The following is a 135,327-nucleotide window of genomic DNA, read 5'->3' as shown; positions in this document are numbered from 1 at the left end:
AGTCTAGCACAGCTGTGCTTTTCAACGACATGTGTACTTGGCTATCGAATGATGCATCCAAATAATGACTGCGCGATATATTCTCAGAAATTTTGCAATCCTTGGACATAAACCACACCCTTTTGTAGTAAGAAAAAAAATTCTATATATAAAGGCGTCGTCTGAAAGTTACACATAGTTTGCTTATATAAAGTTTAACTTGTAAACAATTTAAATATAAAGTTTCAAATTAAAGTTTTCAACACAAAAACCTATAAAAGCAGGCCCTATATTTGATGCTTAACCCTTCCTACCTTTCTCTTAAGTCTACTTATTCTTTTTAGTCATATACTTGTGTTTGACAAGCATATAACTCACATTAGCAATATGTTTCTCAACAAATGAATCAATGCTACAAGGCATTGATAAAATATCTGTATTTGATATAGCTGCTTCATGTCCAGCGACAAATATATCAGTCATTATCCAAGAAGAGAGTAACATGTATGTGTTGCAAAACATTGTGTTCAGTCAATTTAAAATTCGTTCAACAGGTTCTTGTTTGCCAAACCAAAAAAAGATGAAGAACACGTCTGAAATAAACCCTGATTTGTATTACTTTTTTTTTGGGGGGGGGGGGGGGGGGGGGGGGTTTAATGCCACTTTCATCACTACCGGTTTTTTCATTGCGGATAGTTTTTATCAGTAGTAAAGTATAAAAAAAACAAGTGGTAGCATCAGCAAAGTGAATACATCATTCATATATATCTGTAGTCGCTGGGATGCTGTCTCATTGAGGGAAAATCGCATCTCCTTTTCTCCATTCAGCGTGCACATGTCGTTTGTTTATTTTTGTCGCTAGGTTGCTTTCTCATTGGAATTGGCAATTATCCCACATTCTGTTTGTTGCACACTACATATTTTCAAACATGCATTTAAGGTGTTATTTCATATATAATAAAGTGAGAAAATACAGAAGAGAATATCAAAGGCCTCAAAAGAAAAAGAAGAAATGCTATTTTTTTTCTAAACATATGTTTGGTCATTCGTATATTGGTTGTCTGTATATATAGTCCCTGTCAGTTTTATGAATGTGAACTATCAGAACTGTGTTATTTAGGGGAAATGTATGGCTAAAATTTATTCACTAGCAAGTCATCACTGATGTTGTGAGCACGGGGCAGGTGAACTCGACCCCAACCTTAATTAGCTAGGATTCCTATAAAAGGTCCGTGGTTCTGTCCGGGCACTCCAGCTTCTTCCATCAAAAAAATGACCACCACAGTTGTGTTGAAAGTGGCATCAAACGACAATCAAGCAATCAATCAATAGATATGAAATATGAGAGTTTTTATACATGATGGAAATGTTCCCATTACAGTTATTTGGATCTTGTTTTTAATATTTATATAAATTTATCTGGTTACATTTATGATTTATTGCATCTCATTCTTGCTTAGGAAGAGTGCGTATTTACCACATATTTAACTGGTTGAGCGCTATCGCACCTATTATAACCTATATGACTTTATCTTAGTTGTATTCAGAATCCATTTAAACCACAGTGACTAATTAATTTATTTAGAAATACACATTGAGGCCAAGTGTTTGTTTGACTCTTTTAGTACAAAATTCATACTGGGCTAATAGAGAACTTTTTTATTCTTACTTGTAACAAGAAAACAAGTTCGGTGATACCATGTTTTCTGTTTATTTTCTTAAAACATATTATGAGACCTACCTTCTCACAATTTATTTCAAAATTCTATCGCATAGAATTTTGGTATGCACACTAATTGGTTTTTTCATGAACAAACTAACCAAATGTAGGCAATTTTCAACGACTTATAGCTTAAAAAATAGCACGGTGATCTATACTTTTTATTATGTTTGTGAAAAAGTATAGTATAATGATTATCTTACTTTTGGCAAATTATAAGTCTTTGAAAATTCTGTCTAAAAAATATACATTATGCATGATCTACCTTAATAGTATAAATTTTCGTAAATGGTGGAACGTTACCTACATTGTAATTGTATAATTTTGTTATATAATTTTATTATATATTTTTGGTTTAGGCAAAATGGTTGTGGTAGACATGCATCCAATTTGCCGTTTCAAAATCTAATGCACACTGGGTATTATTTTCAAAAGTATACACCAAAACGTCGTGATTTGTTGAAAACGTCCAAAACAATGGAAATTCAAACAATGACGAGACCTTATTTTCAGTTTGGGGTACAAACAATGAAATTATCCATGTCCATTGTTTTCATATCGAATACATATGAGTGAACAATTAGGTATGACCCCTCCCCACTATCCAGAGACACATGTAACTACGCGCCCCCTTTTTATTATTTCCTGTGTCCTGAACAATAATAGGATACTATGAATCATCATTTTCATAGATAATCAGATTTGGAGTAAACATTAAGTCAGTACTGTACTTTGATTCAAAAGTAACTGTTCTCAAAGCGCATTATTTTTCATTTCTTTTTGTATAGAGATTATGAATGTTATATTTAGTTTGTTCGACTTATATTAGCGCAACCATAGTGTTTAAAAGGAAATGAATACACGTAATCTTAAAAATACCGAAAATGTCAGAAGGAAGAAACCAATTACCAGTATACTTGTTTATACGATTTGACGTCAGACATAATTGTACTTTTAAGTACATGCACTTCGGAACTCGTTATAAAGGGATTAAAATAATATGCACGTGGCCATCGGATAAGTTTGCATTGAAGATAAATATCTAACAAGGAAAATGTAACCTTATCAATTGATAGCATAACATTGTTTAAAATCCTTTTCCGCGTATTCGGACATTTATATAAAATTGATATTGTTTAGTAATTTAAAACCATAGTCTGTAAACTTGAACGATGGCAAGCGTGAGTATTTTTTTGCAGTAGTATAAAAAATGCTTAATAATTGTATCTTTAAAAAAAGAATTTTATTTTATCTTATTTTTACATTGAGACTGTTTATTCAAAAATCTATTTGCAGCCTTCGTTTCCTTCATGTCGTATTCACATTTTCACGAAGTAAATGCGTCATCAAAAACAAGAAACATTACCGTTAGAATTTAAAAGTTAAAAAAAATTGTTTTTATACATGACACGGTGTAAGTTTTACTCTCTCTCATCATTTTCAATAGGAACATCTTCTTAATTTTATATTGGGCTAGAATTTAATGTTTACTTTAAGTTTATCTTAATATTCGTACAGTCAAATGCTTTCCAATATATGCAAATCTGTGTATAAAAAATGATTCTTGATTTGTGTGTCCGTGAAAACAAGTGAATTCGAATCTTACCCACTGAATATCATAACCATGGAATTTTTCAATATCCTGAGCGAGATCTAACTTTTTTCTTATTAAATTTTGGTCAAAATGAATTAGAAAAAAACATATTGACTTTACAATTTAGAAAAAAAATAATGGCAGTCAAAAATAAGACACAAGAGCACTTTGATACTATTTGGAATGCATTTTCTGAATTATTTTTTAATTTATAACTCAATTCTACAGATATTCATTGTCAAAACTAACATAAATTATTATTGTATCTAATAGCACAATGTATAATGTACTGAAAATCTAACAGGATATGTTTAATCCTTCCTTTTTTATAAAATTCTTTACAATTCTCGAGTGCCACACAGTGGTTCATAAACATTTAAATCTAATTATATTTTCTTCCGTTTTTTTTTCTCCTTGTGAGGAGGGACTTTAGGTAGCACATGTTGACAAGATACATGTATATGAATTTAGATTTATATTGTATATATTAAGATACAACATTGATTTTGTAAAATCTCTACCGCGCAAGCCACACTGCGCACCTTTTTGGAGAATAAGCCGGCAAACGAGCAAAAATAGTATATCGATCAACACAAAACCAGATAATCTGTTTATTGTTCTATTACTGATATTTCCCACCGCTTTTTACCACCACGTCGCTTCTAGGCTGTTTAACCTGACGGAAAAAAGCTTGATAACGTCTCCCCTCACACATTGTAACGTAGCTGATTACTTCTACTCGTGGTGACGTCACTAATGATGCTTTGTATATAGATATAGGAAGATGTAGTGTGAGTGCCAATGAGACAACTCTCCATCCAAATAAAAATTTAAAAAAAAAGAAAGTAAACCATGATACAGTGGAGATCAGTTCTAACCTCTCATTAGAACTGTCAGAATAATCTGTCATAGAACTGTTCTAACCTGTCCTAGAACAGTTCTAGCTAGAACAGTTCTACCCTAGAACTGTTCTAGGTAGAACTGTCAGGATCAGTTCTAGGTAGAACTGACTAAATCAGTTCTAGGTAGAACTGTCAGGATCAGTTCTAGGGTAGAACTGTCTAAAACTGTTCTAGGTAGAACTGACCAAATCAGTTCTAACTGTAGAACTGTCAGCAGAACTGACCAAATCAGTCAGGACTGAAGAACAGTTCTAAATGACGTCACTGCAGGAAGGGCACTTTAGAATTTAGAAGAAAGAATCAGTTCCAATTACTTTACTATATATAATAGCGGATTTTTCTATATTTTTACTGATCAAAATTTACATGTACAAATATCGAAGTGGATAGGAGGTTATCCAACTCATCGGAGAAATATTTTTATAAGATTGCAAATGAAACATCATTATTTACGTTTCTTCGTTCCCCGTTTTTAACAGTCTCTTCATAAATATAACTCGGCATTTAATTCATGGAAATTTAATCTTAATTTACCTTGTTTGCCTTGGATTTACATTCATGATTTAGGATTCTGTTTTGACAAATGTTCAAACGAAAATTGTACAGTGGATGGATTATGGGATTAATGAAATCAGTGTTGTTAAACGTAAAAAAAACTACATGTCATTGTGTATGTACATTTGCATTAGCTCGTTGCCAAACTTATCCATAACGATTATGAATAATATCTGGGAGTCCTGAAAGTCTGAAAAAATATACTCGATCTGAACATAAATGAAATATTTGCCACTGGACGTTAGGCTACAAACAAAACCAATCATTGTCCTTCTTCAAATTATATATTAACAGTATAGTCAGTAATACTATTCCAAGAAGAGAACTTCTCATACATGTACTTTTCATTTTAAAATAAAGTATATGAATCAGTCATGTGAGTGTTGGATTTTGCCGTTAAATAGTTTTGTTTAAAAAAAACCATCATGAACTATACGGACTTAAACAGTCACTTTTGTGACGGTTCAATATTTAATAATATAAGTTTGGATGTAACGGGTCTTCTGACGTTATTTTGTTATCAACACCCATAGACATAAGTTAGGCATGTGAACGTAACAACATCAACGTTTTTTTATGGTTCGCCAAGGTTTAAACATTTTGTTAAAATGAAATTTAGAATTAAATTATAAGAAATGACTGTAATATTTTTTCTGTCTATTAGAAATAACGTAAAAAATGTGGTGCACACTGTTTAAAAACCCGCTACGCACATTTATCAGTGTGCACCAAATTTTTTTATGTTATTTCTTCACAGACAGAAAAAATATTACAGTCATTCCTTAAATAGTAATATTATCGATACAGAGAGGAAATAATGGCGCTCTAAAATGATGTGGATAAAATTTGGTGTCCTCTTTATCATTCAATATCTGTTCTGACTTAAAAATATTATTGGTTTACAATGAAGCCATATATATTTACATGATAAAGAATATATAGATATAGGAAGATCATGAAGATGTGGTGTGAGTGCCAATGAGAAAACTCTCCATCCAAATAACAATTTAAAAATAAGTAAACCATTATAGGTCAATGTACGCCTTTCAACACTGAGCCTTGGCTCACACCAAACAACAAGCTATACAAGGTCCCATATATTCAGTTTTGGTTGATGCGGTCAAATAAATTTGTTATTAAAACGACTCAGTCTGATATATATCGAAACTTCTGAAATTTGTTAACAATTCAATATTTTGAATAAAAAGAGGACACACTGTCATTTGAATTATACAATCCATCGTGATCGGTTGTTGTCTGCTCTATGGTTGGGTTGTTGTTGCCCAGACACATATTTTTGTTCCATGAGTCAGTCTGAGCTATGAAAACTAGCTGATGTTTTGAATAAAAGTAGGAAATGATGGCACTCTCAATCAATGCGAATTTTTTTTGTGGTTGTTGATTTCCAATATATTGCAGTTATTTATAAACTACAATCCCTCTGGACCTAAAATTATAACTGATGTACTGTCCAACTATATAGACTTGCATAAAAAAAAAAAAAATATGGTAATGTTTGGTTGATGCGGTCAACCAATTTATTACGTCGACTCAGTCTGAAGTATGAAAACTACTGATATTTGTTTACGATTCAATACTTTGAATAAAAAGAGGATATATGCTGGCACTATAAATTCATGCGAACAAAATTTTGAGGTCATTGTTTTCCAATATTACTGTAACTTGTATATTATAGTCCCTCTTGACCTAAAATTATAACTGAATTACTGTGCAGCTATATACTAAGCAGATTTGTAGAAAGAAAGAGCAAATAAGGTCAGTTTAGATTGGTGCGGTCAAAATATTTTATTACACGACTCAGTCTGAAGTATGAAAACTACTGATATTTGTTTACGATTCAATACTTTGAATAAAAAGAGGTCATGCTAGCACTTTAAATTCATGTGAACAAAATTTTGAGGTCATTGTTTTTCCAATATTGCTGTAACTTGTATATTACAGTCCCTCTTGACCTAAATTTATAACTGAATTACTGTGCAGCTATATAGATTTGCAGGAAGAAAGAGCAAATAAGGTCAGTTTAGATTGATGCGGTCAAAAGATTTTTGTATAACAGGTCCGTCTAAGGTATGAAAACTACTTGTAAAAAGATATCACATTTGTTTACAATTCAATATTTTAAATAAAAAGAGGACATGCTAGTACTATCATAAATTGAGTGCAAATAAAATTTTGAAATCATTAATGTTTTCCAATATAATTGGTATCCTTGCCTAAAGATAATCTGGATTCCTACAGTTTGCAGCTAAATGTATATAGATTTATATGATGAAATCAAATATGATCAGTTTAAGTTGATAGTGGATCAATGGCAGATCCAGAGCGGTGGGGGACCCCTTTTTTGACGATCAATGCATTTGAATGAGGACATTTAGTTGGACCCCCCCCCCTTTTAAAACTGCTGGTTCCGTCCCTGGTGGTTTGGGCCAGAATAACATTTTACACAAAGATTAAGGTCAGATAATTTTTTTTATGTAAAATGAGCCATCCTGACTCCCCAAATGACAAATGTAAAACAATTGAAATAAAAATGCCCCCCCCCCCCGGCCCCTTTTTCCCAATATTAACGGCTTAATCTATGTTCAAAAATGAAAGAAAAACAAATAATTTATGTAACACATCAACAAAAGAAAATCACTGAATAACAGGCTCCAGACATGGAACAGTCACATACATGCAGAATATGACGGGGTTAAACATGTTCTCTTGCCGACGAAAAATTTGAAATAAAACCGGCAAAATAGCAAAACTCTTTATAATATTAATCGCCATTTTGCCGAAGCCTTTATATTTAGACAAAGAGTTCTTAAAACATATAAATCAATTCTAGACGTAGAATTTATAAATCAATATTTGCCGTCGGATTTAAAAATCAATTCTAGCCGTAGAATTTATAAATCAATTCTAGCCGTAGAATTTATAAATCAATTCTAGCCGTAGATTTTATAAATCAATTCTAGCCGTAGAATTTGTAATCAGAACTGTTCTAGAAGTAGAACTGACTAAAACTGTTCTAGAGTAGAACTGTCAGGATCAGTTCTAGGTAGAACTGTCCAAATCAGTTCTAGGGTAGAACTGTCAGGATCAGTTCTAGGTAGAACTGTCCAAATCAGTTCTAGGTAGAACTGACCAAATCAGTTCTAGCTAGAACAGTTCTAACCTAGAACTGACTAAAAGGTGTCAGGCTGACAGTTCTACGTACTGTCCTAGAACAGTTCTCCTGACAGATTCTGACAGATTTAATGAGAGGTTAGAAGTGATCTCCACTGTACATGTACATTGAAGGTCAATGTACGGCCTTCAACACAGAGCCTTGGCTGACACCGAACAACAAGCTATAAAGGGCCCCAAAATTACTAGTGTAAAACCATTCAAACGGGAAAACCAACGGTCTAATCTATATAAACAAAACGAGAAACGAGAAACACGTATATATTACATAAACAAACGACAACTACTGTACATCAGATTCCTGACTTAGGACAGGTGCAAATGTCTATATTGCTTATGTCACAAAGCCGTGGTACAAACAATGAAGGGATGTATAGGCGAAGGGAATGACGATAAGAGTTGATATCATTCCCTCTTCTTGTGACTGCTAGAAGCGATATGCATGGTTATTTCTAGTAACCCCACAATGATATTCTTTGGACTTATCCATTCGGGCAGGAAAACCCTTGCTACGGATAGGTGTCCGATTGGTTGTTTGAATTGTTTTAAATTTTGTCATGCCGGATAAGTTTAAAGAGCACTGTAAAACAATATGTATGGAAGGCCGTACGATGAGATTCAGTTGCTTAAATTCTCGTCAATTATACTGTCTGATAGATACTTGTCTCTTTAACCATCGGATCGATATCACATCTATGGCAAATATTTTTGCCCCTTATTAACTTATTAATCTCTGCATGATTTGCCCGTGAGTTTCATATTTATTCCATTGTCAAGAAACTTCATATAGTTTATAATATATGTTATTCAACAATAGGATTATTAGTTTAACGCAGCCCTAATACTACCACAACGGCATATGTGTCATCATGGTTGGTGACGTCGTCCTGTTCATATAAATTACATGATCTATATTCGGTCAGGATTAATATTTCCAATACGGACTGGCAATGAATCCTGAATTACATGTAAACATATATTGTGCATGGAATTCAGGATTCATTGCCAGTCCGTATTGGAAATACATGTACTGGCCCTATATTCACATCATTGCCAGTCCTTATTGGAAATATTGGCCCTATATTCGCATCATTGCCCGTATGTATTGGAAATAATGGCCCCATATTCACATTTGATATATGCAATACAGCATTCAGAACAAGTTTGTATTAAAAAAGTTGGATTATTTAATAAAAGCGTTATAAACTGGCTATTTCTGTATTTGCACTGGTATAGATTCTCGGGCAGCTGTATTAGCCCTCGACCCTACGGGTCTCGAGACCAATACAGCAAACACTTAATCTATACCAGTGCCAATACAGAAACAGCCAGTTAATAACACAATATTATATTATAACATTATGTAAGGATATCTTACTAAGATAATGCGATATATTATTAATGAAGTATTTATATATGAGGTATTTCAATAAATTTATACGCTTGAAGTCTTGAAATTGAAGAATAATAAAAAAAAAAAAAAAGGTTGCATAGGCATTTATTTGAATAGTAAAGAAAAAGCGGTACGTTTGGTTGAATCAATACTCGATAATACTGACTAATATACGATGATTGGAGGTTAAGATAGGTTCTCAACAAATGTATATGCAATATATCAAGTTTACATTTTCAAGAATGTTAGATAAGTAATGAATAGATTCATCAAATTCAAACACGAAGAAGTATCGTAGTTTTAGAAAAAAAAAAACTTTTGCAATTACATGTGTTGTATCATTTTGGAGTTCGATTGTCTTATATATATTTTTTAGTAAAACACATTAACGAAATGTGGTTTACAGAGTTAAATCCCTTCTAAGATAAGGAAGTTCCTGTCGGCCACAATAAATTAACACATTCTCAATTATTGTTAGAGGAGATTGATTATGGGAATGGCGAAACTGAGGGGTCGGAAACCTAAGAAAAGGGATGAGTGGAAAAAGGCATATCCGTAGAAACAATTAAGCGACTTTGGTCCCGGGACACAGTAATCGTTCTTTGTCTTTCGTTGTCTACAGTCCCTAGTGTGAGCAGTGTAATACCCGCATTTTTTTCATACATCTTCCCCCATTTATTTATTTATATTTAATGCATAAAATTGTAAGAGTGGGGAGAATTTATATACAAATAAACAAATATTGGGTCTTAAATTTTAAGATAAAGTACCGTTTTGATCCAGTTTGAAAGGTCAAAAATCAGTATGCCTGAAGCTGTTAAACTTAATAACTGACCCCTTTAGAATAAAATTATCCATATTTTGAGTTAGAGCTGTTAAACAAACGTGTTTGAACACGAATTCCTAAGGGTTAATAATATTGTGTAACTTTTCTATAATTTCTTATTATTTGTCCACAAGTAGTATACATTGTAACATTGAGAATGGAAATGGTGAATGTGTCAAATAGACAATAACCCAATCATAGAGTTTACAAGAGATGAAGGCCACCAATGGGTCTTCAATGCAGTGAGAAACTTCCGCACTCGGAGGAGTCCTTCAGCTGGCCCCTAAACAAATATAGCTGTTACCATTTCATTGATGGTCGACGTCATATTAAACTCCGAATTTTACAGAAAAAACTTAAATTAAAAATCATATAATACTAACAATGACAAGAGGCTCCTGACTTAGGACAGGTGCAAAATGCGCAGGGATTAAACATGTTTTTTGAGATTTCACCCCCTTTTATACCTCTAGCCAATGTAGAAAAAACAAACGCACAACAAAACGCATAGTAAAACTCAGTTTAAGAGAAATCCGATTCCGATGCCAGAATAGTTAACAAAAGAAACTAAACAAAATGACAATGATTCTTAAATAAACAAAGGACTACTGGCAGTTACTGACACGCAATCAGCTCCAGACCTAAATTAAACTGATTGAAAAATTATGTCTTCATCATATGAAGTATACCAAACTCCCCGGCAGTTCCAGTTCCGATCCGCATACGAGCCCGAATACTACTCTACACTAATGGAGTAAAAGAAAATAGTTCCAGAACGGAAACGATCACTGTTTGGAGTTTGGAAGTAAACTTCACTGTAGAAGTCTTTTTTTGGATAGAGCCGGTGCGAATTTGTTTTATTTGCGTTATTTGTCTAAAAGAAGTGCAATACGACATAACTGTATTCTCAGGCCTTTTCATTTTGGAGTACATGTAAGGCAGGAAGTGGGAGTAAGAGAATTACGTTTTAGGGGAATACAGTGGCGGGTAGTGGGAGTAGTTGGTAGGGAAATGGGAAATATGCTCTCCCCTGTCTAATCCCTCTGGTCAGTCGCATCAACTAAATTTGGTAGAGGACAAAATATTTTTTAATTATGCATGTTGATATGCAGTCTTTATATTAGTTTATGGATGAACGTAATGGGAACAAATACATACGTTAATACACATATGAAATAAACCCATGCCGGGGTATAATGAATTCCTTAATCGTACACGGGTAAAATAGTTAGAACTGATAGTGCTTATGTTGACATACATGTGGTATATATAGTGGCCTCGAACATCACTGAAAAGACTTTTATTGTCAAAATGCGCATCCAGTGCAGTAAGATTGGTACCTTTAATGTTATAACAGTTCATTCTTTGGACTTATTCATGGTACTTTTGATCTTAACTAAGTGAATTGAAATGACAGTATTTTAATGGCACTGAGCATAGAGTACTTAAGATTTGAAATTAGTGAGGAAGAGTGTAAAATTCTACACAATAATAAAATTCCTTTAAATATTATATATTATTACAAAATAGAAAAAGTCGCTCCGAAAACTTTATCATTATGATATTTTATCTTGACCGATTTTCGTAAATTGCACGAAGTTTTTCACTGCCAGTCTATTAGCAATTATAATGTTATTTTACGTATTTCTTATCATTATTTTCCAACAGGTACTTAGCTTATGGAACTGTATAGCAATTTTGTTCGTCTGCTCAAAATTCCTACAGAGCACAGGAAAGGCATGTGAGTACATTATTTGAAATAAGTACAATACCTAAAATTAGTGCATATTGATTTAAAATTAGTACAATTTGCGAGTATGGTCTCAAGTAAAACAATGATAGTCCATCGGAAGGGGACGATAAATCATGGCTGACCATAGTTAAGAGTGAGCTATATCTCTTGCACGTTAAAGACACCCTTGAAGATTTCGAAAAAAAGCAGGCTAATGCCGCTACAAGGCATCACTCGCACCCGAAAAGTGGAAAGGGATTGATATAAGTTGCAAAACTTGTTTTATTTCCCAATCCAGTATAAATAAACATGTTAAAATGAAAAAAAAAATTAGCAAATATTAACTTAAATTGAGTACATTAGGTGTTGTCTATTTTTCTCTCCTCAACACATTCATGGACAACAGAACAGATAATCGTGATATTTTATAATCCAAATTATTTATTTAGATAACAAAAGATCGAAAGTATTGTTTTTTTTTACAAATGCAATTATTTTGGATTTAGCATGTATAAGTTAGGACAATGTTTGTGTTTAGCATATTAAACAAATTCAGGGAAAATAAAATAAATCAAACACCTAATATAGTGTCTCTAGACTTTCGTGACATTCGAGATCAAATTTTCACAGTTTAAGAGGCTGTCCAAGTAAATATCAGGCAAATCCTATGATATGGGTGGCACAACATAATTCTTTTCCCACTTAATTTTTGGTTCCAATGCAATGTTTATATCATACAAAGGATATATATGTCAAAGATATTTTTGAATCAACAATGGATGGCTCAGAAAATGATTTTAAAGTTCACTAACAATGCAACAAAATTTTGTACAAAATGAAGAGTTATCTCCCCTTTTCAATGAATTTTCAGTGCTTTCTATGTATTTTTTTTCTCTTTATTTGTTGCAAATAATATAAAAACACAATATTACTTTGAAAAAGAATGAATTTGTGATATGAAATAGATGAAAAAATTTTGAAAACAAAATATATCATGTGCCATCCACTGCCTGGGTTTTCCATGGACACCCTCTTAATTCTTTTCACATTTTCGGTCCTTACATATAACGGTAAACTATCTCATATGTTCATGCTTTCAATCAATAAATTTTATAAAACCAAAAACTGAAAGAAAATATTTTCCAGTCGTTTTTTAAAATTAGTTTTTATCAATATGTTTTAAACGATATGGGGCGTGCTGCAAGTTTCCTATAACAATACATGGCTAAGTAAAGTTTTTCAATATTTTTAATTGATGTATCGGAAATTGGGTTTGTCAAGATAAAGGTATTAAGACGAAATAACTTAACATTGAATTGCAACCTCTCCCTTTTTGTTATCGTTTCCTAACGATGTATTGTAAAGAAAAGTAGTTATAGAATAAAATAATTAAGACATAATCAACACTAAATTTATCAAGTTTCCTGTGTTAGTTCCTCTTCCGTTAATCAGGAAAGAATCCTATGTAAATAAAATAAATAATTCAATTAAGTATCAACACATTTTGGAGAATTATTGGTTTGCCCAGTTCTTTTTCTTCTTATTCCTCTTCCGCCATTCTCACAAAATGGTTCTTTTCAAAACCAATGTTGCTAATATTTTTGTTGTTTGTAATAGATTTATGTGATTTGGTCTCTAGCATATCTGTTCGGGGTTATTAACATTAAATGATATTTTGTTTTACAAACTAGCAATATTCGGAATAATCATGTAATAATCTGCTACACAAAGATATAATGGAAAAATTTTGACTGCATCTTTAGACTAGCCATTATAATTGTTGGTTAATCATGACACCTGAATGCATCAATATTCAACTGGATAGCTTTAAAAAAAATCCCACCACTGATAGTTTGGTTATCAGGACAAATATTCCCTGTGTTATTGTTCCGGATAGCCGTACAAATACTAACAACACTATTATATTGGCTAGCAGAAGAAATAGTTGGAAAATTATGAACTATTTTCAAGACCCAAAATTAATACTTATTCACTTCTCTGCTACATCAAAACTAGAACATGTCAAATTGATTTCTTTTGCTGTTTCAAAATAAACCATACCCAATAAGATGGCTATATATTTTATATAAAATTTGTTTAGCAATATGGAAATTATTTTATCTAGCAGTTTATTTTTAGACTTTAGCAGTTGTTAAAGAATAACAAATGATTAAAGCCATGTGCGGTCAAATAGCTACATTGTGTTTGCGACAATACATTGTATAATATTTACCATTATATTAGTATCGTCATGTCTTAATCATAAACAAAACATATGTTTAGTACATATTTGTGTTTATCATAAACATAAGATAAATTTGGTATCGCCATGCCTAAATCATAAACATAGAACATATTAAATATCGTCATGTCTTAATCATAAACATAGCACAAATTTAGTATCGCCATGTCTTAATCATAAACATAGCACACGTTTAGTATCGTCATGTCTTAATCATATTAAATAAAACACATGTTAAGTACATTTTTGTGTTTATCATAAACATAAGATAAGTTTTGTATCCCATGTCTAAATCATAATTATAGCACAAATTTAGTATCGCCATGTCTTATTCATAAAGATACCACACATTAAGTATAGCCATGTCTTAATCATAAACATAGCACACATTTAGTATAGCCATGTCGTAAACATTACATACGTTTAGTATCATCAGGGTTTAATCATTAAAAATAACATAAATGTTGTAACGTCATGTGTCAATTATAAACATATTAAGATAAGTTTGGTACTGTCATGTCCTTATTATAAACATTACATGAGATTTGTATCGTCATGTCCTAATCATAAACATAACATAAAGTCAGTACAGTCTTGTGATATTCATAAACATGACATAAGTTTAATACATTTGTGTGTTAATCATAAACACAACATAAGTATCCATCATATCTTTAGATTTTAAAATATTACGATGAATATCGTCATACCAGAATCATGAACATAACATAATGATTAAATTTTGGATGTAACGCGTCTTCTGATTGGCTGACGTCGTTTTTGTTTATCATATCATAGACACAATTGTGTCATGTGACCATGACGTCATCAACGTTTTTTTATGAATAACGCCGGTTTAAAAAAATTGAATTTAGAATTAAGTTATAAGAAATAACTGTAATATTTTTGTCAGTTTATTCGAGATAACATAAAAAATGTGGTGCATACTGTCAAATAACCCGCTACGCGCGTTATTCAGTGTGCACCACATTAATTATGTTATAAATGTCCTCATAGATGGAAAAAATATTACAGTCATTCCTTAATTGTGAATAGTAGCATATCCTAGTCATAAACATAACGTAAGTTTATAATCGTCACGTATTAATCAATAACATAACATAGGTTTTTTTATTTCCATGTTTTTATCATACACATAACATAAACAAATTATTTTTAAATCATAAACTTACTATAAGTTACGCGATGTCATGTCTGATTCATACACATGGCATACATTAAGTATTTGCATGTCTCAATAATAAACATGATACGATATTTATAGTTGCTTAATTCTATTATTTTTATCATACAGTGAGCACAAAATCTTATCAAACTACTACAACACATACAGCAGATCTGAATGGAATGTCAACCCGACCTACGACTACTTTCAAGGAGGGAATAGATAAAATATCAAAGAAGGGGAAGACAGAGTCACCATTGTCCAGTGTAAATACACCAAACGTTTATTCATTAGAAAATGCACATGTAAGTGACAAAGTATTTATCCCACTAGCGCCTCATCAGCACCATAGTAATGCCAAACACGGAGAGAATAATAATACAACAATATCAACAGCTCGTACAACGTATTCCAAAAGTCATCCTTACAATAAAAACAAATCTACAATCAGTGAAAGGTCCACAATGTCCAAAACTGATCTTAAGTCGACATCAACATTAAAAGATATCAAGCCCGCAATCTCAACAACCGATCTACACGCTCTCAACAAACTAAATGGGATAACGACGCCCTTTTGGAAGGATGACTCGTTACGAAAAACTAACATCGTGCCAACTCAGGACCCGTTTGTTGCACAACCAAATATGACTGTTACAGATTTGAAGCCACAAAAGAACAAAAATGAACAAAGTGTTAGTACAACTATCCAAGCAACCAACATTGAAACTACGACAAAACCAAAAATGACAGAATCGACTAAACTTGGAGTAACCAGTACATTATTAGAAACTGTCACATTTTCTGGTGAAAGGTCAAGTATTAAATCTAAAGACACGTTTGTAAGAAACCCGAACGACGCTGCGATTAATACGCCTTCCACTAATAGTAACAACCCTATTGAGACGACAAGATATTCGAATATGGAATCATTTAGCGATCTTCCAACAAAGAAGTCCATGGGAGTTACTACAAACTTTGAAGAAGCACCAGATGATTCAAGTGTTCCATTTTTGGAACAAGATAGAAAAGTAAAAAATGAAGAAAATGAAGAAAGCTTTAAGCAAACTACACTCGAAATAAACAAAGAAATTCAAACTAAATCGGAAATAACAAAATCATCTCTACTACCAAGTACATTACCCAAACAAGTCACGTCTTCTGGAGAAAAGAGAAATTTTAAAACTACAGCAACGTTAGTAATAAATAAGAACGATGATACGAGTACTATGCTTTCCAGTTACAACACCACACCTATGGGGACGACGCATAATGTATTTTTGAGCGACACCAAACCATCCATGGGAGAAACAACAAGTTTTGAACACACACAGCACGAAACAAGTGTTTCATTTTTAGAGCAAAATACTAAAAATAAAATATCCGGCAATGAAGAAATCATTGATCAAACTACATTCAAAACAAACGTCGAACTATTGAATAGATCGGAAATGAAACAATCAACTGAACTTCCAAATATATCATACGAACACTTCACGTCTTCTGGAGAAATGGGTAATTTAAAAATTTCCGGCTTTTTAGGAAGAAACAAGAACGATGACACTAGTAATAGTCCTTCCAAAAGTAAAACGACACCAATGGGAACGAATATTGAATTATTTAGCGACACCAAGACACCTATAAGAGTAACAACAAGCTTGGAACATACACAAGCAAACAAGATTATTCCATTTTTAGAGCAAAATACTGAAATTCAAAAAAACGAAAATGAAGAAAGCTTGGAGCAAACTACATTCGAAACAAACGTTGAAACTCGGACTAGAATAGAAATCAAACAATCAATTTTTACTCCAAATAAGCCATACGAACATTTTACGTCTTCTGAGAAATTGGGAAATTTCAAATTTACCGCCACGTTAGGAAGAAACAAGAACGATGACACTAGTATTAGTCCTTCCAATAGTAAAACGACACCAATGGGAACGAATATTGAATTATTTAGCGACACCAAGACACCTATAAGAGTTACAACAAGCTTGGAACATACACAAACAAACACGATTATTCCATTTTTAGAGCAAAATACTGAAATTCAAAAATCCGAAAATGAAGAAAGCTTGGAGCAAACTACATTCGGAACAAACGTTGAAACTCAGACTAGATTAGAAATCAAACAATCAACTGTTACTCAAAATAAGCCATACGAACATTTTACGTCTTCTGAAAAATTGGGAAATTTCAAATTTACCGCCACGTTAGGAAGACACAAGAACGATGACACTAGTAATAGTTCTTCCAACAGTAACACAACACCTATAGGGACGAAAAATGAACTATTGAGAGACACCAAAACCTCCATGGGATTTACAACAAACTTTGAACACACACAAGACGATACAGGTGTTCAATTTTTGGAGCAGAAAACGGAAATTGAAAAATATAGAGATAAAGAAAAGTTTGGTACTACCACTCTCGAAACAAGCCACAAAACTAAGACTTTATCAGAAATAAAACAATCAACTCTACTACACAGTATACTATCCGAACATTTTACATCTCCTGGAGAAAATGAATATTTGGAAACCTCAAGCGCGTTAGAGATACAGAGGAAATATGCTACGACTAGTCTTCCTTCCATAAATGACATAACGCCAGACTATACAACTTTCAATGCTACAAATGATAAAATATCAGTTACAAATGAGGATTTACGTTCTTCTGGCGTTGATGATGATTTTAATTCATCCGGTGATATAGATTACGTCACAACTGCACAAACGTCAATTGTAAATTGGAATGTCAAATTATCTAACGAAGAAATAAAATCTAAAAGAAAGAACAGTACACCTATCAGAAGTATCAATTCAAATGTCGCTACTACTACCGAAGAATTCAATACTATATTTGTAGGGGAAAATGGTAATTCTAATACTGCATCTCGATTTTTCTCTAATCCTGCAGTTAGTCGGTCAAAATCAGTTATTACCTCTACTCTTTCGTCAACGCTTTCAAATCCGAAGCCAACACATATTATTTCCTTACCAATTACTAGTATACCAACAACTGGAACCGGTGTCAGACGTACTCTTAAGAAACATAACGTTTCACACTTTAATATACAATTTGAAGTCAAACAGGAAAAAACAATTATTACAACTCTTGCATCTAGCACTAAAGCAACTGAATTGGCTCCTAAACTTGGTTCTTCAAATGCTTTATCGCTTTCTGCTATCAAATACTATATATATATCCTTATCATTTTCATTATGAATATTTTTATTACATAAATAGTTTGATGAACAATTTTTCAAGTCGTCGTTTAATCATTCATGTACATATTATATATAACAAAAGTACATCATTCGTACACACAAGTCAACAGGTTCATGTATTTCACATCCAATTTTCTATGGTTGATTGTTTACAAAGCAAAAATAGTCGGCATTCACCTCAAAGTTAACCAAACCTTTAAACAGACTTATCGAGATGGGATTTAGTTACGATACCGCTGTCCAGTCATCAAAATGGCATCATTTGGTGTTAATATCGATTCACTCATCATGCTCCTAGAGTCTGTGCACCCGGAATACACATTTGTCTAAAACAAGTTTTTGATATGACACGGGTTATGTTCTTCTCGTATAACGTAGGATGGTATGATACTTAACTCCATATAGGGATGTTTTGTGCATTATTTTCATACGATGACGGCATAATCGTCCAATCAGTTTGAGGTCTGAAGCTGGCAAATCAGTACATGTAACTAGGTGATAGATTTTCTCGCTGGGTTATAGAACCACCAGTCACCTTCAGCTGTTTATGCTCACCAACAGGTCTATAATGTAGCGAGAGGCGTCCTTCAGCTGGCCCCTAAACCAATATATACTAGTTCAGTGATAATGAACGCCATACTAATTTCCAAATTGTACACAAGAAACTAAAATTAAAATAATACAAGACTAACAAAGACCAGAGGCTCCTGACTTGGGACAGTCGAAAACATGCGGTGGGGTTAAACATGTTTGTGAGATCTCAACCATCCCCCTTTACCTCTAGCCAATGTAGAAAAGTAAACACATAACAATACGCACATTAAAATTCAGTTCAAGAGAAGTCCGAGTCTGATGTCAGAAGATGTAACCAAAGAAAATAAACAAAATGACAATAATACATAAATAACAACAGACTACTAGCAGTTAACTGACATGCAAGCTTCAGACTTCAATTAAACTGACTGAAAAATTATGATTTCATAATTCCCCATTTCCATTCTCAATTTTACTGCAATTTTTTATTACCTCTATGACTGCTATATCTATATGATTCATTTAAGCAAAACACGTAGACACAAATATGTTGTTATTTTTTATATTGCGGGTCTCTACCAAAAAAAGTGTATGGAGGTGTGCATATGTAAAACGAGACGAAATAAATCATTAATGCATGATATGAAAACAAAAACGTTTAATCCCGCTGCAAATGTTTGCACCTGTCCTAAGTCAGGAATCTGATGTACAGTAGTTGTAGTTTGTTTATGTAATATATACGTGTTTCTCGTTTCTCGTTTTGTTTATATAGATTAGACCGTTGGTTTTCCCGTTTGAATGGTTTTACACTAGTAATTTTGGGGCCCTTTATAGCTTGTTGTTCGGTGTGAGCCAAGGCTCCGTGTTGAAGGCCGTACTTTAACCTATAATGGTTTAATTTTTAAATTGTTATTTGGATGGAGAGTTGTCTCATTGGCACTCACACCACATCTTCCTATATCTAAAATCTAAAGTGTTTGATCATTAAAAATGTATAACTCTGACATAACGTAAACTTTTGAATTTTTGGAAAAGTAGGGCTTTTCTACCTCAGGATTTTGTTAACCTAGCTGTATTTGGGAAAACGTTCAGGAAGTTTGGTCCTCAATGCTCTTCAATTTTGTACTTTTTTTTTGCCTTTTTAATTTTTTTAGACTCGAGCGTCAATGACGTTTCTTTTTCAAACGAAACTCGCGCCTGGTGAGAAAGGTACCAACCGTTAGACTGATTCTGTTCTGTTCTTTTTTATAATTTGATATGGAACCACAACACTAGGTTCAACCTAACCTTGTTTTCTTAAAATGTACTGTACCAATTAAGGAATATGGCAGTTGTTATCTAATAGTTCGTTTCTATGTATGTATGTTATTGTTATTGCACTTCATTTTTTCTGTTGTTCTGTTGTTCTGTCGTTTTTCTTGTATAGTTAATGTGTTTCCCTCAGTTTTAGTTTGTAACCAAGATTTTTTCTCTCTCAATATATACAAAGGTATTTTAGTGTTACCTTTATCTCATGTTTATTTGGATATATACAAAATATCATCAGCTTGTTGCGTATAAAATTGAGAAGACAAAAAGAATCTATTATTTTTTTATTGTGAACAGCATGCCTCATTTAGATATATGTGTAGCAATATAGTTGAAAAAAGACAGACTTTTCTGATATAATTTTTTTTCTCAGAAAACACGAGCAAAAGATCTACTTTAAATGCAAACTGAAATTAAGAATTTAGTGTTCATCTCTCGATGTGAATTAAAATTTAGAAGTGCAAAACTGTTCTTGAATATCAGCGAGACAATTTACATTTAAAATAACATGAATAACGAGTCATTCTATTGATAAAAGAGGGACGAACGATACCAAAGGGACAGTCAAACTCATAAATCTAAAAAAAAAAACTAAGAACGCCATGGCTGACATGAAAAAGACAAACAGAAAAACAATAGTACACATGACACAACATAGAAAACTAAAGAATAAACAACACGAACCCCACCAAAAACTAGGGGTGATCTCAGGTGCTCCGGAAGGGTATACAGATCCTGCTCCACATGTGGCACCCCTCGTGTTGCTTAAGTGATTACAAATACGGTAAATTATCTAATTCGGTAGGTCACATTCTTGAAAGGAAAGGGGATTGTAGTTACGACGTAAGGAACATATCCGATATCATTTGTGAAACGGTTATACCATAACGGTCAACCAACTCGTGATGGCGTCCGTAAAATTTACGAAGGGATGATATCACTTTCACCATTTAGAACTCTTGGTTTAAAAGCTTCCTTGTAAGCAGCAACCCTCTATCAAGAAATTCATGATAGGAAATGCTAGCACGGGAATATCGTATCAATTGGGAGATGTATATCCCGTATACAGGTGCTGCTGGAATGTTGCTACTTAAAAATGGAAAGTTCACAATTGAAAAGCTAAAATCATCTCTTTTGTCGTAAAGTTTTGTTTTCAACCGACCCTGATTGTCAATTTCTAGATGTAAGTCAAGATATGAAGCCGACTTAACTGTATCTGTAGCATCCTTTATCTCTAGTTCGATGGGACAGATGCATTCTACATAGTCACCAAATTTTGAATTATTTAGTGAAAAAACATCATCTATAAAGCGGAAAGTAGAGTTAAGGGATATTACTAACGTCTTATCTTTCTTCCTAAGAAGTTCCTGCATGAAATCAGCCTCATAATAATAAAGAAACAAGTCGGCAAGTAAAGGCACAGCTTGTTCCCATTGGAATGCCGACAGTCTGTTAAAAACACGTCCTCCGAACATAACAAATATGTTGTCAATCAAGAAATCAAGCATCTTGATAAAATCAGTTTCAGAGAATTTGTTGTTTGAATCAGAATGATTCTTTACAAAGTAGGATTTATCCCTCCCTAAGACAAGATACTTGTATCTACGTTGGTCATTCTTTTTATAAAGCAAAGTAATACCAACTCTTTCAATTTGTCTTTTAGTTTGGAATGTGGAATGCTAGTGTAAAGAGTAGAAAAGTCAAATGTTTTAATATTGATGAGATGAAAGAGAGTTAGAATGTATGTACTCTAAAAGATCTTTGGAAATTTTAAGTATCCACATCTGATTCACGCCACCTCTAGAATAGGCAGTTTCACAATAACTTTGAAGCCCGTCTTTGATTGCTGATAAAATATATGTTAATAATTTAGAAAGAGGTTTCGTGGAGCACTCGGATAACTTGTATAAATGTTGTCGACTTGATCTCTTTGAGAATTTCCAATCAATCGGATCAGTTTATTCAGATATGAAATTAGGTCTTTGACTAATCTGTCATCATATGTTAATTTCCAATTCGATATAGTGATCTGTCTCTAAGGCATCACGTGTCTAATTAGATACAATGGTCATATCTTAATATTTTAAATAATAATTCCCCAACATGTCATGATCTCATATTGAAATTACGTAACCGAATTAACTTCCAATTCGATATAGTGATCAATTTCACATATTTTCACTAAAATGCTGTCTCTAAGGCATCACGTGTCTAATTAGATACAGTGGTCATACCTTAATATTTTAAATAACAATTCCCCAAATGTTATGGTCTCATATTCAAATTACGTAACATAATTATATAACGTATCTACTTTAAATGGTTGAATGAATCTGATTGCTTCGTCAGCTACAAATAACCTAGACGTTAATGTTATTCAGTCAGACCGAAACAAATAAAAATATACAAAACATTATATTTTTCCGCTGGATTTTAGTTACATAATCAAATGGTATGTTTACATAGTAAAATTTAAATGCTAGCATATAGAACTTTCTAGGTTTTATTTTATTTAAATTTTATTTTCGCGATGTTGTTTTTGTCGTGTTGGACGATACAATTATATGTGTTAGAGTAAATTTCTACTAAATAAATATTTTTGTTTTCGAAAAAGCTAGTCAATCTACCGTCTTTTGTTGGTTTTTCTTCCATTAATTTGCATTCCATCTCTTTTGTATCATCGCAGATGACGTTTTGCACTTGACCAAAGGGAACACCCTTCCAAGATATTAATTACTTGAATACGGTTAAAAGCCATCATGGTGTTTTATGTTTATTTGGATACATACAAAATATAATCATCTTGCTGTTTGTAAAATTGAAAAAAAAGAATGCATACTTTTTTTTATTGTTAACAGCATGCCTTATTTGGATATCAGTGTAGCAATAAAGATGACGAAAGACACACTTCTCTGGTATAACTAAAATAAACACAACACGAGCAAATGACCTTCTTTTAATTAAAAATTAAGTGTAAATCTCTCGAGGTGAATCAACATTTAGATGTGCATAGCTGTTCTTGAAATCAAATTTATTTTCAATATCAGCGAGACAATTTACATTTATAATAATGATCATTCTATTGATAACTTGTATAACTGTTGTTGACTTGGTCTCTTTGGGAATTTCCAATCAATCGGACCAGTTTATTCAAGTTATATCATAAAAAAAATCGGTCTTTTATAATCTATTGTTTGACTAATCCGCCATCATATGTTAATTTCACACCAATTTCACATATTTTTCATAAAATGCTGTCTCTAAGGCATCACGTGTCGAATTAAACACAATGGTCATACCTTAATATTTTTAATAATAATTCCCCTAAATGTCATGGTATCATATTCAAATTACGTAGCAGAATTATATTTCGTATCTCCTTTACATTGTTATTTGAATCTGATTGCTTCGTAAGCTACAAATAGCCTAGAAGTAAATCAGTCAGACCGAAACAAAACAAATTATACAATACATTATTTTTTCTGTTGGATTCTAGCTACATAATCGAATTGTATATTGACGTAGTAAAGTTCAAACGTGAGCATATCGAACTTTCTAGTTTTTAATCTATAGGACTTTGAAATTATATCGTTTGATGTATATTTATTTGTCTTCTATATGTGTTATAAATTAAAATTTGGCGATGTTTTTATTTTCGTGTTGGACGATGTAGTTTTATGTGTCAGAGTAAATTTCTACTTTATAAATATTTTTGTTTTGAAAATGCTAGTCCATCTACTACAGTCTTTTGTTGGTTCTTCCTCCATTAATTTGCATTCCGTCTCTGGTGTATCATCGCTAATGACTTTTTACACATGACCAAAGGGAACATCCTTCCAACACATTATGTACTTAAATCACGTTAAAAGCCATCATTGTGGGTTATACAATAAAAAATGAAAAATCTAACACGAAGCAAGAGGGTTAACATCTGTTCAATATTGAAGCTGTGACAACATAGTTCATTCCACAGACGTATTACAGATTGAAAATGATGGCTGGTGGTTTTGTTTCTCGAGTATGGTAATAGGAATCAGGTGTCATGTTCTTTTAGTGTTAATCCACTCTCCTTGGTATTTGGTAACGGTCCGGTGGTATGTCAACTAGATGGTGTATTATGTAGTAGAGCTTGGTGGTCTTTATTATCTGCCTGCATTCTTGTTTTTCGAACCATTGCAGGGCACCTGTCATCTAGGTTATTGTACTGGTGGTTATATAGGAGCCGTTTCTATGTAATTATTTGATGTTTTTGAAAAACTAAGGATTTTCTTATCCCAGGCAAAGATTACCTTAGCCGTATTTGGCACAACTTTTTGAATTTTGGATCCTCAATGTTCTTCAACTTTGTATTTGTTTGGCTTTATAACTATTTTGCTATGAGCGTCACTGATGAGTCTTATGTAGACGAAACGCGCGTCTGTCGTACTAAATTATATTCCTGGTACCTTTTGATAACTATTTTCCGAGTTGTTGAATCTCAAATGATACAATCATACTCCATAATTGGTCTCACAAGTCTGGTGTAACATTGTGCAATGATCGCATTTTTAATTTTAGCTGATATTTTCCCTCAAGAAGAGTTAAAGTTGTATTTTTTTTGTTTTTGTGCCTATGTGATGGTTCCATGGTAAGTTGTGGCTGATATTAAGGCAGAACTATTGTGTGCTCGTTGCTATTTCTAATGTATTTCTGTTTACAGTGAAACCTGTTTAAATCGAACCTCTTCGGGACTTATGATTTTGTTATGTTTTGACCAATGTTCGGTTAAATCAAGTTGACAACGCATACAATTTAATATGAAAGTGCTTAAGAACACGTTTGGTTGATGCAGGTTTTCGGTTTACGCCGGATTCGGTTTAGCCGGCTCTTTCTATGTATGGTGTTGTCCTTGGGAATTGGATTTAGTTTTTTTGTTACTCGTAGTACCTCACATTTGTCAGGATGAAAACCACATATTTCTGAAAATTGTCAGGATTTCTGGATTAAGATGGTGTTCTCCTTTTTACACATCTTTCTGTAAAGTAAGCATTGACCTGTGAATAGTCTAGCTTTAGACGTTACTCTAGGCAGGTCATTTATGTTTTCTAACTTCTTTCTATTTAAAACACCCTGTTGTGCTCGGCCCTGAAAAGAAACTGTCTATCCATTGAAGTGTATTCCCTCGTATAACACAGTAGCTGCATTTGATGTGGAACTTTGTCTAACGCTTTTTGGAAGTTTACCAGTACATATCATAATACATATGATCCCCATTGTTGAGTCCATCTGCTAGATCTTGTAATTTAATTGCAAGCTGGCTTCATATGATCTATTATTGCGGAAACCGTGCTGATTTTCAGATAGGACGTTATTTACCCAAAGGTAAATGATGATGTTACTTTGCAGTTTATGTTCCATCATCTTGCTACAAATCAACGACAGGGATACAGGATGACACGTTGATGCCTTCTTTCTGTCTTAACCTCTATCTATTGATCTTGTTATTTGCATTCTTTAGTTGCAGTAGTGTCCCTGGTATTGTGTCAGGACTAGTTGCTTTATTATTGTTGATGTTTTTTTTAATTAGTTTGTAAACTCCAGCTTGTTGCACATTTAATTCTGATATGAATGAGTAAGAACTGTTGCCATTTGTCGGACTTCTCCTCCTAGTTCTGACGAGAAAACCGATGCAAATTGTTCATTTTGTATATTGGCTTTTGTGTCATTATCACTGTGTAATATGCTCTCTTTACGTACGTTTGCCTTTAATTAAAAATCCAGGACCGTTTTAGGGTTATTAACTTTTTCATTCTTTTTTTCTTTCCGATAGTATCGGTTTTCTTTTTCGCCACTTGTTTAAAAATGTAAGTCAAACTTGTGCTTAAAGTTATTAATTTTTATCTATGCCGTAGTACTGTTCTCTAAATTGTTATGAAATGAGCATTTCCTTTATAGTTCATATATCTTATTAACCAAATAATAGTTGTGGATTTTCTCTAAAGTTATATGAAGAGAATTTTGGAAAATAAGTATTTTTTTTCAAATTATCGATTTAAAAAAACATAAACTTTTTTCTATCCTGTTAAATTTAAAGCATTTTGGTAACATATAAAAAGACAGTCTAAAAACAAAACATACAAAATCAATCCATTATTTTTGTAAAAGAAAACTAAAAACAAAGGATAGAAAAAAAATAAAAATCGAAATAATAAAAAGACGTATACAGTCACATCATTTAAAACATTAAATACAGAATCGGATCTTGATTATTTGGGTTCTTTTTGCTGTATAAAAAATCTGTGATTAAGAGTTTTTCACAAAAATTTTGTTTTACAATTACTGTATCATGTTTTGTTGCAGATCATTTTGTCAAATAAACTAAATTATTTAAACGAAACACCTTTTCAAAAGAAGAAGAAAATAAGATTGTAAAAATCTAAATTTGATATTTAGTTTTTTATGTTCAAGATGGGCATGGTAGAGACACTAATTGCATTAATTACCGAATGATAATGATAGCATATGTTCCATATCTTTGATTTTTGATACATCTGGAGCCTGGAGAGGAACACATAATATGTTGATTTTTTCAAAAAGTGATTTTTTTTTATATTGGACATGGTATCTGAGAACATGTATTTGCCTACTATTTGTATGGTTCTATTTATATTATTAATAATTTGTGGTGGATCTTCAGAATCATAAGTATTAGATTTCGTTTAAATGTCGAAATTGTTTCTCAGTTTAGAAGACATTTAATGGTTTTTAGTTATGACAATGCCTGCTATGATGCTTGGTGGCTTGATTAATTTTTTGAAAATATCTCCTCCAAAGCTGGTCAAAGCCAAAAAAAAAAAAGATTAAACCACTATGAACATAATATCAAATGTAAAGAAGTCATCTGATAAAATTTCGAGTGCATATTATTAACATCTACTTTATATGTCTAAATATCTAAACAGATTTACGATTCAATAGTAAAAAGGTATTGCAAACATATTCTCATTTTAATTTATTTGTTATTTGGATACAAATATAAGTGATCCCTATACCATGTATACAGTAAGGTAGTTTTGTTGTTGTATGGAAGTGTACGTAGTAATTAATATTAACTGTTAGTTCACACAAAGGACAAGGTACGATAAGGCCTGTTTTGCCCCCCCCCCAACCCCCCCCCTTTCCTATTTTTTTAATTTTTCGAATTCTGTTTTGGAAAGCTACTTCTTATGTTAAATTATTCCCTGAGGTTCGAAGTTTGTTTGGATAAACTACAAAACAACTAATTTTCGCAACTGGGTGAGGTGAGGGAGTAACTTTCTGTTATTGTTCAAATATTGTAATTATGATTCATTTTGCAGGTGATTTTTTTATTCTTTCAGTGCCTGCCCCAACGTGACCCAGGAATTTTTTTTATTCCAATGTCATAAGAACTGTTTTACTGTCTAAATCACCATAATGTTTCCGGGTCACGTTGGGGCACGCTATTAAATTTTAAGACACAATGGCCAAAAATCGTATTTTTTTCTTCTTTTGACGTTTAATAAATCTAAATGTAAAATCTAAAATAAAAAAAAAGGAAAGGGAGCTCACGTCAATAGATATAAACAATTCACCAAAGTTTACTATTTAAGTGTTTTTAAGTTAATGTCTGACATGTTGTCGTCGGACCGACAGACATACGAACAACACTATACCATAATACATCCCGTAAACAGGTCTATAAAAATGAGAAAACCCGATTCTGTTTTCTCTGATATACTTTATATTGATATAAAGATTCAAAATTTATTAAAAAAAAAAACACTTTCTGTTTTACAGTTTCATAGTAAATAAGTTGTAGAAGGTTGTTTGAAGATTGCGGCATATTCAACTTTGAACATCCTTTTCAGGTCTGCAATCCATATAAAAATCTTTAAATGGGTATATATGACAGTCAATTCAATGAGACAACTACATCGTATCTAGAGAGGTTCAAATGACAAAGCAATTATAGGTAGCCTTAAAAAATGAGGGAAACTGTCCTTTTTTGTTAAAAAAATATTTAATATTCTAGTATAACGTGCTTCTTTCGCTTCTTGAATAAACCCATGCTCGAAATCCAATAAAATTGGTTTGCACATGCGTATATTGACTACTGCAGATTAATGAATTTATCAAATTGGCATGCATTAACTTAAAACACCCAAAATTCTTAAATAATGCACATGTTGTTAATAAATCGTTTATAATGACTGTTATGTGTTGCAATTCGAAATTGACATATTTGACCTAGATACGACAACCGTTCATGCTGGTTGTTCAAAACTCCTATCTAAAAAATCACATTGCCATTCGTTTGCTTGTTTACAAAAAAAAATTGAGATTCATGGAAGAGCATACACAAGCTCTCTACACTTATACCATGCATTAAATATATATTATAATTTGATTTTTTTAATTTAAAAAAAAACGAAGGATTTTCTTATTCTAGGCAAAGATTACCTTAGCCGTATATGGCACATTCTTTTGGAATTTTGGATCCTCAATGTACTTCAACTTTGTACTTTCGTCCCTCACTGGAAATTACCTTAATTGTCCTTACTAGGATCGAAATAATTAATGCAGTTTCGCTCGGGCAACAATAATCTTGAAGATAATGCCTACCCATGTTAAAACTACAATAAAGTTAAGCTTGCATCAATTATTTCTTAAACAAAAACGGTACCATTTTTTCTGCACCAGATGCGCATTTCTACAATCATTGTCTCTTCAGTGATGCTGGAGACAAAAATAATTTAAATTTCAAATATTATCAAAAAAAATAAAAGCTATAAAGAAAAAGGGTCAATGATATATTTACACTGTTTTTGGTCTTATGTGTCTATTGGGCCATTCCAGTTAATATCTGCTAAAGGGGGATGGATGGTCCTTTCTGAGAGGTGTAAAATTTATACATCTTAGGGGTGAAATTTTCGGCTTTTTCATCTGACACATACACTTATACGCAAAAATGTCTGAGGGTCTTGAAGCAGTAAATAATTAAAAAAAATTACATCTTAGGGGTTACAAAAAATACCTATTTCAGATCTTAGGGGTGCTTTGGAATGTAGACAGTTTCATGTCATGCACTATCTGGTATTGTATTTAAAATTCTGATGGGTTCAATCCTTGCAGTAAAAAATTCTGATAGGTCAATGTTTCCCATAAAAGCCCATCCATCCAATATGATCAGAAACTCTACATCTGAGGTCTTAATTTATAGATCTGATAGTTAGTTTTTCATGATTTATTTTCTGATAGGTATGAAAAAAAATCTCCTCATCCATCCCCTCCTGTCAGAAATTAACTGGAATGGCCCATTATTGTTGTACTTTTAACATCTTTATACTTTGATCATGTTCCAACTGACAACAACACAATTCTCAATCTAAACACCCTAATCTGTTTGGTTTGAAGCTTAACCTATAGCACTTATTCCCACGTGAGATTCACCTTGTTGTTTCTTTTTTCTTTATTCTTTTTTTTTTTTTTATTTTAAACATATTTTATTGATAATCACCTTGTTGTTTCTTCATTTTAATGATGACTTTGAATTATAAAGCAAAAACCATTTAAATGCCCTACTTCGTAATACTATCTCTCATATAATGATTGTTAGAAATGTTCTTAAAAGCTCTTGAAACTATTTTATTGAAAATGCATTCAACCCGACTTAAGTAAATACATAATTGATCAAAACTAATGCAGTACATGGAGTTCATATAATTGTAAAATCACTAAAAACCGGCAATGATACAGCTCTATTTGAGGTTAACCATTATGTCCTTTTATCAATATTATAATAGACTACAAATTGTTTTATTTTGCTTATGAAAATATGTGTCATCGTGAGAATAACTTTCATCCTGTTATGTAAATCATTAAACGTAAGTTTACATTGGCAATTTAGGTACATAATATTGTAATGTTACATTTTGGTGTATAAGGACAGAACAATTGAAATGCAATACTTGTCTGTTCTGTGAAAGCACAAATAATTATATTTTATGTAACCCAATGAATTTATCGAGCATGTCTCTTGTTTTTAACTTTTTTTGTCAGATATTCAGAATCCACTAGATTTATCCATGTATTGCACACAGATATTTTGCCCACGAAACCCCTCTTTTTCTTCCATGATTTTATAACATATTTTTCAAAAATCCTTTATCAACATTTCAGGTAGTCAGGATGTTTTTTTTTTTCTGAGCACCATGCATTTTGTCTATGAAAAACTCGTCAGTGACGCTAGAATCAGAGAAATAAAAAAAAAGTTCAAAAATACCCTCTGTTGTATTCTTCTGTTTAAAACCCTACTTTTCGATTCTTTCCATAATTGTTTTAAATATATTTCAAAAGTCCTTTTTGAAAATCCTTGTTACTTTTCCATTTTTGTTGAAGGAAAAAAGAAAACAATGAATGTTGAATGTTTACAAAAAAACTAGAAAGAATCATTGCCCAACAAATTTTCATTTGATTATATCTAGAATACTAGCGCACAAAACAAGAAATGTATTACCTCTCTTTATATTCTAATATTTGTATGATTCGAGGCTGTTTCTATTTATCTTTAACCATGTTATCTTATAAACGTGCACATTATTAAAAAAAAAAAATTCATATATTGAATTTGTATTTTTTAAATGTTCTTTTATGAAGAGGTCCTTTCTTTTATGAAGACTAAACCATAAAACAATTCCCCTAAAATTTTGGATATAACTATTACCTGGACCTGTATTTTAATGCTCTTCAACTTTGTATTGGTTTGGCTGTATAACTTTTTTCATCTGAGCGTCACTGATGAGTCTTATGTTGAAGAAACGCGCGTCTGGCGTATTAAATTATAATCCTGGTACCTTTGATGACTATTAAGCATATATACACATGATACATACAAAATATATTGTTACTTTAAATGATATAATAGTTGGTTCCGCTAACCGTTTTGATAAGCAGTTATTTAAAATGTTAAGTATAGCAGAGATATAATTGGATGCTGTGGAACAATATTGATATTATATGTTTATGTACAATTCAGCAAGGATACATTTCACTTATACGTCAACAATTTATGAAGTTGTACTTGCTCGTTTCTGATAACTAACCTTAAATTTTTTTGGAAAAGTTATGATGTTTTTACATGAAATTGTATATATTTTGATATCTTATCAAGTAGTTGCATGTAAAAAAAAAGTCGGATTTACCGAAAATGCATCTGAACTAGATAACATTTACTTCAATGAGGCAGTGATATTCCAAATTAAGGGGAACATGTTAGAATGTGTTATGCAGTGTAATCATGTGACAGAATGCATGTCCGTTTCACATTCAAATACATCAAATGAGTGTATAGGTTTAAGTGCAGGATATGTAAATGGTATGAAGGATATCAAAGGATATCACAGTGATGGGTGGACCTATCATTTAATTTTAGACAGTAAGAGGCTATGTTACAAATAGGATAATATGTTTTGCTTATGTTATGTTATATCGTTTTGATTTATTGGTGTTTGATGTTTGGCAAACGTTTGCACCTGAACATATAGATTTAACAACTGCTACAAGTGTGTTACGATATTTCTCCACTCGAGACAGTTAAATTTTTTTTTTTTTTTTAAATAATTAAATTAAACTGTTTAAAGCGGAGAAATATCGTAATACACGAGTTATAGTGATGGAATCTGTTTCTCTAATGATTTTTATCCTTCCTTTTCAATGATTGGCAGAAAATTGTGTTCTTTATATGTGACGTCATCAGGCATGGTCGCCTTTTTTCGTGACTTCACAATAGAAAATTCAGTTGAAAACAAGAACATTTGACGTCATAATTAAATTTCGACCAATCATTTAATATTTGCCGAGAACAGACATGTCTCTAGTGAGGAGAAATATATTTCTCACACCGATCAAGAAATGTGAAAATAGCACAAAAAGTAGAGAAAATAAAATGACTAGTAATATTAAGAACAATATTTATATTTATAATGATAATAACAAATTGTGTACCTGTTGGTATATTGTTTCGATTTATTAAAGTTTTATATTTTGCAAATTTGTGCACCTAAACAATAAGATCCCAAGAATAAAAATGAAGTAGTTATAAAAAGAGTGATATCTTAATGATAATATATATGTTATATTTTGTGTACTGTTGTTTGTATGTTGTTGTTTTTTTCAACTTTTTTCAGCTATGGCGATGTCAGTTTATTTTCTACTTATGATGAGTTGGAATGTCCCTTTGCTATCTTTCGCCTCTCTTTTCTATGATTTTTCTAAAGTTTTTCAATACTTAAAATCCAAAAACATGAAATAAATCATAAATAAAATTATAATTTCACAGACAATATTCTTACTATGCGTGTATCTTATATTTCTATATCGTTGTAAAACAACCTACGAAATGTTCGAGAGAAAATCGTATTTTTCTTAAATCGATCTAGTTATTTAAAATTTTGTATTTCTACTTTTCTGACACACAATGTAGTATTTACATGTCATTCCTTGCTCAACGTATGCTTAAATTGAGTATATTATTTAAATCAATTATGTCAATTGCCGTTTTGTTGTTTTGTTTTCCCAGAAGTTATATAGGACAAGAAAACTGACATGTTTGACACCTTAACTTAATCTAAGAAAAAATAATTGGAATATATCTCCAGACGATAAGCTTAAAACAGCAATTTATACATGTTATTTTTTAGCTACTTTAAAGCTTTTTATTAATATTTTTTTTTTTCAAAGACAATTCGGTACATGTTTAAATGTTTTTATGAAAACCCCGTGTTTCATCATCGCTGTGATAGAGGGTTAATTTGATAATATTGTTTTCTGTATACCATTATATTCACAAATGTTATCGGAATAAATTTGTAAAATTTGTAAAACTTGTAATTCTAAAAAATAAAGTGAAAAAAAACCCACCATACTCTGAATGTCTGAATGAGTTTTTTCATTTTTGTTTAAGGGATTAAATTATATCAAGTATGCGGACAGACGTTTAAAGGATAAAATTGAATGTACAAACAAAGGCAACAGTAGGATACCGCTGTTCAAAACTCATAAATCCATGTACAAAAAACAAAATCGGGGTAACAAACTAAAACCGAGGGAAACGCATTAAATATAAGAGGAGAACAACGACACAGCACTAAAATGTAACACATACAGAAACGGACCAAGCATCAGACAAAATCCCACGAAAATAACAAATATAACATCAAAACCAAATACATGAATTTGGGATAGACAAATACCGTGACACGTCTTATTGCAATGTGAATTTACACTCAAAAATAAGAGAAAACAAACGACGCAACGTTGAAATGTAACACACACAGAAACGAACAATACTATAACAATGGCAATATTCCTGACTTGGTACAGGACATTTTTAAAGGAAATAATGGTGGATGAATCTGGTTTTGTGATATAATAATAGTGAATAAGTGGTTTGATATAACTATCAGTATCTGCTAGCTACTATCAATATTTTAAGCGGTTTAATTTAGTTCAGCATTGTTAATTTCACATGGAAAAGGGGGGGATGCAATGATTCAGAAACTAGCTCTAATATGATAAATAGATGTAAATAGAGTTCTCTTTGTATTGTTTTTCCCTCGATTGAAATAAAAGTTTTTAGATTAATCAAATTTAATGAGATATAAAAATCAATTATTATAAAATTATATCAAGTCATTATGATACGGGTGTAAATGGAGGATGAATAAAACCCTTTTTTTGGGGCAAAACTTATTCGAATCCTGAATGATTTAAAATTGACAAAAGTGAAGTCTGGCTTACTGAATATAGATAGTGTGTAAACCAAATTATTCTCAGCAGATATTACTCGCTAATATATGTTAATTCACCGAGTTGCACATCTCTATTTATTGGTTTTCTGTTTCAAACGTATGATGCAAGCTTAATGTTTAACTTGAATTTGTATTGATGATTCACTTTTAAATGTTGGATGAAGAACTAATGTCTACCAATTTGATAACAAACACATATTTTGTATTGCAGGCCGATGTCCAAAAAGAAGTGGTTACGTCTACAGTAAAATGATTCAGAGTTGTTATAAGATATATGGTAAAAATATTGCATTACAGTCTGCAGAGTATGACTCAAAATGTGGTCTCGAAGGAGCGGAACTGATGAGAATAGATTCTGAAGAGAAACAGCTTTTGATTGCTACATTTATTGGTAAATATCTTATGTTTGTATCAAAAGAATCATGCAAAGACAATTTTACCTGACCTTGATAGATTTCTAAATTTTTCTTCTACATGTTAATTTTTTTTTCTTTTTTAGATAGTTTCTTTTTTTGGTATGTTTTATCCTTTACAATATTATTTTGAAGAAACAAAATAAAACGCTATCAGTTTTATATATCCAAAGAGCTTCTTAACATTACACTTCTTCAGAAAGACTCCAATGAAAACATTTGACAGCAAGGAATGTTATTATTACTCGTGGTAAATCAATCCACGAAAATTGGAACCTACGAAAAGAAATGAATCATAAGTATCAGTAGAAACGTTTTGAGCTATTTATCCAGACATGACCAATACCAATTACCAAATTCCTCTAACTAAAGGTAAACTTTCTTTGAAGAGTTCGAACCGTAGACTCGTAGTCATTTCTTTATTAATCAACTTCCAAATTTATAGTAAAATAAGTGATAAATCATGGCAGAACCAAAACACTAACTAACCGTCAGAATTTGAAATAGCAAAATTTTATAATTTGTCTCTTTTAATTTTTCTAATGAACAAATAGTGGAAATAATTTTTTTGGGAAAAGAATAGATTGGTAAAGACGATCTTTCTTTGTAACCCATGTATTAGCAGAACTACTGTACATGTATCACGTCAGTGGGGGTAAACTCTTTTCAGAAATGTTTAACCATTGTTAAGGTGGTATGGGAGTCTAAAACAAAAATGATAGAATTTGTCAAAACGTAGTATCTATTGATATATGTTATAAATATAATAAAAATGATAGGTCAGCGCGCATTTTCTCAAGCTACAGGACGTGACAAAATGACACATTTTGTATGGAGTATACAGGAAAAAACACCATTTTGTGATTAGAAACTAAACAAAATGATAGAATTGTTAAATACTTAAGGAAAAGATAGCTTTCAGAAAATGCTTTGAGAATATTAAAAGGAAAGATAGGGACACCGTACGTTTTTTCCGGCTAAAATACAAAATAGGAAAATTCCATGTAGAATCCTTCAGTTAATGCACTGTTTTAGTGTTACCTCCCCTTAACATGCCAATTTAAAAAAAAATACAAACAACCAAAAATAATCAACATTTGCAAAAATATTAATATTTATAAGTTATATTCTTATAAATTGGTTCTTTTAAATGAAAATTCATATTAAATATCTGCATTCCTGCATCAAGGTTTGCTAACTTGATAGAAAATCTGGACCTTTGATTCTCTGTTTTTTACATTCCAAGATGGAGGAAGACACCCATATCACCTTAAGCGATGGTCCAGTTGTTTTTATTGTAGTTATGATTATGCTTTCTCCATCGAAAATCGTCAACATATGTCTTCCAAGGATCTGCCTAGATTGCTTATTATACACAACCCTCTAAAACAGAAATATAAACATATCGACAAGCTCTTTAATTTCACTTTCAGATATATGTATGAAGTTCTGTCACTCTGTGACCTACATATCAGTGCATACGTGTATTCCATAAGTCCCGGTGAATTTGATATCATGGAAACTACAGAAAGCTTCTATCTAAATGTAATATTGATATCGACATTGATTGACAACTTTAAACAAACATCTATTAACAAACTTTGTCAGCATTTTCATTTTTCAGTATCAAAGTACCATCAGTCTCATTACATGACTTTTACATATGTTTTACATTCTTCATTAACATGGATGTGCTCTTGAAACGCATTTTTTGTATGAAAATGCAAAGTATAAAACTCTAAGACTTTCGGTTCCTTTTTGAGTGCAAAGTACCATTTCTTGAAGTTTTAATTGTACCTTGATTTTGTCTTAATGCAAAACAAAAAAATGTATGCGATTTAAACCTGGTTTATCTACTGTTCCTTCTTATCTATACAGGACGAGTTTTGCTTAACGTTTGATGACATGTAATGATTTACATTTTGTCGTGTGTTCTTTATAAGACCATTAAAAATCATACCAAAAATCCTTGTTTCAAATTTCAAATAAAAAAACAAATACTTTTGTTTAATTAAACCGAGATATTTTGGAAAATCAATCTTATTGTTTTGTACAATATTTGTAGATCATTTTGATGTTACTAGTTGGATACTGTTCCAAGGATCACATCTAATCGCAGAAGAGCATTGGCGATACAGTGATGGATCAATCATTACTCACTTCAATTGGCATTCAACACAACCTGATTCAAGTGGTAACCCAGGTCAGACTGAAGTGATTGGTATGAAAAAGTTTGATGGTTATAAATGGCATGACCTATGGTTGCATGATAAAGGCGCATTTTTATGCGAAAAAAGAATTTTTGATTGACCGAATATTTCTATTTATAATTTTCGAAAACAAACAATACATGATTTTAGAAATATCCTCTTATTGTGACAACATTGGAAATTGTTTTGATCAGCATTTTTGTTTTTATATGTTAAATATTGTTACATTTTTTTCATAGTAGAATTAAAATGGTTAATACAATGGAAGGTTTTCTCTTTTCCGCGCTACAAATTGTTTTATTCCTTAGTGGATTTCTGTTTAATCTTCATCAGAAACACTCAAAAACCAACACTAATATTTATTCCACTCTGTGATTTTCATTAATCTGATATTGATAATCTGTCTGTTAATGTTGTTAATGGACACAGACAAAAAGACAAAACATCTTGGTATTAACAACATCTTTGAAGAAAAACAGATTGTACATTCAAATTATTCATGAGCATAACATAATTTTAATGTCTCATTTACCATTTGTGTTATATTACAAATCCCAAGAAACTACCAAAGCCAAGCTTATAATTTAAAAACTAGATCAATAAGATGTCCATTAGAAGTTTATAAAGAAAACAACGCATCCTTATTTCATGATTATAAAGAAAGCAAAGCATCTACAACAATTAGGAATAACCAAAGCAACAGTATTATAGTTGTTTGGGTTTACATACTAGATGAATAACCAACATGATATAAGTAAATGAAATATATTCAGAATACCGAATATTTACAGCCATACACCGACATCAAACTAATTAGATATACAAATCTTCAATTAATACAAAATAATTCCAAATGATAGTATTGCACGTGACTGTTGCAAATCAGGAATCTTGTGAAAAGTTGATCCATGTTTTTTTAATGCATTTCAGTCACAAATATTACATATTGACAGATGCTTAATACTTGAATATTATTCGTAAGGAAGCAATGTTCGTGCATTTCGTAGGTATATGTCAATTACAAATTTTGATACATTCTCAACAGGATTATAAGGGCGATTTTGGAAAACCCACGAAATAAAATATTCAAGAAATCTTCATTCTACGAAAAATAGTATCCACAAACAAATATGAATCAACAGCAATTGTTTTTTTTACTTAATCACAATTAGCTTAGACACGATGAAATTCAGAGCCCGGTTTACTCCATAGAACTCCAGTTTATTTTCAAAGACCTTAAATATTGATTTGATTCTTTATGCAGTTGGTTTACTATCTCTTTGACGTATCATCAACAATTTGCCGTAACAGATTTGAATGCATTCGTGGTAATCTCATTGTTCATTATCAACAATTTGCCGTTTCAGATTTGAATGCATTCGTGGTAATTTCATTGTTCATTCCCCAAAATACAAAACGACGTCACGTCATTGGTTGAATTTCAATTGCTTGTGACACTGTAAGCCAATCTCAGCGTTTTGTTTTACGATTTTGAAAATATATTCCAGAATGAATTATATTCTAAAACGGCGAATTCGTAATCATATTTATCAATACTGAAAATATGAATCCAGGTCAGTTAGTATAGTGTCCTTTCTAATAACAAAGCACCGAGCATAACACACTTTATTGAAGTCGAGTTTTAAATTGTAGAAACTATTTTCTGATTACGCAATGCTACAATTCTTAACAAGAGCGTATTGAAAGATTCACCAATAATTCCTTTTTTGAAGGCTAACTTCTTTCTTTTTTATTTAAAAGTACAATTATTTCTTAAAATTGATTGATGTTCTTTTAAAAAAAAAATTGAAACGGTTAGTATCTGATGTACATGTCTGTAGGATCATTAACTAACAGTTTTGTCCTATAATTACAAAAATAGTTCAATAATAACAATATGAAAGGGAATTTAAATTGATGTGTAATTTCGATTTTTTTTTATTTCATGTAGTTTAAAAGAACTAGTGATGAATCATGCACATTCAGCACTGTTAAGTATTGTCAAATAATGATAAATTTCGTTTTTATTACTTTCTTTCTAATGTAAAGTATTCTTCTTTAAATCTTCTATAAAAGAAACCAACGTTAGATTCATCAGAAAACTATGAAAAATTAAACACTCACCTCGTTAAAAAAGCCCTACAAAAACAACATAGATTGGAAAATATCTAATGAAAAAGTACATATCAAGTTTAAAATGCAATAATTTCAACAACAAATACCAAATGCCTACACATTTTTAATATATTATCATTGATATGGTGTAAATATAAAGCAATCGATTTAAAACTTTGAATTTGTCAAATAGTAAGTATTTTGTATCCTAAGAATATGACACCTTAGCTATATTCGGCAAAACCTTTCAAATTTTTGGATCCGCAAAGCTTTAGTAATTCGTACTTTATTTAACCCTTTTTACATTTTTATTCGAGCGACACTGGTGAGTCATTTGTAGAAGACATGCCAGTCTGGCGTACAATTTTTTTTTGCCTGGTAACTAGTATGATATTCAATCTGTTTTTAAATAAATCTTACAACAAAATACACGATTGAAAAATATCAAATTTAATATTATGCTTGTACAGATGTTAATAGCTTTAGTATTGGCAAAACTAAGAAATGGACGCCGACGTAAGAGAAAATAAATCGAAGTTTTAAGCACCGTAGCCTGACCTCAGGACAACCACTGAACTGCATTCCTTCACTGCTAGACATGGGTTTATCAAGTTTCCACCAAAACGTACTCGAAATCCAGAAGGCATTGTCCCAGTCGCAATGACCTAAATGAGGCGAGACCATGGTATGGACATGCTCTTCGACAAGAAGGGCAATAAACAGAACAATAAGGTCATCGTGTACATGGTATAAGTTCCGGAGGAGACAAACGGTAGCTTGGAATTAAAACTTTCGACCAATAACAATGTTCTAAACGCGAAATAAAAAGATTTCAGAATTTTCAAAATTTCAGATTTATATATGTGTTTATGCAACGTTAGTAGTAATTCGAGGGGAAGACTTTCGTACAAAGCAAACGTTACGCCACACCACATTCCAAAGTAATGCACATGTTTCCATTAAAAATTGAGTTCACTCAGGTTGTTTATCATTATGAATAGGGCAAAAACTGGGCAAACATAAGTCTTAACCTTCTATTAAAAAATCATGATAGAATATGCAAGCTCTGGTAAATCATATCTACTTGGAGATATATAATAAATTCGCAGGCTTCTTAAAAGGAACACAGAGAATCCCTACCAGCCTTCGATATACCGATGTGGACGTTATTTCATGAACCTACCAATTGATAAAAATAAGGAGATGTGGTCTGAGTGCCAATGGAACAACTCTCCATATAAGTAAAAAAAAACAAACAAAAAAACGCGGCCTTGGCACAGACCGAACAGTAAGCTAAAAAGTCCCCCAAAATGACTAGTGTTAAACAATTATGTTAAAACACGTTAAATTCTTTCTAGAAATCTATGAGATTTATATTAAAAGTTTATATCAGCAATGGTTCGGAAAAGTTCCAAAATCAATGCCTATCATCTATTGTAATAGAGCTATGACTCGTGGATACATTAATTATATACAAAACTGCAATGTTAGCGCTTTCAAGCCTACATTTCTCCAAGATATGGACCACATTTTAAAAACCAAAGCAAAAACATTGTTTAAGTTATTTCCCTTTGACAGATAGAATATGTAACATTGGCGATATGAATAAATATAAAAAAAAGGAGAAAACTGTCCACCAAAGTTCAAATGAAGTGGTTTTAAGCAGTTATAGACAACCGTATGGCCTTTACTAATGAGAAAAACACATACCGTATGGTAGACTATAATAGACTCTTTTTTTCCATGTATTTATATTACCGACCGACCAAGGGCTGTCAAGGTCGTTAAAAACTTTCATCGTCGTACACGCATTTCAATTTGTTAATAAATCTTTTTTTAAATCTTTTTTTTTAATAGTTGTTATCGTCATTGTCACATTATTTTTATTAGACCCCAGACAAATAAATCCATTTGATTTTTTAATATTGTTCAGAAATTGCATATAACCAGGTTCTCAATCTCAGACTGGATTCTACGGTTTCCAAAGTAATAATGAGTATTATGTATAAAGTGTATAACCATGTGGCTTGACAACAAATAGATAATTTGAGAAAAGTAGGTAGGGAAGTAGTAATGCATTGAATTACAGGTTGAATATAGTGCAAAGGAAGTTTATTATTCAGAGGCATAGTAATAGAATGTAATGATTTAAAATATATTGTTTTTGAAATAACACATGATCAATATAATGTGGCACCAGTACAAAATACAATATCATATACGTCGGGCTTTAGAAAAATCGCGCGTGTATTGTGCTGTAATTCCATATTCAATCAGATTAAAATACAGTGTTATATTGTGTCCAAGCTTTACTTACAATGATCTTTCACTTCGTTTTAATATGTGTTTTAGTAATTACCACAACAGCCACAGACATTTCAGCTATCAAATTATTGAATTGATATTAATCCTAAAAAAATCAGATAACTTCGAAAGTAGTTTTTTTTTTAAACAGAAAGTAGAACGGATCGTTTGCAGATCCTTGCAAGCATGGACATATGATATGTGTTTTGATCTGATTGGACATTTTTTTGTAGGAGGATACCAATATTTATTCTTCAGACATTCATGTAAAAAAAACGTTTATCTGATTAAAGAGAAAATTTAAGTATTCAAGTGACCAGCAAGTGCTTACTCTCAAGGAATACGTTATCTTATCTGTATATGACAAAACCTTTCGAAATTCTAGGTCTTTAATGTACTTTTACTTCGTGTTTTATTTGACAATTTTAAATTTGTTTTTTCGAGTGTCAATGATGAGTCTTTTGTAGACGAAACGTGGGTCTGACGTACAAACCTGTTATCTATGATTAATGTTTTCCTTGCTGAAAGAGTCAACCATAAAACTAGATAGGACGATTCGTCACATTTGATAAAAAAAAAAGGATATTCACCTAAAATCTACAACTGTCACTAATGACTTCTAGGGTCTTATTTGTAAATTTGGATGAAAAGTAAAATAACAAAAATATCGAACTCCGAGGAAAATTCAAAACGGAAATTCCCTAATCAAAAGGCAAAATCAAAAGCTCAAACACATCAAACGAATGGATAACGACTGCCATATTCCTGTCTTTCTTATGTAGAAAATGGCGGATTAAACCTGGTTTTATAGATAGCTAAACCTCTCACTTGTATGACAGTCACTTCAAATTCCATCATATTGACAACGATGTGTGAACAAAAGAAACAGACATAGTAGGTAAAAATAGGGTGGAAAAAGTCCATTGTTGGTTTGATTTCTGACTCCTTTGAGGCATCGTTGCGTTCCTTGTCATTACTGCGCATGCATGTACATGTAACGCGCATACACATACGTAATCAACGAATTTATCTTATTCGGACCTGTAACTTTGTTAAATGCAGGCATCAATAAAGGTATTTTAAAGATCACAGGAAACGATTTTTAATTTTTGTTTTTATTTATTAGCTATAAACTTCTTATTTGTTTTATTCGAAAAAAATAAGAATTATTGTCAAAATCCGTATTTATATCCATAAAACCCCCTCCGAAAGTTCTGTCAGTATCGGTTGTGTTCATGACTTACTTCCCTTGAATTGAATCTTTTGTCTTCGTCATACGTGCCATAGCTTTGTTTACAGCTGATCACCATGCGTAGTATACAACTGATATAAAAAAAATTGTTAAGTATGTCTAGTTCCGGAGCAAGTGATGTTGACGAGTTACGAGAATTAGGAATTAAAGGTTCGTATGTGCATCCGTATCAGTATGAACCAACAGTTCTCCCGGGAAGAGTTATTTCCGAGTCGGAAAGTGACACTGACAGTGATAGCAAGTTGGATGCATCGGACGACGATATGCCATTGCCGGGATTAGAAACAGAAGTAGATGTCATTAGCTTATGGTAAATCAGCCTTTCCTTTTATTTAGTTCTGAAAATAATTAAAAAAAATTGCGTACTGCAATGTTAAACAGTTAAAACGGAGTCGGGGGGGGGGGGGGGGGGGTGGGGTGGGGGGGTGGGGGGGAAGGGGGTATTGTTGTTGTTTTCTCTTCGTAAACAAATGCGGCTAAAAAGTCATTTTAACTTATGCTATAGTATGTCTGTCAATATGCCAAATCAAAATAAAGTTTTTTACTAACTTAGTTTCTTTTGGATTTTTTTTTACAAGAACGCAAATAAGGCTTACAGACCAGCTTGTATTAGTACACATATAGATCTGTAAAGTGATGTACATGTACATTTGTAGGCGGAAATAATATAAAAAAGAAGATGTGGTATGATTGCCAATGAGACAACTATCCACAAAAGACCAAAATGACACAAACATTAACAATATTATAGGTCACGGTACGGCCTTTTAAAATAACATTCATGTACCTTGTCCCATGGGTGTTCATACTATTAAGAATTCATCATAACTTTACAATTTCCATTGTAAAAGCATGCACATGACATACAAACATATATAATCTTGCTCACACACGCATAACTTAATTATAAGCAGGCGAGATGGCTCATAATTTTCCCAAAACAAGAATGTTTACTAAAAACATGTGCAAATACTTGTCAAAGAAGTTGGCACTCGTCTCATCCAATATAACTCTATATTCATTGCAACTCTTTTTCTGATAGAAGGCCACTCAGCATGTGTAATGAGTATAGTTGTATCAATAATTGGCATTTAAATCTTTCATGCATGTTTTTAACAATATTTTATTCTGAAAAGAAGCGTTGTGTACGGTGTTTAGCTGACCACATAAACCCTTCTGTACAGTGCATAGTTAAGTTGATGTACACCGTAAACAATAACAAAATTTTAATGCTGGTTTATATTATTACCCAAAAAGTTTCAAGGAATGAGTAATCACAGATAGGCAGTATTATTGTTAATTATGAATTTTGCCCTGTAATAGCTTTCTGTCAGGTAAAACACATAAATGTCTCGACAATTGTATCAAAATTGAAAGTTGGTGTTGACATTCACAACTATTTGCGCATTTATTTTACAAGGTAATTGTTCTTATTAGAATATAAAAGTTGTCTTATAAATTGGAAAAAATCGATGAGAAAATTATTTTGGAGCAGGAATTTCAGATGTTGTGTACATGAACATGTATGTACACTGAATGTTCATAAAAACAAAACAAAAGATTTTCATTACTGTGTCAATCGATCATCCCTGCTTGCATGGCTAGTACCTATATCAGCTGTACTTTTATGAACGGTGGTCATGATCATAGTGAAAACACAAGTGAATGGATTAAAAAAAGGAGCTAGTGTCGTCATCAGTGGCGGATCCAGAAATTTTCATAAGGTTGGACCTGCTTCGGTCATGTTTTGAACAGTGATTCCCTAAATAAGCAAACCATTTTATTCATAGAAAAGAGGGGACCCAGCCCCTCTTTTTTTTTCATTCTTTATTTCTTTTCTAAATATGGACCCATTATAATTTATAAGGATTATATTTTATCAATAAATTTCTTTTTGTATTGTTAACATACTTCCTTTTGGTTAATGTTTTCTTCTTGTTGGTAATATTTGTCTCCCTGTAGCTAATAAGTCATTGAGGCCAGTTGGATACCAGGCTCTTTTTTTACCCTGAGTCCCTGACAAATACTTAATCAGGTTCTTGTACCCTTATTTTGCCTTTGTTTACCTTTTTCCAGAACAGCAATTAACATAATTGTTTTATTTGGTTCTCATAGGTGTTCATGTAGCAGATGTTCAGCAATGCCAACAAGGAGAGAGTGCAAATGTTGCAGGAATACTAATGTTGTGGACAGTAAAGTAGAGGAAGCTGACTTGAAATGTATTACAGAGCATGAAGGATTTCAAGTAAACTGTCTGAACCAGTACGTTTTAGAGACAACATATTATGAATATGTTCAGGATAATGGACCATTAGAGGACAATGCCATGATTCATGAGTAAGATATTTTCAAATACAACTAAAAGTCACAAAATAATGAATAAGGTTTGGCATTTACAAAATCAAATTCATGATTCTTTGAATTTTTCTTAAGATGATTAATTAACAAAAATCAACAAGACCAAATACATGGATTATATTTTCAAAGGCAAGTCAGCAAGGGGCTGTTGGTTCTCTAGATCTGCTCAATTAACAGAATGAGACAATATATTTATATTGACGTTTTATAGCAATATTTAGACCATGTAAATAATATCAATTCTGGCCCTTTATCATGTTTATACAGTAAGCTTCCTGTAGGTACAAATGTACCTGTCCCAAGTCAAGATATTGAAATTTATGGGTTTTTTGCTTGTTGTTATATTTCATTTTATTTCTGATTTTGGTACATCATATAAAAAGATTAATCGAGCTGTTGATTTTTCCTGTTTGAAGTATTTTAAATGTGGGTATATATATAACTGGTCCCTTTGTTATCACAATGCATGCAAGTCAATGATCTACATTAAAGGCTGTACCCGAACCTACATGTTTAATTTCTGATTTGTACAAGTTGTAAATGCTTGGCTTTTGCTAGGGAGTTGTTTCATTGGCAGTTATACAAAATCTGATTTTTTCATATATACAACATTGTCAAAAACAATTTCACAAGTAATAAAATATACAAAGTACTTGATTAAACATGGTTTAGAAACCCCCAAAATGATTAAGTATACAATTTACATAATTAACAATAATGTGTCCATATATAGTACATGTACATATGAATGGCCCTATTGCACTACTATTTCTATGTTTAGTGACAAAAATGTGTTTAGTGGTCAAAATGTTAAACTCTAAAGATCATATCATAATTATAAAAAACATGTGTACTTAGGTTCAAGTTGATTGATTTCTTAAAAACTACCTTGACCAAGAAAATTTACCAAAAGCAAGACAGATGCACAGACCAAAAGTACAAAGTATCCCTAATTAGGACATTAAAAAATTTAGTGAGTTGGGGGAATAATTATCATTAAAACTTGTTTCATTTTAGGACTTATCGATATTTGGCTTACAGAAGGTTTGTAAGATGTGTTTGGCACAAACTGGGAAAGAAAAACAGAAGGATTTTGCCATCATGTGTTGTTACCGCCATTAGAGGTGCATTTCCATCACAGGAATACTGTGGGTTCAAATATCCAAAATAAAAATATAAACACTTTGTGTAGGAATTTGTTAAAATTATTATATTATTCTGTTGTCATTTAATTCAAATATAACTTATAAAAAAAGAAAATGTGGTATTATTGCCAATGAGACAACTATACACAAAAGACCAAAATGACACAAAGATTAACAACAATGGGTAACCGTACAGCCTTCAACAATGAGCAAAGCCCATACCACATAGTCGGATATAAAAGGCCCCGATAAGACAATGTAAAATAATTCAAACGAGAAAACTAATGACCTTATTTATGTAAAAAAATGATCGAAAAACAAATATGTAATACATAAACAAACGACTGTTGTACAAGCTCCTGACTTGGGACAGGCACAAACATAGATAATGTGGTGGGGTTAAACATGATAGCGGGATCCCAACCCTCCCCTAACCTGGGACAGTGGTATAACAGTACAACATAAGAACGAACTATAAAAATCAGTTGTAAAAGGCTAAACTCATCAGATAGGCCAAAAATACCAGTGGACGTGGCCAGGTACTTATACATTCCTACACAAAAAGACAAAATGAACAGATCTGAGAGTACTCACAGTTATCTGATGGCTAGTTCAGATGCCACTAACAAGAAATAAAAAAATCATGCATCTAAGACTAAAGACTTGTTTGTTTTTTTAAATTTTTAGAAAATTTTTACAAATTTATATTTTGAAATAGTTTAATGAATTTTTCAAAAGTATTTTTATCCCTGTGCTCAGTAAGTTTTGAAGTTTGTCAGTTCAATATTAATAAGTTGAAATATATATTGTTGTTTCTCTGACACATTCCCTATTTCCATTCTCAATTTTATGTATGATAAATAAATAAATTAATGTTTATTCCAAATTAAATCTTCATTTGTGGTTATCAAAAATGTCTGCCTTGGGGGGATGAGGTTTACTGTGTGATAAAGGAAGAGGTCGGACTTTATCATCACGTCTTCTTTCTGCAATTGCTTCACTGTAGCTCTTTAGACGCTCCCTTCTGAACAGCAGATCCTGGAATAGTTCTTGAACATAACCTGTAAAAATAATAAAATGTTTATCTACAAAGTCTACAAATTATTCTTCATGAACAGATATCAACAAATTTGCACTTGAAAGAAAACAAGACTTTTTTTATATTTCAACAAGTAGAAATACATAGAAAAAAGTTAGTGATGAAATTAATTTTTACATATATCAAAAGGAGGATGTGGTATGATTGCAAAATGAGACTACTCTCCTCAAGAGACCAACATGACACAGAGATAAGCAACCTCAGATCAATAAAGCCTTCAACAAGGAGCAAGGCCCATACCAGCTAGTCGGCTATGCCCCATGATGTCAAAGAAAATACAATTCAGAAGAGAAAACTAATCACTTAATTTATGTACTTTGAACAAAATAATTAACATATTACACAACATCAAATAACAATTGAATTCAAAGTCAATAGCAAACTAATGAAAATAAATGCTCTGCAGGATGCAGCTTGATATGACCACAAAGGTGAAACTTTTGAACAGTTGGGGTGGGTATGGACACAACATTTAAGCCTGATACAGCTCTAAATTTAGATTGAGATTACATTTTTGACACAGCACAGGTTTCTGACAAGAATGAATATGGTCAAATTCATTATTGAACTTTAAATTTACCCATTATGGTCCAATATCCAAACTCTAAATACAGGGTTAGATTCAGAATATAAAAAAATGTCCCAGAATTCCAAAAAATATTTTTTTGCACCCATTTGACCTCAATGTTGACCAATTTGATATAACATGGCCCGAAAACCAAAGAACCCTATCAATTCAATATTTGTTAAATTTTGAACTCTCTCAACCTTTTGCAGACTAATTTGAAAACAAGACCCAAAATTACAATTCTAAATATTCATTTGGATTCGACATATAAAAAAAAACCAATAATTTAATTTCAGATTAAATTCAAAACAGTTTAATTTTTGACCATTTTGACCTCAAAGGGGACTAATTTGATAAAGGGGCCCAAAAATCAAAATACATCGTTAGATTCAGAAAACCAAAGAACCCCATATTTTAAATTTTGTTGAAATCACAATAAGCTTCATCTTGGACTTTTTGAACCTTATTGTACACTAATTTGAAAATGGGACCCAAAATTACAAGTCTCTATATACATGTACATTACAAGTCAGCATATCAAAAAACCACAAATTTGATGAAATAAAAAATGTTTAATTTGGGACCATTTTACCGGAAACTTTTAAAAGGGACCAAAAATCATATATCTAAATACATGGTTTAATTCAGCAAACTAGAGAACCCCATATAATTTATCTTTGTTGAAATCACACTTAATATCATTTTGGACCCTTTGAACCTTTATGTAGACCAATTTGAAAACTGCACCCCCTCCCCCTCCAAAAAATCAGTTAAATTTGGCATAACAAAGAACCCCAAAAATTCATTTTTTGATGAAATCAAAGAAAATTAAATTTTGGACCTCTTTTTGACCAATTTAAAACAGGCCCAAATTCCCAAAATGAAAGAACCCAAGAAATCTGGAATAAAATCCCCTTGAAATTGGTAAAGAAATAAGCAACTTATAAGTGTAAGAAAAGTATTCTTTTTGGAACCTAGTTCCAAACCTGCTGGGACCATAGTCCCCAAAATCAATCCTAACCTTCCTTTTGTGGTTTCAAACCTTGTGTTTAAATGTCATAAAGATCCATTCACTTTTAAAACTAAAGTGATTATCCAGAAAAAAAGTGTCTTGGGACAACCCTGATGCCAGATAATAATAAAGTGGTACCAATACATACAAACACAAAATACTTTTTGATAGTTGTATAAAAATCATGCCTGTAATAGATGTATTTTAAAAAGTTAAAAATATATTTACCATACGTTGCATTAACCTTAACTTCCTTTGCAACACCTTTACCTTTACGAGCCTTTGGATAGGAAACTCTTAATTGTGCCGTTCCAGTTGATGTCACTGCCTGAGGTCTTGAAGAATTTTCATTAAAATGCATTGCTGCCAAGTAGATTCTGGAGAAAAAAAATATATGATTACCATGTCTCCCATACATGTACATTTTATAGCAATAGTTTTCATTGGACATTGACAAATACTATGAAGGGTTAGATTCCGTGTTCTACCAGTTTGTAAAGAAGAAATTTTGATTTCTGACTTTTTCATGACTTTGTAATTTATAATAAAAATAAACAAGAAAGTCACATTTTGTACATCAAAATCTTTTTGTCATAATTAATGCCTATTATTAGAGGCATAAGATAAGTATAAATAGGTAAATTATTTATGTTTAACATAGGGAATATACTATGACTTCATGTTTACAATTAGATATTATTACCCAAGAAAATGTTTGCAGACCTTTTCATTATAAATGTTTTTTTTTATAGCCAACCTATTTATTATTGGGAATTTAATTTAATTACGGGTAATAAGTGACATAAGAACAAAGATAACTGTATTGTATTTATTTCTTGGCCTTTGAAAAAAAATAAGATCTTTTCTGTACAAATATCTGTTCACCTAGCTCAGATACAGGTCACTAGGGGTACTCAATTTTAAATATATTTAGAGTTAAGATTATCTGGAGTGAATATGATTATTACTAGTACTTTAAGATTGAGTTTTATTATTATCGGTCGTCCCACTGTCTATATCACTCTGTTCAGCTCTTAATATTATTCCGTATTATGTCTTTGTGACGTCAAATACGTTGACCCGGCCTTAATAACTTTGACCCGGACATATCAGCGACGTCATAATGTTTGAACCGACGTTAATAACTTTGACCCGAACTTATCAAGTCATCTTTTGTGTGCTGGTGAAACAAAGAAAACACTTCTTAAACACGCAAATATAGCCCGATAAATTGATTATCAGATTATCTGCATATTGATAATGTAAAATATCAGCTGCTTGACAAAATATGAAGGCTTTTTGATCTCGTTCGCTACGCACACTCGACAAAAAGCTTCATATTATGTCTCGCAGCTGATATTTTACGATATCAACATGCAGATAACCTGATAATCGGTACTTACCTTGCCTCGATTTTTGCATGCTTGAAATGCACAGACTTTGGTGCAAAGAAACACACAACTCTATGGTAGGACTCCAAACTTGATGTCTTTTCTGCAGGAGACAGTTTCCCAATATCCTTCATTAAAGTTCTTTCCTTTGCAATCTTTTCAATTGCTTGATACACTTTACAATCTAAAAATTCAAATATCAAATATACAGAACAAGTATAAGCATTATTTTTATTTTTAATTATTTGAGTGATTTTAAAAGTCCAGGGACCGTAACTCTGTACAAAATCATTACATGGGTACAAAATTTGAACTTGATCTGTAACTCGTCATGATAACAATATATACCAATCTTGTACTTGAAACATGACATAAAAAAGGAAGAACACTGATTATTTGTGTTTATGCTCTAGATCCAATGACCATAACTCTGCTCATCCGGGCAAAACATAAATCAAAATTAATGTGTAATTAGTCATGATAAATATACATCAAATATCAAGTTAAAGCTTCAAGCATGCGGAGAAAAGTAGGTAGGGGAATATTTAATTTTTACATTCAATTGTCATTTGTACTTTACCTTTTTTTATCCATTCTCTGTCATCAAGTGTGTCATGAAGACAGTCGCTTGACAGTGAAAGTATTCTGAGGAAACATAACTTCATTTATATGTTTCACTCTGTTTCATAAAACATCCTTTTGACACAAGAACTTTCAAATGACAACAAATATAAAGTTAACATACTTTGAGTTCTGCCACTTAACTATTTCCTATCAATCTATTTTATACATCACTTTATCTTTTCTCTGTGTATGAGTATTCAATTTCCTAATAATTAGCTAAATTGAAAGATAATAAAAACAATTTTTCTCACAGCATTAAATCAATAAACTTCTACAAGGCGATTGCATTCTATTTTACTGACAGAACAACTCAAAATATGTGAAAACAAACTACTGACATAAAACAGTACAACACAAAAGAACACAAAAACCAAAAACCAAAAATTACAATGTGACTACATTTAAAATAGTTCTGATCTTAAACAATACTTTCAATATATATAAATTATATAATTTGATCTTCAAAGAAAAAAAAAAGGTATTCGAAGTAATGAAGTATGTTAGAGCTAAATACATCTTTTTTTACATAATGCATTACTTTCGTTATTTAAAGTTTTTGATTGAAAAAAAGTCATACATTTTTTGGTGATAATATTATTTATATACTGGTAGACAACGACCCTATCAATAGATATAAGAGAGATCAAATGTACCCAATAATATAAGTGCCCATTGAAAAACACAACCTTGGTCTTGCTTTGTTTCATAAAAAAAATTATGAAAGTAGATACAAGTATGTTGTCTTAGGGTGGAATAAATCAAACGTTGTAAAAAAAATCACTATTATCAAACCAAAACACTTTTTGAGACTGACATTGTGAAGGTACTTATATTTTGATTGACAACATATCTGTTTTGTTTGGAGAGTGGGTTTATTTAACAAATAATCGGCATTCCAATGGAAACCAATTGTGACCCTCTTCTAGCCGACTTATTTCTTTATTGATATTAGGTTGACTTCAGACAGTTACTTTTTGAAAGAATGAGAAGAGGCGAGCGATATCATTTGACTTCACGTTTCTCTATATGGATTATGTTCTCTAAATAAATAATTCAACGTTTGGTGACAATCTTGAACGCATTTATTCCATTGAACTTGAAATAAAGGATACGAAAGATACAAAGTTTGCCTCACATCTTGACATGTTGTCTTAATGTACGTTTAACTTGGCCATCAGGGTCGGTTGAGGACTAGACTTTAAATGGAAACTTCTAAACAAAGCTTCCCAATGTGCACCTTCAATTTCTTTCACGCAAATTTCCAGCAGAGTCTGAATATAGCGTTGCATTTCCTATCAACATCATTTTGAAAGAAGGTTGCTGCTTACATGGAAGCTATAAAACCAGGATTTTCTGTAGTATTGGACAGGATAAAACTTGACTCATGCCAATTATTCTGTATTTAAAACAATAATAAATTCAGCATATTTTTTTGAAAAGTGCAAATTTAACAAAGAATAATAGAGAAAAATCAATGGTGGTATTACACCTTCACCGAAAAAGACGGATTTGTTCAAATTGTTGAAGCCACAATTCCGTCCTCTTTCACTCGTATATGTGTTTTACCGAATTAGACCTATCATTAGGTTTGTTCTTACACGATTAATCCGACAGGTGTCCCTTCCAGATCGCATGAGTTTGAATATTCCGGTGGTATCTTTCACCTCTCTTTGGTTAATTCCAATATCTAATATATGCATATCGAAAATAAACGAGTGTCTACTAATACATATGAAAAAATAAAAGTAATGAATGCACTCGTCCGTTACCAACATCTAATTATAGAACGACACAACAACTGCATGTCTTTCTACGGATATTTTGTTAGACAATTTTGCAATTGCGTTTCATGATTTGCATGTACACGTAACGATCTGCTAATTGTAATATTTGAGGCAATCTTATTTTATTCTAATTAGGAGCATGGAGATACATTTCTTTATCTAAAATATACAAAGCAATACATCTGGTATCCCTACTTTTCATTTGCAATGAGATACATTCGTTTGCTGGATTATGTTTTTTTACTGACGACGTTTGGCAAAATTAGAAATACATAAAGAATTGAAAAGAAACATAAAATGTGCCATCTCACAATCTGTTGTCTTGTAAATACCAGAATGTTTTTATTGATAACAATATGAATCTAATTATCGCCCATAAATAATGCATAATAAATATGAGGCTAACCGTAAGCATACCTTATGCATACGTTAAGTCGCTTAATTATTGCCTCCTAGGGTAAAAATATTTATGAAGTAAGTTCTGTCTTTAATCAGTTTTTTGAGCAAGTCGATTAATGATTTAAATGCCTAAAATTACCATAAAAAAACGAACGAGCTCATTGAAGTACAAACAATAAACCGAAAACAAATATGATAAACAGTTACACACCCCTTAATCTGGGACCGAGGTCTTACAACACAAGAACAAACCATGGAAATCCGTTGAAAAAAGAGTAACCAGATCGATCCACTTAAACAAAACAAAACCACAAAGTACAGATCTGAGTTATTGAAAGCTAGGTGAAAAATAATCAATTAAACCATCAATGTAATAATTATTTTGAATTTAATATTTTGAAATCTAAATCGCATCGTCAATACAATAAAATACCTGATAATTAATTGGTCAAATAAGGCCTTTGAAAATAGTAGAATTAATTACTTTTGGAGTGTCAAAAACTCGTTGGAAGTACTTGATAAATTGCATGCATATATTGGTGATTTTGAATCTGTTCAAAGTTTTAATATGTCTACCCTATATACCACTTTAAAAGTGTCCTGTACCAAGTCAGGAAGATGGCCATTGTTATAATATTGTTCGTTTCTGTGTGTGTGTTGCATTTTAACGTTGAGTCTTTTGTGTTTTCTCTTATTTTTGAGATAAGACGTGGCACGGTACTTGTCTATCCCAAATTCATATATTTGGTTTTGATGTTATATTTGTTATTCTCGTGGTGTTTTGTCTGTTGCTTGGTCCGTGTCTGTGTGCTGTTGCGTTTCGGTGTTGTGTCGTTGTTCTCCTCTTATATTTAATGCGTTTCCCTCGGTTTTAGTTTCTTATCCCGATTTTGTTTTTTGTCCATGGATTGATGAGTTTTGAACAGCGGTATACCACTGTTGCCTTTATTTGCCTCATATTCTTATTAAGAAAAAATTCACATCTCTAATTAAATGGGCATTTAAAAAGTCAGAATGCGAGTACATATGTTCAAACTCCTTTAGGTCATTTTTTAGTAGCAATAAACAAAAGAACTATGTCAATTGGACATGCTTTGATACTTTATATGCGCTTGAATTTTTACATGATAACATCTTTGTTCGCTTTGGATATTCCGTATATCGTCAAGTTATTGGAATTCCAATGGGGAATAACTGTGCACCACTTATTGCGGACCTGTTTTTGTATTGTTATGAGTTACAATTTATGACTTAAATTAGCAAAGACCCATCGAAACAAGATTTGATACAAAAATTTAACAATACTTTTAGATATTTGGATGATATATTGGCTCTCAATAATAACGACTTCCGTATGTATACTAAAGAAATTTATCCTGTAGAACTAACTTTAAATAAAGCTAATACTAACAATGACCACTGTCCTTTCCTCAATCTTGAAATCTATATCATTAACGGGAGGCTTAATACAAAAAAATATGATAAAAAAGATGATTTTCTTTCCTATCGTTAATTATACATTTTTAGATGGTGACGTTCCCTTGTCACCATCTTATGGTGTTTATATATCTCAACTTGTACGATTCGCTCGTGTATGTAACAACGTTTTAGATTTTAGCGAGAGAAATTTATGTATTACTGTTCGTTTTTGACAGAGAATAGTTTGTGCAGATTTATATGGCTTGTCTCCCTTCCTTCGCGCTTGGATAATAATTTTCAATTCATTGATGAATTTTGAAGCATGGATATTGAGGAAGTGTATACAAAATATAGTAAGATATTAATTTATTTCAATGACAGATTCATGCGTATTGCGATCACCGGATTTTTACCAGAAAGGCCACGCGGAGTTCACTGCATACGAAATACATATCGGCAAATTGTTTACTGTGAGCAAACAATTAAAAACAAAAGTAAATTTCTTCTAAAATTGGACAAATTATATAATTTTTTTGAGAAATAAGTATATGTTACATAAGTGTTATGAGAAAATGCAGCCATTTAGTATACAAATATTTGCATCATTTTTTATTTTAATTTGCATGACTTTACGTATATAAATCTGTTAAATGTGACCCATTACATCAGCCCCATAATAAATATTGCAAATAAGTCATAAAAACTTCACCTAGATTTATATTTTGACCCTATATGAATCTTTGCAAAAAAATTCCTATGACATATATATATGATAATATATATATATAATGTCTGCAAATAGCAACAATCAACATTCAATCTATTTAATCAGTTAATAAACTGATACAGTTACTGAATTAAAATTATATAACTGTCTAAGAATATAACTTAAACACGCTAATTAATACATTTAAAATTCTTAAAGAATTTAAATAGAAATACGCAATATTTCGCTAAACAAATTACCTTCATCAGGCGTGTGCATCTCTTTAGGAGAAATCAGATGCATGACAAAAAAAAATTGTAGCTTGAACTACACAAAATTTGAGTGAAAGGTTAACATATTCATTGATGTTCTGTAAAAAAATATGTTTGTAGCTACAACTACATAAAGTTGGAGTAAATGTTTAACATATTTATTGATGTTCTGTAAAACATATGTTTGTAGCTACAACTACATAAAGTTGGAGTAAATGTTTAACATATTTATTGATGTTCGATTAATTGTATGGATTTCTATAAATTAATTTGTATGATTCCAAGATTATTATTTAGATTTGTTTTTAAATCTTTTTTCGTACATGTATCTCTCATTGAGTCCATCAGGTTCAAGAGTTCGTAACTGGTGCATCCAACATCCCTCTCTTTTTTGTCTTCCTTGTGTATCCCAATTTGGTTTTTCTCGATGATTTGAAATGTGACGTTTTCAAAATCATGCCCTGCTCTTAAAAGATGTCTTGTGATTGGGTAGTTTATATGATAATATATATATGGCGCCCTCGTGGGAAAAATCGTTGACTATTATTCAGACGTTTTATATATATATATAGAGACCAGGTGGTCGTGTGGTCTAGCGGGACGGCTGCAGTGCAGGCGATTTGGTGTCACGATATCACAGAAGCATGGGTTCGAATCCCGGCGAGGGAAGAACCAAAAATTTGCGAAAGCAAATTTACAGATCTAACATTGTTGGGTTGATGTTTAGACGAGTTGTATATATATATATATAAATATATATATATAAGAAAAAGTTAAGTAAAGTCCGTATGATTGTAACATATAAGAAAATTATTAAAAGATAATAACGGTTTCAATGCATCACTTTTTTACTAGTACTTTCACTGCTTCCGCAGATCTTCAGGTGTATATATAAAGGTCTAAGAATATAATTAAACTAATTAATTGATACAATAAAAAGTTCTAGTAGGTTTTAAATAGAAATACGCAATATTTCGCTAGACAAACTAGCTTCATCAGGCGTGTGCATCTCTCAAGGTTAAATCGGATGCATATGATAAAAAAAATAATTTTGCAGCTCAAACTACACAAAAATTGAGTAAAAGTTTAACATATTTATTGATGTTCTATACTTTAGACTTTCAATTTCCTGCTATACTATATGTTCAATCATTTGAATATTAGGCATGCTTTTGTTATTCTATTAGACGAAGCATACTTAATAATAACACCACTTAACTGGTGCTAGGGACTGTCCTAAACTTGCAGTGATTTTTTTTAGCTCCGTTTTTAAGGCCTCACTGTGACTTTGAGACAAAGAACACCAATTTAAACAATGTTCCTTTGCTTTTTGTGTGCTTTTTGTTTGGTCATGGATGGATACCCCACATCCTTTAATTTTCTATTCGAGTATACAAAACAGTGGTTGCGATTTTAATTTGCTTCAACCACATTATGAGGTAACCTCCTCATTGCAATCTTCGATGCACTGGCAGTTTATTTTATATATTTTTTATAATATGCAGCGGAACAGTTACAATAACATATTTTGAGGTAAAGTTGCTTTTGATAGTCAGATTTCATGGCAAATATTTTAAGTTCCAGACAAGAAGAATATATTACCTTTTTTAGCGAGAAAGCGTGTTAAGCACCCTTTTAAAAGGATTACAGTTTTAATGAAATGGTCTTACAATATTTTCTTACTAGTTAAAAGTAATTTTATTTAATTGAAAGTAATGTGTAGTGTTAATTTTTATTAGTTTGATAATCATAAACAGACATTCAATGAAATGGATTGAACAATTTGATAGATTGGTTTTGCATATTTCAATTTTCTGTTTTAATCAAAACTAAACCCTAAAATATTTCCCCTAAATGTAGCTATTTATTATATAACTATTAGACTAAACCTGTAATTTAAAGAATATACATACACAGAAATATATTGTTACTGTACATGTTATAATATTTGGTTCCGCTAACTGTTTTGATAAGCAGTTATTTAAAATGTAAAGTATATCAGAGATATAATTGGATGCTGTGAAACAATATCGATATTATATATTTATGTACAATTCATTAAGGAATATCATCACATATGCATCGTCAGTTCATGAGGCTTTATTTACTCACTAATTGGGACTATCTTATAATGTTTAATATATAATATGGCATTTTTACATGACATTGTATATATTTTGATATCATATCAAATAGTTGCATGTAAAATAAAAGTTGGATTTACCGAGAATTCATCAGAACTTAATAACATTTACTTTAATGAGACGGTGATATTCCAAATTAAGGCGAGCATTTTAGTATGTGTTATGCAGTGTAATCACATGACAGAATGTATGTCAGTTTCACATTCAAAAACATTCAATGAGTGCATCGGTTTAAGTGCAGGATATGTAAATGGTATGAAGGATATCAAAGGATACCACAGTGATGGGTGGACCTATCATTTAGTTTTAGATAGTAAGAGGCTATGTTACAAAATTAAGATAATATATTTTGCTTGTATTTTGTAGCCTTTGTTATATTGTTTTGATTTGTTGGTGTTTGATTTTTTGCACCTGAACAAAAAGAATCCCAAGCATAAAAAAGACTAGTAATAACAACAAAAATATAAACTAGAATGTCACCCGCACCACTGTCACGGTTACTGCAGCCATTTTTTAAATCCCAAAGTCAAATGCAATATATATGTATATGCCAGTAAACATTTCTGAAAAGTATTCTTAAGTTTGGACCATTTTGATTTTTTTTTGTATTTTTTGCTGTTTCCGTGGTAACGGTGACCATTTCCAAAATATTAATGACAGGTGTCACATTGGTACATGGGAGGGAATGTACCATCAAAGTTTCACTAGACTTGACCTACAATTTTAATAAAGGAAATCCTACTTTAAGGTTTTATGAGCAATTTGACATATTGTGAATTATTTTCAATGTATTGACAGCCATTTTTGAATTGACAAATGAAAATGCCACATCTACATGATCTACACAGACCAGTTGACAATTCTGTAAATATTCATGTCGTTTGGGGAGTTTTCGATTTTTTGAAACTTTTGCATGGCAACAAAGTAGTTCCGAGGTTTGTTAAAATCATCCAAAACCTGTATATAGTGGACATCTACATTGTATAAAAAAAATTAATGATTTTAAGTTCAGGCAAATTAAAAAATTCACCAAACCCCAACATGTAATTTTTTAACATTTTAAACGGTTTCCATAATATATTTGTTCTAAGATTTGTTTTTAAACCTTTCCATACTGTTATCCCAAAACATGAAATTAATAATATTTGAATAATATAAAAATCACAGAAAATAGTTTTACAACAGCAATGTATGTATCGTATATTTTTTATATCGTTGTGAAACTACTTTTCTGTTTGTGAAATACATGGGTCAGTTTTAAAATTATTTTTCGAAGACCCGGTAATCATAGATAATTTGATATCATGCTAATTAGTTGTTTAATGTTCAGTTGTTAAAGTTTAACACAGATACCAGGTTTACTGATGTATTAAGCAAGACTCGCGGTTATACTGCATAAGAAGCGAGAATGCCGAATACCAATTTAAAGATCATAAAAAAAAAAATCTAAATTTTCGAAAACAAATTGTGCCAAAAAGTGTTAAGGCCATCTATATGCCTTGGGAGGGAAAACATAATGTTTATTTTATTAATTTTAGTTACAAAAACATTTACTGAAATGACCATTCCATTGGTATTTCATGTCAACTCAGAAGTGCTGGCTACTGGGATGGTGATACTCTTGGGGACGATACGTTCATCAATAAAGGCACCGACGCAGTTGCTGTAAACTAACCTAAGATACCAATCTAGCGCGTTCTGTCCATATAAGACCCATTAGTTGAGCTCGATCCAAATCTATTACGTAGTTCGACATTGTAAAAAAAACCGCATCAAAGTTATTAAGTGTATTATCTTAACTATGTGAGGAATTATAAAATGTGTAAAAAGGGATTAATGATAGATGTAAAGGGAGATATGGTTAATAGTTCACATAAATATTTCATGGAAACTCGAGACCATCGGTTGTTAAAGACATGGCTACGTATTTGCATTAGAATAATGATATGCACCAGGTTGTTTAAAAGATAAAACAGAAAATACCAGTCAACAGAAAATATTTCTCTTTTCTTTAGACTCCAAACCGACAATGTTTGGCTATTATAGTGGATAGCGAAAACAAATTTGGTAACATCTATTTTTTAAAGATGCTTGTATCTAAACCTCCCACGTTTGACGTGAGTAAACCGCTGCAAGACCACGCAAGCACACATGTGTATATAATAATGATATCTACGTTCATTATCACAATGTCAAGTTATAATACATAAAACTTTATAAAAGATGTAGATTCCATTCGAATTATTTAAACAATATGTGTTATATAAATTGCATTAGGTTATTATACTTTTTTCTCAAATAAACGAAAGAGATTAATGAGGTGCATAAAATATACACTCAATGGATTTGGTAATAACATTGATTCACTCATAGGGTCTTTGCATCGGAAATAAACACATCAATTCTAAAACCAGTTGTTGGCATGATACGGATTATGTTCCTCTCATATATTTTCTGATGGTATGATACTAAACCTATGAACCTAAACAAGAGGGAGTGTGCTTGATTTTCAAAGATGAAGACATAATATTTCGATCAGTGTAATTGAGGTCTGGAGCTGGCATATCAGTAACTGACAGTAGTCTTTTGTTAATTTATGTATCATTGTGCTTTTGCTTAGTTTCTTTTGTAACCTACTCTGACATCGGACTCGGACTTATTTTAAACTGAGTTTTACTGTGCGTATTGCTGTATGTTTGGTTGTTCTACATTTGCGAGAGGTATAGGGGAGGAATATATAGATTTACTAAAACATAAGAAACAGTCGTAGTAGGTGAAATTATCATTTTTAATTTAAGATACAAGGATTAGGTCGATTTATTTTCTGAAAGCATTGTATTCTTTTCTTAGCATGTTTTATATAAACAGTTTGTGTAATCATTATAACATAATTGAAAATGTTTTAGCTTGAAAACGTTCAAAGTGACTGTAGGATGTTTGCTGTTCTTGTTTTTATTTTTTTATTAGATATACGGAATCCTCTGCTTTTATCCATATAGTACCATTACACATGTTGCCCGCTCACCGCTACTTTTCAGAATCTTATAAAATCCTTGTTATTTTCATAGTTCTGAAAAGAAAATAGGAATCAGTGTTATAGGTATGAAAAGTATAGAGCTATTCATTTCCCGCCACATTTTCACTGGCTTATATCTTATGAACCTGGGCACGAACCTTTTATTTTATTCTGTTGTTTTTTTTGTCTGTTATTTATATTCTATCAATTTATAACAGATTTTGCTAAAGCTTGGTATTTTGAAGCAAATTAGAAAACATCCTTAAAATTGTAGTTTAATCTTGAAAGATAGATCAATATCGAAACAAAGTTACATTGTAGTAGCAATCATAATGATTTGTTTAACTATGTTCTTTGTTATTCTAAATGTAAATTAAAAAAAAAATCGTTCGCTGAATATTTTTTTTCTTCATTTTTGTAAAATGATTGTAATATATCATTTCTACGGAGAGAAGTTGAAGAGATACAATTAACTGTACAAATAAGAAATGCATTAGCACTATGAGGTTACTTCCGATATCTGCTATCAACTCGCAATCTTCCATTAGGTTCTATTTGGATCAGTGTTGTTAATATTGCATGGGGGTAAATGATTTAGAAACTATCTTTATTCGGATTAACATATGTGAATGGAGTATTCTAGGTATTGTTATTCCGTCGAGTATTTATTGTTTTTAAACTATTTATGTAGGGGTAATGTCAACCATTGATTTTTATTCATAAATCACTGTTAACATGGCAAACTATTTGGTGAAAAACTAATTTCTACAAATTTACTAACACAAAAATACTTTGAATTACAGGTCGATGCCCAAAAAGAAGTGGTTACGTCTATAGTGAAACGATTCAGAGTTGTTATAAGATTCATGGTAAAGATACTGCATTGCAGTCTGCAGAGTATGATTCAAAATGTGGTCTCGAAGGAGCGGAACTGATGAGAATAGATTCTGAAGAGAAACAGCTTTTTATTGTTACATTTCTTGGTAAATATCTTAAGTTAAAGGCGGGTAGAGTAGATAATTTGTATCAAATGAATCGTGCAAAATAAATTCTATTTATGAAAATAGGAAGATGCGGTATGCTTGCTAATGGGATAACCTTGATAAAGTTTTTAATTTATCTTGTACACCTTTAGGTTGGGTTTTTTTACTACTATATTTTTACGTTTTAGTCCTTTACAATATTATTGTGAAACAACAAATTAAAACGTTATTAATTTGATGCGTCCAAAGCACCTTCTTACATAACACTACTTAAGAAAGACTCCAATAAAACATTTGACAGCACGGAATGTATAGCTTGTAGATTCATTATTACTCGTGGTAAATCAATCCACGAAAATTAGTATCTAAGAAAATAAATGAATCACTAGTATAAGAAGAAACGTTATGAGTTATATATCCATACGGGACCAATAATATTACCAAATTCTTCTGAGGTAAACTTTTTCTTGGAAGAGTTCGAACCTTAGTTTCTTAGTCATTTATTTATTTATCAACTTCCAAATTTAAAACAAAATATGTTATAAATCATGGCAGAACCAAAACATTGACTAACCGTCAGGATCTGAAATAGCAAAATGTTGGTTTGTTTCTTTAGATTTTTTCCAATGAACAAATGATGGAAATTAATTATTTGGGAAAAGAATACATTGATAAATACGTTAATATGTGTATTTCCACAATCACTGTATCACGTTATTGGGGGTTAAGCCCTAACTAAGATGTTTAACCATTGTAACGTGATGGTCCAGTGGTTTTTATTGTTGTTGTTATGATTAGGAGTTCTCCATCGAAAAGCGTAAAAACATAAAAACATGTCATCCCAGGACCTGCCTTGATTACTTGATGACATAACCCTCTAAAACAGAAATAAAAACATATCGACAAGCTTTTTAACTTCACTTTCAGATATATTTACGAAGTTCTGTCACTCTGTAACCTATATGTCAGTGCATACATGTGACCCATAAGTCCCAGTGCACTTGAAATCATGGAAACTACAGGAAATGGATGATAGGCTGCTATCTTGATGAAATTTTGATATCCACAAAAATTGACGACTTCAAACATTTACCCATAAACAAACTTGATGATTTCAGCTTTGATATTGTCAGGTTATTAATTTTTCAGTATTAAAGTACCCTTTGTCTCATTGTATGACGTTTACATATCACTTTTAATACGTTAAGCACGTGTGTTTTGCTATTTTACGTTCTTCATTAACAGGAATGTGCTCCTGACACGCAATTTTTTGTATGAAAATGCAAAGTATAAAACGCGCACACTTTCGACGCTCCCAGTTTCGTTCCTTTTGGAGTGCATACGATTCCTTACAGTTTTAATTTTACCTTGATTTGTAAATTCTGAATGCATAAAAAATGTATGCGATTTAAACATGGTTCATCTACTGTTTCTTCTTATTTTTACAGGAGGAATTTTGCTCAATGTTTGACGACTTGCAATTATTTACATTTTGATTCCCCCGCCGTAACGGAGGGGGCATTAAGTGTTACCCTTGTCACAAATCACAGATTAAGCTTGAATTTGGATGGCGTCACTTTTACCGTTCATGAGTTATGCCCCTTTATAAGCATAAAAAATGCTGAATTTTTCGTTTCCATTTTCTAACTTTAGTTTGTCTCATCCGAATATTATGAATCTTATACAAAATGCTTATAATCACAAATCACAGATTAAGTTTGAAATAGGGTGGCATCACTTTTGCCGTTCTTGAGTTATGCTCCCTTTTAAACATAAATATTGCTGAAAATTGCTGAATTGTTCGATTCCGTTTTCTTAATTCAGTTTGCCTCAACTAAATGTTCTGAAATTTATACACAATGCTTATTCCCACAAATCACAGAACAAGTTCGAAATTGGGTGGCGTCTCTTTTTACCGTTCTTGAGTTATGCCCCTTTGTAAATGGAATACTTAATCTGTCGTTTCTTGTCTCTAACTTTGGTTTGCCTCAACAAAATGTTATGAAACTTATACACATTGCTTATTACCACAAAACATAGAACAAGTCTGAAATTGGGTGGCGTCAGTTTTACCGTTCTCGAGTTATGCCCCTTTATAAATGGAATACTTAATCAATTGACTTATGCATATTTACAAGCGGGGCATCTGAGGCCCATATACACATTCTCAATTTATATTGTGTACTTTTTAGCTTCAAAACCAGGTTAAATCCACCATTTTGTACATTAGGAAATGCCTGTACCAAGTCAGGAATATGACAGTTGTTTTCCTTTCGTTTGATGTGTTTGAGCTTTTGATTTTACCAATTATCAAGGGACATTCCGTTTTGAAATTTCTTTAGAGTTCGGTATTTTTGTTGTTTTACTTTTTAAGAGGGCAGGCTCATTCACAATCGTATCAGAAATCCTTATTTTAAATTTCAAATAATAAAAAAATACTTTTCGTCATTTAAAACCAAGATGTTTGGAAAATCAATCTTATTGTTTTGTACAATATTTTTTAGATTATCTTGATGTTACCAGTTGGATAATGTTTCAAGGATCACATCTAATCGCAGAAGAGCATTGGCGATACAGTGATGGATCAATCATTACTTACTTCAATTGGCATTCAACACAACCTGATTCAAGTGGTAACCCAGGTCAGACTGAAGTGATTGGTATGAAAAAGTTTGATGGTTATAAATGGCATGACCTATGGTTGAATTATAAAGGCGCATTTTTATGCGAAAAAAGAATTTTTGATTGACCGAATATTTCTATTTAAAATTTTCGAAAACAAACAATACATGATTTTAGAAATATCCTCTTATTGTGACAACATTGGAAATTGTTTTGATCAGCATATTTGTTTTTATATGTTAAATATTGTTACATTTTTTTCATAGTAGAATTAAAATGGTTAATACAATGGAAGGTTTTCTCTTTTCCGCGCTACAAATTGTGTTATTCCTCAGGGGATTTCTGTTTGATCTTCATCAGAAACACTTAAAACCAACACTAATATTTATTCCACTCTGTGATTTTCATTAATCTGATATTGATAATCTATCTGTTAATGTTGTTAATGGACACAGACAAAAAGACAAAACACCTTGGTATTCACAACATCTTTGAAGAAAAACAGATTGTACATTCAAATTATTCATGAGCATAACATAATTTTAATGTCTCATTTACCATTTGTTTTATATTACAAATTCCAAAGATCTACCAAAGCCAAGCTTTTAATTTAAAAACTAGATCAATAAGATGTCCATTAGAAGTTTATAAAGAAAACAACGCATCCTTATTTCATGATTATAAAGAAAGCAAAGCATCTACAACAATTAGGAATAACCAAAGCATCAGTATTATAGTTGTTTGGGTTTACATACTAGATGAATAACCAACATGATATAAGTAAATGAAATATATTCAGAATACCGAATATTTACAGCCATACACAGATATCAAACTAATTAGATATACAAATCTTCAATTAATACAAAATAATTCCAAATGATAGTATTGCACGTGACTGTTGCAAATCAGGAATCTTGTGAAAAGTTGATCCATTTTTTTTAATGCATTTCAGTCACAAATATTACATATTGACAGATGCTTAATAAAGGCAACAGTAGTATACCACTGTTCAAAACTTGAATATTATTCGTAAGGTAGCAATTTTCGTGCATTTCGTAGGTATATGCACTAGTAGCCCGATTTCAGTCTGAAACGGTCATTTTGGTCTGATCACATCTTGATTGACTGGATTTACCGCTAGAGAAATTCGTCAAGATATTTCAGATCGTTAAGTCGCCATTCAGATCGATAGCCTCATCAGGTAAATCAGTTCGTTAAGGCGTGTCAAGACGGGAAAGACTGAATCGTCTAGCGGGTTGTTTGGATCCGTTAAGACCACGTCAGACCAAAAAAGACCATGGATACAAAGTTACGTCAAGATGTTGTCAGACCGTGTCCAGTCGTGTTCAGATTTTAATCATTTGGACACAAAACGAGTGAAACTTTCCCATTGTTTATCAGGGGTTGCTCCCCTTTTAAAAATAAAATAAAAATTAGAAAGAAGACGGTTTAAGTTTACTGAAAGTCTACCACGTTCCTTTAATCGTGTTAATTAAATAAAAAAAATATTCAATTTGAATTCTTACTACATCCTATTTAACATGTTTTGTATTTTTTTAAAAGTAGCTCAAAGTCATACTGCTGAACAAACCGCCGCAAATTGACTAAAAAAAATCAACAGATTGCCGAAATAACATTTATTCATTGAATGTAAGCACCTGAACCTTTATGTTAAAGGTTTACAAGTGATTACAATACATGTTTTTTGCAATTACAGACTGTCGTAAGTGGTGAAAAATTTGTCATGTTGACGCAATAGATAATTTTTACACCCTTATTAAATAATTACGGATGTCGGCCGTGAACACTTGAAAACGCGTGATCTTGATAATTATGTTTAATTAAATTTAAGATGTAACATTTTTTAATATTGTAAATGAATGCATTCTCATTTATCTTTTAATGTTGGCTATATAAATTGCATTTGAGTAAATTTGAGGCAGGGAAAAAAAATATATATATATAACTAGAATCTATGTCTTTTCTCGTTTTCCGTTTACTGTCATGCCATTGTCCGTTCATTTTTGCCAGACTCATGCGTTTGACTTTTCATCTTTATTTTTTAATTAGTCTATAATTCGAGAGCCTTTCATAATTTTGATTATTATAGCAGAAAAAGGCCAGTGTACCTGAAGTACATTTAAAGACCAGGTTTACATGCATACAGCATAGTAAAGCTGGTTTAATTTGAATTACTATACCCATGAGGGACATTTTCCGACGATAATTAATCAAATCTGACAAGTTTGATTAAACACGGAAAATACGCCCGTAAACGATTTAACGTTACCGTACCCTCTAGATCTTTACTTATCGCATGTCGGCATCTTCAAATGGCAAATTTATTTTACACAAAATCGTTGACATGGTAGATGGACACTACAGCACAATATTAGCTGAGCTGGAAATTACCATTGGTGAGTAGAAATGAATGATATTTTAAAACATGCCTATCGGACATGAGAATAATCATTGATCCGGCCAAGAGTTCGAAGGAAAAATGTTTACATTTGTTACATTTGTGCATACAGGTATGAATCGACGTTCTAATACACAACATTCTTGCACAGTAACTTGTTCAAAGGCAAAGTAAGAATTTGGGCTTGTAAAAATTGTTCCTGTGATTGGACCCCCCCTCCCTTTTTGGAAGATCAATGCATGAGCACAAAAAAAGGTACGAGTTCCAACTATATGTCCCCATTTAAATGCATTGATCGTCTTAAAAGTTTATGATTCGACGGTTTCCTCCAACAATATGGTTTGATAAATTTCTTTCGAAGTTCATTATACTTTTCACATACTAAAAGAAAATGATATTCATCTTCAATTTCTTGTTTATCACACATATTACAAAATCTCGGATATGTTTCAATATTAGAAAATCGATAAGTTTCTATATTCAAACAGTGAGTAGATATATGCGGAATTTACAAATGAATGGTTTTATAAATATAATTTACAGCATGATCTAAATAAAATTGTTGGGGTCAAATACATCTATGCAACATACATTTAGGCGAGTCTCCAAAAAATAGTACATTTCACTATTAAAGCTACCGTTTAATCTATCTTTGAATTCAAATTAAAACAAATTTCCGTTTTTTACACCCTGATGTAACCGTATTTTTAAAGCGTTGTCATCCGTATCAATAAATTGTTTAATAAAATTGAAGTGCATGAGTATTATTAACGTCTAGGATAAGTGTGAGATTTCTCTGTTGATGGGAATAAACAAAATTTAGCTGAATTTGTATTATTTAAATTAATGAAAAGGCAAGCTAGTGTGTGTTTGAAATGATATTGTTGAAATGGATTTATAGCATGAAAAATGTGTGTAACCGATTTTACGTTGACTAAGACTGCGAATTTGAAAATAATATATTTGTGAAATCACATTCTACAAGATGACATATGTTGTAAGTACGTTATACTCTATAACCTTTTATTCTAATTATAGTATCTTTGAAATGCATTTTATAGCTGACTATGCGGTATGGGCTTTGCTCATTGTTGACGGCCGTACGGTGACATATAGTTGTTAATGTCTGTGTAATTTTGGTTTCTTGTGGACAGTTGTCTCATTCGCAATCATACCACATCTTCTCTTTTATATTTATATAGCTATTACTTGCAACTGCCATTTGTACATGTTCCAGACTCGTGCCGCGGATAAAAGAGGTCTCCTTTCAAGTTTGAAAATAGGTGGAGAGGTCGGAAAAACTATCAGAAATATACTAGTATATGATAAAAAAAAATCAGTAAAATTCCCACTTCTCTTTTGGTAAACTGTCTTGCTATTCCCGAGTGTGTTTTAATCAAGAGAACAATTAAAAGTAAAATCTTTAAAAAAAAGTATTATCACTTTTTAAAATTTTACGTCTGGGATAGACCATGGACATATGGAAATATAACCATAAATACGTGCCTCAAATAGGTGTTAAAACGAGAATTTAAAATTTATTGAAAATAACGTTAAAATAAATTATGAAAGTTATGCCTGTATTTATTTTCACTAATATTGCAAATTTTAAGTTATTTTCTTTGTTTTGTTTCTTTCGTCTGACAGCACGTATACACCGCAGTTATCGTAAATTATATAAACATATAAAAAAAAAAAAAAAAAAAAAAAATAACATTATTTTTTTAAGACAAAACAGGGAAAAGAACTGATAAGTGCGGGTAATCCATGCGCCTTGCCTCCTTTATGTTACGATATTTTAGAAATTAATTATTCTGTTATATATTATAACACGTGAAAACTACACCGATGAGTTCCATATATGTCTTTAACTTACAGCTGGTCCTGACAATGCATGAAATATTTGCCACTGGACTTTAAACTACCAACAATCAATCACACTACAACTTAAAGCATATATAGTAGTGAAATACAAAATGTATATTATAATGATACAATTAGCAAAATAAATAGAATACACATACACACTACTTTATTTAACTGACACAATTTAAAGGAATACTCTCTAAACTATATAAGTAGAGAAGCGAAAAGTTTCTTTTGAATACTTAACAAACTTCCGAACAGTTCATGTTTTTTTGCTCAATTTAAAAACTTGAAACATAAGCATGTATATTGAAAACTGACGACCAGACATCATTAATACGTGTATACACAAATTCATTAATTCTTTATTAACGTTTAGCCCTACGGCACCTTTCTATTAAGAATGATGATGAGAGTAATTGTAATATATAATAGGCATGTACTTTCTTACGTTACGGATCATTGATTTTGTTACCTGTTGACCCGGTTGATTACTAGCACGTGCCAACGAACTCGACCATTTTAACTAAAACAGATTTTGTTCAAATTAACGCCATATACTAAGTACAATATACCTATCATATGGATTAGAAAATAAATATTATAAGGATACATTGTTTGAATACAAATTTCTATACGGTGATACTTTAGCACCGTCCCGACAGAGACTGAATGAATGTAGTTATGATGATCAGGTTTCGGGATCCGAGAAGTCTTTTTTCGAATTTCCGGATGTCGGAAATATTTTTTTCCAACTTAAATAGAGTAAATCGCACTAAAAAAAATAAACATGCAAACAAATAGCAACAGCTTCAACGGTTAACTAGGACATATATCAACAGAAAACGAATTACAGCAAATCTCATACATAAAACAAAAATATGCATGTGTTAATTTGCCTCCGCTGCATTTCTGTGGATCCTTAACTTTTTTAGGTTACGTTTAGGATTTTCCGTTACTAATCTTCAAATACGAAAAACATTTTCACCGGTGTTCACAACATTTTAAGGTTTATGGCATACATTCTGGTGTGTATACAATTAACATACGTCCTTGCATTTAATTACCAATATATATTTATATAAACTAACATTTATTAAAAAATAAGCAACATATATAGACGAATAATTTATAAGTTCCTCGACAAAACAAGAACGAAATAAAGAATCAACAGAAGATTATTTATTTTTTAAATAATAAAAATATACTTCAAACAAATCCCAATATTGAAAAACATATATACATATTAATCTAAAATGCATTATCGAGTAGAAGGGGCGCAACTCGTGTTATCAAACCGGTATACTGAACGGATCTAAACAGGGTCTGAACATTTTGAACGTAATTTTGTATCCATGGTCTGTTTTGGTCTGACACGGTCTTAACGGGTCTAAACAACCCGCTAGACGATTCAGTCTTTTGCGTCTTGACATGTCTTAACAAACTGATTTACCTGATGAGGCTATCGATCCGAACGGCGACTTAACGATCTGAAATATCTGGACGAATTTCTCTAGCGGTAAATCGAGTCAATCAAGATGTGATCAGACCAAAATGACCGTTTCAGACTGAAATCGGGCTACTAGTGATGCCAATTACAAATTTTGATACTAAAAGAAATATACATTTTTAACAGGATTATAAGGGCGATTTTGGAAAACCCACGAAATAAAATATTCAAGAAATCTTCAATCTACGAAAAATAGTATCCACAAACAAATATGAATCAACAGCAATTTTTTTTTTACTTAATCACAATAAGCTTAGACACGATGAAATTCAGAGCCCGGTTTACTCCATAGAACTCCAGTTTATTTTGAAAGACCTTAAGTTGTGTGTTGATTCTTTATGCAGTTGGTTTACTATCACATTGACGTATCCTCAACAAGTTGGCGTTTCAGATTTTAATGCATTCGTGGTAATTTCATTGCTCATTCCCCAAAATACAAAACGACGTCATGTCTTTGGCTGAATTTCAATTGTTTGGGACGCTGTAAGCCAATCTCATCATTCTGATTTACGATTTTGAAAATATATTTCAGAACGCATTATATTCTGAAACGGCGAATTCGTAATCATTTTTATCAATACTGAAAATATAACATTCATCAATGTGTGTACTTTGACAATTAGCCAACTGATGTTACTTTCGTTAGTTTAAAGTATTTATCATATGAAAAACCCTTTTTCTATAAATTTTGCTCTTTCTATATTGATTTTGTCCTCATTTTTCAATAACAGAAGATCATTTTAGTTAAAGAGGTACATTGATTGTGAATCCAGGTAAGTTAATATGGCTTCCTTTCTAATAATAAAGCACCGAAGTCGAGTTTAAAATTGTAGAAATTATTTTCTGATTACGCAATGCTAAAATTCTTAACAAGAGCGTATCGAAAGATTCACCAATAAGTAATTTTTTGAAAGATAACTTCTTCCTTTTTTATTTAAAAGTCAATTATTTCTTAAAATTGATTGATGTTCTTTTAAACAATTCTTGAAACGGTCAGTACCAGATGTATATGTCTGTAGGATCATTAACTAACAGTTTTGTCTTATAATTACAAAAACGTTTCAATAATTACAAGATGAAATGGAATTTAAATTCATGTGTAATTTCGATCTTTTTTTTAATTTCATGTAGTTTAAAAGAACTAGTGATGAATCATGCACATTCAGCACTGTTAAGTATCGTCAAATAATGATAAATTTCGTTTTTATTACTTTCTTTCTAATGTAAAGTATCGATCTTCTATAAAAGAAACCAACGTTAGATTCATCAGAAAACTATGAAAAATGAAACACTCACCTCGTTAAAAAGCCCTACAAAAACAACATAGATTGGAAAATATCTAATGAAAAAGTACATATCAAGTTTAAAATGCAATAATTTTAACAACAAATACCAAATGCCTACACATTTTTAATATATTATCATTGATATGGTGTTTTATATAAAGCAATTGATTTAAAAATTTTTCGACTAGCGAGTATGTTGTACCCCAGGATTTGGTCACCTTAGCTGTACTCGGCAAAACCTTTCGTAATTTTGGATCCTCAATGCTATTAAAATGCGTACTTTATTTAATTTTTTTTCCTATTTATATTCGAGCGTCACTGATGTCTGTGAGAAAATCAACTAAAAGTTATGACTAATAATTGTAATAACTTGTAATTAATTACAATTTGCAAGAGAATTTAAATTCATGTGTAATTTAGATCGTTTTTCAATTTCATGTAATTAAAAAGAACTAGTAATGAAGCATTCTGATTAAATTGGCAAGTTAATCATACATTCTGTTTTTATTACTTTCTTCCTAATGTAAAGTATCGATCTTCTATAAAAGAAACCAACGTTTGATTCATCAGAAAATTATGAAAAATGAAACACTCACCCTCGTTAAAAAGCCCTACAAAAACAACATACTATTAGATAGAAAAATATCAAATGAAAAAGTACATATTAAGTTTCAAATACAATAATTTTGACAACAAATACCAAATTCCTATACATTTTTAATATATTATCATTGATATAGTGTAAAATATACAGCAATCGATATAATTAAAACTTTGAATTTGTCAAATAATAAGTATTGTGTATCCTAAGAATATGACACTTTAGCTATATTCGGCAAATAGTTATCAAAAGTACCAGGATTATAATTTTATACGCCAGACGCGCGTGTCGTCTACATAAGACTCATCAGTGATGCTCAGATCAAAATAGTTAAAAAGCCAAACAAATACAAAGTTGAAGAGCATTGAGGACCAAAAATTCCAAAAAGTTGTGCCAAATACGGCTAAGGTATTTTTTTGGATTTTTTGGATTTTTTTGGATTTTTTGGATCCGCAATGCCTGAAATACATTCATATACTTAATTTCTCTTTTTTGAAGCATCTACTGTAAATTCAGAAATTATTGCATGCATATATTACTGCGATTTTGAGATTTTAGACAAAATGCGATTTAACTTTATGCGATATTGAAAAAAATCGTTTTAAGTTCATATAATTAATTTCAAAATGCGAGTTTAAATTATTGCGATAACAACCTTATCGCATTTTTTGCAATAATAAAAACATCGCAATAATTGTTGAATAAACAGTATATCAATTTCATCTGTTGATACCATAGATTGCTCAACATTTTAAACACTAATAACATTATCAGATGAAAGAGAAATCCTTTTAAAAAAAATGATAGCTTTTGGATGTTACTTCTTAGGAATATTTGAAGTACGAATATCTACGAATGAAATTAAATGTGAGGTTTAACATCAGTGAGAAAGAAATCTCTTTAAAATGCGAAGTTTTAATACGGTAGAGAATATTGTAGCGAAAACTACAGCTGATTTGAATGACATTAATGAGGAACCTTAGACAACACAACGTGAGAAGAAGCTGTAAAAATAGTTAACAATGCTTTGACTCATCGTATTGGAATGGGATACAAAAACAAATGACAGACAGAAAGTTCTCAAAGTGGTAGTGATTTAAATTTCAGCACTATTCGATATTTCGTGGCGATCATTTTTCATTAATGAAGGAAGCCGAAGTACCCTGGGATAACCACCCAGTCATAGTAGAAAAACTGACAATCTTTCATAATTGAGAGTGGAGTTGGAACGCTATTACGAGTTGTGGGATTCGAACTCACAACCCAAGTGTTGACACTTGGCCACCGGTACCCCCAATAATATAAAAATACATGTGCTAGTGTTATGTCAAGACATAAAAACATACTAATAAAAATAATATCAGAATTTAGGACCATAAATGGACATACATTTCAAGTAATACTTATGTATTTATGCTGTAACATATCAAATCAAAATTAAAATTAATATTTGTTCCAATAAAAATCATATTAAATGATCTTACAACGGTGTTAAAATAATACTCTTTAAAAAAGAGTTCATTCAAACGACCTAAGCGTTTATATAGATTACATTAAGCGTACGAGCTTTATAAACATCTTTACCGTAAAACTGAATTTATATGAACAGCCAAACTTCAAAACAAAATCTTTGTATATAAAATAATATAGTGAAATTTATAAGGAATTTCTTGTAATAATACTTAACTAGGTTTACTTATCTTTGTTCTTTGAAATTAAAAACCTTACTACATACATGGTCATAGCGAACGAGTTTGGAAACACGAATAAAGGAGTCAAAGGAATAGTATGTCAATTGATATTTGTCACAATTGTCAAATCCATCAGGTTGCAGTCATTAAAAGTATGCAGAAAGTTCTAACACAACAACAATAATGACCATTATGACAAAGAATGTAAAACATGTAGAAATGAGATGGTGTGTATGATTACCAATGTTACAACTATCCACCAGAGATTGAATAAAGACCACGTGAGCAACAACATTTCATTTGTCTGTAACTTCCCGATATACTTTTCGTGAGGTCAAATTCAAATGAACTCTTTTACAAAGAAAGAAACACCTTGCTATCATTAATCAAATAATTGACCCACATCTTTTAGTATATAAGAAACAGACTTCGCCACGAAAATCACTAGTAAATGTTTTTATTACTGAAACGGTTATTAAAAACTGAACAAGTCTTAAATGCCTGAAATTACGGCAAGGAAAACTGTCAAGATCTTTTTTGAGTTATTCAGTACGTGTTCAGTACCCTGATCCGAGTAGGAGAAGATCCAGGACAGTTCAGTACTGTCTCATGTAATTAAAAAAAAACGCCTTTGCCTTCGATTCAGTAGCGTCATGAACATTTTCGTAGAAATCAGTACATTGATAAAGTAGTTGATTGATAATTTTCAGTAGTGTTCAGTGCCAGCTAAATCTATCGTTTTTGCCATAGAATAGTTTGTGCAGATTTATATGGCTTGTCTCCCTTCATTCGCGCTTGGATAATAATTTTCAATTCATTGATGAATTTTGATTTTCATCCGTGAAAAATACTTCTGCTTTGTTTAATTGTCCAAAATGAAATGTGTTTGAAAATTAAATGGTTATAAATTACAATGAAAATGAAATCTGTGGTCGGAATTGCTAATTTTGTATATCTTGCTTTAACGTCGGGAGCAGCTATTGAAAATAAACGGAAACTTTTAAGCTGGAAATTCCCGCTCTCAGTAAAAATCGTCTTCAACCATTTTATAACTGTATATATCTTGCTGAACAAATCGCTAACGTCAAATTTATTTTGTTTTTGTAAATATAAAGCTTTTTTCTCTGTGACTATAATACGTAGATTTTTAAGAATAAAGTCCTTTCATTCACTTTTCAATTTATGTTTGTTTAATTTTTATTCGATTACATGATAATAAAAGGCATATGAAACGAGTGACTGGTGACAAATAATGTTTATCCAATTCTTGGGCCCATGCAGGAATATATCATAAACATAGTCTTCTGTGCACGATTTCATCGTTTTTTACGCATCCGTATCTTATCATCGTCAAAAAAGTTCTCTCGGTATGCAACGATGTGAAAATATGGCAGCTTATTAATTGTCGTATTTTGAAGCCGTAGTTTAACAATTGTCACCTTAGTAAACAGTCAACAAAGAAGCATGGATATTGAGGAAGTGTATAACATATACAGTAAGATATTAATTTATTTCAATGACAGATCCATGCGTATTGCGATCACCGGATTTTTACCAGAAAGGCCACGCGGAGTTTACTGCATACCAAAAACATATCGGCAAATTGTTTACTGTGAGCAAACAATTAAAAGAAAAGTAAACTTCTTCTAAAATTGGACAAATTATAGAATTTTCTTGAGATATAAGTATATGTTACATAAGTGTTATGATAAAATCTAACGATTTAGTATACAAATATTTGCATCATTTTTTTATTTTAATTTGCATGACTTTACGTATATACTAATCTGTTAAATGTGACCCATTACATCAGCTCCATAATAAATATTGCAATAAGTCATAAAAACTTCACCTTGATTTAAATTTTGACCCCATATGAATCTTTGCAAAAAAAATTCCTATGACATATAAATATGATAATGTATATATAATGTCTAAAAATAGTAACAATCAACATTCAATCTATTTAAGCGTGGATCAGTTTGAGAAAATAAACTGATACAATAACTGAACTAAAATTATATAAATGTCTAAGAATATAACTAAACACTCTAATTAATACATTTAAAATTCTTAAATATTTTAAATAGAAATACGCAATATTTCGCTTAACAAATAAGCTTCATCAGGCGTGTGCATCTCTCTATGAGAAATCAGATGCATGACAAAAAAATATTTTTGTAGCTTGAACTACACAAAATTTGAGTGAAAGGTTAACATATTCATTGATGTTCTGTAAAACATATGTTTGTAGCTACAACTACATAAAGTTGGAGTAAATGTTTAACATATTTATTGATGTTCGATTAATTGTATGAATTTCTATAAATTAATTTGTATGATTTCAAGATTATTATTTAGATTTGTTTTTAAATCTTTTTTTCGTATCTCTCATTGAGTCCAACAGGTTCAAGAGTTCGTAACTGGTGCATCCAACATCCCTCTCTCTTTTGTCTTCCGTGTGTATCCCAATTAGGTTTTTCTCGATGATTTGAAATGTGACGTTTTCAAAATCATGCCCTGCTCTTTAAAGATGTCTTGTGATTGGGCAGTTTATATGATAATATATATATGGCGCCCTCGTGGGAAAAATCGTTGACTATTCTTCAGACGTTTTATATATATATAAAGGTCTAAGAATATAATGAAACTAATTAATTGATACAATAAAAAGTTCTGTTAGGTTTTAAAAAGAAATACGCAATATTTCGCTAGACAAACTAGCTTCATCAGGCGTGTGCATCTCTCAAGGTTAAATTGGATGCAAGTGCTAAAAAAACAAATTGCACCCCAAACTACACAAAAATTGAGTAAAAGTTTAACATATTTATTGATGTTCTATACTTTAGACTTTCAATTTCCTGCTTCACTATATGTTCAATCATTTGAATATTAGGCATGCTTTTGTTATTCTGTTAGACGAAGCATACTTAATAATAACACCACTCCTACTGATGCTAGGGACTGTCCTAAACTTGCAGTGATTTTTTTTAGCTCTATTATTAAGGCCTCACTGTGACTTTGAGACAAAGAACAGCAATGTAAACGATGTTGCTTTTTGTGTGCTTTTTGTTTGGTCATGGATGGATACCCCACATCCTTTAATTTTCTATTCGAGTATACAAAACAGTGGTTGCGATTTTAATTTGCTTCAGCCACATAATGAGGTAACCTCCTTATTGCAATCTTCAATGCACTGGCAGTTTATTTTACCAGTGCAGGGGAACAGTTACAATAACATATTTTGAAGTAAAGTTGCTTTTGATAGTCAGATTTCATGGCAAATATTTTAAGTTCCAGACAAGAAGAATACATTACCTTTTTTTTTTTAGCAAGAAAGCATGTTTAGCACCCTTTTTAAAGGATTACAGTTTTGATGAAATGGTCTTACAATATTTTCTTACTAGTTAACAGTAATTTTATTTAATTGAAAGTAATGTGTAGTGTTAACTTTTATTAGATTGATAATCATAAACAGGCATTCAATGAAATGGATTGAACAATTTGATAGATTGGTTTTGTATGTTTCAATTTTCTGTTTTAATCAAAACTAAACCCTGGAATATTTCCCCAAGCTATTTATTATATAACTATTAGACTAAACCTGTAATTAAAAGAATATACATACACGGAAATATATTGTTACTGTACATGTTATAATATTTGGTTCCGCTAACTGTTTTGATAAGCAGTTATTTAAAAAGTAAAGTATATCAGAGATATAATTGGATGATGTGAAACAATATCGATATTATATATTTATGTACAATTCATTAAGGAATATCATCACTTAAGCATCGTCAGTTCATGAGGCTTAACTTACTCACTAATTGGGACTATCTTATAATGTTTAATATATAATATGGCATTTTTACATGAAATTGTAGATATTTTGATATCATATCAGATAGTTACATGTAAAATAAAAGTTGGATTTACCGAGAATTCACCAGAACTTAATAACATTTACTTTAATGAGACGGTGATATTCCAAATTAAGGCCAGCATTTTAAAATGTGTTATGCAGTGTAATCACATGACAGAATGTATGTCAGTTTCACATTCAAAAACATCAAATGAGTGCATCGGTTTACGTGCAGGATATGTAAATGGTATGAAGAATATCAAAGGATACCACAGTGATGGGTGGACCTATCATTTAGTTTTAGATAGTAAGAGGCTATGTTACAAATAAGATAATATGTTTAGCTTGTATTTTGTAGCCTTTGTTATATTGTTTGGATTTGTTGGTGTTTGATTTTTTGCACCTGAACAAAAAGAACCCCAGGCATAAAAAAAGACTAGTTATAACAACAACACTAGTAACTAGAATGTCACCCGCACCACTGTCACGGTTACTGCAGCCATTTTTTAAATCCCAAAGTCAAATGCAATATATATGTATATGCCAGTTAACATTTCTGAAAAGTATTGTTAAGTTTGGAGCATTTAGATTTTTTTGTTGTAATTTTTGCTGTTTCCGTGGTAACGGTGACCATTTTCAAAATATTAATGACACATTGGTACATGAGAGGGAATGTACCATCAACGTTTCACTAGACTTGACCAACAATTTTAATAGAGGAAATCCTACTTTAAGGTTTTATGAGCAATTTGACATATTGTGCATTATTTTGTATGTAATGACAGACATTTTTGAATTGACAAATGAAAATTTCACATCTTCATGATCTACACAGACCAGTTGACATAATAAATATTCATGACGTTTTGGGAGATTTCGATTTTTTAAAACTTTTGTATGGCAACAAAGTAGTTCCGAGGACTGTCAAAATCATTCAAAACCTGTATATACTGGACATCGACATTGTATAAAAATTCAATGATTTTAAGTTCAGGCATATTAAAAAATTCACCAAACCCTAACATGTAATTTTTTAACATTTTCTTCGGTTTCCATACTATATTTTTTCTAAGATTTGTTTTTAAACCTTTCCATACTGTTATCCCATAACATGAAATTAATAATATTTTAATAATATAATAATCACAGAAAATAGTTTTACAACAGCATTGTATGTATCGTATATTTTTTATATCGTTGTGGAACTACTTTTTTGTTTGTGAAATACATTGGTCAGTTTTAAAATTATTTTTCGAAGACCCGGTAATCCTAGATAATTTGGTATCATGCTTATTAGTTGTTTAATGTTCAGTTGTTAAAGCTTAACACATATACCAGGTTTACTGATGTATTAAGCAAGACTCGCGGTTATACTGCATAAGAAGCTAGAATGCCGAATACGAATTTAAAGGTCATTAAAAAAATTAAAAGTTTCGAAAATAAATTGTGCCAAATATGTTTAATGCCATCTATATGCCTTGGGAGGGAAAACGTAATGTTTATTTTATTAATTTTAGTTACAAGAACATTTACTGAAATGACCATTCGATTGGTATTTCATGTCAACTCAGAAGTGCTGGCTACTGAGATGGTGATACTCTTGGGAACGATACGTTCATCAACAAAGGCACCGACCCAGTTACTGTAAACTAACCTAAGATTCCAGTCTATCGCGTTCTGTCCATATAAGACCCATTAGTTGAGCTCGATCCAAATCTATTACGTAGTTCGACATTGTAAAAAAAGACGCATCAAAGTTATTAAGTATTATCTTAATTGTGTGAGGAATTATAAAATGCGTAAAAAGGGATTAATGATAGATGTAAAGGGAGATATGGTTAATAGTTCACATAAATATTTCATGGAAACTCGAGACCATCGGTTGTTTAAGACATGGCTACGTATTTGCATTAGAATAATGATATGCTCCAGGTTTTTTAAAAGATAAAACAGAAAATACCAGTCAACAGAAAATATTTCTCTCTTCTTTGGACTCCAAACCGACAATGCTTGGCTATAATAGTAGATAGCGAAAACAAATTCGGTAACATCTATTTTTTAAAGATGCTTGTATCTAAACCTCCCACGTTTGACGTGAGTAAACCGCTGCAAGACCACACAAGCACACATGTGTATATAATGATGATATCCACGTTCATTATCACAATGTCAAGTTATAATACATAAAACTTTATAAAAGTTTAATCCACAATGATGTAGATTCCATTCGAATTATTTAAAAAATGTGTTATATAAATTGCATTAGGTTATTATACTTCTTCTCAAATAAACGAAAGAGATTAATGAGGTGTATAAAATATACACTCAATGGATTTTAGTAATAACATTGATTCACTCATAGGGTCTTTGCATCGGAAATAAACACATCAATTTTAAAACCAGTTGTTGGCATGATACGGATTATGTTCCTCTCATATATTTTCTGATGGTATGATACTAAACCTATGAACCTAAACAGGAGGGATTGTGCTTGATTTTCAAAGATGAATACATTATCTTTCGATCAGTGTAATTGAGGTCTGGAGCTGGCATATCAGTAACTGCTAGTAGTCTTTTGTTAATTTATGTATCATTGTGCTTTTGCTTAGTTTCTTTTGTAACCTACTCTGACATCGGACTCGGACTTATTTTAAACTGAGTTTTACTGTGCGTATTACTGTATGTATGGTTATTCTACATTTGCTAGAGGTAAAGGGGAGGAATATAAAGATTTACTAAAACATAAGAAACAGTCGTAGTAGGAGAAATTATCATTTAAAATTGTTCAGTCTTACATATAAGTAAGTTAAAAATTATCAATTTGTTTATGTAAAACGATCTCCATTATTACAGATACAAAGATAAGTTCGATTTATTTTATGAAAGCATTGTATTCTTTTCTTATCATGTTTTATATAAACGGTTTGTGTAATCATTATTATAATTCAAAAAGTTTTAGCTTGAAAACGTTCAAAGTGACTGTAGGATATTTGCTGTTCTTGTTTTTTTTAATTTTTTATTAGATATACGGAATCCTCTGCTTTTATCAATATAGTACCATTAAACATGTTGCCCGCTAACCGCTAATTTTCAGAATCTTATAAAATCCTTGTTATTTTCATAGTTCTGAAAAGAAAATAGGAATCAGTGTTATAGGTATGAAAAGTATAGAGCTATTCATTTCACGCCACATTTTCACTGGCTTATATCTTATGAACCTGGGCACGAACCTTTTATTTTATTCTGTTTTTTTTTGTCTGTTATTTATATTCTATCAATTTATAACAGGTTTTGCTAAAGCTTGGTATTTTGAAGCAAAGTAGAAAACCTCCTTAACATTGTAATTTAATCTTTAAAGATAGATCAATATGGAAACAAAGTAAAATCTGGTTTAGTAGCAATCATAATGATTTGTTTATTTATGTTCTTTGTTATTCTAAATGTAAATAAAAACAAAAAAACGTTCGCTGAATATTTTTTTTTCTTCATTTTTGTAAAATGATTGTAATATATCATTTCTACGGAAAGAAGTGTAAGAGATACAATTGACTACAAATAAGAAATGCGTTAGCACTATGAGGTTACTACCAGTATCTGCTATCAACTCGCAATCTTCCATACGGTTCTTTTTGGTTCAGTGTTGTTAATATTGCATGGGGATCAATGATTTAGAAACTAGCTTTATTCGGATTAACAGATGTGAATGGAGTATTCTAGGTATTGTTATTCCGTCGAGTATTTATTGTTTTTAAACATTTTATGTAGGAGTAATGTCAACCATTAACATGGCTAAATATTTGGTGAACAACTAATTTCTACAAATTTACTAACAAAAAAATACTTTGAATTACAGGTCGATGCCCAAAAAGAAGTGGTTACGTCTATAGTGAAACGATTCAGAGTTGTTATAAGATTCATGGTAAAGATACTTCATTGCAGTCTGCAGAGTATGACTCAAAATGTGGTCTCGAAGGAGCGGAACTGATGAGAATAGATTCTGAAGAGAAACAGCTTTTTATTGTTACATTTCTTGGTAAATATCTTAAGTTAAAGGCAGGTAGAGTAGACAGTTTGTATCAAATGAATCGTGCAAAATAAATTTTATTTATGAAAATAGGAAGATGCGGTATGCTTGCTAATGAGATAACCTTGATAAAGTTTTTAATTTCTCTTGTACACCTTTAGGTTCTTTTTTTTTACTACTATATTTTTACGTTTTAGTCCTTTACAATATTATTGTGAAACAACAAATTAAAACGTTATTTATTTGATGCGTCCAAAGCACCTTCTTACATAAAACTACTTAAGAAAGACTCCAATAAAACATTTGACAGCACGGCATGTATAGCTTGTAGATTCAATATTACTCGTGGTAAATCAATCCACGAAATTTAGTATCTACGAAAATAAATGAATCACTAGTATGAGAAGAAACGTTATGAGTTATATATCCATACGGGACCAATAATATTACCTAATTCTTCTGAGGTAAACGTTTTCTTGGAAGAGTTCGAACCTTAGTTTCTTAGTCATTTATTTATTTATCAACTTCCAAAACTACAGGAAATGGATGATAGGCTTCTATCTTGATGTAATTTTGATATCTACAAAAATTGACGACTTCAAACATTCACCCATAAACAAACTTGATGATTTCAGCTTTGATATTGTCAGGTTATTAATTTTTCAGTATTAATGTACCCTTTGTCTCATAGTATGACGTTTACATATCACTTTTAATACGTTAAGCACGTGAGTGTTGCTATTTTACGTTCTTCGTTTACAGGAATGTGCTCATGACACGCATTTTTTTGTATGAAAATGCAAAGTATAAAACGCTTACACTTTCGACGCTCCCAATTTCGTTCCTTTTGGAGTGCACACGAATCCTTACAGTTTAAATTTTACCTTGATTTGTAAATTCTGAATACATTAAAAATGTATGCGATTTAAACATGGTCCATCTACTGTGTCTTGTTTATTTTACAGGAGGAGTTTTGCTCAATGTTTGATGACTTGCAATTATTTACATTTTTATTCCCCCGCCATAACGGAGGGGGCATTAAGTGTTACCCTTGTCACAAATCACAGATTAAGTTGAATTTGGATGGCGTCACTTTTACCGTTGATGAGTTATGCCCCTTTATAAGCATAAAAAATGCTGAATTTTTCGTTTCCATTTTCTAACTTTAGTGTGTCTCATCCGAATGTTATGAATCTTATACACAATGCTTATAATCACAAATCACAGATTAAGTTTGAAATAGGGTGGCATCACTTTTGCCGTTCTTGAGTTTTGCTCCCTTATAAACATAAATTTTGCTGAAAATTGCTGAATTTTTCGTTTCCGTTTTCTTAATTCAGTTTGCCTCAACTAAATGTTCTGAAATTTATACACAATACTTATTCCCACAAATCACAGACCAAGTTCCAAATTGGGTGGCGTCACTTTTTACCGTTCTTGAGTTATGCCCCTTTATAAATGGAATACTTAATCTGTCGTTTCTTGTCTCTAACTTTGGTTTGCATCAACAAAATGTTATGAAACTTATACACATTGCTTATTACCACAAAACATAGAACAAGTTTGAAATTGGGTGGCGTCAGTTTTTACCGTTCTTGAGTTATGCCCCTTTATAAATAGAATACTTAATCAATTGACTTATGCATATTTACAAGCGGGGCATCTGAGGCCCATATACACATTCTCGATTTATGTTGTGTACTTTTTAGCTTCAAAACCAGGTTTAATCCACCGTTTTGTACATTAGGAAATGCCTGTTCCAAGTCAGAAATATGACAGTTGTTTTCCTTTCGTTTGATGTGTTTGAGCTTTTGATTTTACCAATTATCATGGGACATTCCGTTTTGAAATTTCCTTGAAGTTCGGTATTTTTGTTGTTTTACTTTTTAAGAGGGCAGGTTCATTCACAATCGTATCAGAAATCCTTATTATAAATTTCAAATAATAAAAAAAATACTTTTCGTCATTTAAAACCAAGATGTTTGGAAAATCAATCTTATTGTTTTGTACAATATATTTTAGATTATCTTGATGTTACCAGTTGGATAATGTTTCAAGGATCACATCTAATCGCAGAAGAGCATTGGCGATACAGTGATGGATCAATCATTACTTACTTCAATTGGCATTCAACACAACCTGATTCAAGTGGTAACCCAGGTCAGACTGAAGTGATTGGTATGAAAAAGATTGGTGGTTATAAATGGCATGACCTATGGTTGAATTATAAAGGCGCATTTTTATGCGAAAAAAGAATTTTTGATTGACCGAATACTTCTATTTATAATTTTCGAAAACAAACAATACATGATTTTAGAAATATCCTCTTATTGTGACAACATTGGAAATTGTTTTGATCAGTATATTTGTTTTTATATGTTAAATATTGTTACATTTTTTTCATAGTAGAATTAAAATGGTTAATACCATGGAAGGTTTTCTCTTTTCAGCGCTACAAATTGTTTTATTCCTCAGTGGATTTCTGTTTCATCTTCATCAGAAACACTTAAAACCAACACTAATATTTATTCCACTCTGTGATTTCCATAATTCTGATATTGATAATCTATCTGTTAATGTTGTTAATGGACACAGACAAAAAGACAAAACACCTTGGTATTCCCAACCTCTTTGAAGAAAAACAGATTGTACATTCAAATTATTCATGAGCATAACATAATTTTAATGTCTCATTTACCATTTGTTTTATATTACAAATCCCAAAAAACTACCAAAGCCAAGCTTTTAATTTAAAAACTAGATCAATAAGATGTCCATTAGAAGTTTATAAAGAAAACAACGCATCCTTATTTCATGATTATAAAGAAAGCAAAGCATCTACAACAATTAGGAATAACCAAAGCATCAGTATTATAGTTGTTTGGGTTTACATACTAGATGAATAACCAACATGATATAAGTAAATGAAATATATTCAGAATACCGAATATTTACAGCCATACACAGACATCAAACTGATTAGATATACAAATCTTCAATTAATACAAAATAATTCCAAATGATAGTATTGCACGTGACTGTTGCAAATCAGGAATCTTGTGAAAAGTTGATCCATGTTTTTTTAATGCATTTCAGTCACAAATTTTACATATTGACAATTGCTTAATAGTTGAATATTATTCGTAAGGTAGCAATGTTCGTGCATTTCGTGGGTCAATTACAAATTTCGATACTCATCGAAGTATTCATTTTCAACAGAATTATAAGGGCGATTTTGGAAAACCCACGAAATAAAATATTCAAGAAATCTTCAATCTACGAAAAATAGTATCCACAAACAAATATGAATCAACAGTAAATGTTTTTTTACTTAATCGCAATGAGCTCAGACACGATGAAATTCAGAGCCCGGTTTACTCCATAGAACTCCAGTTTATCTTCGAAGACCTTAAGTTGTGTGTTGATTCTTTATGCAGTTGGTTTACTATCACATTGACGTATCCTCAACAATATGGCGTTTCAGATTTTAATTCGTTCGTGGTAATTTCATTGCTCATTCCCCAAAATACAAAACGACGTCACGTCATTGGTTGAATTTCAATTGTTTGGGACGCTTTAAGCCAATATCATCATTCTGATTTACGATTTTGAAAATATATTCCAGAATGCATTATATTCTGAAACGGCGAATTCGTAATCATATTTATCAATACTGAAAATATAACATTCATCAATGTGTGTACTTTGACAATTAGCCAACTGATATTAATTTCGTTAGTTTAAAGTATTTATCATATGAAAAACCCTTTTTCTATAAATTTTGCTCTTTCTATATTAATTTTGTCCTCATTTTTCAATAACAGAAGATCATTTTAGTTAAAGAGGTACATTGATTGTGAATACAGGTCAGTTAATATGGCGTCCTTTCTAATAATAAAACACCGATCATAACACACTCTATTGAAGTCGAGTTTTAAATTGTAGAAATTATTTTCTGATCACGCAATGCTACACTTCTTAACAAAAGCGTATCGAAAGAATCACCAATAAGTAATTTTTTGAAAGATAACTTCTTCCTTTTTTATTTAAAAGTCAATTATTTCTTTACATTGATTGATGTTCTTTTAAACAATTCTTGAAATGGTTAGTACCAGATGTAATTATAAGTCAAAACTTTTAGTTAATGATCCTACAGACCATTAACTAAAAGTGTTGACTTATAATTACAAAAAACGTTTCGCTAATTACAATATGAAAGAGAATTTGAATTCATGTGTAATTTCGATCTTTTTTTAATTTCATGTAGTTTAAAAGAACTAGTAATGAAGCACGCATTCACATTAAGTATTGTCAAATTAATTATAAATTCCGTTTCTATTACTTTCTTCCTAATATAAGTATTAATTTTTCTATAGAAATAAATTAACGTTAGATTCATCAGAAAAATATGAAAATGTAATACTCTCCCTCGTCAAAAAAAAATTCAAAAAATACAAAAGTAGCATAGATTGGAAAATATCAAATGAAAAAGTACATATTATCAAATTTAAAATACAATAATTATGACAACAGAAACCAAAGTATCTTCACATTTTTAACTTATTTTCATTAAAATGGTGTTTTATATAAAGCAATTGATTTAAAACTTTGTCGACTAGCGAGTATGTTGCACCCCAGGATTATGTCACCTTAGCTGTACTCAGCAAAACCTTTCGTAATTTTGGATCCTCAATGCTATTAAAATTCGTACTTTATTTAACTTTTTTTCCTATTTATATTCGAGCGTCACTGATGTCTGTGAGAAAATCAACTAAAAGTTATGACTAATAATTGTAATAACTTGTAATTAATTACAAATTGCAAGAGAATTTAAATTCATGTGTAATTTAGATCGTTTTTCAATTTCATGTAATTTAAAAGAACTAGTAATGAAGCATTCAGATTAAATTGGCAAGTTAATCATACATTCCGTTTTTATTACTTTCTTCCTAATGTAAAGTATCGATCTTCTATAAAAGAAACCAACGTTTGATTCATCAGAAAATTATGAAAAATGAAACACTCACCCTCGTTAAAAAGCCATACAAAAACAACATAGATAGAAAAATATCAAATGAAAAAGTACATATTAATTTTCAAATACAATAATTTTGACAACAAATACCAAATTCCTACACATTTTTAATATATTATCATTGGTATAGTGTAAATATACAGCAATCGATTTAATTAAAACTTTGATTTGTCAAATAATAAGTATTGTGTATCCTAAGAATATGACACTTTAGCTATATTCGGCAAAACCTTTGGAATTTTGGATCCGCAATGCTTGAAATACATTCATATACTTAATTTCTCTAATTTGAAGCATCTACTGTAAATTCAGAAATTATTGCATGCATATATTACTGCGATTTTGTGATTTTAGACAAAATGCGATTTAACTTTATGCGATATTGAGAAAAATCCTTTTTAATTCATATAATTAATTTCAAAATGCGAGTTTAAATTATTGCGATAACAACCTTATCGCATTTTTCGCAATAATAAAAACATTGCAAAAACTGATTAAACAGTATATCAATTTCTTCTGTTGATACTAAAGATTGCTCAACATTTTAAACACTAATAACATTATCAGATGAAAGAGAACTCCTTTAAAAAAAATGATAGCTTTTGGATGTTACTCCTTAGGAATATTTAAAGTACGAATATCTACGAATGAAATTAAATGTGAGGTTTAACATCAGTGAGAAAGAAATCTTTTTAAAATGTGAAGTTGTAATACGGTAGAGAATATTGTAGCGAAAACTACAGCTGATTTGAATGACATTAATGAGGAACCTTAGACAACACAACGTGAGAAGAAGCTGTAAAAATAGTTAACAATGGCTTGACTCATCGTATTGGAATGTGATACAAAAACAAATGACATACAGAAAGTTCTCAAAGTGGTAGTGATTTAAATTTCAGCACTATTCGATATTTCGTGGCGATCATTTTTCATTAATGAAGGAAGCCGAAGTACCCTGGGATAACCATCCAGTCATAGTAGAAAAAACTGACAATCTTTCATAATGGAGAGTAGAGTTGGAACGCTATTACGAGTTTTGGGATTCGAACTCACAACCCAAGTGTTGACACTTGGCCACCGGTACCACAAAAATATAAAAATACATGTGCTAGTGTTATGTCAAGACATAAAAACATACTAATAAAAATAATATCAGAAGTTAGGACCATAAATGGACATACATTTCAAGAAGTACTTATGTATTTATGCTGTAACATTAATGTAAAATTAATATTTGTTCCAATAAAAATCATATTAAATGATCTTACAACGGTGTTAAAATAATACTCTTTAAAAATGAGTTCATTCAAATGACCTAAGCATTTATATTGATTGCATTAAGCGTACGAGCTTTATAAACATCTTTACCGTAAAACTGAATTTAACATGAACAGCCAAACTTCAAAACAAAATCTTTGTATATAAAATAATATAGTGAAAGTTATAAGGAATTTCTTGTAATAATACTTAACTAGGGTTACTTATTTTTGTTCTTTGAAATTAAAAACCTTACTACATACATGGTCATAGCGAACGAGTTTGGAAACACGAATAAAGGAGTCAAAAGAATAGTATGTCAATTGATATTTGTCACAATTGTCAAATCCATCTGGTTGCAGTCATTAAAATTATGCAGACAGTTCTAACACAACAACAATAATGACCATTATGACAAATAATGTAAAACATGTAGAAATGAGATGGTGTGGTATGATTACCAATGTTACAACTATCCACCAGAGATTGAATAAAGACGACGTGAGCAACAACATTCCATTTGTCTGTAACTTCCCGATATACTTTTCGTGAGGTCAAATTCAAATGAACTCTTTTACAAAGAAAGAAACACCTTGCTATCATTAATCAAATACATTTGACCCACATATTGTAGTATATAAGAAACAGATTTCGCCACGAAAATCACTAGTAAATGTTTTTATTACTGAAACGGTTATTTTAAACTGAACAAGTCTTAAATGCCTGAAATTACCGCAAGGAAAACTGTCAAGATCTTTTTTTAATTATTCAGTCCGTGTTCAGTATCCCGATCCGAGTAGGAGAAGATCCAGGACAGTTCAGTACTGTCTCAGGTAACTAAAAAAAACGCCTTTGTCTTCGATTCAGTAGCGTCATGAACGTTTTCGTCGAAATCAGTACATCGATAAAGTAGTTGATTGAGATTTTCAGTAGTGTTCAGTGCCAGCTAAATCTATCGTTTTTGACATAGAATAGTTTGTGCAGATTTATATGGCTTGTCTCCCTTCATTCGCGCTTGGATAATAATTTTCAATTCATTGATGAATTTTGATTTTTATCCGTGAAAAATACTTCTACTTTGTTTAATTGTCCAAAATGAAATATGTTTGAAAATTAAATGATATAAATTACAATGAAAATGAAATCTGTGGTCGGAATTGCTAATTTTGTTTATCTTGCTGTAACGTCGGGAGCAGCTATTGAAAATGAACGGAAACTTTTAAGCTGGAAATCCCCGCTCTCAGTAAAAATCGTCTTCTACCATTTTATAACTGTATATATCTTGCTGAGCAATTCACTAACGTCAAATTTATTTTGTTTTTGTAAATATAAAGCTTTTTTCTCTGTGACTATAATACGTAGTTTTTAAGAATAAAGTCCTTTCAATCACTTTTCAATTTATGTTTGTTTAATTTTTATTCGATTACATGATAATAAAAGTCATATGAAACGAGTGACTGGTGACAAATAATGTTTATCCAATTCTTGGACCCATGCATGAATAAATCATCAACATAGTCTTCTGTGCACGATTTCATCGTTTTTTACGCATCCGTATCGTATCATCGTCAAAAAAGTTCTCTCGGTATGCAACGATGTGAAAATATGGCAGCTTATTAATTGTCGTATTTTGAGGCCATAGTTTAACAATTGTCACCTTAGTAAACAGTCAACAAAAAAGCATGGATATAGAGGAAGTGTATAACATATAAAGTAAGATATTAAGTTATTTCAATGACAGATCCATGCGTATTGCATTCACCAGATTTTTACCAGAAAGGCCACGCGGAGTTCACTGCGATACGAAAAACATATCGGCAAATTGTTTACTGTGAGCAAACAATTAAAAAAAGGTAAATTTCTTCTTAAAATGGACAAATTATAGAATTTTCTTGAGATATAAGTATATGTTACATAAGTGTTATGATAAAATCTAGCCATCTAGTATAAAAATATTTGCATCATTTTTTTATTTTAATTTGCATGACTTTACGTATATAAATCTGTTAAAAGTGACCCATTACATCAGCCCCATAATAAATATTGCAAATTAGTCTTAAAAACTCCACCTTGATTTATATTTTGACCCTATATGAATCTTTGCCAAAAAAAATCCTATGACATATATATATATGATAATATATATATAATGTCTAAAAATAGCAACAATCAACATTCAATCTATTTAACCAGTTAATAAACTGATACAATTACTGAATTGAAATTATATAACTGTCTAAGAACATAACATAAACACGCTTATTAATACATTTAAAATTCTTAAAGATTTTAAATAGAAATACGCAATATTTCGCTAAACAAATTAGCTTCATCAGGCGTGTGCATCTCTCAAAGAGAAATCAGATGCATGACAAAATAATATTTTTGTAGCTTGAACTGCACAAAATTTGAGTGAAAGGTTAACATATTCATTGATGTTCTGTAAAAAATATGTTTGTAGCTACAACTACATAAAGTTGGTGTAAATGTTTAACATATTTATTGACGTTCGACTAATTGTATGAATTTCTATCAATTAATTTGTATGATTTCAAAATTATTATTTATATTTGTTTTCAAATCTTTTTTCTTATCTCTCATTGAGTCCAACATGTTCAAGAGTTCGTAACTGGTGCATCCAACATCCCTCTCTCTTTTGTCTTCCTTGTGTATCCCAATTTGGTTTTTCTCGATGATTTGAAATGTGACGTTTTCAAAATCATGCCCTGCTCTTAAAAGATGTCTTGTGATTGGGCAGTTGATATGATAATATATATATGGCGCCCTCGTGGGAAAAATCGTTGACTATTCTTCAGACGTTTTATATATATATAAAGGTCTAAGAATATAATAAAGCTAATTAATTGATACAATAAAAAGTTCTGTTAGGTTTTAAAAAGAAATACGCAATATTTCGCTAGACAAACTAGCTTCATCAGGCGTGTGCATCTCTCAAGGTTAAATCGGATGCATGTGATAAAAACAAAAATTTGCAGCTCAAACTAAACAAAAAATGAGTAAAAGTTTAACATGTTTTTTGTTTTTTTTTATACTTTAGACTTTCAATTTCCTGCTATACTAGATGTTCAATAATTTGAATATTAGGCATGCTTTTGTTATTCTGTTAAACGAAGCATACTTAATAATAACACCACTCATACTGGTGCTAGGGACTGTCCTAAACTTGCAGTGATTTTTTTAAGGCCTCACTATGACTTTGAGACAAACAACAGCAATTTAAACGATGTTCCTTTGCTTTTTGTGTGCTTTTTGTTTGGTCATGGATGGATACCCCACATCCTTTAATTTTCTATTCGAGTATACAAAACAGTGGTTGCGATTTTAATTTGCTTCAACCACATTATGAGGTAACCTCCTCATTGCAATCTTCAATGCACTGGCAGTTTATTTTACCAGTGCAGCGGAACAGTTACAATAACATATTTTGAAGTAAAGTTGCTTTTGATAGTCAGATTTCATGGCAAATATTTTAAGTTCCAGATAAGAAGAATATATTACCTTTTTTAGCAAGAAAGCGTGTTAAGTACCCTTTTTAAAGGATTACAATTTTGATGAAATGGTCTTACAATATTTTCTTACTAGTTAAAAGTAATTTTATTTAATTGAAAGTAATGTGTAGTGTTAATTTTTATTAGTTTGATAATCATAAACAGACATTCAATGAAATGGATTGAACAATTTGATAGATTGGTTTTGCATATTTCAATTTTCTGTGTTAATCCAAACTAAACCCTAACATATTTCCCCAAGCTATTTATTATATAATTATAAGACTAAACCTGTAATTTAAAGAATATAAATACACAGAAATATATTGTTACTGTACATGTTATAATTTTTGGTTCCGCTAACTGTTTTGATAAGCAGTTATTTAAAATGTAAAGTATATCAGAGATATAATTGGATGCTGTGAAACAATATCGATATTATATATTTATGTACAATTCATTAAGGAATATCATCACTTATGCATCGTCAGTTCATATGGCTTTACTTACTCACTAATTGGGACTATCTTATTATGTTTAATATATAATATGGCATTTTTACATGAAATTGTATATATTTTGATATCATATCAAATAGTTGCATGTAAAATAAAAGTTGGATTTACCGAAAATTCACCAGAACTTAATAACATTTACTTTAATGAGACGGTGATATTCCAAATTAAGGCGAGCATTTTAGAATGTGTTTTGCAGTGTAATCACATGACAGAATGTATGTCAGTTTCACATTCAAAAACATCCAAAGAGTGCATCGGTTTAAGTGCAGGATATGTAAATGGTATGAAGGATATCAAAGGATACCACAGTGATGGGTGGACCTATCATTTAGTTTTAGATAGTAAGAGGCTATGTTACAAATAAGATAATATGTTTTGCTTGTATTTTGTAGCCTTTGTTATAATATTGTTTTGATTTGTTGGTGTTTGATTTTTTGCATCTGAACAAAAAGAACCCCAGGCATAACAAAGACTAGTAATAACAACAACAATAGTAACTAGAATGTCACCCGCACGACTGTCACGGTTACTGCAACCATTTTTTAAATCCCAAAGTCAAATGCAATATATATGTATATGCCAGTTAAAATTTCTGAGCGTTTGGAGCATTTTGATTTTTTTGTTGTCTTTTTTGCTGTTTCCGTGGTGACGGTGACCATTTCCAAAATATTAATGACAGGTGTCACATTGGTACATGAGAGGAAATGTACCATCAACGTTTCATTAGACTTGACCAATGATTTTAATAGAGGAAATCCTACTTTAAGGTTTTGAGCAATTTGAAATATTGTGCATTATTTTCTATGTAATGCATTTTTGAATTGACAAATGAAAATTTCACATCTACATGATCTACACAGACCAGTTGACAATTCTGTAAATATTCATGACGCTTGGGGAGTTTTCGATTTTTTGAAACTTTTGCATGGCAACAAAGTAGTTCCGAGGATTGTCAAAATCATCCAAAACCTTTATATACTGGACATCTACATTGTATAAAAATTCAATGATTTTAAGTTCAGGCATATTAAAAAATTCACCAAACCCTTACATGTAATTTTTTAACATTTTCTTCGGTTTCCATAATATATTTGTTCTAAGATTTGTTTTTAAACCTTTCCATACTGTTATCCCAAAACATGAAATTAATAGTATTTTAATAATATAATAATCACAGAAAATAGTTTTACAACAGCAATGTATGAAACTACTTTTCTGTTTGTGAAATACATGGGTCAGTTTTAAAATTATTTTTCGAAGACCCGGAAATCATAGATACTTTGAAATCATGCTTATTAGTTGTTTAATGTTCAGTTGTTAAAGCTTAACACATATACAAGGTTTACTGATGTATTGAGCAAGACTCGCGGTTATACTGCATAAGAAGCGAGAATGCCGAATACGAATTTAAAGATCATAAAAAAATCAAAAGTTTCGAAAATAAATTGTGCCATATATGTTTAAGGCCGTCTATATGCCTTGGGAGGGAAAACATAATGTTTATTTTATTAGTTTTAGTTACAAAAACATTTACTGTAATGACCATTCCATTGGTATTTCATGTCAACTCAGACGTGCTGGCTACTGGGATGGTGATACTCTTGGGAACGATACGTTCATCAATAAAGGCACCGACCCAGTTGCTGTAAACTAACCTAATATACCAGTCTAGCGCGTTCTGACCATATAAGACCCATTAGTTGAGCTCGATCCAAATCTATTACGTAGTTCGACATTGTAAAAAAAGACTCATCAAAGTTATTCAGTATTATCTTAATTATGTGAGGAATTATAAAATGTGTAAAAAGGGATGAATGATAGATGTAAGGGGAGATATGGTTAATAGTTCGCATAAATATTTCATGGAAACTCGAGACCATCGGTTGTTTAAGACATGGCTACGTATTTGCATTATAATAATGATATGCCCCAAGTTTTTTAAAAGATAACACAAAAAATACAAGTCAAAAGAAAATATTTCTCTCTTCTATAGACTCCAAACCGACAATGTTTGACTTTTAAAGCAGATAGCGTAAACAAATTCGGTAACATCCATGTTTTAAAGATCCTTTATCTAAACCTCCCACGTTTGACGTGATTAAACCTCTGCAAGACCACACAAGCACACATGTGTATAAAATGATGGTATCCACGTTCATTATCACAATGTTAAGTTATAATACATAACACTTTATAAAAGTTTAATCCACAATGATGTAGATTCCATTCGAATTATTTAAACAGTGTGTTATATAAATTGCATTAGGTTATTATACTTCTTCTTAATATAACGAAAGAGATTAATGAGGTGTATGAAGTATACACTCAATGGATTTTAGGCGATTCTATTTAAAAGCTTTAAAAAATAGTTTTAAATTGTATATACAATAATATACATTTTATGGTAATATTCTATACAAAACACAAAACATGTCGGCACCTCAAAACCTAACCAAACCTTTAAACTGACTTATTCAGAAGGGGTATAGTTACGATACTGTTGTCATGTCATTAAAGATGGCATATTTTGGTATTAACATTGATTCACTGATAGGGTCTTTGCATCGGACATAAACACATCAATTCTAAAATCAGTTGTTGGCATGATACGGATTTTGTTCTTCTCATATATGTTGTTCACATGGTATATACCTGATTAGAGAAGAATATATATAGATTTACTAAAACATAAGAAACAGTCATAGTAGGAGAAATGATTATTTTAAATTGTTCAGTCCTACATATAAGTAAGTAAAAAATTATCAATCTGTTTGTGTAAAACGATCTCCATTATTACAGATCCAAAGATTAGGTCGATTTATTTTCTGAAAGCGTTGTATTCTTTTCTTAGCATGTTTTATATAAACAGTTTGTGTAATCATTATTATAATTGAAAATGTTTTAGCTTGAAAACGTTCAAGGTGACTGTAGGATGTTTGCTGTTCTTGTTTTTATTTTTTATTAGATATACGGAATCCTCTGCCATTATCCATATAGTACCATTAAACATTTTGCCCGCTTACCGCTAATTCTCAGAATCTTATAAAATCCTTGTTATTTTCATAGTTCTGGAAAGAAAATAAGAATCAGTGTTATAGGTATGAAAAGTATAGAGCTATTCACTTCCCGCCACATTTTCACTGGCTTATATCTTATAAACCTAGGCACGAACCTTTTATTTTATTCTTTTTTTTTTCTTTTTGTTTTGTCTGTTATTTATATTCTATCAATTTTTAACAGGTTTTGCTAAAGCTTGGTATTTTGAAGCAAAGTAGAAAACATCCTTAAAATTGTAATTTAATCTTTAAAGATAGATCAATATGGAAACAAAGTGAAATCTGGTTTAGTAGCAATCATAATGATTTGTTTAACTATGTTCTTTGTTATTCTAAATGTAAATTAAAAAAGAGAAAGTTCGCTGAATATTTTTTTTCTTCATTTTTGTAAAATGATTGTAATATATCATTTCTAAAGAAAGAAGTTGAAGATATACAATTGACTGTACAAATAAGAAATGCATTAGCACTATGAGGTTACTACCAGCATCTGCTATCAACTCGCAATCTTCCAAACGGTTCTATTTGGTTCAGTCATGTTAATATTGCATGGAGGTCAATGATTTAGAAACTAGCTTTATTCGGATTAATAGATGTGAATGGAGTATTCTAGGTATTGTTATTCCGTCGAGTATTTATTGTTTTTAAACTTTTTATGTAGGGGTAATGTCAACCATTGATTTTTATTCATAAATCACTGTTAATATGGCTAAATAGTTGGTGAAGAACTAATTTCTACACATTTACTAACAAAAACATACTTTGAATTACAGGTCGATGCCCAAAAAGAAGTGGTTACGTCTATAGTGAAACGATTCAGAGTTGTTATAAGATTCATGGTAAAGATACTTCATTGCAGTCTGCAGAGTATGATTCAAAATGTGGTCTCGAAGGAGCGGAACTGATGAGAATAGATTCTGAAGAGAAGCAGGTTTTTATTGTTACATTTCTTGGTAAATATCTTTAGTTAACGGCAGGTAGAGTAGATAATTTGTATCAAATGAATCGTGCAAAATAAATTATATTTATGAAAATAGGAAGATGCGGTATGCTTGCTAATGAGATAACCTTTATTAAGTTTTTAATTTATCTTGTACACCTTTAGGTTGTTTTTTTTACTACTATATTTTTCGTTTTAGTCCTTTACAATATTATTGTGAAACAACAAATTAAAACGTTATTAATTTGATGCGTCCAAAGCACCTTCTTACATAACACTACTTAAGAAAGACTCCAATAAAACATTTGACAGCACGGAATGTATAGCTTGTAGATTCATTATTACTCGTGGTAAATCAATCCACGAAAATTAGTTTCTACGAAAATAAATGAATCACTAGTATAAGAAGAAACGTTATGAGTTATATATCAATACGGGACCAATAATATTACCAAATTCTTCTGAGGTAAACTTTTTCTTGGAAGAGTTCGAACCTTAGTTTCTTAGTCATTTATTTATTTATCAACTTCCAAATTTAAAACAAAATATGTTATAAATTATGGCAGAACCAAAACATTGACTAACCGTCAGGATCTGAAATAGCAAAATGTTGGTTTGTTTCTTTAGATTTTTTCCAATGAACAAATGATGGAAATTAATTATTTGGGAAAAGAATACAGTGATAAATACGTTAATATGTGTATTTCCACAATCACTGTATTACGTTAGGGGGGGTTAAGCCCTTACTAAGATGTTTAACCATTGTGACGTGATGGTCCAGTGGTTTTTATTGTTGTTGTTATGATTAGGCGATCTCCATCGAATAGCGTCAAAACATGTCTTCCCAGGACCTGCCTTGATTACTTCTTATACATAACCCTCTAAAACAAAAATAAAAACATATCGACAAGCTTTTTAACTTCACTTTCAGATATATTTATGAAGTTCTGTCACTCTGTAACCTATATGTCAGTGCATACATGTGACCCATAAGTCCCAGTGCACTTGAGATCAGGGAAACTACAGGAAATGCATTGTAGGCTTCTATCTTGATGTAATTTTGATATCCACAAAAATTGACGACTTCAAACATTTACCCATAAACAAACTTGATGATTTCAGCTTTGATATTGTCATGCTATTAATTTTTCAGTATTAAAGTACCTTTTGTCTCATTGTATGACGTTTACATATCACTTTTAATACGTTAAGCACGTGAGTGTTGCTATTTTAAGTTCTTCGTTTACAGGAATGTGCTAATGACACGCAATTTTTTGTATGAAAATGCAAAGTATAAAACGCTTACACTTTCGACGCTCCCAGTTTCGTTCCTTTTGGAGAGCACACGAATCCTTACAGTTTTAATTTTACCTTGATTTGTAAATTCTGAATGCATCAAAAATGTATGCGATTTAAACATGGTCCATCTACTCTTTCTTCTTATTTTTACAGGAGGAGTTTTGCTCAATGTTTGATGACTTGCAATTATTTACATTTTGATTCCCCTGCCGTAACGGAGGGGGCATTAAGTGTTACCCTTGTCACAAATCACAGATTAAGTTGAATTTGGATGGCGTCACTTTTACCGTTTATGAGTTATGCCCCTTTATAAGCATAAAACATGCTGAATTTTTCGTTTCCATTTTCTAACTTTAGTTTGTCTCATCCGAATGTTATGAATCTTATACACAATGCTTATAAGCACAAATCACAGATTAAGTTTGAAATAGGGTGGCATCACTTTTGCCGTTCTTGAATTTTGCTCCCTTAGAAACATAAATATTGCTGAAAATTGCTGATTTTTTCGTTTGCGTTTTCTTCATTTAGTTTGCCTCAACTAAATGTTCTGAAATTTATACACAATGCTTATTCCCACAAATCACAGAACAAGTTCGAAATTGGGTGGCGTCACTTTTTACCGTTCTTGAGTTATGCCCCTTTATAAATGGAATACTTAATCTGTCGTTTCTTGTCTCTAACTTTGGTTTGCCTCAACAAAATGTTATGAAACTTTTACACATTGCTTATTACCACAAAACAAAGAACAAGTTTGAAATTGGGTGGCGTCAGTTTTACCGTTCTTGAGTTATGCCCCTTTATAAATGGAATACTTAATCAATTGACTTATGCATATTTACAAGCGGGGCATCTGAGGCCCATATACACATTCTCAATTTATATTGTGTACTTGTTATCTTCAAAACCAGGTTTAATCCACCATTTTGTACATTAGGAAATGCCTGTACCAAGTCAGGAATATGACAGTTGTTTTCCTTTCGTTTGATGTGTTTGAGCTTTTGATTTTACCAATTATCAAGGGACATTCCGTTTTGAAATTTCCTTAGAGTTCGGTATTTTTGTTGTTTTACTTTTTAAGAGGGCAGGCTCATTCACAATCGTATTTTAAATTTCAAATAATAAAAAAATACTTTTCGTCATTTAAAACCAAGATGTTTGGAAAATCAATCTTATTGTTTTGTACAATATTTTTTAGATTATCTTGATGTTACCAGTTGGATAATGTTTCAAGGATCACATCTAATCGCAGAAGAGCATTGGCGATACAGTGATGGATCAATCATTACTTACTTCAATTGGCATTCAACACAACCTGATTCAAGTGGTAACCCAGGTCAGACTGAAGTGATTGGTATGAAAAAGTTTGATGGTTATAAATGGCATGACCTATGGTTGAATTATAAAGGCGCATTTTTATGCGAAAAAAGAATTTTTGATTGACCGAATATTTCTATTTAAAATTTTCGAAAACAAACAATACATGATTTTAGAAATATCCTCTTATTGTGACAACATTGGAAATTATTTTGATCAGCATATTTGTTTTTATATGTTAAATATTGTTACATTTTTTTCATAGTAGAATTAAAATGGTTAATACAATGGAAGGTTGTCTCTTTTCCGCGCTACAAATTGTTTTATTCCTCAATGGATTTCTGTTTGATCTTCATCAGAAACACTTAAAACCAACACTAATATTTATTCCACTCTGTGATTTTCATACATCTGATATTGATAATCTATCTGTTAATGTTGTTAATGGACACAGACAAAAAGACAAAACACCTTGGTATTCACAACATCTTTGAAGAAAAACAGATTGTACATTCAAATTATTCATGAGCATAACATAATTTTAATGTCTCATTTACCATTTGTTTTATATTACAAATTCCAAAGATCTACCAAAGCCAAGCTTTTAATTTAAAAACTAGATCAATAAGATGTCCATTAGAAGTTTATAAAGAAAACAACGCATCCTTATTTCATGATTATAAAGAAAGCAAAGCATCTACAACAATTAGGAATAACCAAAGCAACAGTATTATAGTTGTTTGGGTTTACATACTAGATGAATAACCAACATGATATAAGTAAATGAAATATATTCAGAATACCGAATATTTACAGCCATACACAGACATCAAACTGATTAGATATACAAATCTTTAATTAATTCAAAAAAATCCAAATGATTCTTTTGCACGTGACTGTTGCAAATCAGGAATCTTGTGAAAAGTTGATCCATTTTTTTTGAATGCATTTCAGTCACAAAATAGTTGATTATTATTCGTAAGGTAGCAATGTTCGTGCATTTCGAGGGTCAATTACAAATTTCAATACTCATCGAAGTATTCATTTTCAACAGGATTATAAGGGCGATTTTGGAAAACCCACGAAATAAAATATTCAAGAAATCTTCAATCTACGAAAAATAGTATCCACAAACAAATATGAATCAACAGTAAATGTTTTTTTTTACTTAATCGCAATGAGCTCAGACACGATGAAATTCAGAGCCCGGTCTACTCCATAGAACTCCAGTTTATCTTCGAAGACCTTAAGTTGTGTGTTGATTCTTTATGGAGTTGGTTTACTATCACATTGACGTATCCTCAACAAGTTGGCGTTTCAGATTTTAATGCATTCGTGGTAATTTCATTGCTCATTCCCCAAAATACAAAACGACGTCATGTCTTTGGCTGAATTTCAATTGTTTGGGACGCTGTAAGCCAATCTCATCATTCTGATTTACGATTTTGAAAATATATTCCAGAATACATTATATTCTGAAACGGCGAATTCGTAATCATTTTATCAATACTGAAAATATAACATTCATCAATGTGTGTACTTTGACAATTAGCCAACTGATGTTAATTTCGTTAGTTTAAAGTACTTATCATATGAAGAACTCTTTTTCTATAAATTTTGCTCTTTCTATATTGATTTTGTCCTCATTTTTTCATTACAGAAGATCATTTTAGTTAAAGAGGTACATAGATTGTGAATAAAGGTCAGTTAATATGGCGTCCTTTCTAAAAATAAAACAACGAGCATAACACACTCTATTGAAGTCGAGTTTTAAATTGTAGAAATTATTTTCTGATTACGCAATGCTACAATTCTTTACAAGAGCGTATCGAAAGAATCACCAATAAGTAATTTTTTGAAAGATAACTTCTTCCTTTTTTATTTAAAAGTCAATTATGTCTTAAAATTGATTGATGTTCTTTTAAACAATTCTTGAAACGGTTAGTACCAGATGTTTATGTCTTAAGGATCATTAACTAAAAGTTTTGACTTATAATTACAAAAACGTTTCGCTAATTACAATATGAAAGAGAATTTAAATTCATGTGTAATTTCGATCTTTTTTTAATTTCATGTAGTTTAAAAGAGCTAGTAATGAAGCATTCATTCACATTAAGTATTGTCAAATTAATTATAAATTCCGTTTCTATTACTTTCTTCCTAATATAAGTATTAATTTTTCTATAGAAATAAATTAACGTTAGATTCATCAGAAAACCATGAAAATGTAATACTCTCCCTTGTCAAAAAAAAAATCAAAAATACAAAAGTAGCATAGATTGGAAAATATCAAATGAAAAAGTACATATTATCAAGTTTAAAATACAATAATTATGACAACAAAAACCAAAGTATTTATACATTTTTAACTTATTTTCATTAAAATGGTGTTTTATATAAAGCAATTGATTTAAAACTTTGTCGACTAGCGAGTATGTTGTACCCCAGGATTAGGTCACCTTAGCTGTACTCAGCAAAACCTTTCGTAATTTTGGATCCTCAATGCTATTAAAATTCGTACTTTATTTAACTTTTTTTCCTATTTATATTCGAGCGTCACTGATGTCTGTGAGAAAATCAACTAAAAGTTATGACTAATAATTGTAATATCTTGTAATTAATTACAAATTGCAAGAGAATTTAAATTCATGTGTAATATAGATCGTTTTTCAATTTCATGTAATTTAAAAGAACTAGTAATGAAGCATTTAGATTAAATTGGCAAGTTAATCATACATTCCGTTTTTATTACTTTCTTCCTAATGTAAAGTATCGATCTTCTATAAAAGAAACCAACGTTTGATTCATCAGAAAATTATGAAAAATGAAACACTCACCCTCGTTAAAAAGCCCTACAAAAACAACGTAGATTGAAAAATATCAAATTAGAAAGTACATATTAAGTTTCAAATACAATAATTTTGACAAAAAATACCAAATTCCTACACATTTTTAATATATTATCATTGATATTTTGAAGCATCTACTGTAAATTCAGAAATTATTGCATGCATATATTACTACGATTTTGTGATTTTAGACAAAATGCGATTTAACTTTATGCGATATTGAGAACAATCCTTTTTAATTCATATAATTAATTTCAAAATGCGAGTTTAAATTATTGCGATAACAACCTTATCGCATTTTTCGCAATAATAAAAACATCGCAATAATTGTTGAATAAACAGTATATCAATTTCATCTGTTGATACCATAGATTGCTCAACATTTTAAACACTAATAACATTATCAGATGAAAGAGAAATCCTTTAAAAAAAATGATAGCTTTTGGATGTTACTTCTTAGGAATATTTGAAGTACGAATATCTACGAATGAAATTAAATGTGAGATTTAACATCAGTGAGAAAGAAATCTCTTTAAAATGCGAAGTTGTAATACGGTAGAGAATATTGTAGCGAAAACTACAGCTGATTTGAATGACATTAATGAGATTGATGAGATAGGAACCTTAGACAATGATGTAACAACACAACATGAGAAGAAGCTGTAAAAATAGTTAACAATGGCTTGACTCATCGTATTGGAATGTGATACAAAAACAAATGACAGACAGAAAGTTCTCAAAGTAGTAGGGTTTTAAATTTCAGCACTATTCGATATTTCGTGGCGATCATTTTTCATTAATGAAGGAAGCCGAAGTACCCTGGGATAACCAACCAGTCATAGTAGAAAAACTGACAATCTTAAATAATGGAGAGTAGAGTTGGAACGCTATTACGAGTTGCGGGATTCGAACTCACAACCCAAGTGTTGACACTTGGCCACCGGTACCCCCAATAATTTAAAAATACATGTTCTAGTGTTATGTCAAGACATAAAAACATACTTATAAAAATAATATCAGAATTAAAATTAATATTTGTTCCAATAAAAATCATATTAAATGATCTTACAACGGTGGTAAAATAATACTCTTTAAAAATGAGTTCATTCAAATGACCTTATAATTTATATAGATTGCATTAAGCGTACGAGCTTTATAAACATCTTTACCGTAAAACTGAATTTAACATGAACAGCCAAACTTCAAAACAAAATCTTTGTATATAAAATAATATAGGGAAAGTTATAAGGAATTTCTTGTAATAATAGTTAACTTGGTTTACTCATTTTTATTTTTTTCTTTGAAATTAAAAACCTTACTACATACATGGTCATAGCGAACGAGTTTGGAAACACGAATAAAGGAGTCAAAGGAAAAGTATGTAAATTGATATTTGTCACAATTGTCAAATCCATCTGGTTGCAGTCATTAAAATTATGCAGAAAGTTCTAACACAACAACAATAATGACCATTATGACAAATAATGTAAAACATGTAGAAATGAGATGGTGTGGTATGATTACCAATGTTACAACTATCCACCAGAGATTGAATAAAGACGACGTGAGCAACAACATTTCATTTGTCTGTAACTTCACGATATACTTTTCGTGAGGTCAAATTCAAATGAACTCTTTTACAAAGAAAGAAACACCTTGCTATCATTAATCAAATACATTTGACCCACATATTTTAGTATATAAGAAACAGATTTCGCCACGAAATTCACTAGTAAATGTTTTTATTACTGAAGCGGTTATTTTAAACTGAACAAGTCTTAAATGCCTGAAATTACCGCAAGGAAAACTGTCAAGATCTTTTTTTAATTATTCAGTCCGTGTTCAGTATCCCGATCCGAGTAGGAGAAGATCCAGGACAGTTCAGTACTGTCTCAGGTAACTAAAAAAACCGTCTTTGTCTTCGATTCAGTAGCGTCATGAACGTTTTCGTCGAAATCAGTACATCGATAAAGTAGTTGATTGAGATTTTCAGTAGTGTTCAGTGCCAGCTAAATCTATCGTTTTTGACATAGAATAGTTTGTGCAGATTTATATGGCTTGTCTCCCTTCATTCGCGCTTGGATAATAATTTTCAATTCATTGATGAATTTTGATTTTTATCCGTGAAAAATACTTCTACTTTGTTTAATTGTCCAAAATGAAATATGTTTGAAAATTAAATGATATAAATTACAATGAAAATGAAATCTGTGGTCGGAATTGCTAATTTTGTTTATCTTGCTGTAACGTCGGGAGCAGCTATTGAAAATGAACGGAAACTTTTAAGCTGGAAATCCCCGCTCTCAGTAAAAATCGTCTTCTACCATTTTATAACTGTATATATCTTGCTGAGCAATTCGCTAACGTCAAATTTATTTTGTTTTTGTAAATATAAAGCTTTTTTCTCTGTGACTATAATACGTAGTTTTTAAGAATAAAGTCCTTTCAATCACTTTTCAATTTATGTTTGTTTAATTTTTATTCGATTAAATGATAATAAAAGTCATATGAAACGAGTGACTGGTGACAAATAATGTTTATCCAATTCTTGGACCCATGCATGAATAAATCATCAACATAGTCTTCTGTGCACGATTTCATCGTTTTTTACGCATCCGTATCGTATCATCGTCAAAAAAGTTCTCTCGGTATGCAACGATGTGAAAATATGGCAGCTTATTAATTGTCGTATTTTGAAGCCGTAGTTTAACAATTGTCACCTTAGTAAACAGTCAACAAAGAAGCATGGATATAGAGGAAGTGTATAACATATAAAGTAAGATATTAAGTTATTTCAATGACAGATCCATGCGTATTGCATTCACCGGATTTTTACCAGAAAGGCCACGCGGAGTTCACTGCATACGAAAAACATATCGGCAAATTGTTTACTGTGAGCAAACAATTAAAAAAAAGTAAATTTCTTCTTAAAATGGACAAATTATAGAATTTTCTTGAGATATAAGTACATGTTACATAAGTGTAATGATAAAATCTAGCCATCTAGTATAAAAATATTTGCATCATTTTTTTATTTTAATTTGCATGACTTTACGTATATAAATCTGTTAAAAGTGACCCATTACATCAGCCCCATAATAAATATTGCAAATTAGTCTTAAAAACTCCACCTTGATTTATATTTTGACCCTATATGAATCTTTGCAAAAAAAAATCCTATGACATATATATATATGATAATATATATATAATGTCTAAAAATAGCAACAATCAACATTCAATCTATTTAATCAGTTAATAAACTGATACAATTACTGAATTAAAATTATATAACTGTCTAAGCACGCTAATTAATACATTTAAAATTCTTAAAGATTTTAAATAGAAATACGCAATATTTCGCTAAACAAATTAGCTTCATCAGGCGTGTGCATCTCTCAAAGAGAAATCAGATGCATGACAAAAAAATATTTTTGTAGCTTGAACTGCACAAAATTTGAGTGAAAGGTTAACATATTCATTGATGTTCTGTAAAAAATATGTTTGTAGCTACAACTACATAAAGTTGGTGTAAATGTTTAACATATTTATTGACGTTCGACTAATTGTATGAATTTCTATAAATTAATTTGTATGATTTCAAGATTATTATTTAGATTTGTTTTCAAATCTTTTTTCTTATCTCTCATTGAGTCCAACAGGTTCAAGAGTTCGTAACTGGTGCATCCAACATCCCTCTCTCTTTTGTCTTCCTTGTGTATCCCAATTTGGTTTTTATCGATGATTTGAAATGTGACGTTTTCAAAATCATGCCCTGCTCTTAAAAGATGTCTTGTGATTGGGCAGTTTATATGATAATATATATATGGCGCCCTCGTGGGAAAAATCGTTGACTATTCTTCAGACGTTTTATATATATATAAAGGTCTAAGAATATAATAAAGCTAATTAATTGATACAATAAAAAGTTCTGTTAGGTTTTAAAAAGAAATACGCAATATTTCGCTAGACAAACTAGCTTCATCAGGCGTGTGCATCTCTCAAGGTTAAATCGGATGCATGTGATAAAAACAAAAATTTGCAGCTCAAACTAAACAAAAAATGAGTAAAAGTTTAACATGTTTTTTTTTTTTATACTTTAGACTTTCAATTTCCTGCTATACTATATGTTCAATAATTTGAATATTAGGCATGCTTTTGTTATTCTATTAGACGAAGCATACTTAATAATAACACCACTCATACTGGTGCTAGGGACTGTCCTAAACTTGCAGTGATTTTTTTAAGGCCTCACTATGACTTTGAGACAAACAACAGCAATTTAAACGATGTTCCTTTGCTTTTTGTGTGCTTTTTGTTTGGTCATGGATGGATACCCCACATCCTTTAATTTTCTATTCGAGTATACAAAACAGTGGTTGCGATTTTAATTTGCTTCAACCACATTATGAGGTAACCTCCTCATTGCAATCTTCAATGCACTGGCAGTTTATTTTACCAGTGCAGCGGAACAGTTACAATAACATATTATGAAGTAAAGTTGCTTTTGATAGTCAGATGTCATGGCAAATATTTTAAGTTCCAGATACGAAGAATATATTACCTTTTTTAGCAAGAAAGCGTGTTAAGTACCCTTTTTAAAGGATTACAATTTTGATGAAATGGTCTTACAATATTTTCTTACTAGTTAAAAGTAATTTTATTTAATTGAAAGTAATGTGTAGTGTTAATTTTTATTAGTTTGATAATCATAAACAGACATTCAATGAAATGGATTGAACAATTTGATAGATTGGTTTTGCATATTTCAATTTTCTGTGTTAATCCAAACTAAACCCTAACATATTTCCCCAAGCTATTTATTATATAATTATTAGACTAAACCTGTAATTTAAAGAATATAAATACACAGAAATATATTGTTACTGTACATGTTATAATTTTTGGTTCCGCTAACTGTTTTGATAAGCAGTTATTTAAAATGTAAAGTATATCAGAGATATAATTGGATGCTGTGAAACAATATCGATATTATATATTTATGTACAATTCATTAAGGAATATCATCACTTATGCATCGTCAGTTCATATGGCTTTACTTACTCACTAATTGGGACTATCTTATTATGTTTAATATATAATATGGCATTTTTACATGAAATTGTATATATTTTGATATCATATCAAATAGTTGCATGTAAAATAAAAGTTGGATTTACCGAGAATTCACCAGAACTTAATAACATTTACTTTAATGAGACGGTGATATTCCAAATTAAGGCGAGCATTTTAGAATGTGTTTTGCAGTGTAATCACATGACAGAATGTATGTCAGTTTCACATTCAAAAACATCCAAAGAGTGCATCGGTTTAAGTGCAGGATATGTAAATGGTATGAAGGATATCAAAGGATACCACAGTGATGGGTGGACCTATCATTTAGTTTTAGATAGTAAGAGGCTATGTTACAAATAAGATAATATGTTTTGCTTGTATTTTGTAGCCTTTGTTATAATATTGTTTTGATTTGTTGGTGTTTGATTTTTTGCACCTGAACAAAAAGAACCCCAGGCATAACAAAGACTAGTAATAACAACAACAATAGTAACTAGAATGTCACCCGCACGACTGTCACGGTTACTGCAGTCATTTTTTAAATCCAAAAGTCAAATGCAATATATATGGATATGCCAGTTAAAATTTCTGAGCGTTTGAAGCATTTTGATTTTTTTGTTGTCTTTTTTGCTGTTTCCGTGGTGACGGTGACCATTTCCATAATATTAATGACAGGTGTCACATTGGTACATGAGAGGAAATGTACCATCAACGTTTCATTAGACTTGACCAACAATTTTAATAGCGGAAATCATACTTTAAGGTTTTATGAGCAATTTGACATATTGTGCATTATTTTCTATGTAATGACAGACATTTTTGAATTGACAAATGAAAATTTCACATCTACATGATCTACACAGACCAGTTGACAATTCTGTAAATATTCATGACGTTTGGGGAGTTTTCGATTTTTTGAAACTTTTGCATGGCAACAAAGTAGTTCCGAGGATTGTCAAAATCATCCAAAACCTGTTTATACTGGACATCTACATTGTATACGAATTCAATGATTTTAAGTTCAGGCATATTAAAAAAATCACCAAACCCTAACATGTAATTTTTAACATTTTCTTCGGTTTCCATAATATATTTGTTCTAAGATTTATTTTAAAACCTTTCCATACTGTTATCCCAAAACATGAAATTATTAATATTTTAATAATATAATAATCACAGAAAATAGTTTTATAACAGCAATGTATGTATCGTATATTTTTCATATCGTTGTGAAACTACTTTTCTGTTTGTGAAATACATGGGTCAGTTTTAAAATTATTTTTCGAAGACCCGGTAATCATAGATAATTTGATATCATGCTTATTAGTTGTTTAATGTTCAGTTGTTAAAGTTTAACACATATCCCAGGTTTACTGATGTATAAAGCAAGACTCGCGGTTAAACTGCATAAAAAGCGAGAATGCCGAATACGAATTTAAAGATCATTAAAAAGTCAAAAGTTTCGAAAATAAATTGTGCCAAATATGTTTAATGCCATCTATATGCCTTGGGAGGGAAACATAAGGTTTATTTTATTAATTTTAGTTACCAGAACATTTACTGAAATGACAATTCAATTGGTATTTCATGTCAACTCAGAAGTGCTGGCTACTGGGATGGTGATACTCTTGGGAACGATACGTTCATCAACAAAGGCTCCGACCCAGTTGTTGTAAACTAACCTAAGATACCAGTCTAGCGCGTTCTGTCCATATTAGACCCATTAGTTGAGCTCGATCCAAATCTATTACGTAGTTCGACATTGTAAAAAAAGATGCAACAAAGTTATTAAGTATTATATTAATTATGTGAGGAATTATAAAATGCGTAAAAAGGGATGAATGATAGATGTAAAGGAAGATATGGTTAATAGTTCGCATAAATATTTCATGGAAACTCGAGACCATCGGTTGTTTAAGACATGGCTACGTATTTGCATTAGAATAATGATATACACCAGGTTTTTTAAAAGATAAAACAGAAAATACAAGTCAACAGAAAATATTTCTCTCTTCTTTAGACTCCAAACCGACAATGTTTGACTTTTATAGCAGATAGCGTAAACAAATTCGGTAACATCTATGTTTTAAAGATGCTTGTATCTAAACCTTCCACGTTTGACGTGATTAAACCTCTGCAAGACCACACAAGCACACATGTGTATAAAATGATGGTATCCACGTTCATTATCACAATGTTAAGTTTTAATACATAAAACTTTATAAAAGTTTAATCCACAATGATGTAGATTCCATTCGAATTATTTAAACAGTGTGTTATATAAGTTGCATTATGTTAGTATACTTCTTCTCAATATAACGAAAGAGATTAATGAGGTGTATAAAATATACACTCAATGGATTTCAGGCGATTCTATTTAAAAGCTTTAAAAAATAGTTTTAAATTGTATATACAATAATATACATTTTATGGTAATATTCTATACAAAGCACAAAAAATGTCGGCACCTCAAAACCTAACCAAACCTTTAAACTGACTTATTCAGAAGGGGTATAGTTACGATACTGTTGTCAGGTCATTAAAGATGGCATATTTTGGTATTAACATTAATTCACTCATAGGGTCTTTGCATCGAACATAAACACATCAATTCTAAAATCAGTTGTTGGCATGATACGGATTATATTCTTCTCATATATTTTGTGATGGTATGATACTAAACCTATGAACCTAAAGAGGACGGATTGTGCTTGATTTTCAAAGATGAAGACATAATCTTTCGATCAGTGTAATTGAGGTCTGGAGCTGGCATGTCAGTAACTGCTAGTAGTTTTTTGTTAAGTTATGTATCATTTTGCTTTTGCTTAGTTTCTTTTGTAACCTACTCTGACATCGGACTCGGACTTATTTTAAACTGAGTTTTACTGTGCGTATTGCTGTATGTTTGGTTATTCTACATTTTCGGGAGGTATAGGGGACGGTTGAGATCTCACAAAACATTTTAACCCCGCATTATGTTTGTGCCTGTCCGAAGACAGGAGTCCCTGGCCTTTGTTAGTCGTGTATGTATTTTTCAGTTTAGTTCATTTATAGGTTTTGGAGTTTATTGTGACGTCCATTTGAACTGAACTAGTACACATTTTTGAAGCCCTCCTACGGATTTGGGATTTTATCGCTGTGTTGAAGGCCTATTGGTGGCCTTCGATTTTTTCTGCTCTTTGGTTGGGTTGTTGTCCCTTTGACACATTCCCCATTTCCATTCTCAATTTCATATAATATTTCAGCAAGTTGCAATCGTTTAATCTTGAAATACAAATGATCAGACATTGCTTGTCTCAATCTTAACAACCGATTAGGATGCAAAAATGAAGTTGTGGGGAACCTTTCCTTGAACAGGATTATGTCGCATGGTATATACCTGATCAGAGAAGAATATATATAGATTTACTAAAACATAAGAAACAGTCGTAGTAGGAGAACTGATCATTTTAAATTGTTCAGTCTTACATATAAGTAAGTTAAAAATTATCAATTTGTTTATGTAAAACGATCTCCATTATTACAGATACAAGGATTTGGTCGATTTATTTTCTGAAAGCGTTGTATTCTTTTCTTAGCATGTTTTATATAAACAGTTTGTGTAATCATTATTATAATTGAAAATGTTTTAGCTTGAAAACGTTCAAAGTGACTGTAGGATGTTTGCTGTTCTTATTTGTATTTTTTATTAGATATACGGAATCCTCTGCCATTATCCATATAGTACCATTAAACATTTTGCCCGCTTACCGCTACTTTTCAGAATTTTATAAAATCCTTGTTATTTTCATAGTTCTGAAAAGAAAACAGGAATCAGTGTTTTAGGTATGAAAAGTATAGAGCTATTCATTTCCCGCCACATTTTCACTGGCTTATATCTTATAAACCTGGGCACGAACCTTTTATTTTATTCTTTTTTTTTTCTTTTTTTTTGTCTGTTATTTATATTCTATCAATTTTTAACAGGTTGTGCTAATGCTTGGTATTTTGAAGCAAAGTAGAAAACATCCTTAAAATTGTAATGTGATCTTTAAAGATAGATCAATATGGAAAAAAAGTGAAATCTAGCAATCATAATGATTTGTTTAACTATGTTCTTTGTTATTCTAAATGTAAATTAAAAAAAAAAGTTCGCTGAATATTTTTTTTTCTTCATTTTTGTAAAATGATTATAATATATCATTTCTATGGAAAGACGTTGAAGAAATACAATTGACTGTACAAATAAGAAATGCATTAGCACTATGAGGTTACTACCAGTATCTGCTATAAACTCGCAATCTTCCATACGGTACTATTTGGTTCAGTGTTGTTAATATTGCATGGGGGTCATTGATTTAGAAACTAGCTTTATTCGGATTAATAGATATGAAAGGAGTATTCTAGATATTGTTATTCCGTCGAGTATTTATTGTTTTTAAACTTTTTATGTAGGGGTAATGTCAACCATTGATTTTTATTCATAAATCACTGTTAATATTGCAAAATATTTGGTGAAGAACTAATTTCTACAAATTTACTAACAAAAACATACTTTGAATTACAGGTCGATGCCCAAAAAGAAATGGTTACGTCTATAGTGAAACGATTCAGAGTTGTTATAAGATTCATGGTAAAGATACTTCATTGCAGTCTGCAGAGTATGACTCAAAATGTGGTCTCGAAGGAGCGGAACTGATGAGAATAGATTCTGAAGAGAAGCAGGTTTTCATTGTTACATTTCTTGGTAAATATCTTTAGTTAAAGGCGGGTAGAGTAGATAATTTGTATCAAATGAATCGTGCAAAATAAATTCTATTTATGAAAATACGAAGATGCGGTATCCTTGCTAATGAGATAACCTTGATAAAGTTTTTTAATTTATCTTGTACACCTGTAGGTGTGTTTTTTTACTACTATATTTTTACGTTTTAGTCCTTTACAATATCATTGTGAAACAACAAATTAAAACGTTTTTAGTTTGATGCGTCCAAAGCACCTTGTTACATAAAACTACTTAAGAAAGACTCCAACATAACATTTGACAGCACGGAATGTATAGCTTGTAGATTCATTATTACTCGTGGTAAATCAATCCACGAAAATTAGTATCTACGAAAATAAATGAATCACTAGTATAAAAAAAAACGTTATGAGTTATATATCTATACGGGACCAATAATATTACCAAATTCTTCTGAGGTAAACTTTTTCTTGGAAGAGTTCGAACCTTAGTTTCTTAGTCATTTATTTATTTATCAACTTCCAAATTTAAAACAAAATATGTTATAAATCATTGCAGAACTAAAACATTGACTAACCGTCAGGATCTGAAATAGCAAAATGTTGGTTTGTTTCTTTAGATTTTTTCCAATGAACAAATGATGGAAATTAGTTATTTGGGAAAAGAATACATTGATAAATACGTTAAAACGTGTATTTCCACAATAACTGTATAACGTTATTGGGGGTTAAGCCCTTACTAAGATGTTTAACCATTGTAACGTGATGGTCCAGTGGTTTTTATTGTTGTTGTTATGATTAGGAGTTCTCCATCGAAAAGCGTCAAAACATGTCTTCCCAGGACCTGCCTTGATTACTTGATGACATAACCATCTAAAACAGAAATAAAAACATATCGACAAGCTCTTTAACTTCACTCTCAGATATATTTATAAAGTTCTGTCACTCTGTAACCTATATGTCAGTGCATACATGTGACCCATAAGTCCCAGTGCACTTGAGATCATGGAAACTACAGGAAATGGATTATAGGCTTTTATCTTGATGTAATTTTGATATCCACAAAAATTGACGACTTCAAACATTTACCCATAAACAAACTTGATGATTTCAGCTTTGATATTGTCAGGCTATTAATTTTTCAGTATTAAAGTACCCTTTGTCTCATTGTATGACGTTTACATATCACTTTTAATACGTTAAGCACGTGTGTATTGCTATTTTACGTTCTTCATCAATAGGAATGTGCTCCTGACACGCAATTTTTTGTATGAAAATGCAAAGTATAAAACGCTTACACTTTCGACGCTCCCAGTTTCGTTCCTTTTTGGAGTGCATACGATTCCTTACAGTTTTAATTTTACCTTGATTTGTAAATTCTGAATGCATCACAAATGTATGCGATGTAAACATGGTTCATCTACTGTTTCTTCTTATTTTCACAGGAGGAGTTTTGCTCAATGTTTGATGACTTGCAATTATTTACATTTTGATTCCCCCGCCCTAACGGAGGGGGCATTAAGTCCTACCCTTGTCCCAAATCACAGATGAAGCTTGAATTTGGATGGCGTCACTTTTACCGTTCAGGAGTTATGCCCCTTTATAAGCATAAAAAAAGCTGAATTTTTCGTTTCCATTTTCTAACTTTAGTTTGTCTCATCTGAATGTTATGAATCTTAGACACAATGCTTATAATCACAAATCACAGATTAAGTTTGAAAAAGGATGGCACCACTTTTGCCGTTCTTCAGTTTTGCTCCCTTATAAACATAAATATTGCTGAAAATTGCTGAATTTTTCGTTTCCGTTTTCTTAATTTAGTTTGCCTCAACTAAATGTTCTGAAATTTATACGCAATGCTTATTCCCACAAATCACAGAACACGTTCAAAATTGGGTGGCGTCACTTTTTACCGTTCTTGAGTTATGCCCCTTTACAAATGGAATACTTAATCTGTCGTTTCTTGTCTCTAACTTTGGTTTGCCTCAACCAAATGTTAGGAAACTTATACACATTGCTTATTACCACAAAACACAGAACAAGTTTGAAATTGGGTGGCGTCACTTTTAACCGTTCTTGAGTTATGCCCCTTTGTAAATGGAATACTTAATCAATTGATTTATGCATATTTACAAGCGGGGCATCTGAGGCCCATAGACACATTCTCGATTTATGTTGTGTACTTTTTAGCTTCAAAACCAGGTTTAATCCACCATTTTGTACATTCGGAAATGCCTGTACCAAGTCAGGAATATGACAGTTGTTTTCCTTTCGTTTGATGTGTTTCAGCTTTTGATTTTGCCATTTATTAAGGGACTTTCCGTTTTGAATTTTCCTTGGAGTTCGGTATTTTTGTTGTTTTACCTTTTAAGAAGACAGGCTCATTTACAATCATACCATTAACCCTTATTTTACATTTAAAAAAATAAACCAAATACTTTTTGTCAATTAAACCAAGAGCTTTTGATTTTACCAATTATCAAGGGACATTCCGTTTTGAAATTTCTTTGGAGTTTGGTATTTTTGTTGTTTTACTTTTTAAGAGGGCAGGCTCATTCACAATCGTATCATAAATCCTTACTTCAAATTTCAAATAATAAAGAAATACTTTTCGTCATTTAAAACCAAGATGTTTGGAAAATCTATCTTATTGTTTTGTACAATATTTCTTTTAGATTATCTTGATGTTACCAGTTGGATAATGTTTCAAGGATCACATCTAATCGCAGAAGAGCATTGGCGATACAGTGACGGATCAATCATTACTTACTTCAATTGGCATTCAACACAACCTGATTCAAGTGGTAACCCAGGTCAGACTGAAGTGATTGGTATGAAAAAGTTTGATGGTTATAAATGGCATGACCTATGGTTGAATTATAAAGGCGCATTTTTATGCGAAAAAAGAATTTTTGATTGACCGAATATTTCTATTTAAAATTTTCGAAAACAAACAATACATGATTTTAGAAATATCCTCTTATTGTGACAACATTGGAAATTGTTTTGATCAGCATATTTGTTTTTATATGTTAAATATTGTTACATTTTTTTCATAGTAGAATTAAAATGGTTAATACAATGGAAGGTTTTCTCTTTTCCGCGCTACAAATTGTGTTATTCCTCAGGGGATTTCTGTTTGATCTTCATCAGAAACACTTAAAACCAACACTAATATTTATTCCACAATGTGATTTTCATAAATCTGATATTGATAATCTGTCTGTTAATGTTGTTAATGGACACAGACAAAAAGACAAAACATCTTGGTATTAACAACATCTTTGAAGAAAAACAGATTGTACATTCAAATTATTCATGAGCATAACATAATTGTAATGTCTCATTTACCATTTGTTTTATATTACAAATTCCAAAGAGTTACCAAAGCCAAGCTTTTAATTTAAAAACTAGATCAATAAGATGTCCATTAGAAGTTTATAAAGAAAACAACGCATCCATATTTCAAAATTATAAAGAAAGCAAAGCATCTACAACAATTAGGAATAACCAAAGCATCAGTTTTATAGTTGTTTGGGTTAACATACTAGATGAATAACCAACATGATATAAGTAAATGAAATATATTCAGAATACCGAATATTTACAGCCATACACCGACATCAAACTAATTAGATATACAAATCTTCAATTAATACAAAATAATTCCAAATGATAGTATTGCACGTGACTGTTGCAAATCAGGAATCTTGTGAAAAGTTGATCCATTTTTTTTAATGCATTTCAGTCACAAATATTACATATTGACAGATGCTTAATAAAGGCAACAGTAGTATACCGCTGTTCAAAACTTGAATATTATTCGTAAGGTAGCAATTTTCGTGCATTTCGTAGGTATATGCACTAGTAGCCCGATTTCAGTCTGAAACGGTCATTTTGGTCTGATCACATCTTGATTGACTGGATTTACCGCTAGAGAAATTCGTCAAGATATTTCAGATCGTTAAGTCGCCATTCAGATCGATAGCCTCATCAGGTAAATCAGTTCGTTAAGGCGTGTCAAGACGGGAAAGACTGAATCGTCTAGCGGGTTGTTTGGATCCGTTAAGACCACGTCAGACCAAAAAAGACCATGGATACACAGTTACGTCAAGATGTTGTCAGACCGTGTCCAGTCGTGTTCAGATTTTAATCATTTGGACACAAAACGAGTGAAACTTTCCCATTGTTTATCAGGGGTTGCTCCCCTTTTAAAAATAAAATAAAAATTAGAAAGAAGACGGTTTAAGTTTACTGAAAGTCTACCACGTTCCTTTAATCGTGTTAATTAAATAAAAAAAATATTCAATTTGAATTCTTACTACATCCTATTTAACATGTTTTGTATTTTTTTAAAAGTAGCTCAAAGTCATACTGCTGAACAAACCGCCGCAAATTGACTAAAAAAAATCAACAGATTGCCGAAATAACATTTATTCATTGAATGTAAGCACCTGAACCTTTATGTTAAAGGTTTACAAGTGATTACAATACATGTTTTTTGCAATTACAGACTGTCGTAAGTGGTGAAAAATTTGTCATGTTGACGCAATAGATAATTTTTACACCCTTATTAAATAATTACGGATGTCGGCCGTGAACACTTGAAAACGCGTGATCTTGATAATTATGTTTAATTAAATTTAAGATGTAACATTTTTTAATATTGTAAATGAATGCATTCTCATTTATCTTTTAATGTTGGCTATATAAATTGCATTTGAGTAAATTTGAGGCAGGGAAAAAAAATATATATATATAACTAGAATCTATGTCTTTTCTCGTTTTCCGTTTACTGTCATGCCATTGTCCGTTCATTTTTGCCAGACTCATGCGTTTGACTTTTCATCTTTATTTTTTAATAAGTCTATAATTCGAGAGCCTTTCATAAAAAAAAATATTACATACCAAAAGACTTCGTTAAAAGATAAATTTTGATTATTATAGCAGAAAAAGGCCAGTGTACCTGAAGTACATTTAAAGACCAGGTTATATATATTACATGCATACATCATAGTAAAGCTGGTTTAATTTGAATTACTATACCCATGAGGGACATTTTCCGACGATAATTAATCAAATCTGACAAGTTTGATTAAACACGGAAATACGCCCGTAAACGATTTAACGTTACCGTACCCTCTTTACTTATCGCATGTCGGCATCTTCAAATGGCAAATTTATTTTACACAAAATCGTTGACATGGTAGATGGACACTACAGCACAATATTAGCTGAGCTGGAAATTACCATTGGTGAGTAGAAATGAATGATATTTTAAAACATGCCTATCGGACATGAGAATAATCATTGATCCGGCCAAGAGTTCGAAGGAAAAATGTTTACATTTGTTACATTTGTGCATACAGGTATGAATCGACGTTCTAATACACAACATTCTTGCACAGTAACTTGTTCAAAGGCAAAGTAAGAATTTGGGCTTGTAAAAAAATGTTCCTGTGATTGGACCCCCCCCCCTCCCTTTTTGGAAGATCAATGCATGAGCAACAAAAAAAGGGACGAGTTCCTCCAACTATATGTCCCCATTTAAATGCATTGATCGTCTTAAAAGTTTATGATTCGACGGTTTCCTCCAACAATATGGTTTGATAAATTTCTTTCGAAGTTCATTATACTTTTCACATACTAAAAGAAAATGATATTCATCTTCAATTTCTTGTTTATCACACATATTACAAAATCTCGGATATGTCTCAATATTATAAAATCGATAAGTTTCTATATTCAAACAGTGAGTAGATATATGCGGAATTTACAAATGAATGGTTTTATAAATATAATTTACAGCATGATCTAAATAAAATTGTTGGGGTCAAATACATCTATGCAACATACATTTAGGCGAGTCTCCAAAAAATAGTACATTTCACTATTAAAGCTACCGTTTAATCTATCTTTGAATTCAAATTAAAACAAATTTCCGTTTTTTACACCCTGATGTAACCGTATTTTTAAAGCGTTGTCATCCGTATCAATAAATTGTTTAATAAAATTGAAGTGCATGAGTATTATTAACGTCTAGGATAAGTGTGAGATTTCTCTGTTGATGGGAATAAACAAAATTTAGCTGAATTTGTATTATTTAAATTAATGAAAAGGCAAGCTAGTGTGTGTTTGAAATGATATTGTTGAAATGGATTTATAGCATGAAAAATGTGTGTAACCGATTTTACGTTGACTAAGACTGCGAATTTGAAAATAATATATTTGTGAAATCACATTCTACAAGATGACATATGTTGTAAGTACGTTATACTCTATAACCTTTTATTCTAATTATAGTATCTTTGAAATGCATTTTATAGCTGACTTTGCGGTATGGGCTTTGCTCATTGTTGACGGCCGTACGGTGACATATAGTTGTTAATGTCTGTGTAATTTTGGTTTCTTGTGGACAGTTGTCTCATTCGCAATCATACCACATCTTCTCTTTTATATTTATATAGCTATTACTTGCAACTGCCATTTGTACATGTTCCAGACTCGTGCCGCGGATGAAAGAGGTCTCCTTTCAAGTTTGAAAATAGGTGGAGAGGTCGGAAAAACTATCAGAAATATACTAGTATATGATAAAAAAAAATCAGTAAAATTCCCACTTCTCTTTTGGTAAACTGTCTTGCTATTCCCGAGTGTGTTTTAATCAAGAGAACAATTAAAAGTAAAATCTTTAAAAAAAAGTATTATCACTTTTTAAAATTTTACGTCTGGGATAGACCATGGACATATGGAAATATAACCATAAATACGTGCCTCAAATAGGTGTTAAAACGAGGATTTAAAATTTATTGAAAATAACGTTAAAATAAATTATGAAAGTTATGCCTGTATTTATTTTCACTAATATTGCAAATTTAAAGTTATTTTCTTTGTTTTGTTTCTTTCGTCTGACAGCGCGTATACACCGCAGTTATCGTAAATTATATAAACATAAAAAAAAAAAAAAAAAAAAAAAATAACATTATTTTTTTAAGACAAAACAGGGAAAAGAACTGATAAGTGCGGGTAATCCATGCGCCTTGCCTCCTTTATGTTACGATATTTTAGAAATTAATTATTCTGTTATCTATTATAACACGTGAAAACTACACCGATGAGTTCCATATATGTCTTTAACTTACAGCTGGTCCTGACAATGCATGAAATATTTGCCACTGGACTTTAAACTACCAACAATCAATCACACTACAACTTAAAGCATATATAGTAGTGAAATACAAAATGTATATTATAATGATACAATTAGCAAAATAAATAGAATACACATACACACTACTTTATTTAACTGACACAATTTAAAGGAATACTCTCTAAACTATATAAGTAGAGAAGCGAAAAGTTTCTTTTGAATACTTAACAAACTTCCGAACAGTTCATGTTTTTTTGCTCAATTTAAAAACTTGAAACATAAGCATGTATATTGAAAACTGACGACCAGACATCATTAATACGTGTATACAAAAATTCATTAATTCTTTATTAACGTTTAGCCCTACGGCACCTTTCTATTAAGAATGATGATGAGAGTAATTGTAATATATAATAGGCATGTACTTTCTTACGTTACGGATCATTGATTTTGTTACCTGTTGACCCGGTTGATTACTAGCACGTGCCAACGAACTCGACCATTTTAACTAAAACAGATTTTGTTCAAATTAACGCCATATGTATATATATACTAAGTACTATACTAAGTACAATATACCTATCATATGGATTAGAAAATAAATATTATAAGGATACATTGTTTGAATAAAAATTTCTATACGGTGATACTTTAGCACCGTCCCGACAGAGACTGAATGAATGTAGTTATGATGATCAGGTTTCGGGATCCGAGAAGTCTTTTTTCGAATTTCCGGATGTCGGAAATATTTTTTTCCAACTTAAATAGAGTAAATCGCACTAAAATAAATAAACATGCAAACAAATAGCAACAGCTTCAACGGTTAACTAGGACATATATCAACAGAAAACGAATTAAAGCAAATCTCATACATAAAACAAAAATATGCATGTGTTAATTTGCCTCCGCTGCATTTCTGTGGATCCTTAACTTTTTTAGGTTACGTTTAGGATTTTCCGTTACTAATCTTCAAATACGAAAAACATTTTCACCGGTGTTCACAACATTTTAAGGTTTATGGCATACATTCTGGTGTGTATACAATTAACATACGTCCTTGCATTTAATTACCAATATATATTTATATAAACTAACATTTATTAAAAAATAAACAACATATATAGACGAATAATTTATTAGTTCCTCGACAAAACAAGAACGAAATAAAGAATCAACAGAAGATTATTTTTTTTTTAAATAATAAAAATATACTTCAAACAAATCCTAATATTGAAAAACATATATACATATTAATCTAAAATGCATTATCGAGTAGAAGGGGCGCAACTCGTGTTATCAAACCGGTATACTGAACGGATCTAAACAGGGTCTGAACATTTTGAACGTAATTTTGTATCCATGGTCTGTTTTAGTCTGACACGGTCTTAACGGGTCTAAACAACCCGCTAGACGATTCAGTCTTTTGCGTCTTGACATGTCTTAACAAACTGATTTACCTGATGAGGCTATCGATCCGAACGGCGACTTAACGATCTGAAATATCTGGACGAATTTCTCTAGCGGTAAATCCAGTCAATCAAGATGTGATCAGACCAAAATGACCGTTTCAGACTGAAATCGGGCTACTAGTGATGCCAATTACAAATTTTGATACTAAAAGAAATATACATTTTTAACAGGATTATAAGGGCGATTTTGGAAAACCCACGAAGTAAAATATTCAAGAAATCTTCAATCTACGAAAAATAGTATCCACAAACAAATATGAATCAACAGCAATTGTTTTTTTACTTAATCACAATTAGCTTAGACACGATGAAATTCAGAGCCCGGTTTACTCCATAGAACTCCAGTTTATTTTGAAAGACCTTAAATTGTGTGTTGATTCTTTATGCAGTTGGTTTACTATCACATTGACGTATCCTCAACAAGTTGGCGTTTCAGATTTTAATGCATTCGTGGTAATTTCATTGCTCATTCCCCAAAATACAAAACGACGTCATGTCTTTGGCTGAATTTCAATTGTTTGGGACGCTGTAAGCCAATCTCATCATTCTGATTTACGATTTTGAAAATATATTTCAGAACGCATTATATTCTGAAACGGCGAATTCGTAATCATTTTTATCAATACTGAAAATATAACATTCATCAATGTGTGTACTTTGACAATTAGCCAACTGATGTTACTTTCGTTAGTTTAAAGTATTTATCATATGAAAAACCCTTTTTCTATAAATTTTGCTCTTTCTATATTGATTTTGTCCTCATTTTTCAATAACAGAAGATCATTTTAGTTAAAGAGGTACATTGATTTTAGAATCCAGGTAAGTTAATATGGCGTCCTTTCTAATAATAAAGCACCGAGCATAACACACTTTATTGAAGTCGAGTTTTAAATTGTAGAAATCATTTTCTTATTACGCAATGCTACAATTCTTTACAACAGCGTATCGAAAGATTCACCAATAAGTAATGTTTTGAAAGATAACTTCTTCCTTTTTTATTCTAAAGTCAATTATTTCTTAAAATTGATTGATGTTCTTTTTAAAAAAATAATTGAAACGGTTAGTATCTGATGTATACATTTGTATGTCTGTAGGATCATTAACTAACAGTTTTGTCTTATAATTACAAAAACGGATCAATAATAACAATATGAAAGGGAATTTAAATTGATGTGTAATTTCGATTTTTTTTTTTTAAAGTTTAAAAGAACTAGTGATGAATCATGCACATTCAGCACTGTTAAGTTTTGTCAAATAATGATAAATTTCGTTTTTATTACTTTCTTTCTAATGTAAAGTATCGATCTTCTATAAAAGAAACCAACTTTAAATTCATCAGAAAACTATGAAAAATGAAACACTCACCCTCGTTCAAAAAGCCCTACAAAAACAACATAGATTGAAAATATCACTGGAAAAAGTACAAATCAAGTTTAAAATACAATAATTTTGACAACAAATACCAAATGCCTACACATTTTTAATATAGTATCATTGATATGGTGTAAATATAAAACAATCGATTTAATTAAAACTTTGAATTTGTCAAATAGTAAGTATTTTGTATCCTAAGAATATGACACCTTAGCTATATGCGGCAAAACATTTCGAATTTTTGGATCCTCAATGCTTTTGTGATTCGTACTTTATTTAACCCTTTTTACATTTGTATTCGAGCGACACTGGTGTGTCATTTGTAGAAGACACGCCACTCTGGCGTACTACTTTTTTTGCCTGGTAACTAGGATGATAATCAATATGTTTGTAAATAAATCTTACAACGAAATACACTATTTAAAAATATAAAATTTAATATAATGCTTGTACAGATGTCAAAAGCATTTGTATTGTCGATACTAAGAAATGGACGCCGACGAGAGGGGAAAAACATCGAAGTTTTAAGCACCGCACCCTGACCTCAGGACAACCACTGAACTGCATTCCTTCACTGCTTGACATGGGTTTATCAAGTTTCCACCAAAACGTATTCGAAAGCCAGAAGGCATTGTCCCAGTCGCAATTACCTAAATTAGGCGAGACCATGGTATGGACATGCTCTTCGACAAAAAGGGCAATAAACAGAACAATAAGGTCATCGTGTACATGGTAAAAGTTCAGGAGGAGACAAACGGTAGATTGGAATTAGAACTTTCGACCAATAACAATGTTCTAACCGCAAAATAAAAAGATTTCAGAAGGTATTGAGCCAACAGAAATGGGACAAAAGCTTACCAAGTTACCAGATTCTTAGACGCATATTGGAGGGTTGTGGACGAATGACCCACAAATCCATTACCGAAAGATTCCAAAATTGAAAAATCATATCAACTTGGAGATATATAATCAATTCGCAGGCTTCTTAAAAGGAACACAGAGACTCCCTACCAGCCTTCGATATACCGATGTGAACGTTATTTCCTGAACCAACTAATTGATATAAATAAGAAGATGTGGTTTGAGTGCCAATTGGACAACTCTCCATATAAGTCAAAAAATTTAACAATTATAACGGAGCCTTGGCTAAGACCGAACAGTAAGCTAAAAGGGCCCCACAATGACTAGTGTAAATTATTATTTAAACGGGAAAACCAACGGTCTAACTTATATAAAAAACGAGAAACGATAAACACCTATGAACCACATCAACAAACGACAACCACTGAATAACTGGCTCCTGACTAAGGACAGGTGCATACAAGTGCAGGGACTTTGAACGTCTTAACAGATGACAATCTTTAACTTAACCTTACACAGCAGTGTTACATTACAACATAAAAAAAGAAACACTATTAAATATCAATTGAAATGGCTTAACCCGATCAAAAGACATTCAAACAGAAACAAGTAAACATACACTTAATGACGTTAAAACACTATCATAACTATGTATCTTCAGATTGAAAACTCGCATGCTCATGTTGAATACTTTGAAACAGAAAAAAACAGAGCAAAATCTTTTAGAAATAGAAAGTTTATAAAAAAAATACATTGTACGCGATCTCACACGTTAAATTCTTTCTAGAAATCTATGAGATTTATATTAAAAGTTTCTATCAGCAATGGTTCGGACAAGTTCTAAAATCAATGCCTATCATCTATTGTAATAGAGCTATGACTCGTGGATATATGCATTATATACAAAACTGCAATGTTAGCGCTCTCAAGCCTACATTTCTCCAAGATATGGATCACATTTTAAAAACCAAAGCAAAAACATTGTTTCAGTTGTTTCCCTTAGACAGATAGAATATGTAACACGGGCGAAATGAATAGATATAAAAATAAGGAGAAAACTGTCCACCATAGTTCAAATGAAGTGGTTGAAAGCAATTATAGGCAACCGTATGGCCTTTACCAATGAGAATACCAATACCGTATGGTAGACTAAAAAAGACTCTTTTTTTCCATGTATTTATATTACCGACCGACCAAGGGCTGTATAGCCAGTAAAGGTCGTTAAAAACTTCCATCGTCGTATTTACACGCATTTCAATTTGATAATAAATCTTTTTTTAAATCTTTTTTTTAATAGTTGTTATCGTCATTGTCACATTATTTTTATTAGACCCCAGACAAATAAATCCATTTTATTTTTTAATATTGTTCAGAAATTGCATATAACCAGGTTCTCAATCTGAGACTGGATTCTACGATTTCAAAAGTAAGAATGAGTATTATGTATATAGTGTATAATCATGTGGCTTGACAACAAATAGATAATTTGAAAAAAGTAGGTAGGGAAGTAGTAATGCATTGAATTACAGGTTGAAAATAGTGCAAAGGAAGTTTATTATTCAGAGGCATAGTAATAGAATGGAATGATTTAAAATATATTGTTTTTAAAATAACACATGATAAATATAATGTGGCACCAGTACAAAATACAATATCATATACGTCGGGCTTTAGAAAAATAGGCGTGTGTTGTGCTTTAATTCCATATTCAATCAGATTACAATACAGTGTTATATTGTGTCCAAGCTTTACTTACAATGATCTTTCACTTCGTATTAATATGTGTTTTAGTAATTATCTCAACAGCCACAGAAATTTCAGCTTTCAAATTATTGAATTAATATAAATCCTAAAAAAAACGAAAACTTCAAAAGTTTTTTTTTTTTAAACAGAAAGTAGAACGGAGCGTTTGTAGATCCTTGCAAGCATGGACATATGATATGTGTTTTGATCTGATTGGACATTTTTTTGTAGGAGGATACCAATATTTATTCTTCAGACTTTCATGTAAAAAAAACGTTCATCTGATTAAAAAAACTATTTAAGTATTCAACTGACAAGCAAGTGCTTACTCCCAAGGAATAAATTATCTTTCTTGTATTTGGCAAAACCTTTCGAAATTCTAGGTCTTTAATGTACTTTTACTTCTTGTTAAATTTGACAATTTTAAATTTGTTTTTTCGAGTGTCAATGATGAGTCTTTTGTAGACGAAACGTGGGTCTGACGTACAAACTTGTTATCTATGATGAATGTGTTCCTTGCTGAAATAGTCAACTATTCAATTAGAAAAGAAGATTTGTCATATTTGTCATAGGTTTGTTAAAAAGAAATATAAGTATAAAATCTACGAAAGACAATAATGACTTCTAGGGTCTAAGTTGTACATTTGGGTGACAAGAGTACGTTGATGTTTTTATTTCTGACTTGTTTGGTGTATTAGTGCGTTCCCTGTCATTGATGCTTATGCATGCATGTACATGTTAAATGCATAAAACATACAGTACGTAATAAACGAATTTATCCTATTCGAACCTTTAATTTTGGTTAATTATTGCATTAATTTAAGGTAATTTGAAGTCGCTTGACAGTGAAAATATTCTGAGGAAACATGATTTCATTTAAATATTTCACTCTGTTTCATAAAACATACTTAAGACACAAAGACTTTCAAATGAAAAAAAAAAGATATAGTTTAACATACTATGTGTACTACCACTTTAATATTTCCTATCCATCTATTGATTCTACCTCAGGAATAAATTCCCTTATCTGTATTTGGGAAATTTTTTGGGAATTTTTAGTCCTCATGCTCTTCAACTTCATACTTTATTTGGCCTATTAAATATTTCTTGATTCGAGCGTCACTGATCAATGAGTCTTTTTGAAGACGAAATGCGCGTCTGGAGAAAATACAAAATTTCAATCCTGGTATCTATGATGAGTTTATTGTATACATCAATTTATCTTTTCGCTGTGTATGGATATTTGATTTTCTAAAAAATGGCTAAATTGAAAGATATTAACCAATTCTTTACATATTATTAAAACAACAAACTTCGACAAGGCGTTTGACATTTCAAGAAGTAAGAATTGTAATAACAAGAATTTAAGATAGTTGAAACGTAGAAAACTAAAGAAACTGGCAAAACAAAACGTACTACATATTACCTGACAGAACGATTCAAAATTTTGGAAACAAACTCCTATTACAAAGCATAATACAATACAAAACAACACAAAAACCGAATATTACAATGTGACTTCATTTCAAATAACAAGTTGTCTTCCGACCTTAAACAATACATTGAAAATATATAATTTGATCTTAACAAGAAAAAAAAGGTAGGCGAAATACTGAAGTCTGTAATTGCTAAGTACATCTATTTTCACCTGAGATATTACTTTCATTATTTAAAATGTTTGATTGACAAAACGATATATATTGGTGGGTGATTATATTATGTATATACTGGTAGACAACAACCCTATCAATTTGTTCCTATATAATATATATATAAAAAAAAAACAGAAAAAAAAACAGAAAACGAAATATTCACATTATAGTATTCATGTTTTAGCTATACAAAGAAAGATAACTCTATTTGTTTCAGAAATTAGAATAATACAATTGATGAGCATGTCATATGTTACATGTGTGTACATTTTTCAGCATGTGTGTTGTTGAGTAAAATATCAAGACCTTATCTAGGTCAATTAAAAATTATAATATCAGTATAATTTTATTAATAAAATTGATATAACTTGTAGTTCCATTAATTATAAGTAAACAGAATGTGTAAACAATTTCAAATTTTAAATGTGAATTCATAGCAACGTTAATAATTTCTATTTCCAACCTTTAAGTGCTAGTTTGAGTAGTCTCATGGTTATGCCATTATTGTTTAAATTGTCGTCATAACTTCGATAATAATTGTTGTGTTAGTCATGTGTAGCCTTTTGGTGATTTGTTTCTCTTTCATAAAAATGATTGTTATTGTCATACATGTAAGTATTACTTTGATGGTTTTCATCATCGTATCGATTTGGACGTTTGTAGAAGTGATTACCATTTTCTCTACGGAACTGTTGATACGTTGCCTAGGAATTTGATGATTTTCAAAGTTCTGTTGATCATTTATTACTCCTAGTAGTGGGTTAACTACATGTTTAAATTTCTTACATATAGTAGGATACTTTCATTATGATTTAAATGGATGCCATCTGTGAAGTGAAATGATACGAAATGTTCATGTTTGACAAATTTAAGACTATATTTATTACATAGATTTGAAAGAATGTTGTTACATTTGGTTCTTTTTTATTCATAAGTTTTGCTTGAATGTGCGTTTCTATAAAATCGAGGCAATATAGCATTTATTATGATGTTGCTCCATGGGACAAGTCTCTGTGTATTTAATATATGTCTTTCCATATTTTTAGCCACGTCCTCAGGTGTAGTATCTTCTAGGTCGTTTGATCCGACTTGAAAAGCAATGTTGTCTGCTTTAAGCTTTCCTGCTAATAGAAATTCACTTGCACCCCGAATGGTTTTATCGTGCAGAGTAGTAATATTGGTTTTCTTGTATCTATATATTCTAATTTTTTCGCAGATCTTTCACCACTGATGAGCCTACAATCAATAAGTTAATTTGGTGGGTCTCTTCTGGGTTATTCTTACTCTGATCTTGGTCAAGATTTCTGTGACTTGAAAATTGTCTCGTCTCCGTTTACTTCCAGTTGTACTTTGTTCATGACTTTGATTTGTGCTAGGTTTGTCATATGTTCGTTTTTTTTTCTCTTTTTGTTGATCTTCAACTGTATTTGTTGTTACAATTGCACAAAGTGTTTCCACTTTTGTAAGAGTATCTTGAATTTTACTTAATTTTTCAGGTTGTTCCTTATTATATGCAGGATTTCTAATATCAGAGACACTTACATCTATGGTGCTAGTTGCTCTGGCTATATCAATAGAATTTTTGTTTACATAATCTTCAATATTTGCAAGCCTTTTGTTGATTTTACTAAACTCCATATTTTTGTTTCTAATTTCTTCCTGTTCCTTAGCCTGTAATATTAGTTTTTCTACCATTATTATGATCAGCGTTGCCAGATGGTCTATTTTTTCACTGTATTGTAAATGGCAGTCTATCAATTTGTTTTCCAATGAATGAAAGGCATATAAAACATGTTGATTTTCACTTTCTGTCTTCATGGTACATGTATTGGTCAAGTTATTGTTTTGTTTTATGTTTTCATTATTGTTTTTGTCATTTTGAGGTCGGAGGGATTCATCAGAGCTCTCATCTATTTGTTCAGGGGTTGTTTCCCCAATTTGTTTAGGGGTTGTTTCCTCATTTTCATTATGTTCAGCTTCTATAGGAATGTTTGAGTTTTGAAGTTGTCGAATGACATTGTCAATATTTATCTTGGAGTTAACCTCCTTTATACAGTTGTTTATGCATTCTTTTAAATCAAAGAATTCTTTTTCTACCAATTTTTGACAAGAGTTCCCTTGTACACGGCATTTTTTGGTTGAATAGTAGATAGTTATTGTGATGAGTTTGGTATTGTGGTGGAATACTTTCACTGCAGATTTGTTGAGAGACTGGAAGGGGGTCTTTTCTTCGAATGGTCGTTCTTCGTCATGTAAATTGAGTATTTTGGATGATTTTTCATAGTCTTGACCATTTCACATTTACGTTTGGAAATTTTCCTAAATCAATATAATATCTCAACAGCAATGCCCTTTGCCAGTACCACACGGATTTTATGCTCAAGTCAAATGTGACCTGTTTGTCATCACACGTGTTTTGCAAGTCGCTAGTTTCCATTTGTGCCATTTTATGTTTAATAGTTCTAGTGGGCTTTTGCATGAGCGAAATATTATATAAAACTGTTTTATGTGTGTTAAGCTATAGTAACATAAGATTTGAGATTTTCATTACATCAGAAATCAGGTTTTTTGGCTACTCAGATTTTATTAAATCTGTTTATCCATGCAGACATAAGGAATTGTTTTTATAAAGAAAAATCGCCGAAATAATTCCCTTCCTTTTATGTCATACAATCCATTCTAAGGTATAAAAAGAGAACTCATCGCGCTAGTACAATGGTGCAAACTTGAATTATATAAAAAGAAATATTTGCAATTTTTATTTTTTACCGTTATTCATATAATTTACCGTAAGAGCTCTCACTTTGTGTAAAAATGTCCATCATTTAGTACCAAAAGAATAGGATTTTAATGATGTAATTTATTATTTTTACAAAAGTTAAAATAATGATATCTTACATTGATGCGACAATACATTTTGCAATTTCAAACTTTAATTTCCTCACTTTGATGTCTAACAATCTATTCTGAGGTAGAAAAAGTAATTAATTATTTATTATTATTATTGTCTAGTACAAGAACATTAATAAAAAAAAAATATTGTCACTTTTTGTTGTTATCGACATAAATATAAGTAACCATATACTTTTATAATTTGTGTAAAACTATTCATCCTTAGGGTAAAAACAAACAGAATTACAATACCGTTGTATAATATTCTAACAAAATGGATAATATTGGCACTATATGTTGATGACACAACAATTTTTTTCAATTCTAAACTTAAAATTTTTCACATTCATGTCTTACAATTCATTCTGAGGTATAAAAAGTACACAATTATCAGGCTTATTATATTTCAAATTTGAGATGAATTATTTTATAAAAAAAAAGGTATATAATAAGCACTTTCACTTGGTCCTGTCATTGTCGATATTGGTCCGGTCATTGTCAACGTTGATCAGGTCACGTTTTCGCAAGCTTAGAAAATATTTTTCCGTTTTTTTTTAATATCTAAACATAAGATAATGAAATTTTATTATAGTTCAAATCTAAGATGTTTGTCCTATCATTCTTCTATCATAAGTTCAGTCATTAGTGTAACCCACCATGCAGTAGTAATCAAACAAAAAAGCACAGAAGACTCGCCACTTTCACATAAACGCGGAAGTAAACGCCCGTTTACTATGAACAAAATTCGAAGACGCGCCTTTTTCGCGTTAACGCGGCGTTTATATGAAATGCACGAGAGTTAACGCCGCGTTAACTTTTTGCACGCGTCTACATGTAATGCTTGGTCTATACCCAACTGAATTTACCTAAAACGTATAATAACGATCTCCTGTTATGCACCAACCCGTTCATGCGAGATTCAATATTTAACGTCGCGTTAACTTTTCAACATTATAAATCTTAGCAATTATTACTGCCATGAACAAATCTGATAAAATCCTCCCAAATTATTTTTATCTTTTCCTCTCTGTGATTTACGTAGGACTGATACTGATTTTTTTTCATTTATTAATGATGCTAATTGACAAACCACTAGACAAAAACCTTATTTTTGAAAACATCTATGAAACAAAACAGATTGTACATTCAATTATTCATAAGCAAAACTTAATGTCTCAGTAAACATTTGTTTGAAATAACATATCCGAACGAACTATCATTATCAAGTTTGCAATATCAAAAATAAATGGATAATATTTCCATAAGAGATTTATAAAGAGAACTACATTTCATGATTATAAGGAAAACAAAGCGTATACCCTGGATAATAAGGAATACAACAAAACATCAGTTATAAAGTTGTTTTGATATACATCAATGTATAACCAACACGATAAAAAAAAACTGAAAGATATTTAGATGACTAAAACTTTACAACAAAACACAGAAGTAAAGCTGAATATCTTCAATTAATACAAAATAATTCCGAATGATACTTTTGCACGTGACTTTTGCAAATCAGGAATCTTGTGAAACGTTGTTCGCTATTTAAATTTTGAAATGCATGTCAGTAAAAAAATTACCATCTTGATAGATAATTAATACTGTGGATCGATAATTATTTTTTGGGTTATAATTTTAGTAAATTTCGTAGTTATAGACCAATCACAAGTTTAAATACTCAACGAAGTATACATTTTCAACAAGCATGTCGGGATACTCTAACTAAACCACGAAATAAAATATTCCTGAAATCAAAATTTGTCTTTAATCCACGTTAACTAGTATATATAAAAAAACAAAAAAAAACGAATCAACAGCAATTGTTTTCCCCTTAATCACAACTAGCTTAGACACGATGAAATGCAGAGTCCGGCTTACTCCATAGAACTCCAGTTTATTTTCGAAGACCGTAAGTTGTGAATTGATTCTTTATCCAGTTGGTTTGCTAACTCATTTACGTATCCTCAACAATTCGCCGTTTCAAAATCTAATGCATTCTGGGTTATATTTTCAAAAACGTACACCAAAACATTGTGATTGGTTTAAAATGTCGTAAACAACAGAATTCAACCAATGGCGTCACTTTATTTTCATTTTGGTGTACGAACAATGAGATTTCCCAAAGTTCTTTTGCTTCTGAAAAGGCGAATTCATAATAATATCATAACAGAAAATATAACATCCATTAATGAGTGTACTAAAATAAGACCATTTTTTGTTAGAGATGCACAGGTCAGTTAGTATAGTGTCAAAATCAAACTCCGTTGAAGTCGAGTTAAACACCCCTTAATCTGGGACGGGGGTCTTACAACACAAGAACAAACCATCGAAATCCGTTGAAAAAGCAGTTACCAGATGGATCCACTTTAACAAAACAAAACCACAAAGTACAGATCTGAGTTATTGAAAGCGAGGTCAAAGCCTATGACAACGCATGAATACTCATTTATCAACGAGAAAAACATGACCAACCACCTTTTAAAATGCTATGATGGAGGTATCGACAGAGTTTCGGACCATAAATATGTATATATCTGTACAGCAATACAATTTTGTTGATGACAAGTATATAAATACTCATACCAATAAGAACAATATTTAAAGATATCATTGCAGTGTTTATTTAAAAAATCGATAAGGTGACCCGGATCGTATCTAAATTTGCAGACTCGATAAGCAATATCAATATTATACATATAAACACAAACCGATGAGACCAAAGGGACATCACTGTCCAAAAAAGAAAAAAAATATATAAGGGAAAGAAAAATCATTTTTCTTGTTTTTAATTTCTCTGCCCCGCCGATACCTGTGTGGGCATTATGTGTTACCCTTCTCCGTTCGAACGTACGTCTCTAAATTGAGTTCCGTTCGCTAACTTTAGATTGCTTCAACCAAATGTCCTCTTACGAGGTGTTGTCATTTCAGCGTTTTTTTTTAACATTGCCTTATATGCGGGAAGTTTGACTAGCCATAAAACTAGGTTCAACCCACCATTTTTTCTTAAAATGTCCTGTACCAAGTCAAGGAATGTGTCAGTTGGTATCAAATAGTCCGTTTCTATGTATATTGAGGTTTGTTTTTGCTGCAGTTCAGTGTTTATGTTGTTCCGTTGTTTTTCCTATTATAGTTGATGGCTTTCCCTCGTACTAAGTTTGTGACCCGGATTTGTTTTCTCTAAATGTGGATTCATAATTATTCGTTCGATACCAAGGTTCGCGGATTTCGTGGGAACAGGAAAACCACAAATTGAAATATTCAACGAATTACAAATTTGCTAGATGAATATATGCAGACTTTTGGAAAACCACGAAAATAACATCCACGAAAGTGCATATTTTCCTCAATCCACGAAAATTGGTAGCCACGAAAATGAATGAATCCAAAGTAATCGATGTATGACTTTTAAACAGCGGTTTATTATTGTTAAATGATTTTCACCGCAAAATACAGATCAAGTTCGAATTTGAGTGGCGTCACTTTCACTGGTCTTGAGTAATGCCCCTTATACGTTACATGTAAGCCTTATACGTGATTTGAAAGCGGGGGCATCATCTGCATCACATGGACACATTTGTGATGTATTGTTTATAGTTTCTTGTGCAAAACTGAAATATATGAATCTAGGATAGGACATTTGTTACTGTTTATATTAGAATAACATTATCTAAGTTCCTTTGGGTAAATGTCACCAGTATATTTAGAGAATTTTTGATTATTTAGCGAAGACATATCATCAACATAACAGTAGGACCACTGGAGAAGTTCTAAGTTTATATTAGATTAACATTATCTAAGTTCCTTTGGGTAAATGTCACCAGTATATTTAGAGATTTTTTGATTATTTAGCGAAGAAATATTATCAACATAACAGTAGGACCACTGGAGAAGTTCTAATCATTCAGTTTGGATTACATGTTACATTTTTCTCATAATAAAATTATTTTAATCTAGCTGTCAGAAAAAAATAGAAAAAAACAGAAAACTTAAAACTCTAACGGACGATGAGAAAACATTCCGGAGAGAACAATGCATACTGTTGATTTAGTAAAACTTAAGTCGGGTTGAATTCCAAGAATACACACACGTACCAAAAAATTCTAAATTCCATTTGTTTGTTTTCGTCGTTACATAGGGTTCTTTTTATTTTTTGTTAGCCCATTTGATTATTTCATGCATTTTCAGGACAAACAATTACTTTTTAGTCGCAGAGTTAATAAATAATTATATCACTTTTCGGATAATATTTTTTTTTATAAATATGTAAAAATTACAAATCTGAAAAAAAATGACAGCTGATTTGTTTTCGACACTGTGACTCCCTTGCATGACGGTGATTACATTAACCATCGTTTAATATTGAAAAGTTTCTTTGGACATTTATAGATTCTGCAATAATATATCATAACAGGTTTCCTTTTACCACCACATATAATAACTTTGAGTTGAAATCAATCTTCTTTTTGTTCCTAGTACCAATATTCGATTATTACATCGGGGATTCCATAACCATGATAACTATCGGATAAATGAAAAGAAGATGTTCAAATATATTTGTAGTGAAATAAAAAAGATAGTTCTAACAAGACCATTTCCGTCTAATAAATTTAACAGTATCAATTTTCTTGCACCAGATGCGCATTTCGACAATACATGTCTCTTCAGTGATGCTCGTGCCCAAAATATTTGAAATCCAAAGCTTATATAAAAGATGAAGAGCTATAATCCAAAAGGTCCAAAAGGTATAGCAATCCGTAAAAGCTTTTACACAAATCTGTTAAATGTCAACTAATCTGCATTTCAACTAAATGCGTTGGTATTATTTGAAGATGCGATTTAGATTTCAAATTCAAAATCATTATTCCATTGATGGTTTAATTGATTATTTTTCAGCAAGTCATGTAAAGGAAAATGTATGCATATCACGAATTCAACAACATTCCAACTGACTTCATTTAAAAAAAAAACGACATCTGTAACATACACAAATTTTAAGTACTTCTTTACAAGCAGAACCAAATACAATGAAAGTCCCAACTATGTACTGACTTCCGAAGCTACACAAAAAACCTTACAAATATAGATTTATTTCATCTTCAAGTTATTGTTCCACTACTAAATTGTCTCTTCCACTTACTAGACCACTTGGTACAATAAAAAACATGATAATAAATTGTTCAAATAAGGCCTTTGAAAATAGTGGAATTAATTACTTTTGGAGTGTCAAAAACTCGTTAGAAGTACTTGATAAATTGCATGCATATATTGGTGATTTTGAATCTGTTCAAATTTTTGATTTTTCCATCCTATATACCACTTTGCCTCATATTCTTATTAAGAAAAAAATAACATCCCTAAAATCCCGAGACCCATCGAAACAACGTACATTTGATACAAAAATTTAACAATACTTTTAGATATTTGGATGATTTATTGGCTCTCAATAATGACGACTTCAGTATGTATACTACAGAAATTTATCCTGTTGAACTTACTTTAAATAAAGCTAATACTAACAATGACCACTGCCCTTTCCTCGATCTTGATATCTATTTCATTAACGGGAAGCTTTATACAAAAATTAATGATAAAAGAGATGATTTTTCATTTCCTATCTTTAATTATCCATTTTCAGATGGTGACGTTCCCTTGTCAACATCTTATGGTGTTTATATATCTAAACTTGTTCGATTTGCTCGTTTATGTAACAACGTATTAGATTTTAGCCAGAGAAATTTATGTATTACTAAAAAATTATTACACCAGGGTTTTCGATATCACAAACTAGTCAAATCATTTACTAAATTTTATCATCGGTATAAGGAAATAATTCGTAAATATAACTCAAAATGCAGACATCTTATACGTTCATGCATTTCACATCCAATCTTCTATGGTAATATTCTTTACAAAGCAAAAAAATGTCAGTATTTACCTCAAAAGCTTAAAAAACCTTTGAACAGACTTCTTAAGAAGGGATATAGTTACGATTCTGTTGTCAGGTTCATTAAAGATTGCATATTTTGGCTTTAATATTGATTCACTTATAGGGTCTTTGCCTTGGAACTAAACACATTTATTTAAACAGTTGTTGGCATGACACGGGTTATGTTCTTCTCATATATTTGAAGATAGTATGATACTAAACCGTTAATGGGAGGGATTGTACCTAATATTCGTATGATGAAGACATAATCTTTCAATCAGTTTATTTGAGGTCTGGAGCTGGCATGTCAGTTAACTGCTAGTAGTCTGTTGTTATTTATGTATTATTGTCAATTTATTTATTTTCTTTTGTTACATCTTCTGACATCGGACTCGGACTTCTCGTGAACTGCATTTTAATGTGCGTATTGTTATGCATTTACTTTTCTAGATTGGCTGGAGGTATAGGGGGAGGGTCGAGATCTCATAAACATGTTTAATACCGCCGCTATTTTGCGCCTGTCCCAAGTCAGGAGCCTCTGGCCTTTGTTAGTCTTGTATGATTTTTAATTTTCGTTTCTTGTGTATAATTCGGAGTTTAGTATGACGTCCATTATCACTGTACTAGTATACATATTTTTTAAGGGGCCAGCTTAAGGACACCAACGGGTGCGGGAGTTTGTCGCTACATTGAAGACCCATTGGTGGCCTTCGGCTGTTGTCTGCTCTATGGTCGGGTTGTTGTCGCTTTGACACATTCCCCATTTCCTTTCTCAATTTTATATATAATACAATATATGGTAATTTTATTACTTGAAGTTCCTGAACACAAAACAAGCTATATAAGACGTTGTTGTATATTGCCGTGAGACAAAAACGATTCTTTCTCATAAAGATCCTTCAGCCAACATGATATAGTATTTGCTTCTCTCGACTTTTCACTATGATAAAAAAAATAACGTGTCAATTTTCATATTCCTTTTCAACCATCTTTTTTCGAGAGTCAATACTTAGGCTTTTATAGAAAAAAAACGGGAGGCTGGCGTTCAACATCTATATTGAGTTTATTATCTTGATGGTATAAACAAAAATAAATTGTTATCTACAACAAATGGCCAACCTTTGGAAGGGTTGGCATCATTCATGTGAGGTATACACAAATGAAATGAAAAACATTTAAAGCTTCATATATAACAATCAGGACGAGCTTGATCTAACAGGCACACTAAAGAATACACAGACAGAGGGATAGACAAACAACATGATTATTTTATACTATTCAAACTTATAGTTAATAAATGTTCAATAAGTAATGTGTTCGAAACATTAAAAATAAAATACCAAAAAGACCTAACTCCAAGGAAAATTACGAAAGTCCTTTATC

The 135,327-nt window shown here is 31.2% G+C and overlaps 8 protein-coding genes across 8 annotated transcripts; 7 read left to right on the top strand and 1 right to left on the bottom strand.

Moving 5' to 3' along the window:
- Positions 1-2,752: 2,752 nt before the first annotated feature.
- Positions 2,753-19,124, top strand: LOC134683274 (uncharacterized). Its single transcript, XM_063542465.1, has 3 exons — positions 2,753-2,880; positions 11,830-11,902; positions 15,451-19,124. Exons 1-3 carry the CDS (start codon positions 2,872-2,874, stop codon positions 18,564-18,566), a joined length of 3,198 nt encoding a protein of 1,065 aa, XP_063398535.1. The 5' UTR covers positions 2,753-2,871; the 3' UTR covers positions 18,567-19,124.
- Positions 19,125-31,495: 12,371 nt separating this feature from the next.
- LOC134683275 (uncharacterized) lies at positions 31,496-36,934 on the top strand. Its single transcript, XM_063542466.1, has 3 exons — positions 31,496-31,827; positions 34,413-34,592; positions 36,680-36,934. The coding sequence occupies exons 1-3, from the start codon at positions 31,518-31,520 to the stop codon at positions 36,922-36,924; spliced, it is 735 nt and encodes a 244-aa protein (XP_063398536.1). The 5' UTR covers positions 31,496-31,517; the 3' UTR covers positions 36,925-36,934.
- Positions 36,935-42,493: 5,559 nt separating this feature from the next.
- On the top strand, positions 42,494-46,038 carry LOC134683273 (P2X purinoceptor 7-like). Its single transcript, XM_063542464.1, has 3 exons — positions 42,494-42,805; positions 44,611-44,832; positions 45,871-46,038. Exons 1-3 carry the CDS (start codon positions 42,591-42,593, stop codon positions 46,022-46,024), a joined length of 591 nt encoding a protein of 196 aa, XP_063398534.1. The 5' UTR covers positions 42,494-42,590; the 3' UTR covers positions 46,025-46,038.
- Positions 46,039-46,152: 114 nt separating this feature from the next.
- Positions 46,153-50,733, bottom strand: LOC134684878 (uncharacterized). Its single transcript, XM_063544188.1, has 4 exons — positions 50,649-50,733; positions 50,081-50,252; positions 48,906-49,054; positions 46,153-47,059 (listed from the first exon to the last, which is right to left on the bottom strand). The coding sequence occupies exons 1-4, from the start codon at positions 50,731-50,733 to the stop codon at positions 46,893-46,895; spliced, it is 573 nt and encodes a 190-aa protein (XP_063400258.1). The 3' UTR covers positions 46,153-46,892.
- Positions 50,734-59,234: 8,501 nt separating this feature from the next.
- On the top strand, positions 59,235-64,254 carry LOC134684877 (C-type mannose receptor 2-like). Its single transcript, XM_063544187.1, has 3 exons — positions 59,235-59,340; positions 61,236-61,415; positions 63,920-64,254. Exons 1-3 carry the CDS (start codon positions 59,235-59,237, stop codon positions 64,162-64,164), a joined length of 531 nt encoding a protein of 176 aa, XP_063400257.1. The 3' UTR covers positions 64,165-64,254.
- Positions 64,255-66,405: 2,151 nt separating this feature from the next.
- Positions 66,406-83,582, top strand: LOC134684876 (C-type mannose receptor 2-like). The gene is made up of 3 exons (XM_063544186.1): positions 66,406-66,457; positions 81,132-81,311; positions 83,325-83,582. The coding sequence occupies exons 1-3, from the start codon at positions 66,406-66,408 to the stop codon at positions 83,567-83,569; spliced, it is 477 nt and encodes a 158-aa protein (XP_063400256.1). The 3' UTR covers positions 83,570-83,582.
- Positions 83,583-91,826: 8,244 nt separating this feature from the next.
- LOC134684875 (C-type mannose receptor 2-like) lies at positions 91,827-98,417 on the top strand. The gene is made up of 3 exons (XM_063544184.1): positions 91,827-91,962; positions 95,451-95,630; positions 98,112-98,417. Exons 1-3 carry the CDS (start codon positions 91,827-91,829, stop codon positions 98,354-98,356), a joined length of 561 nt encoding a protein of 186 aa, XP_063400254.1. The 3' UTR covers positions 98,357-98,417.
- A 3,199-nt stretch (positions 98,418-101,616) lies between these two features.
- On the top strand, positions 101,617-113,887 carry LOC134684874 (uncharacterized). Its single transcript, XM_063544183.1, has 5 exons — positions 101,617-101,715; positions 102,915-102,975; positions 106,232-106,492; positions 110,702-110,881; positions 113,553-113,887. Exons 1-5 carry the CDS (start codon positions 101,617-101,619, stop codon positions 113,795-113,797), a joined length of 846 nt encoding a protein of 281 aa, XP_063400253.1. The 3' UTR covers positions 113,798-113,887.
- Positions 113,888-135,327: the final 21,440 nt, after the last annotated feature.

This window comes from Mytilus trossulus, chromosome 9 (genome assembly GCF_036588685.1).
Source record: "Mytilus trossulus isolate FHL-02 chromosome 9, PNRI_Mtr1.1.1.hap1, whole genome shotgun sequence".
Lineage (NCBI taxonomy): Eukaryota > Metazoa > Mollusca > Bivalvia > Mytilida > Mytilidae > Mytilus > Mytilus trossulus.
Note: the sequence above shows the minus strand (reverse complement) of the source record. Positions and strands in the feature narration are given on the sequence as shown.

Bases quoted from the DNA above. Each gene is read 5' to 3' on its own strand.
- LOC134684876 (XM_063544186.1), top strand. From the start codon at position 66,406: ATGGTAGATGGACACTACAGCACAATATTAGCTGAGCTGGAAATTACC. The intron at 66,458-81,131 runs GTGAGTAGAAAT...TTTGAATTACAG, and splicing joins TGAGCTGGAAATTACCATTG to GTCGATGCCCAAAAAGAAGT. The intron at 81,312-83,324 runs GTAAATATCTTA...AATATATTTTAG, and splicing joins TTTTATTGTTACATTTCTTG to ATTATCTTGATGTTACCAGT.
- LOC134683275 (XM_063542466.1), top strand. From the start codon at position 31,518: ATGATGTTTTTACATGAAATTGTATATATTTTGATATCTTATCAAGTA. The intron at 31,828-34,412 runs GTAAGAGGCTAT...TTTGTATTGCAG, and splicing joins CTATCATTTAATTTTAGACA to GCCGATGTCCAAAAAGAAGT. The intron at 34,593-36,679 runs GTAAATATCTTA...CAATATTTGTAG, and splicing joins TTTGATTGCTACATTTATTG to ATCATTTTGATGTTACTAGT.
- LOC134684874 (XM_063544183.1), top strand. From the start codon at position 101,617: ATGCGAAGTTGTAATACGGTAGAGAATATTGTAGCGAAAACTACAGCT. The intron at 101,716-102,914 runs GTAACAACACAA...TTAATTATTCAG, and splicing joins TAGGAACCTTAGACAATGAT to TCCGTGTTCAGTATCCCGAT. The intron at 102,976-106,231 runs GTAACTAAAAAA...CATATCAAATAG, and splicing joins ACAGTTCAGTACTGTCTCAG to TTGCATGTAAAATAAAAGTT.
- LOC134684877 (XM_063544187.1), top strand. From the start codon at position 59,235: ATGTGTAAAAAGGGATTAATGATAGATGTAAAGGGAGATATGGTTAAT. The intron at 59,341-61,235 runs GTATTTGCATTA...TTTGAATTACAG, and splicing joins GTTGTTAAAGACATGGCTAC to GTCGATGCCCAAAAAGAAGT. The intron at 61,416-63,919 runs GTAAATATCTTA...AATATTTTTTAG, and splicing joins TTTTATTGTTACATTTCTTG to ATTATCTTGATGTTACCAGT.
- LOC134683273 (XM_063542464.1), top strand. From the start codon at position 42,591: ATGTCTAGTTCCGGAGCAAGTGATGTTGACGAGTTACGAGAATTAGGA. The intron at 42,806-44,610 runs GTAAATCAGCCT...TGGTTCTCATAG, and splicing joins GTAGATGTCATTAGCTTATG to GTGTTCATGTAGCAGATGTT. The intron at 44,833-45,870 runs GTAAGATATTTT...GTTTCATTTTAG, and splicing joins GACAATGCCATGATTCATGA to GACTTATCGATATTTGGCTT.
- LOC134683274 (XM_063542465.1), top strand. The intron at 11,903-15,450 runs GTGAGTACATTA...TTTATCATACAG, and splicing joins ACAGAGCACAGGAAAGGCAT to TGAGCACAAAATCTTATCAA.
- LOC134684875 (XM_063544184.1), top strand. From the start codon at position 91,827: ATGACAGAATGTATGTCAGTTTCACATTCAAAAACATCCAAAGAGTGC. The intron at 91,963-95,450 runs GTAAGAGGCTAT...TTTGAATTACAG, and splicing joins CTATCATTTAGTTTTAGATA to GTCGATGCCCAAAAAGAAGT. The intron at 95,631-98,111 runs GTAAATATCTTT...AATATTTTTTAG, and splicing joins TTTTATTGTTACATTTCTTG to ATTATCTTGATGTTACCAGT.
- LOC134684878 (XM_063544188.1), bottom strand. From the start codon at position 50,733: ATGAAGTTATGTTTCCTCAGAATACTTTCACTGTCAAGCGACTGTCTT. The intron at 50,253-50,648 runs GTAAAGTACAAA...TTGAATTTTTAG, and splicing joins CAGAGAATGGATAAAAAAAG to ATTGTAAAGTGTATCAAGCA. The intron at 47,060-48,905 runs GTAAATATATTT...TTATTTTTACAG, and splicing joins TAAGGTTAATGCAACGTATG to GTTATGTTCAAGAACTATTC.